Source organism: Carassius gibelio, chromosome A10 (assembly GCF_023724105.1).
Source record: "Carassius gibelio isolate Cgi1373 ecotype wild population from Czech Republic chromosome A10, carGib1.2-hapl.c, whole genome shotgun sequence".
Taxonomy (NCBI): Eukaryota; Metazoa; Chordata; class Actinopteri; order Cypriniformes; family Cyprinidae; genus Carassius; species Carassius gibelio.
In genome coordinates, this window is record NC_068380.1 from 19,567,282 (window position 1) to 19,711,460 (window position 144,179).

General features: G+C 38.0%; 4 protein-coding genes and 3 long non-coding RNA genes across 10 annotated transcripts in view; 3 read left to right on the forward strand and 4 right to left on the reverse strand.

Moving 5' to 3' along the window:
* Positions 1-13,298: 13,298 nt before the first annotated feature.
* Positions 13,299-103,933, reverse strand: LOC128021478 (uncharacterized). The gene is made up of 3 exons (XR_008185564.1): positions 103,808-103,933; positions 48,709-48,792; positions 13,299-13,770 (listed from the first exon to the last, which is right to left on the reverse strand). It is a non-coding gene; the product is annotated as an uncharacterized LOC128021478 (long non-coding RNA).
* Positions 73,279-75,422, forward strand: LOC128021477 (uncharacterized). The gene is made up of 2 exons (XR_008185563.1): positions 73,279-73,899; positions 74,160-75,422. It is a non-coding gene; the product is annotated as an uncharacterized LOC128021477 (long non-coding RNA).
* Positions 103,934-115,416: 11,483 nt separating the features above from the next.
* LOC128020679 (uncharacterized) lies at positions 115,417-116,705 on the reverse strand. Its single transcript, XR_008185373.1, has 3 exons — positions 116,497-116,705; positions 115,770-115,920; positions 115,417-115,627 (listed from the first exon to the last, which is right to left on the reverse strand). It is a non-coding gene; the product is annotated as an uncharacterized LOC128020679 (long non-coding RNA).
* Positions 116,706-117,995: 1,290 nt separating this feature from the next.
* Positions 117,996-119,604, forward strand: LOC128021480 (putative nuclease HARBI1). The gene is made up of 3 exons (XM_052608716.1): positions 117,996-119,012; positions 119,140-119,251; positions 119,338-119,604. Exons 1-3 carry the CDS (start codon positions 118,866-118,868, stop codon positions 119,586-119,588), a joined length of 510 nt encoding a protein of 169 aa, XP_052464676.1. The 5' UTR covers positions 117,996-118,865; the 3' UTR covers positions 119,589-119,604.
* Positions 119,605-119,732: 128 nt separating this feature from the next.
* On the reverse strand, positions 119,733-121,385 carry LOC128021479 (uncharacterized). Of its 4 annotated transcripts, XM_052608715.1 has the most exons (8): positions 121,055-121,385; positions 120,874-120,944; positions 120,598-120,774; positions 120,396-120,436; positions 120,263-120,334; positions 120,132-120,182; positions 119,927-120,062; positions 119,756-119,827 (listed from the first exon to the last, which is right to left on the reverse strand). In XM_052608715.1, exons 1-8 carry the CDS (start codon positions 121,222-121,224, stop codon positions 119,817-119,819), a joined length of 729 nt encoding a protein of 242 aa, XP_052464675.1. In that variant the 5' UTR covers positions 121,225-121,385; the 3' UTR covers positions 119,756-119,816. The 4 variants fall into 4 exon arrangements, with proteins under 4 accessions (XP_052464673.1, XP_052464674.1, XP_052464672.1 ...); XM_052608713.1 differs by having other exon boundaries at positions 119,733-120,062; positions 120,874-120,941; XM_052608714.1 differs by having other exon boundaries at positions 119,733-120,062; positions 120,263-120,325.
* A 13,159-nt stretch (positions 121,386-134,544) lies between these two features.
* On the forward strand, positions 134,545-136,872 carry LOC128021481 (sigma non-opioid intracellular receptor 1). Its single transcript, XM_052608717.1, has 4 exons — positions 134,545-134,831; positions 135,135-135,335; positions 136,015-136,107; positions 136,202-136,872. The coding sequence occupies exons 1-4, from the start codon at positions 134,687-134,689 to the stop codon at positions 136,429-136,431; spliced, it is 669 nt and encodes a 222-aa protein (XP_052464677.1). The 5' UTR covers positions 134,545-134,686; the 3' UTR covers positions 136,432-136,872.
* Positions 136,873-142,506: 5,634 nt separating this feature from the next.
* LOC128021482 (immediate early response 3-interacting protein 1-like) overlaps positions 142,507-144,179 on the reverse strand; it is a 2,762-nt gene continuing 1,089 nt past the window's right edge. Inside the window, exons 2-3 of the mRNA XM_052608718.1 lie at positions 143,999-144,100; positions 142,507-143,774 (exon numbers count right to left, since the gene is read on the reverse strand). Of these exons, the coding sequence (XP_052464678.1) occupies positions 143,719-143,774; positions 143,999-144,100 (158 nt within the window). The 3' untranslated portion in view covers positions 142,507-143,718. The remainder of the gene's footprint in view (positions 143,775-143,998; positions 144,101-144,179) is intronic.

Consider the following 144,179-nt stretch of genomic DNA (forward strand, 5'->3'; position numbering starts at 1 on the left):
AGATAGATTTTCAATACAATGCATTATTATTTATGTTAAGGAAGTCTGTTCTTTTCATCACAGAACATACAGGAAGGTCTGGAACTGATGGTGGTTTAGAAAGGTCTGGTGTTTACAGTCTTACGACAACACACCACACGCATTTCATGGTCATACCTTCTGCTCGGCTTTTAATTACCAGTATGGCACCCTCCATGCACGCTGGCTCAGACCTCCGACCATCTGTGGCAACCAAGGGACCATGAGCCTCTTTTAACACTGCATCCAGTCAACACTAGAGTTAGTGCTCACACAGCACTTACATTGTTTCGTATCAATGGACTGATCGCAGTTTCCATATTCTAATATTAAATTCAAATATGAAATGAATCCGATTATTCGGATCTGATGTCCATCCCACTATATATTGAGAATCAAAGTAGAGAGTCTTTAAATCCGCTCAAACTTGAGAAAATAAAATATCACAGCTTCACTAAAGAACATGTGCATATGCAACACTGTCTTCTCTTTTCATAATACTATGTTTTGACCTAATTCTACTTAAGTGCCTGAGTCTAAAATTATGCATTACGACATTTGAATCACATAACCAGCTTCACATATTGTGTGTGGCTTTTCTGACATAGTAAACTTGCCTTATTATATATATATATATATATATATATATATATATATATATATATATATATATATATATATATATATATATATATATATAAAATAATAATAATAATAATAATAATAATAGTGTTAAAATGATAAATATATTAAATGTATTTAAAATCAAATGCAGATACAAATAACAATATGAAGATCTAAAATTCATTACATTTCATTTATTCATTCATGTGGAACAAAACATGAAAGACATGGTAATAAGAGTGGAAAATGCATGTGGTGATGTTATGCAATTTGAAACATCCTCTCCACAGCCTTTCATCAAAGTTTTGAACACTTCATGAGGTTTTAGCATCTTAGTGACTAACATAATCCCACATTAAACCCAAACCACAAAATTTCCTTTTTCTAGAATACCAATTCCCAAATTATCTCATAGGGGTCCACAGTAACAACTGCTTGCCTTCAACCAGGCTCTCTCACACACACACACACACACACACACACACTGTTGTCAGAGTTCCACTGGGCTGAATTTGATCCAAAAACATCCTGACACACAATTAATTTCATGTGGTCTTACTTCACAGACAGGCCCCCTAATTATTTGTCAGTTCCACAATTACACGCTTTGCAGTGGTTAGTGGCTGATGGACAGAATTGCTAGTTGCTACACATATGTCAGTGAGGGTGAACCCAAACCCTTTCCCCTGGGAAAATATTGGCCATTGGTTGCATGTGTTTTGCAGGGATACATTAAGCTTACTTCAGTCACACAGGCAGATGTGAACAAACAAGTAACCCTCAACGCCAGCTCTGAACCAGCACCCTTAATGTGGGCTGAAGCGCTTGCACAAGGAAGCCAAGTGCTCATAAACGCACCACACGATAACCACACAAGATCTAATGTTTGGTGAGAGTTGTACTTTGTGGAAATGGTATTTTGCTTGCATTTGTAGAATTTCAACCCTTGTTCCTTTTCCATAAATTGCAGATTTGAGCAAAATTACTATAACCTTAATTTCATGCTCCAACAGAAATGAATGCGGTGTTAATGCGAGGAAATTGGATGTTCCGAAACCTGATTACAGGCGATCATTAAAGCACGCTTAATGAAGGAAGCCAACAAAATGGTAGAAATGTGAAATGGATGGATTCCCAAACATTGACTCAGAGCGGAGGATTTGCTCTATTTGTATTTGTCTAAACGTTTAACTTGCACTTTGTTTTCTTGAAACCACTGAGTATGTATATTCTTAAAGTAGGAATTATTTTGTACCCATCACATCTGATTTGAAACTTATATGCTACATATAATTTAATAATAATAATAAAAATAAGTAAATAATAGATACAGGGGCACAAAATAATGGGAACACCAAATCATGGAAGCCGAAAACAGCCCATATGTTTGGTGTTTTAATAAGAACCACTTTTACGATTATCACTGTGTATCCAAAGCATGGAAGGACTTCACCGGCAGAGAATAATAGAGGGCTAAAAAATGAAAGTGAATGATTGGGAACGTCAGTCACTAAAGAACTGTGACCAGATAACACAAAAAGTTCTGCTAAAACTTACTACAAAAGAATTCACAAAGCCAACATTCATGAAAGAGCCACAACAGCTAAAATGTTAATCACAGAAACACCAATACTAAAATTTGGGGGGAAAAAATGGTGTGATGTTTAAAAACAGTGACAGGTATAAAAACTGGAAAATTCCCTCCTCCGACATCTCTGAAACAACAGAACAAGATGTTCTGACTCAGCTGGAGACTTTTCAAAACTTGTATGTTAATAAAGTTATATTGGTTTAAAACATGAGGGTGAGTAAATGATTACAGAATATACATTTTTGCATGTGACTACCAAATATTGTTGCACAACACCACAATATTCACAGAAGTTGGTGCAGGATTTACTTTGGAACGACTTTCACTTAGAAATTGCTAGCAAATTTAAATAAATAAATAAATAAAATAAGAAACAAAGTATCATATTTTTAAAAATACTACAATTTCTTGTTAAACATACTTCAGTCATTTATTTTATTCACAATTTGATTGTACTATATTTATGAAAATAAAATATCAGCAAAGATCGTTTTATTATTGGTTGATTTATAATAACTGCAAATATATTGGCATATGGTCAAAAAGCATATTCAGCTGCATCTGAATAAATTAAAATGCCGTGGAAAAGTTCATTTATTTCAGTAATTCAACTCAAATTGTGAAACTTGTATATTAAATAAATTCAATAGACACAGACTGAAGTAGTTTTTGAGTCTTTGGTTCTTTTAATTGTGATGATTTTGGCTCCCATTTAAGAAAAAAAAGAAAAGCATTTTTAGTGAATTGTTGGCCATCTGGAATGTATGTTTATTTACTGTACATGTACTAAATACTTGGTAGAGCCTCCTTTTGCTTTAATTACTGCCTCAATTCGGCATGGCATGGAGATGATCAGTTTGTGGCACTGCTGAGGTGGTCTGGAAGCCCATCTTTCTTTGACAGTGGCCTTTAGCTCATTTGCATGTTTTATTGTTTCTTATTATCCTCTTGAAAATAACCCATAGATTTTCTATTGGTTTCAGGTCTGGTGAGTTTGCTGGCCAGTCAAGCACACCAACACCATGGTCATTTAACCAACTTTTGGTGCTTTTGGCAGTGTGGGCAGGTGCCAAATCCTGCTGGAAAATTAAATCAGCATCTTCTAAAAGCTGGTCAGCAGAAGGAAGCATGAAGTGCTCCAAAATTTATTGGTAAACGGGTGCAAAATACACAATGGACCAACACCAGCAGATGACATTGCACCCCAAATCATCACAGACTGTGGAAACTTGAAGGGTTAGTTCAACCAAATATTACAATTTTGTCAATAATGACTCACCCTCATGTCGTTCCAAACCCGTAAGACCTCCGTTCATCTTCGGAACACAGTTTAAGATATTTTACATTTAGTCAGAGAGCTCTCAGCCCCTCCATTGAAACTGTGTGTACGGTATAATGTCCATGCCAAGAAAGGTAAGAAAAACATCATCAAAGTAGTCCATGTGACATCAGAGGGTCAGCTAGAATTTGCTGAAGCATTGGAAATACAATTTGGTCCAAAAATAGCAAAAATTACTACTTTATTCTGCATGGTCTACTCTTCCGGGTCTGTTGAGAGCGTGTTCAGTGGCGCTGCTGGCATATGATGCTTCTGTCTTTGTTAAAAAACTTGCTCTTATCTAAAAAAAAACTTTGGACTACTGGGCAATAGTCCAGTTCTTCTTCTCCTTAGCCCAGGTAAGATGCCTCGGACATTGTCTGTGGTTCATGAGTGGCTCATCAAAAGGAACATGACAAACTGTAGCCAAATTCCTCGACCCGTCTGTGTGTGTTTGCTCTTGATGCCTTGACCCCAGCCTCAGTCCATTCCTTGTGAAGTTCACTCAAATTCTTTAATCAATTTTGCTTGACAATCCTCATAAGGCTGTGGTTCTCTCAGTTGGTTGTGAATCTTTTTCTTCCACAACTTTTCCTTCCATTCAACTTTCTGTTAATCATTCTCGGGTAAAGCACTCTGTGAACAGCCAGCTTATTTGGCAATGAACGTTTGTGGCTTACCCTCCTTGTGAAGGGTGTTAATGATTATCTTCTGGACAACTGTCAGATCAGCAGTCTTCCCCATGATTGTGTAGCCTAGTGAACCAAACTGAGTGACCACTTTGAAGGCTCAGTAAACCTTTGCAGGTGTTTTGAATTGATTAGCTGATTGGCATGTCACCATATTCTACTTTGTTGAGATGCGTGAGTGAATTGGTGAGTTTTTGTTAAATGTGAGGCAAAATCATCACAATTAAAAGAACCAAAGACTAAAACTACTTCAGTCTGTGTGCACTGAATTTATTTAATACACAAGTTCCAGAATTTGAGTTGAATTACTGAAATATTCTAATTTGTTTAGATGCACCTTTATGTCACTCCCTAAAATATGATATCAAAAACTAAAACTATTAATTTTAAAGAGTAAAAGGTCCAACCAAGTCCTGAGGCTTATACAGGCTTCATGCTAGCATAATGTATAACACTGAGCATTTGCACAGTCAACACAAGACAAATCTGTGTTTTAATTAATGTAGGCAAACAGGGTTAAGTGTTAATGAGCTATTTATCCAACAATGAGGGGAAAAGTGAAGCACTCCATGAGAATCCATAGTTCCGTTACGAATTCGGCTCGTGAAGGACACCAACCCATACTGCCATCTCAGCGTTTCCACAATCAACAGACAGTTGATCCATATTAAATCAATGTGTGTGGTGATTGGTGGATAGAGCTATTTTTGTTTGTGGCAATTGTACTGACCAAACAGAAAAAAAAGAGAAATGATAAACTTTCACGCACATGAAGTACAAGAGTAACCCTAATTATACTTGCACAGAACATATTTTATTGCTACAAACAAGGGCATAAGGGGGTTGGTGGAGACTGGATTTTACATAAAAGGCCCTTTGCATGGTGCAGTGAGGCTAATAAAAACAGAACAGAAACCTTTGGTCCTATTTGTCTTCTGGAAGACATAATTAATTTGCTATATGAAGTCTCTGGGCTTGTAAAACGTAGAGTCAATAAAGCAGCGCACAACACTCATGATGTGAATTTTATGGTAAAAGCTTTTGGAACGTTCCCACTCCGCTTAAACTGGTGATATTACCTTACTTTAGATAAACAGGATTGAGTGTTGGAATAAGACAAAGAACAGACAACAGATGGGGAAAGCGCACTGTGTGCAAGTAAAAGAAAAAAAAGGGCGAGGAAAAACAAGCACTAATCTTTGAAAAGCGGCACTGAGCCAGAGCTGTTTTTGATAGGCCTTCAGCAGAACATGCCGCAGCCCTCATCAAATCACTGTCCTCAGATTTGTTGGGAAAAGGTATGGTAGTCACATACATTGGGTCCTTGTGCTGTCATCCGTTATTCTTTATGTCTTGTTGTATTATATAAATTATGAATGGGCATGTTTAAATGTTCATAAAGAAAATATTTTTTTTTTGAGGCGACGTTTACAGTGTAACCAATACAGGTTTGGCCACTGAAGTGAAGGGATAAGGAAGAGGAGGAGGAGGTGTGGAGGGGGAGGATGGCAACACTGTTCTGCCAAGGGAAGCATTCAATTTCTTGCCTCATTTACAGCAGGTGTGTACAGGTAGATGCACACATACACACAGTAGGAGTCAACAAATACTCAAGCATCTGTTCACTAAACTACAGTCTTTCAAGGACAACCAGATCTGAAAAAAAACAAGAGGCACTTCAGAAGATTCCATACCTTGAATCTGTGGGAATAATAAACAGCACCATAATCCTCTTGTTAACTAGTACGCAGTTTCACTCCGTAATCCATTACTGTGAAATAACTCTGTGATTTCAGATGCATTTTGTGATGAGAAGAACAGGATGACAAATCATGTTCTTGCATGGTTTGTTGCTCATAGCCCGTTCAATCATATAGGAGACCTGGTGCAGATCTGATGCTTCACTCATTTCACTGAGAAACGATTGTCTTCCAAGGAATCTCGTTGGGATGAGGGTCATGCATTTTTCTGTTCTGCAATCCTGAAATGCCACTTGAAATTGCTTGCCAACATTCCATCAACTTTAGACAGATATTCCTAGAATGACTGATTACGGTCAAGTGGACGTGCTATGAGACAAGTGTTTCAACTGACATGATGCATTCGTGACACACACCCAAGGAGAAAGACGCTGTAATTTCACACTTGAAATTGAGCACACAGTCCTCCATGGAATGGAAATTTCAAATGCCAGGAACCAAAAATCATTATATTGTTTGTATGAATACCACATTGTAGCCAGCTGATAAGCATGAATGTGCATTTGACATTTGTTGAGTTGTAGAATAACAAATGTTGAATGAAATAAGTTCAAATGTTTGACTTGGCCAGAAGATACATCTATTACCAGAAATAATAATATCATGTTTAGACCTTTGAATCAACGTCTGCAGACCACTTTAACTAAATTTTGACTTAATCAGATTGCAAGAGATAAACTATGATAATGCAAACAACTTATAAAATTAAGTTTGAAGTCATGATTATTATAAGAATAAAGGCACAAGGTGATGGGAGGAAAAATTATTATTTAACGCTTTTGCATTGATACACAAAATGTTTGCGTTCTGACAAGAAACTTTGCAACACTTGTATGCAAAGTTTCTCAGGGGAACGCAATAATGAAAAAATAAATTAATAAAAAATAACCTTGAATGTTTGGAAAGTTAAATCAAATATAAATTAAAATATGCAAATTATGCAAAATACTTTTGCTAGCAAAAACAAAGTTTCTCAAGGGAACGCAATATGTTTTTCAGAGGAACTATACTTTTGTTCTGTGAATGAATGCAGTGTTTCTCAGGGGAATGCAATACGTTTGCAATAAAAGCCACATGTTTTGAGAGCAAATTCACTGTTTCTAGGGGGAACGCAATAACACAAGAAAATCTGAATGTTTCGCAAGTTGCCAGTAAATGAAAAGTTCTTCTGAGGAATGTAATACTTTTGCGAGAGAACGCAAGTATTTTGCAAGCAAACGCAAATTTTCTCAGGGAAACACAATGCTTTTGTTAAAGAACAAAAAATTTTCTGTGAGCAAATGCAAAGTTTATCTGGGGAACGTAATACTTTTGCAAGCAAAGGCAAATTTTTGGGGAGTGAATGCAATGTTTCTCGAGGAGCACAACACTTGCGAGAAAAGCCAAAATGCAAATAAATAATAAATAAATAAATGGAAAAAATATATATATATATTTAAGGGAAAACTACTTGTGTGAAAAGGAAAATGCTTTTTTTAGCAAATTAAAAGTTTCTTAGGGAAAAGCAACACTTGCAAGAAAACGCAGATATTTTGCGAAAAAGTTTTACTTCTATCTATTTTTTTTCCATCACTATGTATAGGTCAAATATTATCAAGGCTGCAAACATAACACATTTTCAAGAAATGAATCTCGAATATAACACACTGTGTGTGGTTTGTGGAGCTTGCCTATTGGAAGTGTTTTAAATTTTCAAAGCGACAGTGTAAAGCAATATAATTAACATATGATCTTACTTACAGTATGTTCATAATTTAGAAGTATATAATCAGGCCTATAAGGCAAAGTATGTATTAGGATACATTGAAAACATAATCAAAGTTTCATAATTCATGCATGGTGCCCCTGCAGGTATGAGTAATGAGAGAGTAAATAGGCTTAATTTTGGTTTCATGTTGACTTGAAAGGAAGTGCTTTAGTTGTGATGCAACAGCTCCCATGTCCTCCATTATTCTGAGATCAATTAATCTTCTATAAACCTTTGAAAGACATTTTCAACATTATTTCAAACCCCTCAGCAAAAGTAATTGATTTGATGTCAAAGGCGAGCAGCCTGACTAAGATGCATTAGCCCTCCTGTGATATTATAGATTGTTTAAATAGCCTCCTAAAAACAAAATTGATCCACTATTATCAATGCCATTCACTGGTGTGATAACGTACATCAGCTCTCCATCGAAGGGGGAAAACTGTTGATTACAAGGCATCTTTTTTTAATAAACATGTATCTCCTTATGGATTTAAGAAAGGTCCAGCTGGCAATGGAATTCATGACCTATAAACTGTGCCAAAGATAAATGAACAGCCTGAAAAGGCTGTTGTTGTGATCTATGCGAGGAGTTTGCCACAAACTTCAGAGTGGGCAGTTGGCAACAACCGGACTCTCTTGACAATCAGAGAGATCGAATAACATCAATCGGCAAACTCTGGCAAGTAGCCAAACAGGAGTGTTTTTTAGTGTTTGAAGAAGCTCAGGATTGTGAGCCTGGAAAAGACAGTAAATTAGGAGTGATGTAGCTCAAGGGAGGGAATGCTCCGTTAACGGATGACAGCACAAGGACCCAATCTTAAAGTAGAGGACAAATAACCTTTGCGGGACAGCAAGCAAGGCTTTGTCACTTATTCTGTGCAGATTTTTCATGTACAGATGTTGCAGATTGTTCACGAGTGTTATGAAATGTGAAGAGACTGAAACTGTGAGGGAATGAAACTGACAGATGACAAAAGTTGTTCTTACAGGAGCAGCCGTATGAACGTTTATCTTAAAAGTGTAGAGCCACTGAAAACATTTGAGCACTCGAAAAAAAAAACAATCCATATAATCCATATGTATATATATATACAGTATATACCTACACAAGAGACATAATCTCAATAATTTACAACTTTTGACCTGTAGTGTGTATATTATATATTAAATATATAAGGTGTGTAATGGGTATATGTGTATTACTTTCTTTGTTTTTGTTTTTTTCTTTAATCATTGGCCACAATATAAATATAATATTTATGAATATTTGCTAGCAAAAAACTAATTATGAGAATCTACGTAATTTCTATCTGTTCTGAATTTAAAAAGAAAAACAATCATATCATTGATCAATTTATGGTCGAAATGTGCGACAAAACAGTGGTGCTTGTCTAAACCAAACGGCACACACCAGTATTTACATGAGCCTGCTGGAAAGCACTGAAAGATTTGATTTTGCAAACCAGTGAAAGAGCAGCGCATAACAATTTGGGCAGCACAGCATTGTATAGTTTGACTGGGTATTAGTGTAAACACTGCTACGGCTATGTAAGTGAACGTGAACAGATGGGGGGAAATAATGTCATAATGTAGGATCTGTAAATTAAACCTTGCAGTGTAAAATCAGCCCAGCATGAAGGGGTCAAATTTCTGTGAACTTCCTTTCCTATATTATGACAACAAAAGCACAGTGAACCCAAATTTAGTTTCCTTTATGATTCATGATTTCATCACAGCATGTTGAAGAGCTCATCCGTCCACGGCGTCTGCTCTGAACGATGCTAAACCCTCATTCTCTATGACAACAGACACCTGAACAGATGGATGGCGCTGCAGACAGGCTGGGCCCGCTCACGTTCTTAAGTACACTGAGAATCACTGACAGAGAGAATGATGGAGCACCTGGCATGGGAAAAAGACCTTCTGTTATGCCACTGTAAATTGGCTTGACAAGAAAAACGTTTCGCTTCTCAATGTCAGCCATTTGCGCGCCGGCATAAACTGAACTGCAGCCAAGCAGGTGTGGTGCAGGAAAAGGAAAACTGATCCGCTAAACACATTTCTCTCATTAAGCGAGCTGCCCCAAGGCCATCAATTACACTTTCCGGCTACAGAAAACAATTCTGGAAACTGCCTGTATGTACCAGAGAAAGTTCCTGCTAGTAATGAATAAAAGAACATTTAACTAGATTTTACAATTTCTGAAGAAATGTTTGTCTGTGCAAAACTTATCATCTTGATTCTGGGCTGCTCTAGCTGGTTGCCAAGGTATTGATAAATGGTTTCTAGGGTGTTTTGTCCAGTTACCTGGGAAATGTTTGTCAGTTGCTAATTTGTAGGTGGTAGCTAGGTCATTTCTAAATTGTTAGAAATGGCATGCATTTTGTAGAGTATTTTTAGGTGGCATTAAATGGTTTCTAGAGTGTTCTGTGGATGTTAGGATGGTTTCTAGGGTATTTGCAGGCAGCCGATACAGTGTTCATATGGTTGTACTGGATGTCTTAGACAGTTGCTAGGATATTCTAGTACTGTAGTTGTTTGGATGTTCTAGGTTGCGGCTAAGGTGTTTACATATGTTTTCTATGGCATTATTGAAGTTGCCTGGGAACTGTTTGAATGTTGCTAAGTTGCATGTGGTTGCTAGGTCATATCTAGGTTGTCCTAGACAAGGTGGTTTATACTGTTGTTTTAAATGGTGGATAAGATTTTCTAAGGTTTTACAGTGTGGTGGTTGATCGGATGGTTACAAGGATGTTGCCAGTTGTTACAGTGTTCTAAATGATTGCTAGGGCATTTCTAGGTTGTTGCTTTGGTTTACTGGATGGTTGCTTAGTTGATAGAATATTCAGGAGGTGTATGTAACGAATTCAACCTTCCTTATCATCAGGAAGAAGGAGGCCGGAACTGGCAGACAATCAAACTGAAACTTTAATAATTCAAAATAAACACAAAACAGCGCATCAGCCCCTCACGGACGACTGATGCGCACAAATAAAAACCAAAACATAAAATAAAGCCCAGGCCTGGTCCTCTCTCGTCCTTCACTGTTGCCGCTCCTGTATTATATCCCTCCATCTCCTCCGTGGGACTCGAGACCGGTGAGTGTCGCAGGTGTTGCTCATCTCCAATCACTCCACCGGCCTTGCTCGTTCCACGTCTCTCGGCCCCATCCCACTCGTCACATACCCCCATCGCCCCTCGCAGGCCGGGGGATACTCCCGAGACTGCGCTCTACTCCCCCCCCCGGGGGGGCGCTCACGGGGACCTGCAGGAACCTGGGGGTAGGACAGACGAGGCGAGAGAAAAGGAGATGGAAGGAGGAGTGACAGAGGGGAGAGAGGAGAAGAAAAAATAAATAAATAAATTCCGGTTCCCAGACGCACTGCTGCTCGGTCCTCATCCAGCTGGATGATCTCCTCCCCGGTGCCTGGCGGTGGCACTGGACGGCCCTCGGCGGATGGCACGACACTCCTCCGCTGCCCGGTGGACGGCGACGGCTCCTCCGGTTTTGGGCAGCCGGCAGGAGTCCCCCGTTCCCTGCTCCTCCCTGTTCTGGCGGATTGCAGCAGGCTCCGGCCCTCTGGCGAACGCGCCAACTCCTCCGCTCCCTCAAAATAAACACAAAACAGCGCATCAGCCCCTCACGGACGACTGATGCGCACAAATAAAAAGCAAACTTAAAATAAAGCACAGGCCTGGTCCTCTCTCGTCCTTCACTGTCGTCGCTCCTGTATTATATCCCTCAATCTCCTCCGTGGGACTCGAGACCTGTGAGTGTCGCAGGTGTCGCTCATCTCCAATCACTCCAACGGCCTCGCTCGTTCCACATCTCTTGGCCCCGCCCCACTCGTCACAGTTTAGTTACAAGAGTGTTTTGAGTTGTTGTTACAGTGTTTCTAAGTGTTTTCTAGAATGTTCTGAAATGTTGATAAGGTGTTGATACATGGTTTCTAGGATATTTTGCATAATTACTTGATATTTGTTAGACAGTTGCTGAGTTGTATGTGGTTACTAGGTCTTGCCTAGGTCACGTCTAGGTCATTATAGGCTATGTGTTTTATACTGTGTTTTTAGGTGTTAGCTAAGATGTACTAAGATGTACTAAATATAAGCTTTTAAAAAACATTTACTTATACAATTTATTAATTGCAAGATGATTTATACTATGGCGTTAAGTGGCTGAGATGTTTTAGGGTGTTATTTCAGTAGATGAAAGTAGTCGCTGTCTGTGGTTTATAGGGCGGTTTCTATGGTGTTGCTAGGCATTTGTTACAGTGTTTTTGGTGGTTGCTAGGTCATTGCTAGGCAGTTGATGTGATACTGGAAGGTTGCTAGGATTTTCTGGTACTTTTAGGTATTGGCTAAGAGGTTGTAAAGTGTTGTTGGGCAGTTGCTAGGGTGTTCAATGTGGTTGCTATGGCATTGCTAGGATGTACTGGATGGTCGTCAATGTTCTTAGTTGCCAAGATATTTAGGTACAGTAGTTACTAGGGTGTTCTGGGTTAATGTTAGAGTGTTTCTAGTTATTTGCTAGAGTGTTCTGAGGTGGCTGCTAAAGTGTTATAATATGGTTTCTAAGGTCTAAAGTAATGGTTTCTTTTTGTGTAGTTGCCTGAGTACTGTTAGTCACTAAGTTGTACAGTATGTGGTTGCTCGGTCATTTCTAGGTTGTTATAGACTATGTGGTTTACACTGTGGTTTAAGCGGTGGCTAATATGTTCTAAATGTTCCTGTAGCTCAACTGGTAGAGTACTGCGTTAGCAAGCAAGCAAGCGCAAAGTTTTGGGTTTGATTCCCCAGGAACACATGATATGTAAAAATGTATAGCCTGAATGCACTGTAAATCGCTTTGGATAAAAGCGTCTGCTAAATGCATAAATTTAATTTTAATTTAATTTAAGGCATTTTAGGCAGTTGCTATGGTGTTCGGGGGTTGTAAGGGTGGTTTCAAATTAGACCGTTGCAAAAGTAAGTTGTGCGTTGATGCAAGGCTGTCAATATTTTTATAGGTGTGGTTTATATGTGGTTTAAGTGGTGGCTAGGATGCAAGTTATTGATTTGGGTGGTTTCTAAGATGTTGCTAAGCAGCTGATACAGTTTTCAAGGTGGTTGCCAGGGTACTGCTAAAATTTATTTGATGGTTTATAGAATTTCCCGGTACTGTAATTGCTAGGGTGTTCTGCGTTGTTTATAGTGTTTCTGGAATCTTCTGTGTAGTTTCTAATATGTTGATACCTGATTTTGAGGATTGAGTAGTAGCCTTGTCCAATAATTTTGGGTGTGGCTATGCAATTTCTAGGGTATGCTAGGTGATTGTTTATGAATTTTGTATGGCATCGCTAAAGTGTCTTCTATTCAACAATCTTTTCCGGTAGTTTCCAACCACTTTAAAAAAACACACTTTTTTTCATTTTATGGAAGTTCCTTTTATGTGCTTGTTTTCAATGGTTCCTTTGCCAAATTAATTTGGCCAAAAATGAAGAACTTTATTAAACATTTTTTAAGCGCATAAGGAAAGATTAAAACTTGTCATTTCAAACTTTTCAGAAAAGCAATTTTGGCTCTCAACTAAGCAATTACTAGCTTACATGGTTGGGCCAAAAATGAAGAACTTTATTAAACATTTTTAAAGCTCATAAGAAAGATTAAAAGTTGTCATTTCAAACTTTTCTTAACTAAGTTAAACTTTTCTGGCTCTTAACTAAGCAATTACTAGCTCACATGGTTTGGCCTTTAGGGCCCTCGACAGAAACTTGGGGGCCAATTTTAACTTATAACTTGAATGAAAAGACAAAAAAAAAGAATGCTTCAAAAGGAAGTTGGTTCAGATTTTAACCTCTTTCCACTAAAACAGATGAGTCGTCTTACAGCTCCATCTGCTTCTAACAGTTTTATGTTCTCATTATCTGGCCGGTGGACATAGAAGGTTCCAGCAGGTCACACTCTTTTAGTTCTCCATCCCTCCATTGCCTTTTCATCTTATAATGTTCCTCTCCAAGCTTCCTTAACTGCTCTGCAGCCTGTGAAAATGAGTATAAGGTGATAAATAGACAGAAAAGAAACAGAGAAGATTCTGAATAATTGAACAAACTCACTTTAGACACTCAACAACTAAAACTCTTCTGCTCACCAAGGCTGCATTTCTTTAATCAAAAATACAGCAAAAAAAAGAAAATAATATTTTGAAATATTATTGCAATTTAAAATGTTGTCTACTGTAATATATGTTAAAATGTAATTTATGCCTGTGATCAAATCTGAATTTTCAGCATCATTACCCCAGTCTTCAGTGTTAAATTATCCTTCAGAAATCATTCTAACATGCTGACCAAAAAACATTTCTGATGATTATTAGTGTTCAGTTCTGCTTAATATTTCTGATTAAAGGATTCTTTGATGAACAGAAAGTTCAAAAGCATAACATTTACTTGAAATATAATTGTCTTTCTAACAATATTAATGTCTTTACTCTCACTTTTGATCAATTAAATGCATTCTTACTGAATAAAAGTATTAACTTATAAATTATTTAATTAACGAATCAATTAAATCTGATTCTGATCCCAAACCTGAAACATAATGTAGTTTCAGATGTAAAAATAAAATAATCAATTAACATTACATAAGTATTGTATTCAATGATCCAAAAAAAATGTATTAAAGATGCGTTTTTTTTTAAATACATTTATTGTATTGTATTTGTTTTTTACTCTAAATTCTATTCTATGCATAAATAATGTCAAAATGTTTAATGAGGTAATAATGGTGGCACAATGGTAACAGCTTTTTGTAGACCTTCAGAAACAATATGTGCCTATACAGAAACTGAATAATAAACCTGTGCTGAGAAATATTTCTGGGAGTAAAAAGTATGACAACTTGCCCCATTCTCCCTTACACAGTTCTTTAGAAGTGATTGGACAACAGAAGCATCTACACAATTTGCAGAGATAGAGACGTACATTTGAAACATAAAATTGTGGCAAAAATTGCCTTAAAAGCACATTCTGAAAAACACACAGTGTGAGCAAGACCCTCCAGCGATGGCAGACTCTGCATTCATGTCTAGCGCTCACAGCGGAGGAACCGCAAGTCGCCCATTCTCTCCTGAGATAAGTCCCTGCAGGGGTGTGATTAAACGTCCTAGCGGCTGTGTCACTTCCTGATCCAATCGCTCAGCCACAACACTCTTTAATTCCTCCACAACCACCGCTGCGGCACGGGTTGATGGAGGCTGTTGCCACCGTTGAGTGAGAGGTCAGTCTCATAAACACTGGCAGCTGGGCTCGCCATGGGAGTGCCACATTCATAAAGCCATAATTACTGTTACAGCACATTAAATCACCCCAGAGTTCAGCATGATATTCCAAACTAAAGCCGTTCAGTCATGACATTTGAGAGCAGCTGATAAAAAAAGTGCCCATTGCATTACCCTTAGCATCCCTGCAAAGAGTCACGTAATGCTTGGAAATAACCAGCTTATGAATATGTGCTTGTGCATTCTAGGAAACAATTGGAAATATGGCCACAGTGCCCATTGCCCATTGACGGCAATGTTGTCCGCAAAATGTTGCGGACAAAATTTCATGATAATTTTATCTGACACACCTTGATCTGGGTGTGCAAGGCACTATATTTTCTATTAAGTCTGGAGGCAACAAAAGACATTTCAGCCACGCTTATTTTTGGGACCAATTCTTACTATTAACTAACCATTAACTATGACTTTTGCCTCAATAAACTCCTAATTTGCTGCTTGTTAATAGTTAGTAAGATATTTGTTAGTGTTGTGTGGATTAAGGGAGTCATGCAGAATAAGGCATACATATGTGCTTTAGAAGAACTAGTAAAGAGCCAGTATGATAGTAATATGCATGATAATAAACAACTAGTTAATAGTGAGAATTTGCCACTAAACTAAAGTCTTACCAACATTTCAAAGCATATTATTTCATCAGTAGCTCAAGCTGAAATTCTCTATGCCTGTCAGTAATAGACCACTTCTAAATCAGTGTCTGACACTTCAGAAGGAAGCTACGATTTCATGGTCAAAGACACTACTGTTTCACTGAGCAGCCGGCCAAGCAGAAACAGTAAGGAAAAGTACTTTCACAACATTTCATCATCTCATCGACTTGAATCTCTTTTTCCCAAAAAATATTAATGCAGAACTTGGTGTAACAATATAGTTCTTGATATATTTCTTTGAGGGTAAATTTAACAGTATATATCACTTTTCTCACCCCTACTGAATTACACTAGAGCTAGAACTTATAATTTTAGACAAACAGTGTCCAAACTGTATATTCACTGGCTTGTAAAATGGGAACTGGTCACTTTATTGTGCTCACAAGCTAACTTGGCTTTGAACTCGCCACCAATTGCAACCCAGCTCAGCAGACAGAGGTCAGGACGGCAGATAACCAAGCCCAATTTATCGCAGTCCAAACGATTCTCACTCGTTTAGCTTGAAGAAAAACAGATGTCCTGGTTCAGGACTGATAAAGCTCACCGTCTGCTGATAAATTTCACATTCAGGTGGACAAGCTGAGGGAAATGGGTTTCCTGGGAGTTTGAAAAGGGCTTGGATTGCTGTCGGGCGGGGGGCACTGATTTGACCCAAGTCGTTGCGACCGACAGAGTCACAGTGTGACGGATCAGCGTTGATGGCCAGTGTCCTGACAACCTCCGGATGGAAGGCTGTAATTTGATCAAGCTATCAATCAATACTTCCAGATGGGCATCAATCAAAACCGTAACACGCTGGACCCTTATCATCCTCACTTTGGCAGCCGAGACAAGAAAAAGGAGACAGGAAAATAGGAGACTCAGTTTCTGTTCCGCTCCCCTTTTCTCACTTGACAGCCTCAAACCAAGCAGGGTCACCCTGGCCTGGGTGTGCCTGACAGAAACACTTAGACGGTAGAAAAAAAGTCCCACATGATTGGACACATTAATTGAGCAGGTGAAGTAGGTGCAGAAGTGATGGAAATATGAGTCATTGTGGATTAACTTCCAATGATACAGAATCCAATAGCTCAGTAACGCTGGAAGAATCACAAACTGTTAAGCATGACATTTTAACAGTGCTTAGGACTCATTCATTGAAATCTGGCAGAAAAAAACAAAAACAAAAGCCACAACATTTATAATCAGTGGTTTGGAGAAACGGGGCCAGGTACTGGAAGGTCATGAAATACCGGCATTAAAAAGGAGGTTATCTGCAACTTGGGTGTTGAACGAGGAATACTTGGAGATCTAAGGCTTAATGGAAACTCTAAATGTAGTGGAAAAATAAATACACTTCTGAGTCAGGAGACAAATACAATCTAGAGGTCTGCATGTGCGTGAAACTGCAGCCCAAATCCAGCCTGTAAATAAAAACCCGTGAACTTATCTAAATGGTATTGTTAAATTTTATGGCCAAATTGGACATTGCTCAGTTGTTTATTTTCCTTTCAAGTGAGTAGACCTATATGCACATTAACAGAGAGCAAATAGCCTGCTAAGAATTATGTTAAAATTAAAAGAAAATAAGGTATATTGTATTAGTAGTAGTTGTACTGTAGTATAAATATAATAAAGGAAATTTATTATAATTATATGTTCAGATGCAATTTATTAACATAAAAATATTTATAATACATTTGTATTATTATTGTTTTTTAATAACACTATTAAAGATAATATATAACATGTTACTTTTTTATATTAATAAAAAGAAAAGGAAACAAATATTTATTTTCAAAACATTGTTAGATGTACCACCAGCCTGCTAAGAGTTAAAAATTATTATTATTATTATTATTATTATTATTATTATTATTTAATTAAAAATATTATTCAGAACTATAATTTTATATATTTGCATATTATTATGTAAATATTGTTATAATGTTTCAATAATAATAATAATAATAATAATAATAATAATAATAATAATAATAATAATAATAATAATAATAATAATAATAATTGGGGTGCTTTTTCAAATGGAACTAGATATTAAATGGAAAAAAAAATAACATGGGATTTTATCCATCAAAACCGGATTTGATGGTGAAAAGGGTTGTTACACCAGTATAGAGGCAGAATTGAAAACAAGTGTGCAGTGGATTGAGGAGGATGAAAATGCAGTTCAAGGAAACAAAATTAACCTCTTTCTGCTGGGAATTAGGATATAGCTCGCATAGAAAAAGAGTTCAAGTCATCCTCAAAAGCATTGATGCTATATGTAGCATATTAGTAAATTTATTGGTCCCACTTTATATTAGGTGGCCTTAACTACTATGTACTTACATAAAGAAATAAGTACAATGTACTGATTGTGTTCATATTGTATTGTAAAACACTTTTGCTGCTATTGAGGTGGGATAGGGGTAAGGTTAGGGAGAGGGTTGGAGGTATGGGTAAGTTTAAGGGTGGGTTAAGGTGTAAAGTATGGGTCAACAGTGTAATTATAAATGTAATTACAGAAATTAAATACAGATGTAATTACATGTAGTTTTTTTTCCTAAATATAAGTACAATGTAAAACATGTATGTACACAATAAGTACATTGTACTAAATTATTAATTAAAATGTAAGTACATAGTAGTTAAGGCCACTTAATATAAAGTGGGTCCAATTTATTTATTTATTTAACAACCTGTAATTATATACTATTGTTGCTGGGTAACACTTTATTCTCACTCACAATTTGAGAGGTGGACCGAGTTTATAAAGACAAATGTTAAATTTCTGAAATAAGGCTCTGTGACAAATCTTGCAAAATAAGGGCAAGAACATTTATTAAGAAAGTAATAGGGCCGAGTTTAAATTCACATTGACTTCAAGAATGATGTCGAGACCACTATTTACTGATCTTTGCGAATAAATGAAAGTTCACTCATTCCCATCAATATGTTAAGACACATGCGTGGCTCATTAATTGAACTATGTGTTTCATTTTCAGTTTCAGAACATGGTGCATTTCATTTTCATCAACAGATAAAGCAAAAAATGTTTGCTATCCTGACAGAGGATATTCTCAAAACCCCTCAAGAAACTCAAACTGACTTGGCATTCATTGTCTTCCAAGTGAAAGAAGAGTCTGCGGCTACATCAAAGCTGAACATGCTGGACAGAGCAAACCACAGCAATGGGCCTCAGCTAAAACTTTAATTAAAAACCCAGCCAACGTACAGTAACAGAGCCTGTGAACGTTTGGATGCCAATGGCATGCGAGACATCTCTTGTAAGGTTTCATGGTGCATATTAAGTTATAAAATGGCTGTGAGAACCAGTGGTTTGGCCGTCCGCCCAATCCCAGACCCCCTGCTCTTATCCCCATGTAATGCATGAAAAGCATATCATGACAGTTAAATCAGAATCATCCTAACTGCTCCAGTGAAACGGCTGTTCTTTTCCTGTGCTGACATTTTCTCCACTGCCTCATGCTGGCTGGATGTTACTTGGTTTGGATCAGGTCTCGCTTCCCAGCAGTCACATGCTCACACATCTCTTTCTGGCCCATATTGGGTTTCTCCTAGATTTTGTTGACTTTCCTGGTTAACATATGGCCCCTCAGCTCCCAGGGGCTAGTCACTTCAATGCAGTGCGAAGGTATGTAGTGATCACTGGCTAACAGCCATTTTTGTCCCGTGCCATTGAAAATAATAAAAGGCTCAGATTCTCCAAATCTGTAATTATTGTAAACAGTCTGAACATGTAAAAACGCTTGGCACAATGGACAACAATATCAAGTTCGGTGATCTGAATTCAATAAGACATTCCACGTCTATTTAACAATTACAGTGATGCCATCTTTTCTTATAAAATTGTGGATGTTGCATGGAATCTGCTTTAAACAAGACCTTCCTATAACAATATTAAAGGTACTGTATGTCATTTTTGACTAAAGCATAGAAACACCATAAAACATTTGCAGATATTTAGGAAACATTCTAAGTTCACATATTGTTTTCTGAAAAACAACGCTAAAGCCAGTTATTCTACTTTGAAAATGTGCATTCCGTGTCGGAATGTCTGTTTTTGTTTTGGTCTTTGCGTTTACACTTGGCATTAACATACGATCACTGTGATCCGATCAAGCAGATCGGACAATCAGTCAATCAGAACATGGCGCATTTACACTTGGCAATATCAGCTGACTTTTCTATCTGGATAAGCAATCGGATCTGTCTTTCCCGCGCAATATTTAAGTCTGTAGATCTGAAGTGTTGGGTTTTCTGTTGAAAAGCATCTTCACTTGTGGGACATTTTACAAATCAAAGACAAGTGTAGGAATCTAACTAGCATTCCACACGGCTGTTCTCCATCTCTTTTTAGCTGGGTTTTGAGTTGAGAAGCCAGACAAAAAAAATTTCCTTATCTGAGATCAGAGTCTGAAACAAACATAAAATACCACATCTAGAGAGAGCTCACATTTGTGAAATTGGGTCTTTTACATATCAGTTACTAAATTTTTATTACGGACTTGTAGATCCTTCTACCAACTTCCCTATGTAAAACTAGCCATGTTTCTTTCTTCTTATTTCTAAAATTTAAAAGAAACACACTCAAACACACACACACACACTTCCTTCTCATAACCATCAATTAAAATCAAGCCTGAAGAACTATTAATTTGGGTTTCCTCATTAGCGGTGACAATAGTGCATCAAAACAGAAAAGGCTCTGCTTCAGAGGTTTGCCCTTAATAAAAAATAAGAGCAGTAAATACAGTGAATCTCAATTTCAGGCAGGTCCTCACACAAATATGCAATACTATCGTATGGCTTCAGAAGTCACATATAATAAAAACATACACTACTTTTTTAGCATTTGATAGTTTCAGCACCTATTTATTAAGCTTATTAAGTATGTTTATGAAAATGAAAGCAAGTATATGACTGCTATATCTCTAGATCCTAGATTTAGTCCATTTTCAAACACTATTTTTGCTTTAACTGAAATATGTACTTTCTAAGATGAATAGGATTAGCTAAATAATACAGCAAGCTGAATTCAAGGTATGCTTTTAGAGCTTTTATTCAATTAAATTCTTCACATTTCTTATCCACAAAAGTTAGCTATGTTTACTTGTTTGGAAAGGCTGAAGCTATCTAATAATTCCCAATTTGCACCACTGTGCAAAACAATTTCCATAAATCAAACAAATTCCACGAAAGTAAAAGCAGGATTTCAGTGCTAAGAAGTTCCACTAGTTAGGGTGACTGGCTAGTATTTTCCCTTTGCAGTCTGAATACTGTGCCATGACTGTTTATCCTGTTTCTCCACCTAAATATATGAACCCATAAAAGAGGCCTCCAACATCCTGATCCTGATTAAATTATTCAATGTGAAATGCATTTTATTTCTTGTTGAAAAAGAGGAGTTGTTTATTATATAAAGTTTGAATGATGAATAAATTGCAGATAGCTGTGGTCTGCAAGTACAGCCAACACTAATGCTTCAACAGCCTTGAGTGATGAAGCTAAAACCTGTTCAACATGCTAGACGTGTCTAAACAGACTGAAAGCCACCTGGTCAGATGCACTTGCTGATCTTGCAGACGTCAGCTCTTCTTACAGCCCTCAATCAATATAAGTTCATCCACTATTACAGAGGATAATTATGAAATGAATATTGATGAAAGAATTGTCAATTGTTAATGAATCAATTGAAATGAATTATCACCTAAAGGCCTGTTCACACTAAAATTTTGTTCATGTTTACCACTGTTCACTAAATTTTCGCAGGCAAAATCCACATCGTCAGGAACTTCAAATACAGATGATGGATTTCAACGGTGCATATATGGCATCAGTTCAAGCGGGTCATAGCATTACATGATTTCTTCATTGCACTGACCAACAGCAAGCTCTTTGATTTGTGCTACATTTCTACACTATTGACAATGAAAAATGAACCTGTATGAGCCTATGAAATCTGGCTGAAATTGAGGATGCAGGTGCTGGCAAGTAAGTGTGCCCAGACAGATGCATCTCGGTCCACAAACCAGCCAACACCCAAAACCCAACACAACTACCATCGTGTTTTGCCACAGGACAGCAAGTGTGAGTAAAATTTATGTTGTCTTTCAGGACTGTAATACGAAAAGCATGCAACTGCAATTATTGTTACTGGTATAATAATGTCTATTGGTACAATGTTTTACAAGACTAAACATGCACGTCCTGATTTTGCCAAGTCCGATGTGTTCCTAGGTCAACATATTTTGTTGACCCTGGAACAACATTTTACTCCAAAAATATATTCTTAACCATATCCCTACACCTAAACCTAACCTTAACCATGAGTAATCCCTAAAATCAGAGGAAATGATAGATGAATGACACTGATGTACAAGCACCAAACACTGATTTTAAGCATAAACTTCACAAAATCTATAAACTGGTTCTTCAAATCTGATTGGTTAATCACAATGTTGTTCCAGGGTCAACAACGATGTTGTCCCAGGAACATGTCTCACTTGGTAAAATCAGGTTAGGCACTAAACATGCTTCATCGTTTTCAAAAGCCTTTGTTTCCACAGTCCATACTACAACACGAAAACAGCATTCCAAATTTATCCGCTCTGGAGACCGTTTAAAAAGGCCAGAAGGCCAAAACGAGTGGAAAACATGCTTTTCCAGCAGGAACGCAATAATGCAGACAAGGCTTGAGGAATTGTCAAACCAGGAAACCAATTGCAAAGCTGCCTACATAGTAGGCTACCCATAGATTTTTTTTATTTTTTTGTTTGCCCCATCAGTTGTTACTCCCCCCTTCTACTTTTCCCGCAACCAACAACTACAGCTGCCGAAGGAAGCTTTGCAAGTGGCTCAAGCAGCTATCTCTCCTCCTCCTCTCATGCTCTCATTTACTTCCATATTCTGCCACACCCTAACCATCCTTAAGACCTATTAGCAGTCAGACCAATTACTTATCAATGAAGCTCACCGAACCCTCATAAGCCAACCCCTCTAACGCCAGCCCATCCCTCTCCACTCAAAACCATGATCTACCATAGCCAACCCTCCTTTACATCCCTATATCCATCTATAACAGACAATCCTCACTCCAGCCATCCCAGCAGTGCAGGCCCCCGCAGAAGCCTCTTTCTGTTTTTCCCCACTGCCATAGCAGTGTCTGCCCCGCAGGAGCCTTTTCTGAATCTCCCCACTGCCACAGCAGTGTCTGCCCCTGCAGGAGCCTTTTTTGTATCTACCCATTGGCGCAGCAGTGTCTGCTACCGCATGAGCCTTTTTCCGTGTCTCCCCACTGCTGCAGCTGCGTCTGCTCCCGCAGGAGCCTCTATCTATATTTCTCTACTGCGGGAGCAGTTCTCAATCCTGCAGGAGCCTGTTAATGTAAAATAAAAAATAAATAACATAAAATAACATAAAATATCCCGCTCGACACTACTCTCGAAAAACAATTAATTATACTGATCCATGGAACAAACTTAATGTAATGAATCACTAACAATCTAATGTACAATATATATCAACAGCCTTCAAGGGCTCAAACGTCCCGACAATAGTTTCTACATGTCACTGTACAACCTAGTCCTCATTTTGCTAAACATTTCATTCAAATGTACACCATCTTTAATATTGGACAATTCTACAGGCATGCTACAGCAATCATAAGTCCTTCAACGTAACCTCAAATATTGCCACTTTTTTATTACATTTCAGCTATTCACTGAAATAATCTGTTCAGATTTCCCCTATAGGTGGTCCAAAAAAAAAATGCTTATCATGAGTGGTTAATCTGAAAATTCTGGGAAAAGAAACTCTTAATCAATCTGTCAGCTGCATATAATTTGCAGTTTAAAACCATAATCACCTCGATGGCTCTTGATGAATTCTCTCTCCCAACCGTAGAATAACGATCATGCAATCAATATGGAGAGAGAGGGAAAAATAAAAAATTAAAAAAAAATTTAAATAATAATTCTTAAGCTCTTGATTGGGAAAGGTTAACATCACCTCAGCTCTAAGCTATGCCCATGCTTCCAGATTCATGGCACTTATTCGAGATACACTGACAAGACAGGTAATTCTATTTCTTCATACGCTTAACTTTGAATGCAAGCCGATCAAAGATTTTCTGACGTTATCAGAAGCATCTTATTGGATTTGCTAAACCACTACGCAGGTAATCCTCATAGCATCCCCTTTAGACAACTCAATTTGCTCTGAGTATTGAACTCTCCGTCAGGTGCTGCAAAGTACTCCCACCGAGGAAAAAAATAAAATAAAATCCTACGGCCTGTGACACTGACCCAGCCGATACAGCAAGCACAAAGTTCCTGTTGGATGCTGGTGAGAGCCTCCTGGCCACACAACTTTACCTTTAAGTTTTTCATCCAGAGAGGCTTAACTGTTCAATGCTGTGAGTACAAGCTCCCATCAGACGTCGGCGAGAGTCTCCCGGCTAGACAAACTCACCTTTTCCTCTTCTATGGTCAGAGAGGCTTAACTGTTTCCTCTCCCCGTCCAGTGAGGCTTACCTGTCTGATGCGTGTGCTCCCGTCTGACGTCGGGAGTTCCCCTGGTAGGGTTCCATACTTGCTGCTGAGTATCGACCTCCCGTTAGATGTCGCAAGAGTCTCCTTGTCGGTCAGCCCAAAAATCCTGTTTATCTGCCTAAACGAGAGGACCCAGACGTCCATTGTCGAGTCTTAATCTCCAGTTTGAGGCTTCATGGGCCCTCTCCGTCAGCCATTTGCCCTTCACCCTCTGAATAGCAGGGGCTTATCAGCCAGTAGGGCCCGTACGCCGACACCATGACCTATTCTAGTCGAGGCAACTCTGGCCATCCCAGTCGGGCTATACAACCACACTGCTCCTCCTCATTGACCGGTAGGACTCACCGTTCCAATGCTGTGAGCTCCCATTGAGCATCAGCTCGAGCCCTACCAACCGGGCGCCTCTAACCACATAGTCCAGTACCTGCAGCCAGTAGGGCCTACCCTTCCAACACTTAAGTCGCTCCCACTGGAGTACCTAGGCTCTTCCATCCTACCAACGAGGTGACTTCTCAGAAAAATAAAATCTGCCCCCCGCCAGTATTCAATGCTATTTTTGGGGGCGTTCTTAATCTGGCGGCTGTCGTCTTGTCCATTTGCTTTTGGGGGGTACTCTAGGTTCGGTCCATTCCCGAGCTCGGAGCCCTTCCCTGGACAGCCCATTAAATACGCATACCATACCTCAGCTAATTATATGTAAGCATAAACCACTGAAATGATGTTCTCATAACAATATTCGGGAGGAGCGCGTCAGATACTTAGCCTAATCAACACAGGTGGACCACAATCTAGTAATCAATACCACAATGTAAATATCGTATCGACTTACCTGTATCCATTGGCGGTTTATCAGAATCCTTCCTCCACCCTTTTATGTCATTATTGTCACTGTATGTCTGAGCCTCGTCACAAGCATTTCAATGCCCAGTTTTCCTCTGGGGGAGAGGCCCAGATGTTACTGGCCACAGTAAAAGAGCCGTCCTTTTCATCTGTGGGTGGGCCATCTTAGAGATTTTTTGTGGCCTCTTTAGAGGATTTAGCAGTGCCCTGCAGAAAGCTTGAAGCCTAAATTGAAGAGTTTCCTCCATTGTTTCTGGGTGAAGTGGGGCAGGTGTCGATTCCTCAGCGGAGTAAAGAATCCAGCCTGGGAGATTGGGGCATTAAAAGTGAACTATGTTGGCCTCCTGCATCTCAGCCAGGTTTAGTCAGAGATAGCACTCAATTAGCTTACAGGCCTTGGACAGGCACTACGGATGATTCCTTTTACTGACAGCATTTTGCAGACACAACTGTACCACAACTGCACGTTCCACTTTGGGAAAGTCTACATACACCTTGGCTCTCCCACCATTGAGGGTAGTGAAGAGGGAATAGATCAAACATTACCAGACGCTATAGAATGCCTTCCATATTTTAGTGAACTCACCTCCAACCTGATGCTTTTGGTGGCCTTCAACTCAACCGCAGATGAATGAGAAGCCGCCGTTGCTGGGGGTTGTTCAGCAAAGTCTTCAGCATCAGAAGATGAAAGACCCTCCTCTTATGTTGAAAATTACATCTTTTGCTCATCTGGAGTCCATAATGAGATACTAGGTCCACCGCAGCAAATACAACAATGCAAGAAAAAGGAAGTCCGTGGAGGCTGGCCTGGCAGAGCATTCCTGATTGCAATCATCAGGTCACCCCCGTTACTAACATTGCAGCCCTGAACACACCTCTAAATGTGACTTACACGCAGTCAAGAATCTTCTGCAGTCTTTGTTGTTTCTTGTAGAGAAAGTAGTGTTTTACAACAGTGCTCATGAAGCATTTGGCTACGAATCAAAAATCTGAATGAGTGGATGCACGCCGCCATCTTATATACCCCTATGTATAGTGAGTGTCTTCACATGCAAATTCTACTCACCAATAGTCATTGGCCGTTTCTTGTAACGCTAAGAGATGATTAGGGTGCCCAAGTGAGACCTCTTATGTCTGTGTTAATGTTGACTGTCAGAAAGGGAACTGTTTTTCAAAAAGACCGTGAAACAAATCGCATTCGAAAACATTTATGTTGGAGCTAACAGCTCATCTAGGCAAAGTACTTGTTTTAAACTAATTTTACCTATTTTTACAAAAGTATAACTAATACACCCAAGAAATTCAGAATTAGAAAGTGACATCAACAAGAGCAGCTCGTTAATGGTGAAAGTCACCATGCTGCTAACACACAACAGAGCTGCGCACTAATTAGCCTGCTAACGCTACCTCCCTGGCTGACCAGAATGCCTTTGTGCCTTTAATGAAAGAAAATATATATATTTTATTTTCCCTAAACTAATGAGCTCCATTGGAAAGCAATACCAAGCATGGGATGCCATGCTTAATGGCATCTGTTATTAAATATGACTTTCTTCTCTTCTAAACACGAAATGAACGTCGAGGTCTCTTAAAACTAAAACACTTGAAAGTGAAGCTTGACTATTTCAGCTGCAGAACAGGGTCTTATTTCCTGCATTGGCTTTTGGAGTGAAATATGACCTGGACAGGTTGCACACATCACTTTATGTAATCATTTTCTGAATGGGTTTTCATTACAGAGAGGAGATAAATGTATTATACACCCAGTGAAATTCTCAGCTCTCTGTAGGAGGTGGTGAACCATCCCTGAGTCCATCTAGGCCCACTGAACCTCCTGTTCATTAGATACTAGATGTTCCTTACACACTGCTAGCATCTTTAAGAGCTGCCACTGCTGAAATATTTTGTATACAAACGAATGAGAACTTTTACAGAATTAAGGTTCAAATTAAGGTTAGATTTAAGGATGCTCATTGTAATTTCAAATAAAATTTAGTATGGATAGTATTCAAATTGGGATGCAGCATAAGTGTTTGTTTGTTTTACTTGTGGTTGCCTGGGTATTGCTATGCTGTTGTTAAGACATTTTTTTTTTTTTTCTCGTTCTTACTCAAGTTTCTAAGTTGCTTTTATCCTGTTGCTATGTGGTTGACAGGTTGTTGCTATAAAACTGCCAAGTGATTTATCCTCACCCCAGCCTGACCTCTTGCTATGCTAGAGTTCTCTGAGTGTTTTCAGTGCATTGCCTTGTGGTTCAATTATTTTTTTTAGAATATATTTAAATATTTTGTTCAATATAATTGTTTTGCTACACCAGTTATGTCGCCCTTCCTTTTTACATGACTTGCATGATTGTTAATATTTGGCCCAAAATAAATAAATAAATACATTCATACATACATAAATGCCTCATTTAATCCAATATTACTAGTAGTAGTATTATCTTTTGATAATACAATATTATACTATATTATTATATTAATACTATACTATTGATATTTTAATAATATATTATTCCCAAATACATCAATAAATGCCTCACTGAATTTTGTAATTGATTGTTTTTATTAAGAGTAACTCAATAATATAACACATTACTTTGAAAGTAACTCTCCCCAACATTGACTTATTTGTTTCCATCAACATACATTTATGTAACTAGTCTGTTTATATATGTAACTGTTTCTGTTAGTTTATAAAGGCTCTAATAATTGTGAAAATGGGGCATTACAAATATTTTCATTCCCACTCATGTGTCTCGTGAAGCACATTGTTAATTAGGCCTGCATTGTTAATTGTCATGAAACACATTGTTAATGAAGCAGAATTCCTCTGGCAATTTGATTCCCATGTTCTGTCGACTCCTCCCAGGCCCCTGTGAAGAGAAGCATTGAGAGCCAAACTTCTGTTCAGCTGTATCCTCCTCTCACACTCACTTCTGTAATCTGCTCTCAGCTCCAATTCAGACTCAACATCTTCACTGAAAGGCACCATGGAGAGATGCCATCTTTAGGTGGGTGTATGGCACATCATTGAATGAATGTGAGCCTTCTTATATAACACAAAAAGTGCAGATTATTAAAAGAGATATGAGCCATAGGTGGGTGATGCTTTAGTTAGGAGCACATCTCTTCTCCCAGGATAATTTGAAAAAGGAAATAATTTTCTATATTCTATTTTTCTTTTTTTTCTATGTTCCTTTCACTTACAAAGACATGAACTTTGTTTTTGTTTTTATTTTTTAAATTTCAAGTAATCAAGGATGTCAATAGATTGATGAATCGCCAATGAAATGATGGAACTCAAGTGTGCAAAGATGCATTAGTAAAAGATATATTAGTCATTGCAAAGTAAGCAAAGTAGAGTGGGAATTAATATCTGGATGAATTAGATATCAAAACAGCACAAAACAACAGTCTCAGATGAACAGAACCATTTAAATGTTTCAGACCTCAAACATGCATATAGAAACCTGCAGCCTGTCCTGATGTTTTAAGTGTGTCTCTGATATAATAGGCCTAATATCTGTGTATGAATTATTTAATATGCCTGGCTGCTTATTCAGACAAGCCTGACCATGGCGTATTAGGGACGATGCCATCACTTTTATGAGGGTAATTCATTTGTCGGGTATGAAATGGCCTGTGGATCAGAATGACGGAGGATAAGAGGTAGGAGGTTATGGAGGGACCTAAAGCGTCCCTCTTCTGAAGATTTAGTTCCCCAGAGGTTCAAAGAAGTAACTTTATGACAGAATAGAACTGACTATGCTGCACCACATAGTGTGTACTAAACACTAGGGCTTCAAGACAAATGAGTATTTGAAAGTTTCAAATTAGCTGCTCCTCTACAGGTGTAGATCTGACAATTTTTCAAACTCTAATGAGATTCATTCTCAGAAAATGACTAGTGACACATCTAGTTTCTATACTGAAGGAAAGGCGTTGACAGCTTCTGTAGATGTTGTCTATGCTGTTGAAAGACCAACTGTAATGCCATATACACAGTACAGGAAAGAAGGTCAGAGTTCTGCATGCATTTAAAAACTCAGGTTCTTGTTCTCAGACATGTTGACAACCTTATGGTGCACACAACAAACCTCTGATGTGCGTCAAATACACACTCGTACTCATCACCAACTGCAGCTAAGATCAAGGAGATCATCAGACTTTGCCAACAAACATGGTATAGCAGGATATAAGCAAAGAAATGAAGAAAAATTACACTGTAAAAAATTACTATAATTTAATGGTACAAAAATATATGTAGTTTAATTATATATGGTGAAAAACGTCACTAGGTTACTTATGTAACCCTAGTTCCTCGAGGGAACGAGACGCTGCGTCGAGCACTTTTGTGGAGCTATTGGGGAACGCCTTTGGCAAGAACAACTCTGAATATCGTGTGCAATCAGTCCAATGGAAGAGCGTGGCGTCACGGGCGGGGTGACGCAGCGACCAGGAAGCTATAAAGGCACCTGCCACACAGCTGACTTCAGCTTCGAGTAGGGAAGCAAGCGCAGGCAGGGTGCCGGGAGTATGGCTCTGCGACGCAGCGTCTCGTTCCCTCGAGGAACTAGGGTTACATACGTAACCTAGGGACGTTCCTCTTCGGGAACTCGAGCTGCGTCGAGCGCTTTTGGGGAACGATGTGCCAACGCTGCCAGACTACCAAACCCCTGCCTAGTGTGTATCCGAAGAGCACAGCTAAGGCGAGAAGACAGAAGAGCCAGGAGCGGCTTGCATATCAAGATTGTAAAATGTAAAAGTTAGGTTAGTTTGTGATGTGAGGATTGACTCGATCCGAGCAGGAGACATACGTGCCTGCATCGTGGTCGAATCCCATACTACGCCTAGATAGGTGGTTCTCTGAAGTGGAGAAAGTACACTCTTCTTGGCATTCAGTCTCAAACCCAGCTCCCCCATATGGGTGAGAACGACACCTCGATGTTGAACCGCCATCTGCTCTGATTGAGCTAGAATCAACCAATCGTCGATATAATTTAGAATGTGGATGCCCTGCATACGGAGGGATACCAGAGCCGCATATACACATTACGTGAACGTGCGGGGTGAGAGTGCAAGGCCAAAGGGAAGTACTCGATATTGGTAGGCTTTGCCCCTGAAAGCGAACCTCAGAGACTTCCTGTGTTGTGGAAGGATGGATATGTAGAAGTATGCGTCTTTGAGATCTATTGTGACAAACCAGTCCTCGGATCTGATTTGAGCTACATCCTGTTTGACAGTGAGCATTTTGAACTTCAGTGACATAACTGCTAGGTTTAGATGACGTAAGTCTAAGATCGGACGCAACCCCCCATCCTTCTTTGGAACTATGAAATACCGGTTGTAAAACCCGGATTCCCTGTCTAGAGGAGGGACCACCTCGATGGCCGCCTTCCTTATTAGGGTATTCACTTCTTGTTCCATCACCAGAGCCTGCTGGGGGCCGACTACTGTCGGTGTAACCCCATTGAATGTCGGCGGTGGATGGCCGAACTGAATGTGATAGCCTCTTTCTACCGTGTGCAGGACCCATTAAAATACATTTGGCAGAAGTTTTCACACTGCTAACTGATGTACTAAGGGAATCAGTCCCTCGAGACTGACCTCTGGTGTAAGAGGCCCCCGAAGGGGCGGCGAGCGTCTCAGCTCCGCTACGCTCACGGGCGGAAATAACTGAGAGCAGTGCTCGCTGGAAGCGGCTGCACCCTGAAACTCTGGCAGGGTTGGCATAACCACCTCCCGAGGGCACTGAGGTGAGACAGGCACCGTATAATGAGGTGGACACCGCTCTACCCCAGTAGGGGCCGCCCTCTGTAATCGTGACTGAAATGCGTCATGACTTCTTGGCCGTGGACCTCCCAGCCTGACATCTTAGATTGGGATTAGGCTGAGAAGTCGTCGGCCCAGAGCTTTGCTCTGTCTGTACATGGAGGGGCAGCTCCCGCCCAGCAGTCCCTCCAGTACATCTAACTTCACATGTTCAGTAACTGTCATTATATTCCTCAGAATTTAATGCAATCAAACAATCAGACAAGTAAACACGGTCTGGATTGTGATACAATTCACATTGAAGTGATATATTGAACTTCTTGAAGTTAGATAACGGTCATTAGATTCCTCAGAATCGAATGAAATTCAGCAATCAGACAAGTAACACGGTCTGGATTGTGATACAATACACATTGAAGTGATAGATTAACTTCTCAGTTATTAAATTTTGTTGAATTTAATGAAATCAAAACAATCAGACAAGTGAACACGGTCTAGATTGTGACAAAGTACACATTGAAGTGATAGAACTAACTCCTACTTTTTTAAATGGAGTTTAAACAACCAGACAAGCGGTCGGGTATGGAAAATTCACATCAAAACTGAAAATGATGTAATACACGCGTTGCCTCGACATCGCGCGAATAATTAGTCACACAAACAATATTAATCCCCTCGGAGACTTAAATAGCTGCTTGTATAATGTTAGGCATAACACTGTTTATTGTATATGCTTATACAACTTTATGTTTGTGCAACTAAAAGCTCGCCGACGCCCTCCGTATCAATCTCCTCGGAGAAAGAAAGGCGGAGCGTCAAGCCCGATGCTCGGGGGTGGGGGGGAGAACCGAAGCTCGGGCTTCCGAACCCCGGAATCAGGCAGATCTGATGGGTAAGGTAGGAGATAAGGACGTGCCCGTCTCCATTCCCTCCAACAGATCGATCTGCGAACCCAACGAATGCCGGCGCCGTTCCGCCTCGGCGAAAACGGGACCGGTATCGCGAGGAACACTGGCGAAGGCTCCCTCCTCGAAGAGAGCCCTCCGGGATCGAAGCGTACACAACGGCCGGGCAGTCGGCTCCCTCGAGAGCCGACTCAGCGTGCTTCGATCCCAGGCAAACCACGCATAGACTGTTTGTATCCCCGAAGAGGAACCTAATGTATTTTTTAATGTGCTTTTTCAGTAAAATTCTGTCAATATAATTTTTTTTTTAAGTAAAAAACAATAAGCCATCTTATTATTTACAGGGAATAAAATGTAATTACCAGAACACCTTGTGTAACGCTTCACATTTGATGTTTTTTCATTGATATTCAAACATCAGATTCTGTGAGGATATGTGGGACATTCCTATCATTTCATAATAACCCATGGTTTATTTTTTGAGGACACAAGGCTTAAAAAATGTCATCAGTCTATAATGCCACTGAAAATGTCTCGGTTACATATATAACCTTGTTGCCTGAAGGAGGGAACAGAGACATTACGCTATGAAATACCTCGACCGAGAGCCCAATCACCTTTGAGTGGTAACAAAATGATGATACACCTTGGTCTGCAGAATTTGAATCACAAGCTCCGCCCCATGGTACAGGTATATAAGGAGCAGCGCGAGCAACTTGTACTAAAGTCTTCGCTGAGAAGCCGAGCCAGTGACCCGGAAAAAAGCGATGTGGCAAGGGGACGTAACGTCTTTATTCCCTCCTTCAGGGAACGAGGGTTACATACGTAACCGAGATGTTCCCTTTCAGTCAGTCACATTCTGCAATGCCTCAGAAAGAGACTAATGAATGGGGTCCCTTACAAAACGCCACATGGCTGTCTTCCAGTGACCCGTTTGAGCGATAGCACCCTGTTGTGGGGCCAGCACGAGTGAGGGCCTAAGCTGACACGGAATACACTGGGTAGCATATTCTGCTGGACATATGCTAGCAAGCTTCCTGCTCGTAGGAGGACTTACAAAGGCAGATATCGACCAAGGTGGTGATACACATGAACTCTGAGGTACCCAGCCCACAGGGTGGAAGTTTCAACGACAGAGCTTGCAAGGTACTTGCCAAGGGAAAGACACATGCTACAAAGAGACTTACTGTGGAAATACACACGTGGGATTGCCCAGAAAGGGGAATCACAACACATGGAGGCACCTAGTCCCACACAGGGCAGACCGATAGGGCATGCACACACGTGCTGAACATCAACAGTGCTGAAGGAACCCAGGGTTCTGAAATGAGGAACTCACCTGAGGGAGAGCTGATAGTGCATATATATGTACCTGATAGTGCATGCATCCATGGAGTGGAATGGCGCAGCAAGCGGATTGACACCGAGCAGGTACTTACTGGCCCAAAGGCGTGAGTACCCGGGAGGACACGGGCTCTACACGGAGATTAAAAAATCTCACAAATGTGTTAGGTGTCGCCCAGCCCGCAGCTCTACAGATGTCTGTTAGCGAGGCTCCATGCGCCAGCGCCCACGAGGAAGCTACACTTCTAGTTGAGTGAGCTCTCACCCCTAGGGGGCATGGCAGGTCTTCAGCCTGATAAGCCAGGACAATGGCATCCACTATCCAGTAGGCTAACCTCTGCTTGGAGACAGCCTTTCCCTTCTGTTGGCCTCCGTAACAAACAAAGAGCTGCTCTGAGGTCCTGAGGCACTTATTTCTGTTCACGTAAGTGCATGCACACACACTGGACAAAGCAGTGCCAGGGCTGGGTCTGCCTCCTCCAGGGGCAGCACTTGCAAGTTCACCACCTGATCTCTAAAGGGAGTGGTGGGAACTTTGGGCACGTACCCGGGCTGGGGTCTCAAGATAACGTGAGAGTTGGCCGGCCCTAATTTCAGGCAGGCTTCGTCAAGTGAAAATGCCTGCAGTTACAGCTTCCCAAGAGACTTACCTTCAACAGGGTCTTGGTGGAAGAGGTTGTTTGAGATGCCTCTACCATACAGATTTTCCAGCAGCCTGGGGTTTATTCATCATTTATTACTTCTGGTGTGAAAGGGCTTTAATAAATCGCCAAAAATAGAACATTTCAATATTTGTATGTAAAAATCTGAAGCCAAACCATTTGAGAATCACTGATCCAGCAGAGCTTGACTATCTGTCTGGTTAGCAGACACATGAGAAAGGTCCTCTCCCTCTTTCTCCAGCACTCTAAAGGTTATCTGATGTCACGAGATGTACTTGTATCTGTCATCAGAGCACTTGTCCTTGACTCCAGATGGTTCAATTTATTTTCCATGTATGACATCCATAGTCCACAGATCAAAGTGCTTAATGAAATCACAGCCAAATCCACAAAAATAAGACATCTATTTCAAGCTGACTATCTTCTGTACATCTCAAAAGTCTGTTCCACTCTAGAAAACTTTTTTAAGAAAATCTATAAATGCTGAATTCTTGTTTCTTAACAACACCAACACCATACCTGGTAGATTAAAATGTACATATATATTCAGCCCAGAAATGCAACACCTTCTGAACAAAGATCACCCACAAATGTCTGCATACACCAGCCATGGCCATTATATCTGCTCGTCTTCAAATCTCTTTGTTATTTTCACTGTAAAAGTCCACATTTTAAAACTTCTGTTGCTTTGGACTGCAGTTGTTCAATGTACTGTCTCTGCTGATTTCACAGGCTCCATTATTGGCATTAAAATAATTGCAAAGCTCGACTACACACTCCTTTTGTTAAGAAGCAGAGAGGGATTTGACAGATGACTGCTTCTCACAAATATCAGTTGTAGATTAAAACTCATGTCACTGATATTGCAGGAACAATTGTGGAAATGTTCTGTAGGCCTGAACCTGGCACTTCATGTTAGGATGTTTCTGTGATTTTATATGTTATTTGTTTATTTATTTCTGTTGGGAGTGAGAATGAGGAGGAGGTTTAAGGGGGAGTGTGATAAATCACTGAGCTGGGCAATAAAATCTGAAAGCATGACGATTTCATTAAATTAGGTACTCAAAGATGAAGGAACGGGAGGAGAGATGATGTAGGGTCTCACTATTGGTAGCTCTCATGTGGCCTTCAGCGTGTTATTGCATATTGCATCTGACTTCAATTAAGGTCACGAGTAGCAGACTAAATCTAATTTAGTCTTATATCGTGAGGTATTTAAGAGAATGAATGCATTATTAGATCTATTATCTGATCACTATTTGCTTTGGGGCAATTAACAGGTGGCGCCAAATCCAACCTAAATAAAACAACAATAGTACAAAATCTTTAGGGGTGTGTGGCATGACTAAAATCACAAAGTGTGCATGTGATATGTGTAGAGGTATATTAGAGAACTAACCAAAAAGGTGGTTACATGACCCTTTAAGAAGTGGAAGGTATTTGGTACAACACAGACACTCCCTGGATCAGGATGTCACTCCAAACTGGTTGAAAGAGCCAGATGAAACTGATCACAGAGGCGACCAAGAGGCTTACAGCAACTCTGAAGCATCTGCAGGAATTTATGACAAAGTGTGACAATTGTGTGCATGTGAAAAAAGAAAAGAAAAAAAAAATCACAAATCCTCTACAAATGTGTATGGGAGGGTTGCAAGAAAAAGCCCCTCCTCAAGAAGGACCACAATCCAGTCATGACTGAGCTTTGCCAAAACATACCTTCAAGATTCTAAAGCAGATGAAACTAAAATTGAATTATTCAGTCTCAACACCAAATTATTTGTCTGGCAGAAATCCAATACAGGTCACCATCCAAATGACAGCATTCCTCCAGTAAAGCATGGAGGTGGTGATATCCTGTATTGGGTTGTTTCTCTGCAGCAGTGACTGGAACATTTCTCAGGACAGAAGAAAAAATTGATGGGGCAAAATACCATAAGATTCTTGTGGAAAATCTGCTGCTACAAGAAAAAAAAAAAAAAAAAAAAAAACGATGGACCAAATACCAAAAGTTACATTCAATTAATAAAAAATATTGTATTGAAAATTATATTAATATTAATTCAGCACCTAAAAGTTAGAAAGTATATATTCTAGAATAGATTATATATTTCTATGTTGTTTCAGTTATAGCAATAATTTAAAGGGGGGGTTCTTCTTGTAAAAATATTTTATAATGAACAAGACAAGCATTATTAATATATGACATAATAAAGCAGTTTTTTTTCTACAGTTGCTCTACATCTGTGAATGTAGATGACATGCAGTTGGACCCATGCTAAATGACAGCTAGGCATAAAAATAAATAATTAAAATAAATAAATGTATATACATATATATAATATTGTTAAATTCATCATGTTTAAGTAGATATCCACATGATGAATTGTTCTGCATATGTGTCCTGTCAATCTTCATAAATATAGCTGAACAAACTATATTCATTTATAGTTAATGAATTAATCTCAGCTTGAGTTTCTCAAAGAACTGTGCCATTTTATACACTTAGCACAAGTGACATTTTGATAAATATTTATACAAAATCCATTAAGCAAAAGTCAAATTTATGAGATTACAACACACATTAGCATTATAAAGAACACCTTTTACAATTTACAGAGAAATTAAAAATATTGTCTGCATTATTCAATCAACATTTTTATTAATTATTATTATTAACATATATGGTAAAAAAATCAAAGGCTTCAACTGTATGATACATGACTGAATGATTGAAAGCTGGCTGGGTTTATTAATTGAGTCATAAATCAGATTTTATAATGCTCTATAGGCCAGAGGCAATGCTGAGTAAGGCTTTTACCATGACACTTATTGGCTGTGAGTGAGGGCAGTTTTTACATGTTGATATTGGACGGGATGGTCATATGGCGCTCTGCCCCGTGCAACACAAGTCTGGCCAACAGAAAATCGGGTCAAGAGCTCAAGTCCAGCGTCACTGCCATTGACAGCACATTTTTCCACTCATATATCTTCTGACAACCCTGTCAAAGGTTCTTAAAGATCCCTCACTAGGCCTTATTAAAAAGTCATAAGAGTTGAAACTGGTGGATATTAAATTATTGAATAAACCTAGACTTAAATACGACTGGTGCAGCCCATGGAAAACACAATACCCTGTGTATGTCTACAGGACATTTTTGCACGTTTCTTTTTTACGTTAATTGGTTAACCCAGAACACTGAAAACAATTTACTTTGAAACTATATTCTCTCAGAAATTAAACAAATAGAATTACAAAAAATAATCCAAATAACACATTATGACTGGGTCTTTAATGTTTTTTTTCAGGGTAAGGACCACTTAGGCTACTGAGACATAGAGCAGGGACCCTCGATACAAAACTGTGTCAAGCAGAGCTACATATTAAGCTTACAGCCTGATATTAATAGAAACTAAGCATATTATGATTAAGAATAAATTATGTATATTATGTTAAAGTTCCCCAATTATGGATTTTTGAAAACTACATTTCATGCAGTCTGTAATATATCTGTATGTGAATGTAAACAGTCTGCAAAGTTGTGAAGCTGAAGGTGAATCATGAATACAGTTATAAAGATTTATAGATCATAAAAAAAAAAAAACATTGAGAAAAAATCATAATGTATTTTAATGGATTTGCTGTATATTATTTTAATGGATTTGCAGAGTCATATATTTAAATTTAACCAGTTAGATGAGCATTTACATTTACCTGAACTTCAGCTACAAGTTTATAAAAAAAATTAATTTTATTGTGAGATGTACAATTAAGAATCAAATCACTGAGTATACAGTATGTAATTAGTGAGGTTTTCTAATAAAATGCAGATGTGATGTGTATGCAACGGCTCCACCATTACAAGAATGGCAATGTACAGTGAGACATTAAAGATTATTCATAAGGCATTGCTTTTACAAATAAGTAGTATCAGCAAAGTATCAGCCAGGCGGTTGCCAATAGCAGTTGTTTCAACTCGGGGAACCACGACTGATTCCTCCAGAATGGGGCCACCAGGAGGACTAAGCATATGACTTCCTTGACCCGTTTGATGACCTGAGGAAGCAGGGCAACCGGGGGAAGGTATACAAGTGCGTGCTGGGCCAATCATGAGCCAGGCATCATGCTGCTTTGAAAAGTAAATTTAGTCCTGTCAATCAATTAAAAAAATAAAATAAAATAACATTTAAATCGCACATTTCTTATTATTATTAATCGCAATTAATCCCACCTAACATTTAAGTTTTTAAATATACTTTTGTATTGCGATAATTTCACATCCGGTCTTCAAATTAATCTACGAACAACATAAAGACGGTACAGTTTTTTTATATATATATTTGTTTAATGATATCTTTTTTATGACTGTGACTGTGATTCACTGATACCATTACTAATCTCTCTAAAAATTGTCCTACCCCCTAAAATTTAACCATTGATTATAGCCATTCAACATTACACCATAATTGAGAGTTATCATTTTAAAAAATGACTTAAAAAAAAAATTACTTCTAATTTAAGTGAACTTAAAACAATCTTCACAAAAACCCATTTTAATAAATGTCATATTTACTTGTGCCCTTCAGCAGAAATATGCAGAAATTGAAATTGAAGTTATCAAACACTAAATTCTAAATTAAATATAGATGAATTCTTAAAACTATAAAAGTAATTTTTTCCTCTTTTTTTCTTTGTCCTTTGATTAATAGAGATCATGGCAGCCGATTGTTAGGTTTTTTTGGCTGCTATTTCTTTAAGAGCTGCAGCTGCATTATATGACGGGGATCTGACACACATCATATTTTCCCTAATTCTTTTTACCTTTTCTGGCCCACTTCAGGTCTTAAAGTCTCTATTAATGACCTGACGTGTTAAATTGGGTGTGTTATATGAGTGAGACAGTGCTGGGCTGCTCCAGGACAGTTTTGAAAACCATTTTGGAGACATGTTCTTAAATGTGACTCATATAAAATATATTACATGCATGCACAATTTTAAGGCAGTTTTATTTGCCTTTTTGGTAACTTCATGACTTAACTGACCATGACATTGCATGCACATAGTTTATCTCATGCTTTGATAGGAAAGGATACAAGCTACAGCTCATGCCAGCACCTTTGTGAATACAATTGAAGAGCATACCCTGCAAGCACTATACCGTTTCTGCACTCGATTGAATCACGCCTGGAACTGAAGTGAAGTGGAGCGCGCATCTGAAACGTCTCCGGCTCCCAGTCGTTCTGTGACTGAATAAATGCACTTGTTGTTGAGAGAAAATGTGAAAGAAGCAGCAGTTGTGAGTGGGGTGGTCCACCCTAGCCCCGCCTCTGCATTAATCGCATTAAGTATTTTTAACCCATTAAACTTAAAAAAAAAAAATCACCTATATTAACAAGCTAATTTTGACACCACTAGTAAATTGTAAAGGTAAACTGTAAAGGCAAGGGTGTGTGACGTGAGACCATTGTGATTTAAGCATACCACCAGGATGTGGTCCGGTCAATAAAGCTTTAAGGCTGGTATAAAGGGCCAGAGAAACTGCCATGATTTCGAGGCAATTGATGTGCAAGTGTTGCCTTAGGTCAGACAAGCAGCTGAATGCTGGATTGCCCTTGTACAGAGCTCCCCAAGCCATGTTGAATGCAGCCTGTGAGCGAACTGAAGTCAGTAAAGTCATTCTATGGTTTTTACAACCTATTCTGACAAATTAAGTATAGCTTTCCAAACCTAATGCTGGATGGAGGGTGGTTTTAGCTTTTCAACTGGCAGATTGCGGTAAGGGGGGAGGAAACTGACCGCCATGACATTAGAATGAGGAGAAATGCTCTTTAGAGTATGGGGGTCCACTATGCTTTTTAACTTTTAACAAATTTAGTTAGTCTGTAATATTGCTGTTTGAGTGAAGTTCTGCAAGATTACAAAACTCATAGTCCATTTCAAATGGAGATATATTATTTAACAGAAATCACTTTACAAAAACTATAACGAACTATTTGATTGGACTACAATGCATATTTTCTGGCATTTGTGATATCACAAATACCGATGAATGGGACGAGACCTGGTTGAGCTGCACAAGTGAAGGCAATGCAATGAGACACGCTAGTTTTCCTAAGGCAGATGAACTTAGAGTAGTTACAATCATCCGGGTTTAAAACTTGCTCAAATTGATTTGTTTTTACATAATATTTACATTGACGATCACAGCAGATGGCTATAGTAAGGGGCATGACATTTCCTGACCAGGCACAGAGTGAAGCAAGTCACAACACACACTAGCCAAGGTAAACACTTAAGCCAATCACAACACATTTCGTATTCGAGCCATTCATGCTAGACTGGGGAGAGAGGTGTTGTAATAATGTAAAATGTGGAAAACAATGTGTTTTCTGTTTCTAGAACACCCCCCGAACAAAATCAAGATTTTGTAAAGGAGCATAATAGGACCCCTTTAAAACAAAGGAAGCATATAGTTAAAATATAAAATAAAAAGGGGTTAGAAAAATAAAATTAATTAAAAGTGAAATGTTTATTTTTCTAACCCCACTGGCAGACATTTTTCTAGTTTTAAGTATAATGTCACTTAATTTGGTTACACTAATATAATTTATATGCATTTAAAAAAAGAAAAAATACTGAGGAGGAAAATATTTTTTTCCAATGAATTTAATTAAGTCTGAGCAATACTTATAGTGAAGTGTATCATAGTAAACACTAAAATCACTAAAACAATAAAGTATATCAATTCAAGTGAAGTTCTCTAAGTGCATTGTGGATCAATGAAACATAAATGGGGAGAGCAGGACAAAAAGGTCTTTTTTTTTTCGATGCAACACCCACATTTTGGAACGTCTAGGTGAATTTAGTCAAAAGCATCTGGATTTGGTTTAGATTCAATATTATCAACATGGTTTATCCATTCAGATAAACCACGTCCAGATGCTTTTCAATCACTTCACAAAGACGCCTACAATGACCTCGGTGAATGAGATATATATATGAAGGAGTAAAGGCAATATTCTCACCCACTGCACTGATTCAGGACTGAAACTGCTCACTATCTGAAACTTTACTATTAAAGTGTCATATTATAATTTGGGCATTAAATATAAAATTATGAGCAGATAATGCCATTGTGTGTATAATGTGCTAGGCCATCTATCCCCTTCAAGCGCTGTGGCAAGCGAGAAGGATGAAGCCGCTAGAAGAAGCTGCCACCCCTCACACCCCGGACCCCCAAAGGGGAGTGCGTGTGGCCACCGGACTCCACCCCTTACCTGGACCCTTCCTCCATGAACACTCCCCGACACACGAACCCAGCACCACGACGAGGACACCAGATCTCCTGTTTGTTTTGGACATTATCCCCCTTTGGACACCTTTATTTCCTTGTTTTGCTTTATTTTCTGTTAATAAAATCCTGACGTCACACCCACTGTGTCTGTCGTTTGCTCCTCCCGCCACACTGGTTGAGAATGCGGGCAAGGCAAAGCCTAGACAGCACAGTTGGAGTTCAGAGCTGATAACTCAGAGACAGAGACTCCCGACATTACCCCCCAAGGATATATATAAATATCCTTGGGAGATTGTCGGTTTCACAGGACCTCCATAGGCCTAACTTGAGAACTCTTGCCCTCTGTAGATCCTTCTTATTGTATAAAAGGCATTGGAAAAGACAGCCCCGAATTATACCTGTGATCTTACCAAACCATATACAACCTCTAGGTCATTATTTTATCTGTCCCTCATTCTTGCTATAAATCCAAAGGTAACAGAGCTTTCGCTGTTGCTGCCCCTAAAATCTGGAAACATTTTACCAGTTTATTTTCAGGGCATCTTCATCGCTGTATCAAACTTAAATCAACTTAAGTTTAAATCAAACTTAAAGACTCATTTTTATACCCTTACATTTGAGTGATGCTGTGTAAGGTACTTTTGATGTATGTTTTAGTATATATAGATTCTGATTTTATATTTGGTTTGATTAGATTTTTTTCCCCATTTAAATTTTGATCTCTGTTGATTCTTAAGTAATATTTTGGGTGAATTGGACATATGGCAGGGTTTGACATTGCGGCGTCCGGCGGGCTTGAAAGCGGAGAGCACGGTGATTCAGCACAGATTACCTGGACGGATAGGATGACTGGAGATAGCAGTAGGGAAGTGGCTTTTAGTGCTGGAAGAAATCCCCAAGTACAGGAAAGCACAGGAGGAGATGGATGGTCGCAGCCATTGGTCAGTTATGTGGAGGGTGCTGGCACGGGGTGAGTTGGAGAAGCTCTGTGTGTTTCAGTAGAGTCTAGATGATTTTTTTATATTGTAATTTATTTCTTCACCCTCTGAATTACAACCATTTAAATAAAGGACCAGATGAATCAACTCGATTAAGGGAAAATAAAACATTGTTAGATCACAGCAGATTGTGTTCTCATCCAACCCCAACTGAAAGAAGGCACTGAGTGCTGCGTCATTCCAACTCACCCAGTAAGACATATTAAGGAATTCCTCCACTTGTTCCTCGTGACAGCCCCTCCTTGGCTGATTCCTCTGAGGAGGATCTACTGACTCAGAGACAGGGCATTGTTTGGCTCTCGCATCCAGACCTTTGGAAACTCCATATCTGGTCCCTGGATGGGACACGGACGTTCTAGGTGACCTAGTTCAGGAGGTAGTGAATGCCATCACTTCGGCATGATCACCATCTATGAGACAAGCTTACGCCTTCAAGTGGAAAGCATGACCTCATCATCAGGTTCCTTAGAGGGGCCAGGAGGTTAAATCATTCCCAGTCCACCTCTATACCCTCTTGGGACCTGACTCTAGTGCTTAAATCACTACAGCAAGACTCATTCGAGCCTTTCCATTCAGTTGAGCTAAAGTTTCTTTATGCTCCTGCTTGCACTAGCCTCCATCAAGAGTATAGAGGACCTGCATGCATTTTTGGTCAACGATTCGCGTCTAGAGCTTGTAGAGTCTGCTGACTCTCAGGTAATCCTGAGGCCCCGGCTACGTGCCCAAGGTTCCCACTACCCCTAACACCTTTGCTAGGTTCTATAGCCTTCGTGTAGAGCCGGTTTTCCTCCTGTGTTCTCACCTCAAACAGGTAGTGGCAGAGTGTCCATACTATAGACCCTGTTGAGCTGTACCCTTTCACACACCATTTCAGAAGCTCTAAGCTTAGAACGGTGTTCGCGTAGAACATCAGATAACCAAGGGGCAGAAGGGGTGTTACGGGCTGGCCTGGAAGATAAGGGGCAAACAGTGTCTAAACAAGATGTAAGAGTGGAGCAGAAAGTATCAGTAGCACTGTTTGCGTCCAAAGATGCAAACAGTTTAGGGGAAGGAAGTGAAGATGAAACAATTGCAGATAGCCGGGAGGGCGAAAGTGTGCGTAGGTTAATTCGAAAGATGACATGTGGAGGGGTAAGTGATGTGTCAGGGATCATGTTGAGGTTAAGAGTGAGGACGAAGTGATCCGACGTGTGCAGTGGAGTAACCAGAACATGATCAGTAGAGCAGTGTCGTGTATAAATAAGGTCCAGTTGGTTGCCTGATTTGTGAGTAGCAGTAGTTGACACTCGTTTGAGATCAAAAGAAGCAAGCAGAGTGTGGAAATCAGCAAACAGAGGTTTATCTAGATGAATGTTGAAATCTCCAAGCATAACTAGGGGCGTACCATCCTCAGAAAAGGTTGAGAGCAACACATCTAATTCATCCAAAAAGTTACCCAGTGGTCCTGGGGGTCGATAGACAACTACAAAATGTATTTTAAAAGGGTAAGTAACAGTAACTGAATGAGATTCAAAGGAGCTGTTGATACCCAAAGATGGTAAAGGATTAAATTTCCAACCTCCACCTCTTCCAGTCGAACGGGGAGAGTGGGAAAATGAGAAATTATTGGAGAGTGCTGCAGGTGTAGCAGTGTCCTCTGGTTTGATCCAGGTCTCTGTTAGGGCCATGAGATTAAGCTTTGAATGACTAATAATAGAAGTAATGAAATTGGCTTTGTTTATAGCAGACTGGCAATTCCAGAGACCAATAGAAAAAGAAAGTATTTTAACCTGGTTAAACAAAAGTACTGAAAGTAGTGTATTAGCAGACATAGGCAAAGTGTGTAGGTTGTTAAGATTGCGCTGTCTACATTGTGTGATGCATGGTTTACGAGTGGTAATGATAGTAGGGATCTGGAAACACATAGTTATAATTGGTTATAAACAAAAGCTGAAACAGAAATGAAACAAGAAGAAGGAAAAAGAGATTAATCAAAACAATACTTATATCCCCTGTCTGTGTCCCTGCCCGGTGGAGTCGCACGGTAGAGTCGATGGTCTTTACTCTCTTCGGTCTTCAGACGAGAAGGGCTTAACTGGAGGGCTGCCGCGACCGCTGCCGCGGTATACTAATCTTTTTTAAACCCAACAAAACGGAAATTGAATTCAGCTTAACGCACTTTACTGTTTATCACAACAAAGGAATAAGCAAGCGCACAACACTGACAACATATTCGATAGAGTACGAGACCAAATGCAGCACGTCTCAACATGTCTCAGTATATATATATATATATATATATTAGTGCTGTCAAAATTAGCGCGTTAACGCATTCGATTAATTTGAAATATTTAACGCGTTAAAAAAAAATAACGCAATTAACGCGGTTGCAGTTTTTTTTATTTCCAGTTGTGGCCTATGTGTGTTCAACGTGCAAAGAAATATGGATAAGACCAAGGAAGGACTTTTAGACGGAAAGTTTCAGTATAAAACTCCGGATTACTCTTCAGTCTGCCACAAGAAACATTACTCTTCATTTAGTCTGCCACAAGAAACAGCAACATTAAAATCATGAACTCAAATGTCATTGTTTAAAAAAAAAAAAAAAACAATGACTGTAACAGTGCGTAAATCAGACCTTTCTGTAACGCTAACGTTAATAACCTTAAACGAAAATAACAAAATAATTGTGTAGCGGAGTATTTTTTGTACACAGTGCCGCGAACTGTCAATCACTCCTGTACGCGTGCATCACTGTCCTCGCAGCTGCAGCAACTTGCGCTCTCTCTCTTCATCAAGCTTTAAAACAATAAGGGGACAAAAGGATCATATTGTCTTTGTGCATAGGCTATAGATTAATTAGATAAATGAATATCTAAATTTGTGCCTTGCCGTCTACGGTATTTTTTTAGAACTTAGAAAAAAGATGCTGCAGCCAATGAACAGCCAGCGGGGGCTGGCTGCAGGACGACTCAACCTCCGCAGACAGTTTTTAATGTTTATCAGACAATAAATACTCAAGATTTTGCTTTAGTATAACTCACAACGAGTTTCACACACTTTCTCCGGCCACGTTGAGTTGTTGACACTTAACAGTGGGAAAAGCGACACATGCGCTATTCACTTGTATAACTTAAGGGTGAATGGGTAATGTAGTTTCTGCTCTGGGTGGGATGAATTAGGAAGCTTGCATTGTGAAGGGCGCTCTGAAAATCGGCAGTGCAGGTAAAAGATTAAAACCTCTATTAAAACAGATGTCCAACTGAGCATACCGGTACGCTACAAACACGTTCTGGGCGCACGGAGAGGTGGCGGTACGCTCAAGAGCTATATTTGGAAGTGGCGGTACTGAGTACCAGTGCGTACTGGCCCCCTTAAAGCACTGGCAATGACTATACTTTGGAATTTTTTTGCAGTCCACTTAGAATTCAACATGGAAATCATTTTTGTTTTTTATTGGCATTGATTGTTTTGAAATTCAAATGGTACTTACATGCCTGTGTTTTTATTTCTGTAATAAATATGGCTTTCAAGCCAACAGTTAATTTGGAGGATATTGATGGTTTATTGCAGGTATGTTGTTTACATGAGAAAATCTGTGTTACAAGTTAAACAAAAATTCCAATAAACAATCATATTTTGAATTTAAATAGTTTCTTTGTCTTGAGTTTACATTAATTATTTACATTTTACATTTACATATCCAAAAAGTTTCAGTCTTTTAATTGCGATTAATCGCGATTAATTTTAAAAAATAGTGCGATTAATTAGTTAATTTTTTTTAATCGATTGACAGCACTAATATATATATATATATATATATATATATATATATATATATATATATATATATATATATATATATATATATATTATATTATATTATATTTTATTATTATTATTATATATTTTTTTAATATTATAAGCCTCAATTCAAACTATCCAACAATACTGCACATCGCTAATTGTAACAATCACGAATGCTTGACTGCCTGGTAAATACGTGCCGAATGAAGCAAATTTATCATTTACATGATGGATGATCTTGCTGCTGAAACAACAGCCAGGCACGTCAGTGATGTAATCAATCCAGCAGAGTACCAGTGATTATATCATCATCAAATAATGAACATTGTGGTCATTAATTGTACACTGCAATCCATGGAGGCGCAAGAGAGGATGGCAGAGAATCTGTTTCATTAAATCGTTCCATAGAAACTGATGGTGGCTTAGTCAATTCCAGACAAAGCATGCTGGGAAATCCTCAGTGCTACACCGTGAATTGCAATAGGTCAGAGATTAGCATGTTGACTGGCGACAAGTGTCAGATTTGTGGCCTAATAATAACAGACTATGAGAATCATCTGAGTGGGCAGCGGTCAGACTGCTGAAGCCATAACAAGATTGGAGATGAAATCTGGCTCTGTGCCGCGTTCTGTGACAGACCCTTGGCCCCAGCTCTGAGAAGGGCGTCCAGGGTCTAGATCACCGCATAACGTGTCAATCATTCTCAGCTATCATTGTTTCCACAAGCATGCAGCGATGCTTCACCATGAGTGACTCTTTGGCAGTGAGTGTGTGTGGCATGATGAGAATATATATACAGTGTATTATATGCAGACTGATGACTACATATTCCAGTATTCACAATTTTTCAGCTGTCCATTCAGGATTAACATTTATTTATTTAGATTTATAACAATATATGGATAGTTGACTGAGTGATTAGCTGTCTGTCTGTCTGTCCGTCTATCTATCTATCCCGAATAAGCTTCTTCAGTATGTGTACTTTAGTCACACCCTCTAGCAGTGTTAATTTCGTTGACTAAATATTTTCGTCATTATTTTCGTCACGAATATATTTTTGCGGACGAAAACGAAACGAAAACTAAAAAAGAAGGCACTGATGGAGACTAAAACTATGACTAAATTGATTGACATTATCGTCAACGAATAAAGGACGAGACGAAAATAGACTGTGACGAAAATCAAATCAGCAGACGGGAGAGATGCGAGGAATGAACAAAAGAACCGGCAAAACATAACAGGCGAGACTGCATGAGAGAAGAGAACCAATCCGAGCCTGACTTATTGAGACGTGAAGCGAAGGTTTTCAGTTTTTAAATGAGCTCCCGCGAAGTCGACATTCGAAGAGGTAATGTCTAAAAGAGCGACAAAATGTCCACAGGTCACTTCACGTTTGACGACGAGCAAAACAAAACAAAGCGTAAAGCACGCGGAGCGCTCATTTGTGGCAAGAACACAACCAATTTGAAAAGACATTTACAGACGAGCCACCCGGACATTTTCTCAAATATAATTTCACAACGATGTTCTTTTGTTTATTGAGCTAAGCAAAATTGGAAGACTGCAGTGCATAGATGTTGTAGCATTAAATATTACGAACTGAAAAGTACTGTAAAATAGCCCCTTCTTCAAGTTAGATGAGAGCACAATACTAATACGTAATATTATGATACATACATTTGATTAATACTAATGTTTAGTATATTTTATAATGTTCTACTTGTTGACAATATCACAAATGTTTCTATATTAGTCATGTAAAACGTGAATGTTCACATCCTATCATTATAAATACTAATCTAGCAATATTGTAGTATTTAAAACATACAATATTGCTAGACAAATGAATACCTTATAAAATCTTGTTACTTTTTTTATCCACCCAACTTATTAAATAGTTACTTTAAATGTATTAACTTATTGTTCAGCTCAGCTGTAAGCTTTAAGGTCCTGGACCTAACTTTATTTTTCTTTTATTGATGGTCAATTGGCAGCTAGTTATTGTTTACATTATCACGACAGTGTTTGTTGCTGCATAAAAGCTTTTGAATCGAAATAAAGACACAGTTGTGTTGAAATAAAGTTGAATTTGTGTTTTATATATTTTGGTTAAGTTTGTTTCCTATACCAGCTGTAGAAAATTGTCTAGTAAATCTGTAATTGATTTTAGTCTTATTTTAGTCGACTAAAATACCAAGCAATTTTAGTCGACTAAAATACCAAGCAATTTTAGTCGACTAAAATAAGACTAAAATTAAAACAAATCAGATGACTAAAACTAAAAAGAATTATAGTCAAAAGACTAAGACTAAAACTAAATAAAAATTTCGTGTCAAAATTAACACTGCCCTCTAGCATAACTGTGAGTTTACATCCACAGCAGTGTTTTAAGAAGAGCACACAACAGTAATCACCCAGAGAGTAATATTGCTCATGAATAGTTCATCAGCCTCTGATGAGTCATGCCCACATTTCCCAAAATATTTAAAGCATTTTTGTACTATTGAGTAAAGAGTCATCAGAGAGCTTAATCTGCAAGCAATGTGTCTAAAACACCTCTATAGTTTTACTTGAGGCCACAAGTCATTTTAACATCCATTCTGGAACCATTTGCACAGCTGACATGCAACACTGAACCATAGACAATACCACAAGTTACTGAGCAGAGGGCAATAAAAAATGAAGGGAGAATCTTTCCCTGCCTCCTTCTTATTGTTCTCCATGGAAACAAGATGAGTAGCAACACCTCCTCTATGTGGGGAAATGGGCTCATTGCTGATTTTCCCTCACTTCTCCTCTATGATTGCAATATCAGATCAGATGCATTCTCTTACCATGCCATTCCATCGAACAGGGGAAGGAGACCTCAAAGAGGTTGTCATATTTTGCCAGGAGTCTTCTCATTATGGATGCCAGACCTGCGGGAAAGAAAAGAGAGTGAACAATATAAAAAGGTTAAGCTGGGAGGAACTGACTTCAATTTTCCACCAATATTGCTTGGGTTATATCCAGCCTGGTTTCATTACAGATGCCACCAAAGCACCTTTCATGACTAGGAGGAGCATTCATTTTGATTTTCAGCCAAACAAAACTAGACTCACACACTACCAAAACCAAAATGGATGGTTTGCGTATCTCTTGATAAATGAAATGACAACATGTATTGTTTCAGAAAGCAGCAACCTTTTGACTGCTCAAGTCAGTGAATTGCATTTGTCCTTCAAGAGTGATTTATGATTTCAAGACATGCTGGTGAATACAAGCTTGTTTTTCCCAGGAAAACAACAGCTGTCTTGGTAATTAAAAAAAAAATAATGACAGTAAAATCAAGGCTCAGATTTAATAAGCTTTGACAGTGGAACAGCTGAGCCAAAAAAACAGCATCAGACTTCTTGGTTCAACAAGTTAAACGAAACCCAGGTTTGAAAATATAAATTCTCAAGATGTTGCTTTTTGGTAGTCGCACCTTCATGGCATGATGTGGTTTATTAGTCACAGATCTCAACCCGAAGGATACAGGTTCAAACCTTTTGAAAAGCGCTGATCATTTTTGTTATTTTTGGTTGTGACCAGAGACCAGCGATGCAGAGCATAGATGGAATCACATAATCCAGACACAAAAACTGAAAATTTCACAGAATTTGGCAAATTTGGGGTGAAAGAAATATAAAACTAGAGCTGTACACTTAACCAAATTGTAATATGGTGAGTCTGTCATGCTATTGTCTGTTAATATTAAAGCATAAAAATACTAATATTTGTATGTCTCTATGTGAATGAATTATGTTTTTGTCAGTTATTCTAAGATTTTCTTAAATTTAACTTGAAATTGAGACACAAATTTATTACTATTTTTAAAGTAGCCAATATGGTTTAGTCGATAAGATTGAGGAAATTTCTGAGACCAAATCTGAGTATTATGGTGTGCTTGTTGTTGAATTTACTTGCGGTGCAGCTTTGGAAGTGCTGCGTCCCATTTTGCCGAACACATAGGTCTCGTCTAAAAGACACATACATGTTCCATTTTGTTAAAAAGCACTTTTTTAAAGCTAAAACTATATTGTATTTGTCTCATTTGCAGAATTTAGCCAAATTAACTGGGTGGATTACACAGAAGTACTCAAAACAACGATGTCTCAGATTGGACTTTCGGTCTCCGAGCTCTTCCCTGCGCCTCATGTGGAAGATACATCAGTCACTGAGTCGCCCACGCTGCCAGAGCCACCAGTGAAGCTATTAACTCAGTCTCCATCAGCCATTCCTGTTCCTCTTGTGGACACTGCTGCTCCCATGTCTGTCGCTGAGCCCCCGCATTGATCCATCTAATCCTATGCAGCCGGGTATGAGACATTTAACTTCCATCATTGATGTCCACCCACCTGAGGTCCAGCACTACGCAGTAGAGCACATTGTGAAGAATGAGGAGAGTGCAGTACATCATCAGAGGCTCAGAGTTTTCTCAGGTAGGCTTCCCCGACCCACTCATGAGGCTGACTATGACACCTGGCTTTCGGGATTAGATCTGCTGTTGAAGGATCTATCTTCGTCCGACCTCCGTCGCTCTAGGAGGATAGTGGAGAGGCTCCTTCCTCCAGCAGCAGACATAATCAAGCAATTGAGTTCTAGCACACTGCCTACAGTGTATCTAGACCCTCTTGACTCTACATATGCTACTGTTCATGATGGGGACAAACTGTTGGCTAGATTCATGGACACATTTCAGGATACCCGTGAGAAACCATCTGCCTACCTCCAATGGCTCCAGGTTGACCTGAATTCCACCATGAAAAGGGGAGGAGTCATAGGATCTGAAGTAAATCGGCATTTGTTGAATAAGTTTTGTCATGGATGCTGGAACAATTCTTTGATTGCTGAGCTCCAGCTAAAACAAACCCAGAAGCTAAAACAAACCCTGAAGATAAGCCCGCAGTTCCCGCTTTGGTTAACATCCCTCAGCAACTGGCTCAAAAACTAGTTGACGTCCAGCGACAGTTAGCCATGATAACGGCCAGGCCGAGAATGAACCCAATTCTTGGTTGATCGTAAAATTAAACAGTTAACTAGCAACCAACAAAACGCTTTCAACTCCGTCCATTTAAACTGAGTCCAGTCCCTGTTGTGGGACAGACAGGGGCCAGAGGGGACCAAATCCATCCCAAAGAAAAAAAAGAGGCTTGTCGAGTGTGCAGAAATGTCATAGCCCAAGATAAAGAATGCAACCATACAACTTCCAAAGGGCCTGTTGGGTTCAAAATGTTCTGCAGTTGTCCAGATTGCTGGACAGAATTACCCCTGCCTTTTGAATACAGGCTTGCAGGTCACCACGATTCCAGTCTCTTTTTCACAATCAGAGTCTCAGCGATCACCCTGTGAAGCCACTTTACGACTTACTCCAGGTAGAGGGTGCTGTCGGTCAGTCAGTACCATACCTGGGGTATGTAGAGATGACCATAGGTTTACACAAAGAGTTCTTGGGAGAGGAATTTGATGTTCTGAGGGTTCTTCAATTGTGCTTATTGGCATGAATACTCTGGAGCCTTTATACGAGTGATATACCAGCAGTGATATCTCATATTTTCAACATACAGCCCAAGGGTACTGTGCAGTCTTAAGACTCCTATAACTGAAGCACCAACAAAGCCAGCTGGGTTGAGTAGGATCCGTGAAGTTGTTGAGTCAGACACCAGTCCTGATTCCTTCTGGTCAGACCATTGTTCTAGAAGGCTATGCCAGAATAAGCAGTCCAACTACAGTTCAGTGGGCTGTAATTGAACACCCTATATCCCTTCTTCCTGTCGGGCTATGCGTCCAGAGTTGTGTCATCACATTTCCGACTCGTTCTCCTTATAAGGTTCCTGTTCTCGTTACAGGATGTTCTCATTCCACCAATGACAGTAATTGCTGATATTGGTACATCACCTACCATCCTGGCTCAGCACAGCATAAACATTTCTCTAGTTCAAGAAGGTTCCCAAAGAGACACTTTGGAGTTAAATTTTGGTGAATCGCCTATCCCACCAGAATGGAGGAGCAAGTAACATCCAAGCTCAACCAAATGCCTGAAGTGTTTTCTCACCACAACCTTGATTTCGGTTGTACGGACCAGGTAAAACCCCATATCAAGCTCCACAATGAAACCTCTTTCAAGCTTCACACTAGGCCGATCCTTCCCAGTGACATTGAAGCTGTTCGAAGTCATTTGCGGGATCTGCTTGAAGCTGACATAATTTGGGAGTCCGAGTCATCATTTGCCTCCTCAGTTGTGGTGGTCCGGAAGTGGAATGGCGATGTTAGTTTGTGCATCGACTATCGTAAATTAAATTTACAAACTGTGAAAGCCGCCTATGCCCTGCCAAACCTTGAAGAGTAATTTTCAGCATTTATGGGCTCCAGATGGTTCATGGTTCTGGATCTTAAGTCTGGATATTATCAGATTCAAATGAGTCAAGCCAATAAGGCTAAAACTACGTTTGTCACACCGCTGGGTATCTTGGAATGGAATCAGACGCCACAAGGCATTACGAATGCTCCAAGTACATTCCAGAGACTTATGGAGAAGTGTATGGGTGATTTAGATCTCAAGGAAGGCCTTGTATTTTTAGATGACATCATTATCTTCTCTGACACCTTAGAGTATGAAACCACATGAAAACACCTTTTGTTTGGTCAGATAAGGAAGTGTGTGTTAACTAAGCAATAATGAGTTACATGCATTTAAATTAAGCCTCGTGGTCTGAAAAAGTCTGAAAGAGTTGGCCAAAAACTGCTGAGAGCCGAAGCACTTACTCAGGGAAATGTTTGGTTTGTCAGCCGATAAAATAGATTACATGCTATACTGGAAGTCTGTGATCCTTAGGCAGACTCCTTGACTGGAACAATGGGAGAGCGTCACAGCTCACAGACAATTCAACACAATTTCACAATCTCCATGTTAAACAAGAGCTGATGAGGCCTATTTTCAGTTGCATTTGCATGTTTACGTGCATATATCAGAAATAGTGAGCAAATGGTCTTTGTGTAAATGATCAAATATCTGAAAGATTTTCAACAGGGACTGGCTCAGTTATCAAATGTAGGCCGACTGACACTGACAGGAGATTGTTGAATGCAATGGTCAGTATAGTTTATCTATGAACTGTCACTTTGGTGTGTCATTGATCAAGACATTTATTGGCTTTCACATTTGAAATAGTTATTTTCTTGAAAAAAAGATTAATAATTGTGAGAACATGTTAACTCAATGTAATGATTTCAGACACTTAAATGCATATTTAGTGCAAATAAATGTAAATGTATTAGAGTTAAAAATGTATAATAAATGCAATTAGCTGAACTTTAGAGTTTAAAATGTACTTTAACCTGTTAGCTGTCAGACATTTTGTTACCACGGAAATGGTACTTTAAATCCTGTCAGAAGCTCCTCACCCTAGTGGGCAGTGTAACGTTTAATATTACAAATTTTACAATAATATTTTGTAATCAAAACGTTTTCTAATCTTGACAAAACATATCGTTCAAAAGGTGTGAGTCCCAGTTTTCCATATTCTGTGACTATTTTGTGCTGGAAGTAATATTGTGATAGAACTGCACATTGTTTTCAACAGAAATGTATTAATATAATTCAGAGTTTGGGTGTCAACCAGTGGCTATTTTTGGTATAGCACCTAGATAGATTTCCCAGGACCCTCAATTTTTGTGATATTGACTCCAAATTTGAAACATAACTTTGTTAAACATACGGCTTTGATTTTATAACAATTTCAGATTCCAATTTTTGTTTAATAGTTATTTCATTATTATTATTATTATTATTATTATTATTGTAAAGTATGTTTTCTTTACAGTAAACTCAAACTTCTGTAACTTTACACTTTGATTTTTTAAAATGCTTTCACTTCAGCGATAATCTGCTTGTCTTCTTTAAAAAAAGGCCAACTTTCAAAGTGGTTGTGAGTTACAAACAAGTTCGGATTTTCATTTCTGTATGCTCAAAAAAGGGTGAGTGACAGTTAATAGTTTAAAGATAAGTTTACATTCAGTACAATTAAGCACACTTCTTATATTTAGGATATTATTATGATATCAGTTATTTCAGTTTTTTTTTTTTTTTTAGTAACCTTAATTATAAATGAAAGCATGTGGTTAGTCATTTCTGTCATACATATTGACCAGAATGTGGATCAGGTTTTTTGCTAATTCAGTTAACACATTTGTCATCACTTCATATTTCCTTCAGATGCTGAAACCAAACACAGTTTGTGAAAGCATCCTTTAGATCATCATTGGTCTGTTGCAAGCATTCTAGCACAATGTATACATTTGGCACTGCGATTCGAAGCTGTATATTCAGGAAATTGGATTAGTGCTCAGTTTATTATCTCCGCAAACATAAAAGGAAATAAATTCTCCAAAGAAAGAAGATGCCACAATAGCATCAACGTGTCATCAAGCAGTCAAACTACAACTCAAACCGGCGCTTTATCACAAAAACAAACAACAGCCCTCGAGTCTCAAAGCGTCAGAATGTCGACTGGATGATGGCCTCTATAATTGGCAGGCTCAAAGCGGGTTGTGATCTAGTGTGGCTCCCCACTGCTCATTCTTACAACGGCTGACCTGCTGGGTAATTTCCCTGACGTTTATTTACATACTGGATTAAGTCTGTCAGAACTAAGCCTGTGAGCGTGAGAGACGTGTATCCAAGAAGTGAATGTTTATCTGGTGTCACAGCTTCACTTTGAAAGCCTCTCCTTTACTTTTTCTGGCACTGACAGGGCAACTTTAATAACAACTGAGAAGTGCAGAGGTATGTATGAGTGTGTGTCTATGTGTGTGTCAAGTTTGACATGGGAAAAGGGCACTGGCTATGTGACAAGAAGACGTGAGGTTTTAAGAAGATATTTTGTCAAAGCAGTCATGAGGAAGAGATACAGCAAGGTGCTTTAAAGGTTCAGACAGAAATGTTCAGCACAGACGGCAAACCAAAGGGAGTTTATAAATGTGAGCTCTCTCCTGCGGCTCTTTTCGTGACTGACAGAATTTACAGCATAAAAATAAATTTGACTGTGAGGGGGAAAACATCCTCATAATTCAGTCCAAATGGAATGACTATAAAGTCAGAGCAAAGGGTAAAAGTAACATAATAAATTTAGCTGAAGTGTGATATCTTTTGCTTTTTTTGTGCTTTTGAGATTTATATATACATATACTGCAGAACAATATGTGACCAATTTCCAGCTCAAAGTATATATATATATATATATATATATATATATATATATATATATATATATATATATATATATATATATATATATATAATATAAATGGCAAGTAGCAATGCTTTTTTTTGTGCTTTTGATATATATATATACATATACTGCAGAACAATATGTGACCAATTTCCAGCTCAAAGTATATATATATATATATATATATATATATATATATATATATATATATATATATATATATATATATATATATATATATATATATATATATATATATATATATATATATATATATATATAATATAAATGGCAAGTAAATAAATAAGTGAATAAATAAAATTAATTTCATGATCATGAAATTAAGTCATTAAGTCATATATATAGCATGTTTGCAAGTATGCAAACATGACTACTTAGCTACAGTAACACATTCAATCGCACACTCATGTTGCTTTTATATACTTTTCGCAGATGAAAGCAAAGATGTACAGATTTAAAATAAAATGATGAGTAAATTATGCCAGAAATGTACCTTTTGGTTATACCACCCATTTAAATGTGTGATCTATGAAGTGACATCATTGCATTTTGTATTTTATGGACACCAAGTTTGACTAAGTGACCCAGTAAACGTAACACATTTGTGATTCAAAATATTATTTTCTAACTCACAATCACTCAGTTCTCCAGCATGACAGACTTTCAGAGTCATCTTCTGTGTGCCTGTGAGCTTTGCACACTTAAACGTTTGGCTCATTCATCAATGCAAATGCATTCAATCTTCAACAGATTAGTTGGATGGATTCCGTGGACTGTAATTTTCAGCTCATTCTGCAGCAGGATTCAAAGATTCCACAAAACCAGCTTTCTGTTCAAGTTATTTTTTCATAGCTTTGTTATGTTCACATACATCTCTGGCCGACTGAATTTGCTTTTCCTGGAGGATCTGCCACTATCGGACACTATTCTTGTTGCACACAATGATTCTGTTTTGTTCCTTGGTATGGTAAAGGCAAGTTATAAAGTATTTTAAGAAAGAAATAAAAGTGGTATTCGGAAATCAGAAATATGCAGAGGACCAACAAACCTATCTGTTGACCAGAAAGCACCATTCTTGTCAAAGAATGCACCATAGCTAGCAATAGTAACTTGGGGGACCGGATCTATGCAAAGGGTCAAATCATCACCACTTCTTAAAAATTAATTAATGCCCAGGCGAACATTTTTAAATTGCAACATAATTTTTTTGTATTGTTAATGTTACCATTGACTTCAGTTGACCACCCTACTGTACATATCTAAGTGTCCAAACAGGATAGGTAGCAGTGATGCGCGGGTCAATGTATTAATAACCCGCACCCGACCTATGTTTTCAACTATCCTGCCCGCAACTCGGACCGCAAAAAAAGAAAAAGAAAATATTGTACCCGACCTGCTTCCTGACCCAATTTTTTTTTAAGTAGTGAATGCTCATCATAGCGTCATTGGGCCATAGACGTAGGAACTAGGCAAACAAAAAAAAATCCTTAATATATTCTAATTTTGTCAAGAATTATAAAAAAAAAAAAACGTCAATAAGCTCATAATTTGTCCTAAAATAGTCTAGTCTGGCTATGTCTATTTTGATGTTTTTGTTCAGCAGACAGTGTAGTTCGGGTTTGTTCCGATCAGAGCTCGTGAGCAGAGAGCGCATTTCTCCATATATTATGCTCAGCTCGCTCATTCGTCTCGCTCAACACAGAATGGCCTGCTGGTTCGAAAATATGCAAGGAGACTTTCAATTGTTAAGTAATAAACTGGTGTTTTCCGTGTTGCTGTTAAGATGAAGTTGACGATGCGGACTCGTCATGAATGCCAGAGAGAAATGCACGTTTCATATGGATTACATAATCAGAGAGTAATAATTTCGTATTAAAGTTGACATTTCAAGCTTTCTGTAATATATAGCCTATATTTCTCAAATCTGTGAGGCACAAGCTGAGTTTCGGCGCCCTCCAGTTCACATGCAATGCAAGTGATCGTGCCGGCGCCTCATTACATTGTCTGCTATATATTTGCTTCTTATTTATAAAATACAGGCAATTGATTGATAAAACATTGATCAAAAGTAGAATACAATTTATTCAAAGCGAAAATATGTTTTATCTTCTATAAAACAAAATTTAATGAAGTCGTCATGTTTTACCAAAAACAGTGTCTTCACCTTTTCTCTTGCCGCCTCCATCTCTACCTGCAGAGTGAGCTCGTGCATCATCTTCGCGCCAGTTATTCAGCCAATAAAGTGTAGGCCTATGTATTTCAAAACTGTGTCTAGTACTATATTAATTACAAAGGTTTAATTGGCATCTTTATTTCAAGCGACCCAATCGACCGCGACCCGAATAACATAAAAAATATTTTTGGATGACTCGTAACCGCGGTTGACCGCAGAAACCCGCTCATTTTGGATCAGCCTGCGCATCACTGAGAGGTAGTAACTGGTTTTTAAGATGAATTTTATTTGTGCTATAGCCAGTGCAATTGCTTTCATGTCAAAAGGTTTAGCTAAAGTGTCACCAGGCCACAAAATGTCCTTCCAAAATTCTTCAGGTTTCATTAAACGAATTCTAAACTCTAGACATGACTCAGTGCCGGCCTCAAAAGCTGATTTCTTTTCAAAACTCACCAAAAGTGCTGAATATATTGTTGATGTCTGGACACTTTCTCTCATTTCAGCCAAAGAGCTCTGAAGTCTCGCTCACGTCTCTTCAGTCACACACACTTCTGGAAGCTCAGATGTCTCGACAGCTCAACAGTGTCTGGTTTGTGCCACATATTTGTTTCACTTGACTTTATAATGTTTCTGCAATGAGGTTAAAAGCTTTGCCAATTATATTTATTACCGTTTCCAGCTTTTTTCCTCCTATAAACTTTATAGTCATCATGACAGAAGGAACTTTGTGAAACTTAATGTAAAATAAAAAGCTGTACCATCAGAATCACCAAAAACTCCTCTTCCACTGTGCAATGAGAATACTAAACAATACATGCACAGACAGACTCACATATTTAAATGGGTGGTGAAATGCTCGTTTTCACTCAATATCCTGTTAATCTTGAGTACCTATAGAGTAGTACTGCATCCTTCATAACTCCAAAATTTTTTTATAATATTTATAAGAGAAAGATAGTCTGTACCGATTTTTCCCGGAAAAACACGAGCCCCTAGAGGCGTGACGTGTGGGTGGAGTTAAAGAATCACGAGCGCCAGTAGGCTTTTGAGTTGAGAGCATGTGGAAGCTGTGACACAGATCCAGAGGCTGAAATTTAACAAGAGCAGCATCAGCAAAGGTGGAATGCTATGTGGTATGTACTGAAACTGTATATATTTGCTTAGCAGTTTTGGAAAATGACTAAGTTCCACTTTATGTCGTCTTTTTTTTTTTTTTTTTTTTAAGCTGTACATGTGGAAAGTGCAGTTTGATGACAACATCGCATGTTGTTTACTTGATGTGCTTACGGGCTGATAGCTAAGTTAACAACACAGAGATATTTGAAGCAGTTTTACTCACCGCATGTGGTTCCAACACACAATCGTGATCCTTTTCCGTTGGGACTGCATTATCCTTAAGAAATAAACGATGTGCAATCCGAAATGCAGGGAACAAACACAAACACTTGCACAACTCCGTTGATGCTCTGTAAAATAAACTCCATGCACTGGTCCCTTAATGCTGTTTCTCTTTTGGTAATCTGTGCAGGGTTGTCTTGCCCTGGCAACCAAAAACACACTTCTTTTGTGACTTTTCGCGACGCTCTCGCTCTGATCAGGCTGTGCTCAGCCTCTCAGTGCTCTGCTATACTGGAGCGATAGGACCCTTAGGACTTACATATACATATACACTTAGGACCCATATAAGGAAATTCCGCTCCATCTAACGTCACACAGAGCCATACTCGGAAAAAAAACTTTCCGAAACTTGTGACAAACCGGAAGAGGTTTTTTTGGAACAAAAATACTCCTTCAAATGTACAACTTAATTTTTGAAACTTTGTCCATGTTTAGCATGGGAATCCAACTCTTTAACAGTGTAAAAAACTCAGTATGCATAAAATAGCATTTCACCCCCCCTTTAACATCTACTAGAAGTGTATCATCATCCAACCATCCAATAATTCAACTTAGACGGTTTGTCTAGATTGTTTAGTAGCCATGTGAATATGATAGAGAGTGATTCATGTGAACAGTTTGAGAGCCTCAGTATTGCCACATCAAGTTATTCTTCGTGTCTTTTGACTGTTTCTTTCCACTTAATGTGACACTTTAGGAAGTTAATAAAGTGGGAAGTTACAGTTTAACAAAATCTTTATCTTGTTTCCAAAACAAAAGATTTGAACCTATTTCAGTTTATTTTATTTTGTATTTATTTATTTACCTGGCAACACTGCCGCACAACAGTGGCACTCAAACTGACAATAAAATGTAAAAAATTAAATAAAATAAAAAGCCCATAGACAGCATAGGCAGGTTATTGCTGCAACATACCACATTCGTTAAGACAAAACGCAATGATGATCATCATGATATTCTGTTTTGTAACCTAACTTTAAACAAAGGACCTTTTGTTCTATTTTGCTGTTTTTGTTTAATAAACCCTTCTGAGTTAATTTAAGAAGGTGTCTGACTATTGGGTTCAACTTCCTCCTGTGGCTCAGCGGTAGATATTAAGACTCTGGCATCAGAGACCCAAGTTTGAGGCCCGGTTCTGACAGAATAACCAAGCCACATTATGAACCCAGAGACGCCTAATCCTCAAGAACTCCTTGCCACAGTTGCTCAGTATGAGTCTACAGTCCAACGCCATGAGTCAGCACTAGTTCAGCAGGAGACTTTGATGGCTAAACACTCACAGTTGTTGTCTGATCTCATGACTTCTGTCTGTCAGATCTTTGACCGGCTGCCCTCTACCTCAGTTACTGCTTCTACTGCTGCCTCTGTATCCCTTCCAGATTCTCGAGTGCTCTCTCCTCTAAGTGAACCTCGCCTACCTCCACCACAACATTTCCCAGGTGATGCCAGTGCATGTGATGGGTTCCTGACTCAATGCTCTCTCACGTATGAACTACAACCATCATCCTTCCCCTCAGATCGGGCCAAGATCGCATATGTTATCACCCTCCTTTCTGGCAAAGCTCTTTCTTGGGCAGCTGCAGTCTGCAAGGCACAGACCCCCTTCTGTACAAGTTATTCTGCATTCGAAAAGGAGTTCAAGCGAGTCTTCGATCACCCCTTCAGTGGCCGACAAGCCTCTAAGAGACTTCTCACCCTCCGTCAAGGTAATGGCAGTGCAGCTGAATATGCCATTCAGTTTTGGACCGTTGCAGCAGGGAGTGGTTGGAACAATGAGGCCCTCATGGTGTGTTTCCTGAATGGTCTGTCAGAGGCAATCAAGGATGATCTGGCTACCAGAGAACCTGCTCTTGATCTGGAAACTCTTATGGATCAAGCAATCCGGCTAGATAATCCCCTGAGCCAGAATCGTCCCATCTGTTTCCTCATTGTCTGCCAGTCCAGCTCCTGCTCAAATGCCACCAGTGCCCCAAGATTTTTCGGAACCATGTAATTGGGTAGGGCTAGATTTTCCCCCTCAGAACGAGACCATCGTATGAGAGAGCGCTGTTGTCGATATTGTGGATTGTGTGGTCATTTTCGCTCTACCTGCCCCGAGCTTTGGAAAATGCCCAGTCCCGTACAGGCAAGGAAGGATTTTGACGGGAGTTACACGCACCACTTCACCTTCCAACTCTGAGCTTTCCTTCCTATCACACTCACTTGGAGAGAACAAAAACACCAACTAGAGAAATTGATTGATTCTGGTGCTGCCGGGAATTTCATGGATGTTTCCCTTACCAAGAGTATCCAGATCCCTACTTATTCTCTTCCTGCACCCCTAACTGTGACAGCCTTGGATGGAAGACCATTGTCTCCCGGGAAAGTAACCCACCTCACCTCTCTCCTTGGTCTCACCACCTACCAGCACCAGGAGAGAATGTGTTTTCACCTTCTACAGTCTCCAGTGTTCCCTATTATCCTCGGTCACCCATGGCTTCTCCAGCATGATCCACACTTTGACTGGTCCACTGTCACTGTTCTCAGTTGGGGACCCACCTGTCAGACTAAATGCTTGGCCCAGAACCCCCCGACCCTGTTCTCGAGTCCCAAGAAGCCCTAGATTTGTCTCAAGTCCCTGCTCAGTACCACCACCTCAAAGCAGTGTTCAGTAAAAGGGAAACCACCTCATCTGCCTTATGACTGCGCCATTGAGTTACTCCCAGGTACCTGTTCCCCTAGAGGTCATATATTATCTTTGTCTCCACTTGAATGTCTGATTAATGAAGCTTTTGTGGCAGACATCATCCAACCATCCACTTCCCCTACTGGAGCTGGATTCTTTTTTTTTGGGGGGGGGGGGGGGGGTGGCGGACTTCGACCATGTATTGATTACAGGGGCCTTAATACGATAACCATTCAAAACCGCTATCCCTTGCCACTGATGACAACTGCATTTGAAATTCTGTAAGAAGCCTCCATCTTCACTAAGCTTGACTTACGCAATGCCTAACATCTTGTGCGCATTAGGCAAGGAGATGAGTGGAAAACTGCCTTCAACGCCCACTGGGCACTATGAATATTTAGTTATGCCCTTTGGCCTCACTAATGCTCCTGCAATATTTCAAGCTCTCATCAATGAGAGCTTCCACAAACATCTACTGTACATGTCTGTCTCTTTTAAAGCTTACACGTAGTGTATATAATTGGTTGAATTTTAGCTGTTAGTATAGTAACATTTTTAACAACCCACCTAAAACTTCACTCATTTTCAAAACCTGGTTATGGCCAGGCTTATTAGTATAAACTGTATCAGAAATCAGTGTCATTATTATTATTATTATTATTATTATTATTATTATTATTATCATCATCATGAGGGAATCAATTATCAAGTTGTTATCAGAACTTGTACCACAAAATATTTAATAATATATCAAATATTGGATTTAAAGGATCTTTATTACATTTGATTCTGCATTCTCAGCCCAAGTAGACTAAAATCTAGTTGTTGTTATTGTATTATTATTTTTTTTCCATACATTACTATTTAACATTTCTTTTTGAATATATGTTCAAATGTAATTAAGTCCTGTAATTAAAAAAAAAATAATAATAATAATGTTATGCTGCTTCATGTTTTGTGGAAACCATTTCAAGATTCTTTGATGAACAGAAAGTTCAAAAGAACAGCACTGATTTTAAACAGTAGGTTTTCTAACAATGGAAGTCTTCACTGTCAATTTTGATCAATTTAATGAGTCTCTGGTGAATAAAGTTTTTAAATTATTGAAAAAAAAATTATAATAATCACTGACCCCAACTTTTGACCAATAATTTAAATATGCCAGAATGGCAATTTCCAAGCATCTCAGACATCAAAGGATACTTAATTAGTACTTTGAGATGCATCCCAAATCTTCTGTTTTGTTTTCCATGGAAGAATAACAGTATATCAGTTAGGAATACCATGAATAATCAACATAGAATTGTAATATATTTAATATTATTATTACTATTATTATATTAAATTTTTAATCAATATACATTTAATGAGCAACAGTAAAGTTTAAAAATAAGTACAAATAAGCACATTACAAATACATCACTGATAAACACAACATCCCCGCATATTAACTAACAATCATGTAGGCCTACTTCAAAGATGCACAAATGCAGGGCTGGGAAGTAACGAAATACATGTAACGGCGTTACGTATTTAAAATACTAAATATGAGTAACTGTATGCCGTTATAATTACATTTTAAATAAGGTGTAATCAGTTACATCCAAAAAGTATTTTAGATTACCAAAGTGATTACTTTTAATTTTTATATCATGTATTAATTTAATATTCAAGTAAAAAAAGTTTGGGGATTTTAACCAATACGGCAACTGATTCTCCATTGAAAAAAAACTGCATGCAGCAGCCTGTTCATTTAGCAACTTGTAGTGAGCGTGCATACATGCTCATCACGACACAAAAATTATCCTAGAATTCACACTTTGCATTCAGTTAACAGTTCCATACGAATCATGCATGAAATAAAAGTTTATAAAGACAAACGATAGCTTTATGTGCTTTATAGTTGAACTTGAAGACTTTATTAATTTGAAATGTACAATAATAGATAATCAGGGCTGGAAGGTTACTTTTAAAATGTATTTCACTGCAGATTACAAAACTCAAGCTTTAAAAAGTAACCAGTAATGTATTCCATTAGATTACTCAGGTTTAATAACTTTTTTTAAATTTGTTTATTTATATAAATATATATATATTGTATAAAATAGAATAAGAACACCACTTTTAAGTTTATTTTTATTTTTATTATTATTAGTAGCAGTAGTATTATTAGTATTATTAGTATTATTATTAGTAGTAGTGTTTAATCAATTTATTCATCACAATTTATTCATACTGGCAAATTACTTCTCACCAGTGATTCCCGACAGTTTTAAAAGGACAATTACTCATCCATTACTCATCGTCATTTCAAAGAATGGGACAACGAACAAGACAAGTATAAAAGCCTCGTCTGTTTGGGAAGGTGCACTCGCAGTCTTACACTTTTCTGGGCACTTGCCACCCAGGGGCCAACAGCACCATCTCACTGATGAAAGATCGCTTCTGGTGGCCGAACATGGCCAGGGATGTGAGAAGGTTCGTCCAAGGCTGTTCCGAATGTGCCATCTCCAAGAGCCTGTGTCACCTACCATCTGGCAAGCTTGTTCTGCTGCCCATTCCCAAATGCCCCTTGTCACCTAGGAGTTGACTTCATCACTGATCTGCTGGGCTCAGATGGTAAAATGTGTTCGAGTAGTCACTGATTGATTCTCTAAATCCTTCCATATTCTCCCTCTCAAGGGCCTATCCACAGCTATGGAAACAACTCATGTGAGATCATATTTAACAACATCTTTAGATATTACAGAATTCCAGAAGACATTGTTTTAGTCTGTGGCCCACACTTCATCTCCAGGGAATGCAAGGCATTCTTCTCCCTCCTTGGTGTGACCATAGGCCTCAGTCAGTCAGGATACCATCCCCAGTATAACGGGCAGACTGAGGGAAATTCCAAGAAATCTGACATTTCTTACGAACCTTATGCCATGGCCACCAGAACTCTTGGAATCAGTTCCTAGGCTGGGCCGAGTGCACGCAAAACTCCCTTCGTCAGCCATCCACTGGACTCACTCCCTTCCGGTGTGTACTCTGGTACCAGCCTCCCCTATTCCCCTTGTCCGGGGAACTGTCGGATGTCCCTTCTGTCGATTACTGGTTCTGAGAAAGCGAGAGGGTCTGGGACGCAGCTCACAATCCGCTTCAACAGGCAGTGCGCAGGAGCAAGATGACAGACCTTTGAAGGGCTGAAACTCCATTATACTAATCTGGTCGTGAAGGTATGGCTGTCAACACGGTAAATCAGGATGCACCTGCTGTACAAGAAGCTCAGTCCCAGATACGTTGGCACCTTCCCCATCAAGCAGATAAACCTAGTCACGTACCAACTTCAGCTTCCCTCACAGTATAAGATTCACTCTTCCATCCATGTGTCACTTCTTAAACCTCACCAACCTCCTGTTTCTGTTTCCACAGAGCCTTACCCGATGGAGGAACCCCACTTCCATTAATCCAGTAGGATCGTACCATCTTCAAGGTCGACGAGATCTTGGACTCCTGGCGCAGTGGTGGTCTCTTGTGGAATATTTTGTGGACTGGGAAGGCTATGGGCCATAGGAACAGCCATGGGTTCCCAGAGTAGATCCCACACTACTGAAAGCCTTTCACTCCACTCATCAAAAATGCCCTGGGACCCGAGGAAGGGTTTTCGGCCCTCAGGAGTGGGCCGTGGAGGAAGGGGTACTGTCACAGATCGGCCAGAATCAGCCACCTCCCAATCACAGCGAACACCATCACCCGAATACATGCACCTTTTACTAATCTGTAATCAGCATCAACTCTCATTCAAAAGCACACAACTCATTTCACCCCAGTGTCTGGTCTCGTTTCTACGAAGAGGACTCTCTCTATGCTATCTGTGAGAAACCTTGAAAGTGTTCTCCTGTGTTCCATTCCCTAGTTCGTTCTAGTGATCATCTCCATAAACTCATCATCTGAGGTGTGTGATTATCCTCTGTCTCCCTTCCATGATCTCCTGCGAATACCAGATGCTGTGTCACTTTCTTCACCTTAACAAAAGACTGCTACATTTATTTTAAAACTCACCTGCCATTACCATCTGCTACCAAATAAACTAACCTTGTGTTTCCTAGTCCTCTGTCTTAGTCTCCTTCCGTAGCCGTAATCAAATGAAAATAATTTATATTTAAAATATTTATTAAATAATCTCATCATTTTGATGATAAATTTGTATTTAAAAAAAAAACAGAATAATGAAAAATAAAAACGGATTGCATGGGGCTCTAAATGAAAAGGCAGCTATTATGTGGAATTGAATTGTGAACAAACAAGTTATATTAAAGGGGGGGGGGGGGGTGAAATGCTAATTTTCACTCAATATCCTGTTAATCTTGAGTACCTATAGAGTAGTACTGCATCCTTCATAACTCCAAAAAGTCTTTAGTTTTATTATATTCATTAATGCTGTTTCTTTTTGGTAATCTGTGCAGGGTTGTCTTGCCCTGGCAACCAAAAACACACTTCTTTTGTGACTTTTCGCGACGCTCTGGCTCTGATCAGTGAATCGCTCTGATCACTGAATGTCTCCGCTCTCATTGCTCTGCTATACGGGAGCGCGCGCTCTTCCGGCAGACGTGAACTCAGGACCCATATAAGGAAATTCCGCTCCATCTAACGTCACAAAGAGCCATACTCGAAAAAAACTTTCCGAAACTTGTGACAAACCGGAAGGAGTATTTTTGGAACAGAAATACTCCTTCAAACGTACAACTTAATTTTTGAAACTTTGTCCATGTTTAGCATGGGAATCCAACTCTTTAACAGTGTAAAAAACTCAGTACGCATGAAATAGCATTTGACCCCCCCTTTAAATATTGGTATTGTATGAAATGGGGTGATCTTTGGATATCTTTTTGACACTGCATTACAAACAATTTCTAAATCAATTCTGCACATGTAGTAGTTAATACAAAGTTATATTTAATTCATATGCCTACCAAACCAAATGACCCGTACCAAAAGTTCTGTATATAGTTACACCACTACCTAGACGTGGAACTAAACTGATGAAATTACTTAAAACTGAAAACTGAACTCCTTATTCTACCTTTTGAATGAGTTTGTGCTCCACATGTGCCTCCAGTCAAAAATGTCAGGAAACAAAGCTTTGCATTGCAGTTTGTCAGTCAAATCTATTAGGCACTGTACTTTTAAAGAACGGTGGAGATATTACCTCCGGCACTGCCCTGAGTCCCAACCACAGCATTAAAAACTCCGGTCATGAAGAAGAAAGTTGACTTTCAAGAGGCAGAGGGCCATGCAGAGAATTTAACCCTCATAAAATGTGACTGATGTATGATTAAAATGACCGGAGTAAATTCCAGCGACAATGAGGAAGCCATAAGAACCCAAGGACGGGATTGGACAGCCGATTTGGAACATGACATGCAGTGATGGATTACAAAATGGCTGGAGTTGACGCTGATGAGGAGGTGGCGTTCACAAAGCGCATCTTTGTTTGGCAGTGAGTGATGATGACTGATTAGAGGCTTGCTTTCACAATGATCTTCACACACTCTGGCTGCAGGGGGAAAGAAGAAGAAAGCAGGCCTTCAGCACCAACATTAGATTTTGAACAAGAACAGCTGTGACAGGCCGTCTGGGCAAGCTGTTGGGGAGAATGACAGAGACTGATTGATAGACTTGGGATGGCAGGTATTTGTTTCCTTTTTATTTATCTGCTGAATGGATTTTTCAAAGTGAAAGTCACTTCTGCAAGTACAACTCACTCATAAAGGTGGTAAAAATTTAAAGAAGTAATTTACCTTTACAAAAAAGCACAATTAAAGTAGTCCATATATTACTAGTCTTCTGAAACCTCATGGTAACTTTTAACGTCTTTAACAGGTTATTCCAAAATAACAGAGACATAAAAATGTCTAAAATAAATAAAATGACAAATCCCTCAAAGAATCGATTTTAAAACACGAGATGTAACATAGTATTAATGTTGGTTTCATATGGTTTTTGAAACCTATTTTTAAATAACATTAAAAGACTCTAAAAATCGTATATGTGCGCACCTTAATCATTATTTCATGATTATATTAAACTAGATTAAAATAAATATTTTTTGAAGTAGTTTTCGAATTTGAGTCTTTTAGATAGATAGAAAGATACTATTTTAAGTTACTACATTTATTTTTTGTTGTTTTACACTTTTTTACATCCATGAATTTCAATTTATTTATTTTAATTTATTTTAATTTATTTTAATTTTATTAATTTATTAATTTATTAATTTATTAATTTATTAATTTATTTTTGGGGGGTTGATAAACACTTAAAAAATTAAATTAAATTAAATTAAATTAAATTAAATTAAATTAAATTAAATTAAATTAAATTATTGAGGCTCTTGAACAAAAATTATGCTCAAGAATAAAAAAGCTTCTTAATGAGACTTTTTTGGTTCACTGATTTGCGGACAGTTGCATCAACCTGACCTACAAAAACATAAAACTTAAATTTAAATTCACATATTAAAAACATACTCTTCATAAAATAAGTCACGGCTTGTGTGAAGGTAATAATGTATTTCTAAATAAATGAATAAAAAGGACTTAACAAAAAATAAATAAATAATAATACACGTATTAGTGCTCATGTTCATGATACATTTTCACCAAAAACTGAAAGGAATGTCAACTATGACAAAAAAATAAATGAAACCTTGCTCCAGATCACTGGGAAACAGGCGGTTGTTTCCAACTATTATTTCACACAATGAAGACACTGTTCACACACGGAGACATGAAGCTCAGATCAGAGCGAGTCGCATGAGAGAGACGCCGCTCAAGTGATTAAAAGAAGCATCTCTGTATAAGCTATATATGCTGTAGTTTGGTAAAAGACTAACATTACATTAAAAATTACATTAAATGAATTGTAGTTTTAGCAAAGAAAATCTTATTTAAAGAAATCCAATTAAAATATGCTAATTTTTTTAATTGTAAGTTGGTATTTCATATATATATATATATATATATGTGTGTGTGTGTGTGTGTGTGTGTGTGTGTGTGTGTGTGTGTGTGTGTGTGTGTGTGTGTGGTGTATATATTTCATATGTTTGTGTTTGTGTATGTGTGTGTGTGAAAGAGAGAGAGAGAGAGAGAATGCGTGTGTGTGTGTGTGTGTGTGTGTATAGAAAACAAAAAAAATGCATATATGATGGAATATATATATTTCACATATATTTTGTCATATCTGTAGATGTGCACATTAGTTTCAATGCAAATGTAAAATTTATTTAATTTTATATTTAAATTATAATTATTATATAATTATTATGTTATAACGAATAAAACTATATATATATGTGTGTGTGGGCATATTTTTGTGACATATCAGGACACAACTCTGTATAATGACATGGGTATGACACAGGTATTACAAGGAGAGGGTGACTTATGAGGACATGAGCCATGTCCCCATTTTTCAAAACGCTTATAAATCATACAGAATGAGTTTTTTTGAGAAAGTAAAAATGCACAAAGTTTCCTGTGAGGGTTAGGTTTAGGGGTAGGGTTGGTGAATGGCGATAGAATATACAGTTTCTACAGTATAAAAACCATTACGCCTATGGGATTTCCCCACTTTTCACAAAAACAAACATGTGTGTGTGTGTGTGTAAAATTGGTAATTAATAAATTTAATTTGTATTATTATATTATCATTTTCAATATTATATTGTGTATATTGTTTTTAATCATTTTCTTATAGTTTTCATTCTGTCATATGGAGTGTCATATGAATTTATGACCACTGCTAAAATAATAATAATAATAATAATAATAATAATAATAAAAATACAATTGTTAAAATTTGATTTTACTACTGGACAAGTTCGCTTTATCAAAGTGTTATACATTTTAAACATCTCTTTAACTCTTGTAACATAATCTGAACTAGAGCTATGAAATAATTCACTGACAGAAAAGGGGCTTGTGCTTTTATAAAGATGCCAAATGACACTTGGTGTCATGGGTTTGTCTGGAAAACAGAGAGACCTTTCTTCAGGGAGAGAGATGGCCAGGGAAGGAGCCGCAGAATGGATGGAGGTGTTTAGAGAAGAGATGCCAAGGAGGGATGAGACCAGGAGAAATCCACTGTCTATGAGACCTGACTATATAAACACACACAGTCCCTGCTTAACCCTTCACATGTGGGTGTCCTTTATGTGCGTGTTTGCTTACATTTCCACTGTTTCACACCACTATTGCTCAAACATAGGCTTACACATACCCCAATTTTCGCTTGATGGATGAAAAAGCATGACAAAATTAAAGAGAGAAAACATAAGGGCAGAAATTGTATCATGAGCAAGCATACGCACTGTACAAATATAGTAAATAAAATAATAAAAAACATCTAATGCATTATAATGCATGTTTACTTCATAGAATGTACAAAACTCATGCATAAAACAACAGGTATGCGTGTAAATCTAAGCCAGTAATGACAGCGAATACATCAACACGTCCCAGAACATGAAGTGAAACTAAATTTGTCTGAAAGCTTGACAGTCTTATCACCAGCGGTGATAGATTCACCCCTATGCCCTCAGGGAGTCAATGTACCTGCTGAAAAGACTATAAGACATATCAGTGATTCTTCTGGATTCCTGCTCTCATCTTTTAATCTCTTTCATAAGGTGCCAAAGCCTCAGAGAACCCTCACAAGGAATTATGTGCAACACATATTTCCACAGTCACAAAGTTTCTCAAAGGTCATGTGACGTACTGACAGATGAACTTTACAGTTATGATGTTCACTCTGTCATGATGTCAATAGTGTTGCCTTTAACTTATCCTTTACTTCAAGTCATTCTTTTGTACTTTTTAGGTATATTAAGCTGAATAATAATTACATATGGAGGTACTGACCACTTGGCTCATGTAGCCGAACCTTTGACTGGTCAATGTTTTCTGGTATAGTCCTGTTAAGTTGTGATCACAATTTATGAAACTTCATTGAAATTCACAGACAAAAATAGTCCATTGTATGTTTTCAACAGTGTAGCGATCCTCGAAGCACAGTTCACGCAAACTGAAAAAAAAAAAAGAATATGTGTGTGTGTGTGTGTGTGTGTACATATACAGTATACAGTATATTGAATTAAACATAATTCAGACATACTGAATTACACACAAAATTTTAAAATAGAAAACCTGAAATAGTAATTAGCAAACAATACAGTGCAGAAATCATTTTAAAACCAAGCAGCTTTCTTTTTATTAAAGCTGCAAAGTTGTGACAACAACTTGAACATGAGCGTGAGGATTTTTTTGTAGATTGCACAGACTCCTATTAAAATAATATATTTTGCTTGCTAAATTTTGCAGAACAACAGTAAATATGACTGCCAGGGTTATTATAGGTAATAAGGGTTGCCAGTTCTATGGAAAAAAATATTGCCCAATTGGTATTTAAAAATAGACCAAAACGTTTTTTCCCCACCATCGGGGGTCTCCTCCATCTAAATTGCTTTCTGGGAGCAGGGGAGATAACTTTATCCCGCAGGCTAAAACACCTGTGGCAGCAGTGTAAAAATAGGTCAATTCCACAGTAAAACAACAGAATTGGCAACACTGTAGTTAACTAAAACTATATCTAAAACCAATAAAAACGAATAAAACTATATGTTTAATAACTAAATGGACTCCACACAACACAATGACTTCAATTTCAAGTAAAATTACAATGAAATTTACAATTCAAATTATTAATAAAAACTATGACAGTATCTCAAAAATACTACAATAACTCTGCACCTTTAGTTATTAATTTTTTAATGGCATGTAAAGTGACCAACAACCAGTTGGTCTAATACCACAATACTAGTCAGCTGTTAATACAATGCTGAACTGCTGTCCATCGATACACAATAAGTACTGATTAATATTGTAATAAGTAATCATGTTTCATTATCTACACAAGTAATGTACAGTTATGCTTGTAGATATCTACTTTAGAGAAATATAGTGTTAAATGAGTCAGATTGGAGCTAATGGTTTCAGTAAGCTCTTGACATTTGTCTATACGAAATTATGCTCAAACATACAGGGTTTTGTCAATTTACCAGAAAAGCTATGTTACTTTCGAAGTTAAACTTAACTTCACATCAATCTTATTGAAGTCTGTCTCAGGCAGTTACATGAAATTGAAGGTCCAGTGGGCACCCAAGAAAAAGAATCCAATCAGGTGCAATCAGAGAAAAGGAAGACAAGTACATCAGTAAAATGAGGTGAACACTCTCCATACACACCAGACATCATGCTCCCTTTCGCTGATTAATAGTGGCCTAACTGGACACCAGAGGCCAGCGCTGATGCTCAGCCCAGTTCCTCTTGAACAGAACTGATTAGTTGCACATCAGATCCCATAATCTGTCTCCTGCTCATCTGTATTTTCTTCTCCTCGAGCTTGTTTAAGACAGAACATTTAGTTTTGCTGGAAGCATCTGCACGTTCCACAAACAACAGCATTAGCAGCCTACCCTGAGATAGTGAGGAAATCTTCAGGAAACAATGGCTGGTTCAGTTCAATGCTATTTAGAAACAATCCAAAATAAACTGCAGCAAGGTACTTTGCCCTTGGCTAAACACTTCCTGGGGCTTCCGCATCTCACTTCCTCATTGGTGAAGGCATTGTCTTTAACATCTTCCTGAAGACTCTACTCAATATTCTTTGGAGAGTGAAGGATTGTAAAAGGTGTCTCTGAAAACTCATTTGTCCTTTGGGAAAATTCAAATTAAACACAACAATCAGTTTTAAAATAGAGCGAGGCAATGCTAATTATTATTGATTGGATGTTAACATGACGATCAGTATTTCCTGTCATATCTGGCCTTTATTGAATTTGATTCGTTTGAACACAGAGACATTGAACAAATTGCAATCGACACCATAAATAGAAAGTGAGGGTGTTCTGCCAAGAGATGAACGTCAGTTGAAAACGACAACTCTCTGGAGAGACAACACAAACAACAAATCATCTGGAACACTGATTAGCATAAAGAACAAAGTGTGAGCAAACACATCTCCTGCGTTTGATACATCAAGCCAAAGCGCAGATGGCCGATGAAATTTCTCAACCTGGTTGTTCAACCTTTTCAAAGTGATCATTAATTCCAGATTCTTTGAAAAATGCCACAAAAGCATCAGTATAAGTGAGTAATAATCCCATGAGCAGGTGAATGCACAATAGCTTCACAGCTTTGACAAGTTTCGAGTCTTAAATGTCCTTTGTTGTAAAATATGACAGATGGCACAATGTAATATCTGAAAGAAATAAGCAAGGTCAGAGTGGAATAATTTTTATTATGTTTTTTGTTCCATTTAACATGAAAAGAGATGTTGTGAATGGTGTTAACTATTGTTTTTCCCTGTCAAGCTATCCTGAAACACAGGTTCAAAACCTTGAACGTCTGTGTGAAGGCAAATTAACCTTCTCAACTTTACATATTTTGCTTCATGAGAATCTTCAATGACTGCATGAAAAAAGTCAGGATGGCAAATGTTCCAAGCTTCATCTGTTTTAGTTTCAGCAGTTATTGTCTTAAATCATACATAAATTTGCACTTCACATGACTCCATGAACCTAGTAACCATTATTATTCATGCAGATGATAGACTAGTACTAGATCCTTCTGACCTCAGAAATCATTAGTTCCTTTTTTTTCATCTCAGCCCGCATGGAGTCCGTCCCAAGGCTGTTTCCCTGTTATTTATGCTTTCCATATTCACTTTATCTGAGATACTGGACCTTTCACCTTTATATTGGTCTTGTTCACTGTTATGATTCTGATTTGTATGGTTCATGGTCATGAAAAAACTAACTCAACAGAGGCAGAAGTCCCACAAATTGGCCTTCTTTTTGTCACAGTGTGACAAATGGCATGTGGAACTTATTCCCGCTGAAGCAGTGTTCCCGGGGGAACGCTTTGAGTGTAACCCTGTTCCCAGGCCTGTGTGTGCGTTTGTTGCTGTGACAACCCCAAATGATGGATTGGCAACAGGTGTGGGGGATTTACTCAGAGTTTGCGTGAGGCCTCATCAACAGTGGAGAGGATAAAAAGCAAGAGAGAGAGGTGGTGCGTGTGGTTTTTCTCCCCTGTGAAAAGTCGTTTTATTGGGTGGTAATAGTTACTGGAGGACGGGTGAATGAAGAGGACAGTGTTGCTTGATGAGGGATTCGAGAACAACAGCAGGAGAGTGAATTACCCTGTTTGCATTGGAGAGGAGCTGAGTAACTGAGAACTGAGTCTTGTAATTGCACACGTTTGACACTGAATTGGATGTGGTTTGGAGTGTTTGGATCACGATCATAAATATCACTGAGTGGATTGTATTGATTCATTACCGATCTCTTACCTCTCCCTCCTCTATAAATGGTGATGTGAACTCTGCCTGTGACTGTGAAGAAAAACATCTCAGAACATCCTCAGTGGCAGTGAGGATTGCGCCCTCCCCCTTCCCCTCGGACAGAAACCCGAATGTGAGTGCTGGCTTTAAATTGCACGTCGTGAAGTGAGTTTGCAGTGGCTAAAATTGATGTTTTCCCCCACAATATATGTTTGAAGTGGAATTGTCGTGTGTGTGTGTGTAAGCTACATTCCTGTTTGCCATGCACTCTCTATGTGTCATGAGGGCTGACTGTCAATAGTAAGAGTCCTGCGACACTGATTTGTTCCAACTGTCTGGATGTTGAGGATTTATCATCTGGGATGTGAATTAACCCCTCTGTTGTGCTAATAGGAGAAGAGATGCCCTGTTGAAATATTTACTATCTGCCTCAGAAAAGCTCTGTGCAACCTGTTGACTTCGAGTCTGCTGTATCCCTGCTATTCGTCTGTATTGTGAGAAGTGTTCGTTCCTTCCAATGCATGTGAACTGTATACTTGCCTGAAACATCCATTCTGTCTGTCTCAGAAGAAGCCCTATTCAGCCTGTTGACTTCGAGTCTGCTGTATCCCTGCCATTCAACTGTATGGTGAGAAGTGTTCGCTCCTTCCAATGCATGTGAACTGTATACTTGCCTGAAACATCCATTCTGTCTGTCTCAGAAGAAGCCCCATTCAGCCTGTTGACTTCGAGTCTGCTGTATCCCTGCCATTCAACTGTATGGTGAGAAGTGTTCGCTCCTTCCAATGCATGTGAACTGTATACTTGCCTGAAACATCCATTCTGTCTGTCTCAGAAGAAGCCCCATTCAGCCTGTTGACTTCGAGTCTGCTGTATCCCTGCTATTCATCTGTATGAGGAAGCCCCATTCAGCCTGTTGACTTCGAGTCTGCTGTATCCCTGCTATTCATCCGTATTGTGAGAAGTGTTCGTTCCTTCCAACGCATGTGAACTGTATACTTTGTCTGAAGCATCCATTCTGTCTGTTTCAGTAGAAACCCTGCACAGCCTGTTGACTTAGAGTTTGTTGCATCCTTGTGGCCCACCTGTGCTGAGAGAGGTGACTGTCCTTTGTCACGAACGTGAGATGGGCACGCTTTGTCTGGAATATCCACTCTGACGGTGTCAGGAGAAGCCACCTTACTGTAAGACCGTGCACCTGCCGTATACGTACTTGACTGATATCATTCACCTCAAATTCCGTACCTGTGGAAGAAGGAAGGAAGGCTGGAATTACATACTTACCGGAGGAGACTTACCGGACCCCTCACTTGCCAAACACATCCCCACCTCAAGGCTGTGTATCTGCCGTGTACGGACCTGACCGATATCCATCCGTCCCAAATTCTGCATCTGTGAAGAAGGGAAGGGAGTTTGGAAGTATTTAATTACCAGAGGAGACTTACCAGACTGCGGGCTTGCCGATTGTATTCCCACCTGTGAAATACCTACTTGACCACCCATCTGTCCATCTATTGCGGGGCCCGCACAGAGGAAGAGGGCGGGAGAGTCCCCGGTCGCTGCATTGTTTACCTTCAAGCCCTGAGGGTAACAAAGAAGATTTTAGGTTAGGATTCCCAATTTGCTTTTACTTCAAAATAAAACTTGTTAAATTTATTCTCTGTCTCCGACTCTTCCCTCTGATACGCTCCTCGAGGTGGTCCTGGTTTAGGGGTGGGCGCAGTCCAGCTTGGCCCTCCTGACCTGTGACATTTTCAAGGTTCTTTTCTTTTGAGGATGTTTTTCTCTTTTTACGTCTATCAATGGAATTTTTTCCTTGCCATTTTAACACTAACTTAAAGAGATAGCAAGCCCAAATAGTAAATTTCATCAATTACTTACCCTCATGTCATTCTAAACCTGTATGTGTCATGATTCTGCCTTCATGTCCTGACTTTTCTCTAGTCTTGAGGCAGGATCATGACAGACCCGTGTTTTGTGTACAAGCACATGGCCTTGTCTTTGGGCCATGTGCTTGTGTTATCTCGTTCCCTTGCCCCGCCCCCCTTGTTATCCTAGTCTTGTCGTGATTGCTGTATCTGTACCTGTTGTGTCTTAATTAGTTCTCCTATTTAGATCCCCTAGTGTGCTCTGTCTTTTGTCGGTTCATTGTTCCATACTGTGATTGTTCCACATATGTGTCTCTACTTGTCAGCCTCGTGAGAGAGTTTATCCTTGTAACCCCCTTTAAGAAGTCTTTGTGTAACCGTGAGTGTTTATTTGTAGTTAGTGTTCTCTTGTTTTGAGTCTTTGTTTATCTTGTTAACTCAGTCCTGTTCAGTTATTTTGTATCCACCCTAGTCAGTGTTTTCCCCCTCGTGGGTTTTGTTTTCCCCTTTTTGTGATTTAATAAATCCTGTGTTTGGTAGTTCCTGTCTGCATCTGAGTTCATCACCGAAGAAAGAAAGACATATGGGTTTGGAATGACGTGAAGGAGAATAAATGTTGACAGAATTTTATATATTTATTTTACTGGGGTTGGGGGTGAAATATCCCTTTAGACTGAGATTTGAGAATTTTCTTGTGAGTTTTTGCTTCAGGAAATGTAGAAATGTAGCTTTTTAGTACTGGAACCCAAATTATAAATCTCTTCTACTTGGACAGGTTTTAACTTCTATACAATTTGTAGTTTAGTTTATCTGGGAAAGAGCAAACAAATTCCAGTTGAATGGCATTACCCTGTGAGACTCAAACAAAAATGTTGCAGTCTTTTAAAATAAGGATTGAAATATCCGTTATTACTTTCCTCTGCCAGCGTTGACGTGATATGATTGACATAATGTTTGAGGCATGATGGGAATAATCTGAAATCATTCTGCATAACCTCACAGACTTCAATATGCATCTTAAAGGAACAAGCCCCTGGTGAATATCAATGGGATATTTTTCAAGCTTTTTGGATTGAGAATGCCTCCGTTCTTACCGTTGATCATTCGGGTTTGTCCCAAAACCAGCGTTCTGACTTTCATGTGGCAGAGGTCCATACCGTAATTGTGAAAAAATAAATAATAAATTCTGATGCAGTCCATTTGATGGACAATCATTATTTGTGCATCAGAAGATTTAGTTGTTTGTAGAAATGTGTTAGCTGCATGATAGTTTTGTTACATTAGTGCATTTTGCATGGACAGAAGAGTCTAATCATGTGATCATGAGAGGTTTCAACAAAGTATTGCCAAGTTAAGTTAATGTTAAGTTAAAGTTAAGTTAAACGGAAGGAACAAGATGGCGGCGGATCCACACGCAGCTGCTTCTCTCTGTCCCGTCAGAACTGTGATTTCACGTTTTTTGTCTTGTGAGTCGCAGTGTTTTTGTACGTCTTCATCGCGTCTACTTGTCTTTAAGTGTGCATAAAGTCATGAGTTTCTGCTCGATGTCGGCAGACCGCATTTTTAGAGTTAAACTCCAGACACGTGGAACAGCTGCGGGATCTCGGTCGGCTCCGGAGACCATCACCGACCCCCATTGCTGCATCTCGCCCAGAATGGAGATGCCACAAGCAGCGTGACAGGAAGCTGAAGAGGGGTAAGTGCTGAGGTATCTGGGCTAGGCTAACAGCTTACCCACATAAGCCATCTATTCCCACCATCGTACTGGCTAACGTACGCTCTTTGGACAATAAACTGGACTATAGCTGATTACTACTCAGAGGACTGTAAGAGACTGCTGTGTTTTTGTGTTCACGGAAACATGGCTTAGCAATAGCGTTCCAGACAGTGCTATCCAGCTCAATCAGCTGATGTGCTTTGTGTTTACATCAGTGATGCGTGGTGCAGCGATGCTGTTGTGATTTGCAAACACTGCTCACCCCTGGTGGAGTTTATGATTATTAAGTGCCAGCCATTCTATCAACTGAGGGAATATACAGCCATACTGCTCGTTTCTGTTTACATTCCTCCGAACAACAACAGCAACAGGAATGATGCACTAAATGAACTGTACCAGCACATCAGTGAGCAGTAGACAGCCCACCCTGATGCTTTTCTCATCATAGCTGGGGATTCCAACCATGCAGGCTTAAAAATACACCAACACATAAACTTTCCAACACGAGGTAATAACATTTTAGACTTTGTTTACACCACACAGAGAGGAGCCTACAAACCCTACCCCTCCCCCACCTTGGTGCCTCAGACTACATCACAAATAAATTCAAATATGGCCGGAAGGGTCATCAGAGGTTCTTCAGGACTGCTTTGACTGGAATATGTTTAAGCAGGCTGCCACATACAATAACACCACTGACCTCCAAGAGTACTCAGAGACTGTCACTGCCTACATCACCAGTTGTACTGATGATGTAACAGTCACACAGACCATCACTGTCCTGGCCAACCAGAAGCCGTGGATGACAGAGGAGGTCTACAGACTCCTGAAGATGCGGAACGCTGCCTTTAGAGCTGGAGATGAGGTGGGCCTGAGAACAGCCAGGTCCAACCTATCCCACGGCATCAGGGAGGCTAAGAGACAACACTCCAGGAAGATATCCCATCAATTCAACGACAGCAGAGACGCTCTGACCTTGTGGCAGGGGATACAGGCCATTACGGACTACAAGCTCCCACCGCGCACCGGTGACAGCAACATCTCTCTGCTGAATGAGCTGAACAGCTTCTCCGCTCACTTTGAGAAACAAAACAGCACCACTGCACAGAAGACTCCACCTCCTCCCGGTGACCAGGTGATGACACTGACCCCAGACAGTGTGAGGAGATCCTTCAGCAAGATCAATGCATGCAAAGCTCCGGGTCCTGACAACATCCCAGAGCATGTACTGAGAGACTGTGCACAACACAATCATACTTCAACAGCTCATTTACAAACTGGTCCAGCCGGGGCTCAACGGTCCAATGGAATTTATAAAAAAAATAAAAGTTATTTCATCCAAGAAGAAAGAAACACCAGGATTAATGAACCACAACATTGCACATATTACAAGCAAAAATATTATGTGAAAATCAGACAAAAAGACAAAGACATTCAATAGCTCTCTATCAAGCTATTGCACACTCAGTCCAAGTGTCCTTGTATTCTTTGCGGGAGGAGCACTATTTGTATGACCAGTGGAGATGTTGCTTAAGTGGTGTCACTTTTATGGTGATTAGAATGCCACCTTGGAAGACAGCTGCCTATCTAAAGGCAAGTCAGTTCACTAGGTCTTGGAATCAACCATTACGAGATGCTTTACACTATAGGTTTTCAAATCAAACTACAATTGTTGCACAGATGATAATTCCTTTAACACTTTTTTTGAGTCTGATTAAATTAATATGCATCTTGCTGAGAAACAGGCATAAACTATTTCATAATAATCTAACGATAGTTGAAAAGTTCTTTGATCATAACTGTACCACCACGAGCTGGCCTCCACTGGCAGTTCCTGAGCTTTACAACTTTTTTCACCAACACTGCAGTATTTCTGTCATGCTCTAGCTTGTCCATCTGATATACAATGACTGCTATGAATTTTATCCGTTATACATTTTGTCTAGTACATCAAAGCCAGGGCGACAGCATAAAAGCGGTGAATTAAATTCGATGTCACTAGCACCAGCTCCAGCATCACTTGGATATGAAAAGGATAATATTGATGTGTTGCCCACTATGTTGGTCCGTGCTGTCAGACATTGATATATCTTGACACCTCCCCTTGTTTAACCCTCAACATGTCCAAACTGTTACCCAGACAACTTCTGTTTGAAAGTCGCAGCTAACACTAACACATCCAGCTGGCAAGGCCGCTGTTTTCCTCCATGAATCAAAGTGAAAAGAAAAGAAGTCTGCCTAAAACTGTAACCCCAAGCAGAGAAGATGCAAATGGAGCCCTGATGAACTGGCATGGGCAGAAAGATGAAAAACGACGGGTGCATTGCTGTCATTACCATCAAAAGAAGGCTCCCAGGTGCCCTTTTCAAGCGGAAGGCCTGTTCTATTCACTTGGAAAGACGGAGTCATGAGGAGCGAATGAGTGGACAGGTGAGAGAGTATGATTAACTTATCACACGGTGCTATAAAAAGAGCCTCTTTATTCCCACGCCAAACGCCAGCGCTAACTGTATCTTCACTCTGGTAGTTCTAGCAGCCATTTGAAGCTTGATTTACAACAGCGGCGGGAGAGAGTTATGACAGTTGTAAAAAAAACTGTTTTGCAGCTGCTTTCTCCTGCTTCAGCGAAGATAAGCTTTTATAATGGTGTTCAAGAGTTAAGCAGCAGAGTTTGGCATTCTTGAGCTTCTACAACTGTGATGCAATTAAATCAACCATTATAGCTGCGCCACTACGCTTCTAAAGTTTCTAGATAATCAAATCTTTCTAGGAAATGTTTTTATTAATGTCACAGCTTTCAGTGATTAAAATATCTTGGCTAATCATTAGCAAGCTGATTTTCACATTTCAATTACCATTGCTGTCACGTATATAACAACTTGTGTAAGGAAAAATAGCATCTGTAAGAAAAAAATCCATTCTTATGACATTTTTTTAGTTAAAAGCATTGCTTCTAGTCAAAATATGACTCCATAATCCATAATATTGCTTTCTCCATTGTAAACGTCATCTAGTCTGAATCAGGAGAGCAATATGCTCAGCTAAAGCATCGTTTACAAGTGAAAACAGCCCAGAACAGCTCTTTAAAAATAAGTGGGTGGATTTTGGTGTAAGAGACATCAGGAGATGGAGGAAGAGATATTATGGACAATGGACAATTATATTCGGAAGTGAAAAAAATTCTTGATGGATTTGTTTTATACAAACATGCAGCTTTTCACTTTTCACAAGACATTTATTGATGGACTAGAGTGGAGTGGATTACTTGTGGATTACTGTGATGTTTTTATCAGCTGTTTGGACTCTGTTTCTGACGGCACCCATTCACTGCAGAGGATCCACTGGTGAGCAAGTGATGCAATGCTAAATTTCTCCAAATCTGATGAAGAAACAAACTCATCTACGTCTTGGATAATCTGAGGGTGAGTACATTTTTAGCAGATTTAACTATTCCTTTAATTATTTTTATTTTCCCACCCTTTTTTATGTCTGCCAGGCATAGACAAAGGTAATCTGATCACTAAGAAAAGTATCAGCAGACCTTTCTTCAAAACGCCACATAATTTGAGCTATTATTCACAAATGGTCAGGCAGATTACATGCCGAAGTAATTATAATATAAATTATATGTAAATATAATTTGTTTGTTGATAGTTGTTTCTTCATCTAAGCAGAATATATCAAAATAATTGCTTCACAATGTTTCTGTTAGATCACTGTGCAAAAACAGTTATGAGGAAATATTTCTGGAGTTTGAAAGTATGAATCATCAGCCAGACGTGTTTCTACAAGTCCCAGTGTAGCAGTTTACATAATTTTTTAGCTAATGAATGTTTAGATAAAAAAGGCTGTTTATCGTTATGTTTCCAGTAATGATGTCAATTACGGAATAAACTCCAATTAGTGTATATTTGTGTGTTCAAGATCTGTTTCTTGCAGCCACCCTAATTGTGTTTCTGCTATAGAAATCACTAAATGTTTCTCATAACAATTTACGAGTCGATAAAAAGGAGTTACATGGGAAACATTTACACCATTTACACAAGAAACCAATATTTAGCTCATAAAGAATGCATTAACATTGATACCAATACATGACATGCAATCACAGTTTACAGTACACGTTAAAAGCCAACATAACAAATTAGTCAAATTAAAGGGGTCATATGACGTTGCTGAAAATAACATTAGACTGTGTATTTGGTGTAACTCAGTGTGTTTATGTAGTTTAAGATTCTAAAAACACATTATTTTCAAGATAATGTACATTATTGCTTCTCCATTATACCCTGCCTTTCTGTAATGCATCGATTTTGACAAAACTCATCGTTCTGAAAAGCGAGGTGTGCTCTGATTGGCCAGCTATCCAGTGCATTGTGATTGGCTGAATGCCTCAAGGTTGTGGCGGAAACGTTATGCCCCTTACCACAATGGCTCCCAATCCCAGTCCTCACGGCCCCCTGCTCTACATATTAGCATGTTTCTCTTAGTTAACACCTGAGTCATATAACCAGCTCGTTCCAAACTCCCTGAGCAGGGGAAATCCATTGAAGTTTACTTCACTTCCAAACAACGCATTGTGTTGCTAATACATAAAAATAAAGCCATGTCTGCATTTGTGATCGGAGAGACAACTAACAAAAAGCTCTACTCTACACTACTCAAAACTTTCGTTTGAACCAAGTGTGCCGCACTACTCCTCTAAAGTGAAGCTGCCGCGTTTCGATCACCCCTTGGTGACTGGTCCCAGTATAGGTCATAAACCCTGCACTCTCCGTGTAATCTAATGGGATGTGAGACAAACTAAATAATTACATTTAACTTCAAATATTTTGTTCTCAAAGATGTTTTTTGTCATTTGATGTAGATTTCATCACGCTGATGTAAGTTGTGTTCATTTTTTTTAAATAAGTTTGGTTTTAGTTAGTAATGTGATGCTATAAAAACGGGAGTGTGATGTCATGATTGACAGCTGAGACTCACAGCTTTTCTGAGCGAACTGAGGAGCCAACAGATTTTTTTGGGATCTTCAGGAAGAGATTGGAGTTGTATTGACCCTATTCTAACATAAGTCTCTTATACGGCAATCAGCAGACAAAAATTGGACCAGTCAGGCTAATTTAACAAAGGGTCAGAGGCGTGTGTTTGCGATCAAATATGCAGGAGTGTGTTGGTGGGATGCGGCTCAATTTCACTGTCTACTGCGCAGACTCTGGTCCCGAGTTTGCTACTGTGCAGACTCTGCCAAATCAGTGCAATATGGCCGCGCCCTATTGGGACAGTGGTGGCTTCTTTTTTTTTCAATGGAAGTGAATGAAGGTGTGTCGTCCATCTTTTTTACAGTCTATGGTTTGAATCATCAGTGGCAAATTCTTTAAATATTTGAACATACTTACAAACTGTGAGTCAGAAGGACTTTCCTTGCAAAGTTGTTACTACCCCACTTTATAGAAACAAACATTGTAGGCTACTATCACAGAAAACAGTCCTCATCCTCCATAAAATGTGCTACACACATCTGAATATTTGGGTTGAATACAACAGTGTTGTAAATACAGTTAATAAATAAATAATAAAAAGTGTGTGAATAGATGGACATTACTCCCATAATAAAGTAGAATCATTTAAAATTAATATACTGCCCCGTCTATTGTATTTATTTCAGACTTTACCAGTTGAAATTCCCCAGAAACAATTTAACGACTGGACAGAATCATTTCTATATTTATTTGGAATAGTAAGAAACATGGATTACATTTTAATCTGTCAACCTATGTCAATTGAAAACTACTGGAAATCTTGGAAAGCACAATCCCAGTTCAGTCACTTTTAAGTGAAAACAATAAATGTAAGGAAATATCTGAAAACATAACTCAGTGGACAAAATGTGATTTTGAACTGTGGTATAAATTGATGAGAAAATTCAAACTAGAGCATCAGATGAGAATACTAAGTTGGATTGGTTGTGATTCTCATTTCTACCCCACTCAAACTTTTTGTGTACTTTAAGGTCATGGTCTCATGGTTTGTAATAGTTCAATAATACATTCATAAAATATAGCATTTTATATAATAATACTAATATTGTAGTCAAAGGCAATTTCATGTTTTGTTAAATTATAGTGCTACCAAGAGGCACAATATATATATATATATATATATATATATATATATATATATATATAATTTTTTTTTTTTTTTTTTTTTTTTTTTTTTTTTTTTTTTTTCTATTGTATGTGTTCTTAGAGTTTGCCGATTCATATGTGTGTCAAATTTGGTGAACATATCTCATTTTGTTGTCTTCAAATTTCTTCAAATTTGTCTTCAAATTTCATACGGTGGTTGCTGTGGTTAATGTTGAGACTGTCCTCTATTAGTATGTGTAAAATTTCACAACTTTCCCGCAAGCAGTTCTATGGGCTGCCATAAACTCATAGACTCAAGAACAGAAGAAGAAATATAGCCGCAAGCAGCAATTAAGGGGCTAAGCACTCCAAAGGCACAATGAGGAGCTAAGCATGGCATGGAGCATCAGACCAACTGCAACAATAAGTATATAAAGCAAGTTTCAGAGGATTTTAAGGAAATTGGCTAAAAAAAAACATACAGTTTATTGTAAAATGATTTAATGGCTTATCACTTTTGACCAATAGGTGGCAGTGTTATCAAATCTATGTGGTGTCTTCTATGTGCGGTAACACAACGTTTGGTGTCAATATGTCAAAGCTTTGCAGACATACAGCCTCAAACATAATCTGGCATTATGGGTCATATTGATTGAGTACACTTATCCATCTATCCAGTCTCTGTTTCGTGACAGAACTTTTGGAGTTTTCCCCATCAGGTTAGTTGGAGCCATACTACTCTCAATGCCGCTTTTTGGGACTGGACGATGAGGTAATTCGGTTCCTGTCTCCTGGTCATTGTGATTCAAGTCAATTCCAATAATTTCACCCTCTAGCTAAATGGTTGTTGTTGTTTGTTTGTTTGTTTTTTGATAAATCAAATAGAATAAAAACACGCCTCATCAAGTCCAGTCTCGACAGCGATTGGGTGCTCCAACTCACCCCAAACCTGCAACCACACCCTCCATATAATTGAACATGGGGATCATTTTATCCACTCCAGAGTGTCAGCCCAATCAAGAGACTGCAAAAACCTCAGTGCCCCATTTTACCTCAGCCCAGGAGGAGGCTGGGGAGAAATAAATGGTCCTTTTTGGCTCCAGCTTCTGAGTACAGCCCAGTGTCTGCTTCAGCCCTTGAATCTGCTCCAGTGTCTGCACCATTCCAAGCCAAGTCAGAATCCGCTACAGTCCAACCAAATTCAGAATCCACACCAGAGTTTGCTCCAACCCAGGAGTCAGGAATTCACTCCAGTCTGTGAGTTCGCTCCAGTGTCGGCTCCAGCCCGAGTCCACAAATTTCCTTCACCTCAGTCAAGAGCTTGCTCCAGCCCCTGAATGCGGTCTCGTCCTAGAGTTCAATTACAAGTCTGCTTCAGAACATAAATTCAGTAATGAGTCTGCTCAAGTCCCATAGATCAGTGTCAAGGCCGTTATGATCACTAAATCTACATGGGAGCCCACTCTAACCCCTGAATCAGCATTGGAGTTCACTTGTGCCTTTGAAGTAACTCTAAACCCTGACCTCAGTCTAGTGATGTCTCCAGCCCCTGACATCAGTCTAGTAATGTCTCCAGCCCCTGACATCAGTCTAGTGATGACTCCAGCACCTGACCACAGTCTAGTGATGGCTTCAGCCCCTGACCACAGTTTAGTGATGACTCCAGCACCTGACCACAGTCTAGTGATGGCTTCAGCCCCTGACCACAGTCTAGTGATGGCTTCAGCCCCTGACTACTGTCTAGTGATGGCTCTAGCCCCTGACATCAGTCTAGTGATGACTCTAGCACCTAACCACAGTCTAGTGATGGCTTCAGCCCCTGACCAGGGTCTATTGATGGCTTCAGCCCCTGACCACAGTCTAGTGATGACTCCAGCACCTGACCACAGTCTAGTGATGGCTTCAGCCCCTGACCAGGGTCTATTGATGGCTTCAGCCCCTGACCACAGTCTAGTGATGACTCCAGCACCTGACCACAGTCTAGTGATGGCTTCAGCCCCTGACCACAGTCTAGTGATGGCTTCAGCCCTGGACCACAGTCTAGTGATGGCTTCAGCCCCTGACTACTGTCTAGTGATGGCTCTAGCCCCTGACATCAGTCTAGTGATGACTCTAGCACCTGACCACAGTCTAGTGATGGCTTCAGCCCCTGACCAGGGTCTATTGATGGCTTCAGCCCCTGACCACAGTCTAGTGATGACTCCAGCACCTGACCACAGTCTAGTGATGGCTTCAGCCCCTGACCAGGGTCTATTGATGGCTTCAGCCCCTGACCACAGTCTAGTGATGACTCCAGCACCTGACCACAGTCTAGTGATGGCTTCAGCCCCTGACCACAGTCTAGTGATGGCTTCAGCCCTGGACCACAGTCTAGTGATGGCTTCAGCCCCTGACTACTGTCTAGTGATGGCTCTAGCCCCTGACATCAGTCTAGTGATGACTCCAGCACCTGACCACAGTCTAGCGATGGCTTCAGCCCCTGACTACTGTCAAGTAATGTCTCCAGTCTCTGATATCAGTCTAGTGATGACTCCAGCCCCTTACCACAGTTTTGTGATGGCTGCAGCCCCTGACCAGAGTACAGCGATGGCTCCAGCCCCTGACCAGAGTCCAGTGATGTCTCCAGTCCCTGAGTTTAGTTCAGAGTCTGCCCCAGAATGTTCACAAAGTTCCCATGTAAAGGCCATGAGGTCTAGCCAAACCTTATTTCTTACCTACTTAGACATTACTGTCAGGTAATGTCCATAATTTACTGTCACTGACCATAATTTGCCACATCACCATGGTTAGAAAGACTAATGAAATATCTTGTTCTCCTGTTTTCTGTGTACTGGCCACGGCAGCCAAAGAAATATCCTGTTCTCCTGTCTTGTGTGTCTCAGCCATGTCGGCCAACAGAATCTCCTGTTCTACTGTTTCCTGTGTCCTTGCCACAGCGGCCAATGGAATTTCCTGTCCTCCTGTCTTATTTATTCCAAGTTTCCTTGAATTGACTTTGCCCTGATGAAGTCCTGGATGCCAACCTATGTGCCCTTTTCAGTGCCACAGAGTGTGAACAAAATTCCTTCAGGTCAATCAAGCTCTCCTCATCACACCCTTGATGCTAGCCCTGAGCTATCTGCTTACTATATGTTTCATTAGGTCTGTCAAAAACAGACTTTTAGATGTCTGTAAATCCACCATCACTCCAGACGTTAGCAAGTTCCTCAGCACTCCTGACGTCCAAAAGTTTGCCAGCATTCCGGTTGTCAGCAAGTTCACTGGCATTAAAGACAGTCTGCTTTCAGCCTGGAGGTTCCCTACTCACCTGCCGGTCACTTATCACATCTCCAGGATGGATTCCCACAATGCCTACTGGATTCTGTTTTGTGTGAAGTTGCACCTTTTGGAGGGGAAAGTACTGTCACAATTTCAGTCACCATGCCTGTCACCTTCTGAGCTTATTCAGTATGATTAAAGTGACAAAAAGCTCAGAGAGCAGTTTTTATTTAAACTGACTGGAGAGGTAGTTGAATGGGGTAGTGAGCAGGCCAATGCTGCACAAAGGTCACAGTTTTTTAGTGGGAGAGGGGAGTGGAGGGACCTGGGGAAGTGGGAGCTGGGGTGGAGGGCAAACGAGGAGAGGGGTTTCAGAGTTCAGTGGTGCCTGGGGCAAAAGAAGGGAGGCAGGGCAAGGTTGGGAGGGAGTTCAGCTTCCTGACAGGCTGATGAATGAAGCTGTCCTTCAGTCTGCTGGCTCTGGCCTGGAGACTCCGCAGTCTCCTCCCTGAAGACAGCAGACTGAAGAAGCTGTGTGTCGGTTGGTTGGGATCATCTGCAATGCAAGATCTTGAAATTATAATAAATACCTTTCTTGTGCCATTTAAAGCATTTATGCCTTTTATGGCCTTAAATTTGATACAGCTAAATTTAGACTTTTTAGATACCATGGAAACAGGAACCCTGATTCAACCCGTCATGATGGCTGGTGGGAGTGACTATTATATGGCACTACTGAAATCCACCTGTATTTGGCTGGCGTTTATGTCAAGCACTGAACAGAATATTATTTTATTGTCTCTTTCTTAATGAACAAAATAAAGAATAAAGTAAAATAAATGAATGGACATCCATAGGTCAAGGTCTTTGAGTAAAATGTCACAATATCTTTTTTTTCTCTGTACTGCTTCTTTCCACTCAATCTTTAACCAGCTGAGACAAGATTTTATAACATTTAATTGTCCCTCAGATTTGAGCTCCAAACACAATAAAGAGGAGAACGTGACAAAGTCTCTACAATAAGGAGCAAACAAAGATATTGCCCTTGCTAATGGAATTGTTTCCATTACTCAGTCAGGCAATAAAAAGCCATTTTCTTTCTCAGGTCCTGAGCCTGCAGCAAATTACAGCCGAACACATCACAAACAAGCTGTGACGTTATTACTTATGTCTTTCGGGAGCACCCAGAAGACAGCAAAGGGGAAACTATCAAGATCTCCTCCACTTTTCAAACACAGATCTTAAATATTTCATAATTTTCAGTGGCAATATGTGATATTAAAATGTCTATTAACCTAATGAGATACTACTGAAACAATAGGTCCATCATGTCATTATGAAGCAGCCAGTTAATCAGGCATGACTTTAAAAGGAGTCATATTAATAACACTTTGCTCTTTTAAATTCAGCTGGTCTCATTCAATAACTGTGCACATGCAAATTTGTGAGTGAAATCTGCATAGGAATGTTTTCACACACAAATTCATAAATCGCCAATCAGATTAAATCTTAAAAGATGCAGAAAGTATATCTCATTTTTGCATGGACGTGATTAGAGACTGAAGCAACTTAATGCATGGGCTTGACGCAAAACTAAAATTTTTACAATTAAAAAGGGGTTAGCCAATCAAAACTGAGATTATTTACATATGGAGATCTTAAAGATACAGCATTAAAAGCAGGCTGGGAAATGGCCATGAAAAACTAATGTTTGTTGTTGCAAGAAACATCAGTTACATTATAAGTGGATGTATAATGTTAAAAAAATTCTGCAACCTTTAAAATTTATTGCTACTTTACTAACTTTCTGTATAACAACAAAAGGCCTGACCGAGGGATACGTCAATTTAGTGCATTAAATTAGAGCAAGGACAGTAAAATGATTAATGACTTTATAATGGGTAGAAAGTCTGGTAACTGAAATCTGAGAAGGAATATGTGCGACACTGTCAATGCAAGCCTTGATTTTCAGCAGACCAAATATAGCAGGAAATCTGACATGTTCAAATATAAAATTCAGAGCTACTGACTTTTAACATGACATTTAACTCTCTAGCTTCCCAGTGTCATTCTCGGTCACTAAGAATAACCAAATATAAATATGCTCACTATTATTATACATCACTGAGCAGCACTACACATAAGAATCATAAGGAATCATACGATTCAGATATGAATATGATTTTATCACAGTTCTTTGTCATGTTGGTTATAAACTGTTTGTTGTAGCTGTTTGGGATTCAGATTACAATGCACAGTTTGTTTTGTGCAGTAGATTCAACAGCAGTGTTGCGGCAGCATTGATAAAGTGTCAGAAACTCTAAATATTGGCCAAATATTGGCAGAACAATGCAGAATCAAGAACTTCATTGAACTGAACATTATTTGGTTCGAGATATTAACTGGCTTCTGCTTCCCAACCCCAGTTAAGATAACGCATTGCTCCCATAAAAGGTTACACAAAATTCTGATTTTTAAAATGTAGCTTCTTCACAGCAGGGAATGTTTTTCCAGTGTCATTGTCCAGTTTTGATGAGTTTGTGGCCATTGTGGTCCCAGATTCCTATTATTAACCGACAGGAGTGGAATCTGCTGTGGTCTGCAGACCATTCACTTCAAGTTTTGACATGTTGCGCATTCATAGCACTGTTGCAATGTGGTCAATTCAGTTACTGTCACCTTCCTGACAGTTTGAACCAGTCTGGCCATTCTCCTCTCACCACTCTAAATAACAAGCAAGCATTGCCCACAGAGCTGCCACCATTCTTGGTAAACACTACAGACATGTGTCTAGGAGGCTGACACTTTCTGAGATACTCAAACCACATTGCCTAATAGTCAAAGTCACAAAGCCACAGCAAAAGACAAAAACAACAAAAACAAAAAGGCATATATAACCCCAAACCTGTTTTTCATATGCAATATATATACATGTCATGATACAGAAATATGAAGACACTCAACATAATTATGGAGTTTGAAATGCAATTACAAATCCAGTATTTCAGACTATGTATATAGCCGAATTAAAGTGACACTAATTTTGGTCACTTTCCTCATAGAGCAAATCCAATGTGACCATCTTATTAATTTGCAGATGACTGTCAGAATTGCTAAATGACTTTGTGAGTGCAACTGATTCTCTTTGCATTGATACTGCCCTTTACTAAACTCTCATTATCTAAGAGCTAATAAGCATTTTGATGATGAAATCTGGTAATCTTATGGTTTGAAATAAATCGTATTGAAATGTCACAGCTTTAATGTTGTCTCCCATGTTTTCATTTGTAGTCGTGATGGAATTCTACATCTGATCTTCAAGAGACATGCACATCTTCAGAGAATCAGTTCAGGTCTATTCGAAAGAACACTTTGTAATGAATTTCAAAACCATCTGAAGAACTGAGGTCATGTCACACATTTAAAAAGTAAAAATTAAAGGGGAACGTTTTTTTTTTTTTTCCAGAGAGAGTGCAGAGAGGGGTTTAGAATGACTCCCCAAAGAATCACTGGCACTTTTAAAACATTTCTCTGTTTGTCTAATCCAGGGATAGGCAACTCCAGTCCTAGAGGGCCACTATCCTGCTGAGTTTAGCTCCAACCCTAATTAAACACACCTGAACAAGGCAGTCAGTGTTTTCAGGATTACTAGAGTTTTTATGAAGGCTGAAGCTAAACTCTGCAGGATAGTTGCCCTCCAGGACCGGAGTTGCTTATCCCTGATCTAAACCAACAACATGCATGTTAGAACCTATTCCATTTAAGATCCTAAAAGAGGTGCTTTCAGAAGTGATATATCCTCTTCTGACTATTATTAATTCATCACTGTCATTAGGATATGTCCCCAAAACCTTCAAACTGGCTGTTAATAAGTCTCTCATAAAAATAAATAAATAATAATAATTAAAAAAAAGCATTGACCCCAAAGAACTAGTTAATTACAGACCAATCTCGAATCTCCCTTTTCTGCCCAAGGTACTAGAAAAGGTAGTATACTCACAATTGTATTCCTTCTTAGAGAAAAATGGTATCTGTGAGGATTTCCAGTCAGGATTTAGACCGTATCATAGTACTGAGACTGCTCTCCTTAGAGTTACAAATGATCTGCTCTTATCATCTAATCGTGGGTGTATCTCTCTATTCGTTTTATTGGATCTTAGTGCTGCGTTTGACACAATTGACCACAACATTATTTTACATAGACTAGAAAACTTTGTTTGTCTTCAGGGGAGAAACCAAAGCATTCCCAGGCCAGCCGAGAGACATAGTCCCTCCAGCTTGTCCTCGGTCTTCCCCGAGCCTCCTCCAGATGGGACGTTACCGGAACAACTCCCCAGGAAGGCGTCCAGGAAGCATCCAGAAAAGATGTCTAAGCCACCTCAGCTGGATCCTCTCGATGTGAAAGAACAGCAGCTCTGTATCCGTTATCTTGTTCTTTCGGTCATGACCCACAGCCCATGACCATAAGTGAAAGTAGGAACGTAGATCGACCAGTAAATCAAGAGCTTCGCTTTACCGCGATAGAAGCTGCACCTAACCGCCTGTCAATCTCCCACTCCTTCCCTCACTCGTGAACAAGACCCCAAGATACTTGAACTCCTCCAATCGAGGCAGGAGCTCTCCACCAACCTGAAGGGGACATGCCACCCTTTTCTGGCTGAGAACCATGGCCTTAGACTTGGAGGTATGTTTAGTTTAAAGCTCTATATGAATAAAGGTGACTTGATTTGACTTATATCTTCAGAGGTGGGTAGTAACGAGTTACATTTACTTCGTTACATTAACTTACATTAACTAATACTTTACGGAGCATATTTAAAGATGGGTACTTTATACTCTTACTTGAGTAAATATTTTGGGAAAAATCTGTACTTTTATTTCGTTACTGTGGGCGACGCTCCTCTCGTTACTTTATCTTAATGCAATAAATGTTATAAATGCTTCAGTTTATTCCAAACGCGTCGTCTACTTTTCTCTGGGCAATGAGCGATGCCCATTCGCGAATGATTCATTCTTTTGAGTCAATTCTGTTAAAAGGCTTGATCAAACCAATTGGCAAACGAGTGAATTGGTTCATGAATCAGTTTGAATGATTTGTTCAGTTCCCTGCCAGAGTGTCTGAAGCGGTTCACTCAGAGTAACGTTTAAGAATATGAGCAGTGTTGAAAACAGGGCTATGGAATTGCACTGAATTGAAAGCAAATCTGCAAAGGCTATTATTTGCTTGCGATGGAGATCCTTATTAGATGAACGCGTGTGCTGTCTACTGTTTATCAGGTAATAACTTGGGCTACATTCGATTACAGTACACGATACCACTGTGACAGTTTGTTGTACGTGTGGGGCTTATAACAGACGGGAGGCAAGTTGAATGCAGCTTCCAAAAGACAAAAAATAGCCGATTAAAATTTTATTAATTTTAATACAATCACACCGGAGCGAGTACGTTCAGCAAGTCATATCATCAGCTGCTAAATTCAGATCTGTGATAGCTTGCTGGCGCTGAGCCAGAGACAGACACGTTTTTACAGCGCTGCGCTATATAACCAATCACACACGATTCTGTTGAGCTTTTGAATGCTTCACTCGCTCACTGACTGAATACCTCTTTCTGGCGAATTCTCTCGTCAGAAACAACAAAGTGCAGATGTGTGTATGAATCTATAATTAAGATATTGATTTTACAGTGTTAACAGGTTAAGTGATTTTAATGGGAGTTTCTGAGAGTGATTGAACTCTAGACTGTCAGTAAAAATGATCTTTAATAATGTAAATGTTATTTGCTCTCTTTCTGAACAATGAAAGATTAGTAGCAATATTTACATCACATTAACTTTCAATGTTAAATTCACATTTAATATAAAGTCAGTCGTATTAAAAATATGTTATGGCATGACACCTATATCTGTTACTTAAAGGGGGGGTGAAATGCTATTTCATGCATACTGAGTTTTTTACACTGTTAAAGAGTTGGATTCCCATGCTAAACATGGACAAAGTTTCAAAAATTAAGTTGTACGTCCTAAGGACATGTCTGCCGGAAGAGCGTGCGGTCCCATATAGCAGAGCACTGAGAGCACAACAGACGTTCACTGATCAGAGTGAGAGCGTCGCGAAATGTCACAAAAGGAGTGTGTTTTTGGTTGCCAGGGCAAGACAACCCTGCACAGATTACCAAAGAAAAAACAGCATTAAGGGACCAGTGGATGGAGTTTATTTTACAGAGCATCAACGGAGTTGTGCAAGTGTTTGTGTTTGTTCCCTGCATTTCGAAGATGCTTGTTTTACAAACAAGGCCCAGTTTAATGTCGGATTTGCACATCGTTTATTTCTTAAGGATAATGCAGTCGCAACGAAAAAGGGTCACGATCGTGTGTTGGAACCGCAGGCGGTGAGTAAAACTGCTTCAAATATCTCTTTGTTGTTAACTTAGCTATCGCCGTGTAAGCACATCAAGTAAACAACATGCGATGTTGTCATCAAACTGCACTTTCCACATGTACAGCTTAAAAAAAAAAAAAAAAGACGACAAAGTGGAACTTTGTCATTTTCCAAAACCGCTAAGCAAATATATACAGTTTCAGTACATACCACATAGAGACGTTGTTGCTGAGGCTGCTCTTGTTAAATTTCAGCCTCGGGATCTGATTCTGGATCATAAATATTCGCTGAATCTGACTGTTAGCCATGGTTTGTTTTGGTTGTTGTTTTTTCCTCAGCTTCCAAACGCTCTCAACGCAAAAAAGCCTACTGGCGCTCGTGATTCTTTAGCTCCGCCCACACGTCACGCCTCCAGCCGGTCGTGTTTTTCCGGGAAAAATCGGTACAGACTATCTTTCTCTTATGAATATAATAAAAGCAAAGACTTTTTGGAGTTATGAAGGATGCAATTTATAATGAATTACATAAATTGGAGTAAAGGCTGATGAAATATATACATTAATACACACACACATACATTACATACATTTTATCTATCTATCTAAATAAAAATAGGCTCAGTATATATGACCCAAAGTAACAAATAACTAACTACTTGAGTAGATTTTTTATCTGATACTCTTTTACTCTTACCCAAGTAACTATTCAAGACTAGTACTTTTACTTTTACTTGAGTAAATATTTCTAGAAGTACTTTTACTTTTACTTGAGTACAGTTTTTGGGTACTCTACCCACCTCTGTATAACATTTAGAATTTTATTTTATTTGTATATTTCAGTCTAGGTTTTAAAGAGCCAGTAAGATGAAAATTCTAAGCTTCCTATCACTGTTTATAAGTCCTGTACAACAGGTTTAAATCCATCCAAGGTTAAAAAAACATTGTCATTTTGTCAAAATATAATTTTAAAATTACCTCAATTCTAAGAGATTCGCGCAAAGCTGTTCAAAAGATTCAGTTTCCTTAAACCCCACCTTTCGGTAGTATACTGTGTTCTGATTGGTCAACTAACATAGCTTTGATTGGTTGTTCCACACACAACTTCATGGTAAACAATGCGTTAGCATCTTTTTGGGGTCAATTATGTCTTCCTTTCATCGCAAAGCAAACAGTAAAATAAAAAACTTGAACAGTCTAGCTGCTTTTTCTTCTGTGTGAGTGTATTCAAGCCGCGCGCTTCAGTTTGAATCTGAATAGCGCGTTCAGCGCGGGGGCGTGGTCACATTAGATATAATGAATGGAGACGTGAAAGATTGGACATCACGTTGTTTTCATATTGATTACTTTATCACAGAATATCTGTTTTCGGCAGCACTTGTTTAGTTTTAAAGTACATTTGTCAAGCTTTCTATAGATATCTCTCTCATGTCTCTTCGTTGAGTATTCATGGAGTTACAGTTCATTTTAATGACGTGTTTGTAAATCAAGATCAGCGCAGATGAAGGCTGCAGACAGCACACCTTGTTTGTTATCTTTATTTTATAAGTGCACAAAGTTATGTCTGCAGCCTTTACAGATTCGATTGATGTATTGCTCTTATCTGTACGATTAAAACTGAAAGTGTAATTTAAGTTTTTTTCGGGGTTATCAGGGGGAAATGACTCATAACACGTATCTGCGTTAATCGACTCCAGAGGGTTTTAACATATAACTGTTAGTGCTAGCGTGACATACTGATAAGACGATCAGGAGAAAACAAACACATAACTTCATAATCATACTTCGCGTTGTGATTCGGAGATGCTCGTTGGTCTAAATAAAGTTGGTAATGAACCCTCTTTTATGGCCAAACGCTTTGAAAATCCCACCTTGAACTCACAGAGAGAAAAGCAGTCATCAGTGAAATGTTGTGAACACAACAAAAGGGATTTGTTGTACTGCTCTGGTATTGTGGTAAAAATGAATTTTAGCCATTGGTTCTTCTGATCTTCATTCTTTGGCAGTGAAAATAAAACAAACTTTCCTTTATAATTAAGAAACACACTGTCTCCTCGACATGATGCTCTCACACCAACCAGAGCGTCTGTGTGGGGGGTGGGGCAGGTCAGAGTTCCGTTTCTCTCAACACGGTAGGCGGAGATTGTTATGCAAAGTGCTCCTAGTGACGTACATAGAGCAAAAGATTTGAAATCTATAACGACTCGTTTCAGCGATTCAGAGTCGACTACTTACTTTAGAAGCCAATAACTTTATAAATCATGTACTTTTTGGTTTAATTACTTTGCACATTGTTTACACAGATGTACAGCTACATCATACACTGTAATACAGGTAATTTTTGATTTCCCATCTGTGTGGCTCTATATATATATATATATACAATATTTACATTTACAATAATACATTTATTTTTTTCAACTTTTGTTTTAACAGTTTTACAAAAACAATTTTTAATAACACCACTGATAAGAATGAACCAGTGTTATACAAGAATTTAGCTTAAGCCATTTGCAAGAAAAAATATATCTTTGAGTACATCATCAAAATGCTGTTTTTTATTATTATTATTGTTGTTGTCATTTAACTTTAACTTTACTCAGTTCCAAGTCAGATGGCCTCTTCCTAAGTCAGTGATTCTTGTCAATAATATACAATAATGTGCAACAGATTTTAAGCCAATAGTCAAAAGTCTGCCAAAAAAACACACACAAAAAAATGACCAGAAAGACGTTTGAGAAAAGCACACCTCACCCGTTCATCAGAGTAAAGTGTAAATGTAATGTAATTAGTCTGGTTTTGTATGCAGGACGTAACGATCGTCACAGACAGATTGTTGTTAGCCATCTAAACAGAGCTTATTGTACACCCAGAGGTATAAATCATCCAGACCCAGATTGTCAGGCATTATTCTTGTTTGCTGTAATTGAAATTCTCATTAGGTTTTATTCACAATGTCTGAATCATATTTACATTTGGCAAAAGTTCTGCATTCAGAATGACACACTCGCCTGGAAAAGAAAAGGCCAGAGAGCATCAGCGATTCACAGGACATCAGGCTAAAGCACAGGAACAGCATGGTGAATTTTGCCTCCAGCTGGCCAGCACATTTTTCCTGACCCCCTGCAGTCAGGATATGAGAGACTAAATGGACGCCCTGTCAGCCAGAGCAGCTCTGTGATAATAGGAAATCCCAGGTCTGGGAGGGAAGCCCTGTGGTGCGAATAAGATGAGTAATCGCCATTTCCTTCGAAACACTCATAACAATGAGAAATTTCTCACCTAGAATAGGCAGCAAACCAAACCAAAATGGAATATATCCAGCATATTATAATACAATGGAACAGCATTTAATGATAAGAATGGAGCAAAATGAACACAATGAAGGCTGGATTCAGCAGTGCCGGACACGTTCATGTAGAATTGGCTTCTTACAATGCAATGAATATGTCGAAATTGTCCCTTGGTGCACCAAATAAATCTATCATGGGGTTATGGTTTTTCAGACATGGTAATGCCACTTTATTCTCTTAAGTAGCTTGAAATACAATAGTAAATGTACACTAGCATTCAAAGATTCTGGGTTTATCTTTAACTTTATTGAAAGAAGTGCCTTAAGCTCACCACGGCTGCATTTATTTGATCAAAAATACAGTAAAAACTGTAATAATGTCAAATTGGTGTGGACATATGGGATACATCCAGGTCAGGATTTTAATAATACCTAAAATATCCAGGTTTTGACTGTTTGCACTGTGCATGTTGATCGTCGTGTGACTATAGAGAGAGCTATAGAGAGAAGAGTAGAAGGCTCCTTATTTATTCGAATCGCTCTCGCAACCTACTTTGGTGACTTTTTTTATCGATGTGCAGCGATGCTTCAAGTCAAACCAGCGAACAAACTCATGCGCATATTTGCATCGCTTTAATCGTTCCCTGTAGATCTCACCTTCTCATGTGCAGCCCCACGATTGGTCGATTATGTACAATACCTGCATGTTATTGGTCAAACTGCTTTGGGTGTTTGAGGCAATATTAAAATCCTGGCCAGGACGTGTCCCATATGAACGCTGCATATGGCCACCCTATGTCAAATATTATTATTATAGGTTAATACAACTGTATTTCTTTGTAATATGTTTTAAAATGTAATTTCTTTCTGTGGTCAAAGTTGAATTTCAGCATCATTACTCCGGTCATCAGTGTCACATTATCCTTCAGAAATCATTCTGGTAGGATGATTTGATGCTTAATAAACATTTATGTAATTAAACATTTCTATTTTCAATGTTGAAAATAGTTGAGCTGCTTGAAAGAAATTTCAAAAGATTTAGATTTGATGGTGAAATGTGATTTGAACATGCTTCTGAGGTTCACACAATAAGACTTGCTAATGCAGTTTTCACTTCACAATTGGAGTTATTATGATTCCATCAGAGTACTCATAATCTTCACGAGGGCTTTGTGTTTGAGCCGAGGGGCTTCAGGAGCAGCCGGAGCTATAAAGACAAGTCTCTAGCATTTACAGATGAAAGCAGGGAAAATGTAGTCCAGAATAAGGAGAATGTAAGATGCTTGACTGATGGAGTGAGCACTGGGAAATGCCTGACAGAATAAATCACTGTTATGATATGAGAGATTCAGAAGTAGTACGCACTTCATATAAACCTTACCTACTGACTAAAACACTAATAATACAAATAAAGTTAAAATAAATTAAAATCATTGATTTGAATAAAAATTAAGGGGAACACAATATTGTGAACCTTCTTTAACTGCATTTCTCAAAAGCATTGTAAGCCTAAGCAAATCCTAGAACCACTGCCACCAATGGCCTCTACCATCAACTTAGCTCATGATCATTTTGAGAAACACAATCCTGGACTTTATAAAAAAAAATTATAACAATGTTGTTTAATATACAGTGAAGTTATTAATTTAAAATATAGCTGCATGCAGCAATTAAGGGGCCTAGCCAAACAGGCAGAATAAGGAGCAAACATGGCAGCGAAGATCAGACCAAATGCATCGCATCAGTTAGTAATTAAACACATTTTAAGGTGACAATGGCAGATATAAAGTTGGTAAAAATCTGACCGATAGTCAAAAAGAAGGTTTTCAAAATGTATAAAAATGGCAGACAGGAAGTTTTTATGATTATGGATAGTAGTCAACTGACATTTTTTATTTTTATTTTGAAAAGGCCAATGCCAATGCAGATATTGAAAAAATCAATATGGCCGATTGGCTGATATGAGGTTGATATACATGTAATTACAGTATGCAGAAAAAAAAGAGAAAAAAAAAAATATATATATATATATATATATATTTAGCAACAATTTGTTTAATTATAGTATGGGATAATTGGTTAATAATAAAGATATATGTCTCTGATCTGTTTCGTTTTGCTTGTCTGATTCATTGTAAAAATAATACAAGTCTGAAGGCATACAATTACATGCTTGGTTATCAGCATATAGCAGCATTAAATAAGACCGTAACATATGAAAATGTATACTACATGCGATATTACGCCAATCATGGACAATACAGCAGATATTCCTGAATAAACATAAATGAATTCAAACATTATTATTTAATAGAGTTCTTGTGTCAACCCAGCTTTCATTCTGGAGTGCACCGACTTTTGAGTACACCGGAAAACAGCATCTTGTTTAGAAGTACACGAGAACAATGCGCATATCTGACAAAGAGCCAGTCATGGGATTTTTGATTGTTTGTGAGCTAAACACTGTTTAATTTTTGTTTTAATTTGTTTATATCACATCTGTGTCTCCCACCGTAGCTACAGCTGGACTGCGAATCTGATATCTGACTGTAATTTTGAATAATAATTTGCAGCACATAAGTTATTTTACTCTCTGTCAGGTGCTGGCTACACATATGTGTGGCTTGTCTTAAAGATGAAGCAGAAATAAATATATGATATGGCGTCATAATACAATTTGAAAAACATCAGGCACATGGAAAGACTTATTGGTCGATGCCGATTGTTACGCTCCACGCGTATTCTGTTTTCATTGATCTGTGCACGCCGGTGTATTGAGCACGTGTCGGTTGTTATGCTCATTATCTTCTCTGTCTCTAGTTTACTCTCTCTGCTCACAGGTTGCTGTGATTGGCCGAGTTGGACGTCAGTCATCATCAAGGCGCCGCTTCAGAGCCAATCGGAGGCTGCCCAGCTGGTTAAAACGGGTTATGTGTTCATTCATGCTTTCTCTCCGGAGCACACTGTGAACTCCTCTGTGGTAAATCGAGAGCTTTATAGCGGAATGAGTTTATCTGCTGTAAACTGAGGTTTTGACTGTTTCTGCCCGCCAATTAAGTTGTGTGCTATGTGCTTTGTGTTTCTAAGTATTTGTTACGCCTTAACATGGGCGAGATTAGTTTGTGTCTAGCTTTTATTCGCTTTGAGATATCTGTTCAAAACTGCCATTCTGGGAAGAGAACGCAGGTTAGTATATCGCGATATACACTGCACCCGTAGCCGATGATTTGTTAGACACACTAGGTAAGGAGTGAGCGCCATCCTTTGTATTTCTGTTTTATAGGTAATTTAGTTAGGGTGCCGGATGCACTGAAGATTTCGGTTTGTGTTCTACATTTTTGTTTTGGTTAGATTAGGTTTAGATTAAGGATATTTTTGTTATATTTTGTTCTTTCCTTTAGGCGCCACTTTTTGTTCTTTTCCCATTTATTGTTTGTTTGTCTTTGTTTATATCACATTGTATTAAGCGCACATTATTGTTGTTTTGACTGGGACCAGTGGCCTTTTGGCTTGTTGAGAATAAAGCCCAGTCTAATTTTCCCTTTAAAAGAGTCTGTCATGTGTTCTTCCACCATATCCCCACCTTCAGCAGTACGTTAATATATAAATGTTGCGGTACATGCCCTAGACAATTTCAAGTACGTAACATTAAATGGGGGCTCGTCCGGGATCTGAACCCGGGACCTCTCTCGGGCTTTATTCTCAACAAGCCAAAAGGCCACTGGTCCCAGTCAAAACAACAATAATGTGCGCTTAATACAATGTGATAATGTAGACCAACGGCACTTGAGTCTACATCGAGTTTAAAAGCAGAATCACAGTCTGGTGCAGCTAAAACGGGTGCATTACAAAGAAGACCTTTGATCAAGTTGAAAGCATACTGACATTCATCAGACCATAAAAACTTTCGGGATGGACTAAGAAGTGAAGTCAGCGGGTGCGCAATCGTTGAAAAGTTTTTGCAGAAACCACGATAATAGCCAGCCATCCCTAAAAATCGACGGAGTTCACGTCGGGTGGTGGGAACAGGGAACTCGACTATAGCAGTAACTTTTGCTTCTACTGGGCGCACTTGACCTTGACCGACTTCCTTCCCAAGATATGTGATAGTGGCCTGCCCAAATTCACATTTAGCTAGATTTAAGGTCAGCGATGCTTTCTCAAGACGCTCAAAAACAGTTCGCAGTGAAAACACATGTTCTGACCAGTCAGTAGAGTAAACCACTAGGTCATCTAGATATGCATTACACTTAGGCACCCCAGCCAACACAATATTGATGAGTCGTTGAAAAGTGGCTGGTGCGTTGCGCATGCCGAAAGCCATCACGGAGTACTGAAGGAAACTATCAGGTGTTACAAATGCGGAGATGTCAGAAGCACGAGACGTAAGAGGAACTTGCCAGTAACCTTTTAACAGATCTAATTTACTGACATAACAAGCTGAACCAAGGTTATCAACACAATCTTCCATGCGCGGCAGTGGAAAACAATCCGGTACAGTTACGGCATTTACTTTTCGATAGTCAGTGCAAAATCGTGCAGTACCATCGCTCTTTGGCACTAATAAGCACGGAGCACTCCAGGGACTATAACTGGACTGAGCAAATCCATGCTCTAACAGATACTCAACCTCATTCCGCATCAGAGCTCTTTTTGCTGTATTCACGCGATACGCATGTTGTTTGATCGGAGCAGCACCATCCACATCAATATCATGCTCTAACACTGTAGTACGAGAAGGTACGTCATTAAACAAAGTTGGAAATTCATTAACCAATTGCATAATATCACATCCTTGTTGTTCAGTTAAATGAGACACTCGAAATGCAAAATTAGTTAATACCTCAGAATTCGTAAGTCGAGCACATTGCTGGTAAGTGTGATGTAAGATTACTCCATCGTCCTCAGGATCAGTAATTTCTACAGCCGTGCAAGCTACTAAAACAGGAGATGACACAGGGACAGTAATTTCATCTGAAAGTAACACATTCTGGACAGTTTCTCTGTTGTGAAAAGTCTTTAACATATTCACATGACACACACGAGTCTTCCTCTTCCTATCAGGAGTTCCGATAACGTAATCTGTATTACTGATTTTTCTCACCACCTCATACGGTCCAGAAAATCGTGCGGATAAAGCAGACCCTACCATAGGCAGCAACACCAACACCTGATCGCCCTTGTTAAAGGTACGCTGTACAGATTTACGATCATAGCGACACTTCATTTTTTTCTGAGCAACTTCAAGTGACTCCCTTGCCACTGAACAAGCTTTATGCAAGCGTTCACGGAACTTGATCACATAATCTATCACATTCACTTTAGGATTAGTCTCTAAAGACAAAAGATTCTCCTTGAGCATTTTCAAGGGTCCTCTGACAGTGTGTCCGAATACCAATTCAGCAGGACTGAATCCAAGGCTTTCCTGAACTGCTTCTCTGATCGCAAACAAAAGTAACGGTACACCCTCATCCCATTCCGTAACACGTAACACCGATATAAAAAAAAAAAAATCTAAATATAAACAATATATCGCGATATATCGGTCGGCCAATAATTATGGACTTATTGGTATCAATGTTCTGTAATCCAAGGAATCTAACAAAGACCAGTTATGTGACAACAGGCAAAACTCTTTATAAGCTATTACCATTTTTTTATTGCATTATTAATGGTTAATGGCTCCATATTAATGATTTATTACTTTTGACCAAAAGGTGACACTGTTACCAAATTATTGTGGTGTGGTCAGTGTGAGGTGACAATGACACACATACAGTTTGGTGTCAATATGTCAAAGCTTTTCAGAGATATAGCCTCAGATGCAGTTTGGCATCATGCTATCAAATTTGTTGATGCCATTAAATGAAAACCATTTAATCTATAAACTATCTATCCAAGGTTTTTTTTTTTTGCTAGCATGGTCTGAAGATTATCTAAGCCAAATTTGGTGAAAATCAGTTCAGTGGAGTAAAAAAAAAAAAGTTGAAATATAAATCAAAATGGCGGACGTGAAGTTTGGCTGATTGTGGCATAATTGGTATCAATGCTTTTGACATGATCTAAGGAATTTACCAGGACAAGTCTAATGACAATAGGCAAAATTATCCAAAAGTTATTAGTAATTTTTTATTATACTTTTTTTTTTTACCACAAGGTGGCTTCCACAAAACTTGTTGAGTACCTTCAGGGCATGGTGCCGAAGACACATATCAAGTTTCCTAACAATATGCCAATGCATTCGTAAAATATTACATTTTACAACAACATTCAAAATGGCCGACACCCAAAATGTGTCATCATTTTGCTTAGAATTTCATACTAAATCTAAAATGTAAAGAGATCAGTCTTGAGATTTTTGAAAAAAAAAAAAAAAAATGTTCAGATGTTCTAAACAAAAATAGCCATTTTTTTCCTCTCCCCTGATCACTAGGTTGCACTGTGTTGAAAGTGTGCAGGCTTGAGTTCCTTTATTATATATTTATTTTTGGACATGGTCTGAAGATGATATGGTTAGATTTTTTTGAAAATCAATCAAACGGTCTATGATTTCCAAAAAGTTGTAAAAAAAAAAAAAAAAAGGTACTATGACCTGGCATGTTCAGTATAATGCAGCTACAGGTGTTTAAATACTGTTATTAACAAAACAAAAAAAACATTTTAGCATGTATACTTACAAAATAACACTGTTATCCACATTTTCCATCTTTTAATCTCACTCTACTCTCATTTTCTTGATTACTTATGATATAACCAAGATCAGTGTAACGTGTGCCCCATTATGGTTCTGAAAGTTTTTTCTCATTGCGTTGCATGCATGGCTAGCAGATTGCACTGAAGTGCAAGAGCAGCGGATTGGGCAGTGTGTGCTCAGCTCTTCCCTGCTGATTCGGCATGCCATCAGCATCCTGCCCAGCACAATATAATGATCTGGGCCCAGGTGACACATACAGAGGCACACAGCCATGTATGCTCATGCTCCAACGCCCCCTTGTAAAGCATGCAGTGGGTGAGGAGGCAGCTCGCTTTACAAGGGGGTGTTACAATGGAGAGAGAACACAAACAGGTAAACAAGAAAGGACAAATTGTTATGGTAGACAGTAATAGACAGGCCCAGACAGAAATTGAGGACCTTTACAGCACTGAATTTCAGAACGGATTTAAAAACTGTTAAATGTGCATAAACATGCGGGAAAAAATAAATATAATGTGCAACTGATTTCGTATTTTTTACAGTTTTCACTGCACGGTAACCTTGGCCCCCCTTGGCACTGGCATAGTTTGACAGGGCTGTCAAAACCACTCACACTGTGGTGGTGAGAGCCTTTACAAACTATCTATAGGGAGTTTTAATGCTGACAGACTGCTGAGGGCTTTGAACCGTGTCTTCTGTGGGTGTTTTACCTGTGCTTGCGTCTCCATTCGAGCATACTGGAGTAGCAAAGGCTCTCCGTGCTTCTGCAGGAAGTCTCTCTGACAGCTCTCCACCAGTGCCGGTTCGTTGGGAAGAAAATTACTGGCCCAAACCTGGAGAGAGAAATGGGAATAGCACAAAGACGTGAACCTGTGGGAAGTCTCGCTAATCAGACTCTGTTGATGCAGAAAAAAAATAACAACGTTAGAACTGATTTCTGGGGGGGAAAAAAACATTTCAGCCTCAAATAAACTACAAAAACAAAACAATATATAATAATAATAATCCCCTCCAGCTATAAAAATAACTAGAACCGCAAAGCAGGCCTGTATTTATTGTATGCAAATTGATAGCAAATACTGTGGCCATCGAAGCACAGAGAGCACGGAAACACATCCAATTATACTTTGCAAGGAGTGGAGTTGGTACTTGGCGATAACACTTCTCCCATCTTTAGCCTTGTAGAGATGATTTAGGGAAAGCAATTGGAAAAGTCACTTTAAAACATTCATCTTTCCAGCCGCCAAAGACACCCTGCGCTACCCAGAGAGAGTTCTGACACCGTATCCCATACATCTTCAACAAAAACGCTGCTGAGAGAGATTCTGTTTCTCCAATACTTCCCACAAGAGCTCTCCACAAACGTATTTTCCTGAGGAAGGAAACTTGGTCATTACTCACTCCTGAGACAAATGCGATTTTCTGCAAACAGCTGTCGAGTTTTTGGGTGCTCAATTTTAGCAATTTAAAGCTCACACACACACACACGCACACACGGATGACTCTCTCAAGGGTTTTTTACCATGAATTTACCACTGAATATTTTGCAGTTAATTGCAATTCATAAAACTTTGGAAGCAGTATGTTTAAAAAATGGAATGTAATTTTAACATTAAAATATTGCAGAAAATGCTATCGAAATTTTCTGTACAATATACAGGGAAAACTGTTCTAAAGATCTAACGAGACATCACATGTAATTTTACAGTAAAATGCTGTTAAAGATTAAGTTCACTTCCATAATAAAATTTACTGCTAATTTACTCACCCCCCTGTCTTCCAAGATGTTCATGTCTTTCTTTCTTCAGTCGCAAAGAAATGAGGGTTTTTGAAGAAAACATTCCAGGATTTTTCTCCATATAATGGACTTTGAGGTACAAAAAGGGATACATTTTGATTACATTTTGATTAAATTTTAAATTAAATGAAAAACACATTTCATTATGACTTGAAAAACATTAGCTGAAAAGTTTGGCAAGAGCTTGAAGGTAATTATTTTAGCTAGTCGCTAACACTGGATACAGCATATGCTGGTCTGGTATTGAGACCAGTAGTAGACTAATTATGAATTTGAATTAATTCAATATCAGTACATTATACAGTGACACTGAAGACTGGAAGAATGATGCTGAAAATTCAGCTTTGATCACAGGAACAAATTACAAGTTTACATCTATTCAAGTAGAAAACAGTTACTTTGAGTTATAAGCTATTTCACAACATTACTTTTTTTACTCTAGCCTTTGTGAGCATATTTTGTGTAACACTTTACTAAGTTTCAATTCACTGATATTAGTTAATTCTTTAGGCATCACACACACACACACACACACACACACACACACACATACACAATTAAAACTATTATTAACATGTTTTACTCTACATTAATTTCTTTAACCTAAACAAATTGCAACGCATTGCATGTATTATTTTGAAAGCACTGCATAACAACATCAAGATTTTTCTATTATACTAGTTCTTTGGCAAAACCAGAGTTGCTGCAGCCATATGGCAATTATCTTCTAGAAGAGACTGAAAAAGAAAAATGTCAAGGTCACAGTCCTGTACTGCCTTTGCATGTTTAATCCACACATCCACTAGACACCAACAACATCAGCTGCCAATACACCTGCCGGGTCCAGCATTACGTCTTCCCTCATCTGAGACCTCATTCACTACCCAATAAAAACTAAATTGCATTTGATTGTTCTGCTCAAACTTAAAGTTTCAGAAATGCATCCAACTGCATTCGTTTTGCATTTAGAGGTCTAATAAAAAGTCTATTTCCAACAGCAGTGGGGAAAGTTTTCCGTAAGATACATCTAGCTTTTCATCATTGCAAACTGTTGTGAAGGATATCTCAGAGATGACAACACGCAAACCAAACAGAATGAAACGCTCGGAAAGAATGCTTTTCTTTTTTTTCTTTTTTTCACAGTGAAAGCCGAGCTACATGAAAATCATATTGTGGTGATAAATGGCAGAATGAGTTTGAAAATGGTGAGATATTCCCTGTGTGCATGGTCACCGCTGACTAATGTGACATTACTGGAGAAGTTAAACGCTCACAGTCAATCTCCGAAAAGCTAATTCTAATTATTGTGTACATTTCCATTATCCATCATAATCCACAAGAGAGCAGTTGTTATAATCAAGAGACAAATTTCTGTTTGCCTGCTGCCAAAAACAATTTTAAAAAGCAACTGTGGAAATGAGCTCTCCAGCTAAATGATAAATTAGATTCTCTGTGAGAACCGACTTCTCTTGGGTTACTGATTATTGCAAACAGAAGAATTTCCACACTCTTCTTTTAGAGCATCCACTTCCTGCAGAATCTGATACATACCTCTGAGAGATTCTTTGACCTCAGTTTTCTTGTGAACCATTGATTTGGGTCTTAAAATCAAGCTCCAGTGCTCTAAATGCACATTTGAGACTGATCTGTCCTCCAGTTCTTCTGAAACCCCATTAAAACTGGTTTATAACTACACAACCGACACGTCTTTGCTTTGATATCTTCGGACACATTTCTGACATCTTAGCTTTGAAAGATGGGTTTTTAATTAACAAAGTCAGAAATTCTAACCCAGCAAGGCTGCATGATTTGGAGAGGGAAAAATCTATTTGTGATTTTTCAGATAAAAATCGTGATTTAAAATGCAATTTATATATTTATTTACAAGGAACCAGCAAGAATTAATTGACTTAAACTTAGAAATATTACTGCAATTTTAGATTAAATATAATTTTCTTGTAAGATATACTCCTATAATATATATTTTACTTACAATTTCAAATAAAATAAATCACTTTTTTACAGTGTATTAAAGAAAATTAATAACAAATTTTGTTTTACATTTAAATCTGTTTTCCATTACAACTGTACAATTACAATATTAATATTTATGGCTGTTTTCATTTCATTTTTTCAAAATTAAATTTTTTATTTTTATTCATCTTGCAGCTCTATCAGCAAAAAAAAATAAATTCAACTTCTTACAATTTCTCTTTAAGGTCAAAATTGAGAGTTATTTTATTATCATTGTATTATTATTAATAATACATTTATTTATTTATATTATTATTATGATAATGAAATAATAATAATAATAATAATAATAATAATATAATAAATGAAATAATAATAATAAATGAAATAATAATTATTATTATAAATAAATAAATAATCCATGAATCACTAAGAACAGCTATGTGTATTAAGAAAATAAACAGAACATACTCTGAGTTGAATGCACTTACTCCCAGATGTGTTATTGGAACCACATACCTCGAGTCAGGAAGGTTTGGGGTTAATCAACCGAAAGTTCAGGGTTTAGTTCACAGTAAGTTAACCCTGCTTTCTGGAATACACCCCAGGAGTGTTGAAACCATCATAAGAAAGAATGAAAATGTCTCATTAGATCACCTCCAAAATCCCCGCTTCATTTAGGAACGTGTTTTTCCTCCTGCAGTTCACTTTTATAATGCAGTAAAAATAAAATAACACTTGAGAAAAAAATCAAGGTTGTTCAAGGCCTCTGAATTGAGAGTCATTTCCAACAAACATCTGGAATCGACCGGCACTTTGTTTGTCCATGTTTATTCTGCTTTTAGAGGCGATGGGCCAAAATGTCTGACTTTGCTTGGATTTCAGAAAAAGAAGGATTTTGAAAGGAAAACGAATCATTACTCGTGGGTCACATCTCCAATCACCTCATCATATTTAGGGTGATTTCTACAGGGGAGGTCAGAAGTGGCCAGCGCCTGCATTAGAAGCAGATGAATGGAGCCGGGTTAAAGAAGACTGAAATATAAAGAGTTTACAGAATATGAATCACTGTTGGATGCTTTTCAAAGATACTTTTCCAAGTCGTGTTCCATGACATTTTGGTTAAACTGTGGAGGAGAGGCACACCTCCGTTCACCAGTAATTAGGCAATTAAGATTTGCTTAGTGCAAAACTATGTAACATCAAGCATTATTCATGAAAAATGAGCGGAGCAAGCGTCTGAGTAAATTGTTACTACAACTACACTTACGTAAATCACATTTGAATACTATGATGATGTTCCTTGCATTTATATCAGAGACACTGCAACATCACTCAAACCAACAGAGTGTGTAGAAAGATTCCCGAACTAATGGCTCCCATCTTTTGAGTTCATCATAAACATACACCAAAACAGTGTAATCCAATTCCAAATGAGGCTCTTAAGTGAATCTTTTAGAGAATAATAATAATTTTTAAAAAGTAGCTAGCATTGTTCAACTAACAAATACATAAATTCTAAAAAAAAAACGGTTATTTTTATCAAATTAAAACCATACAGTGCAAACAAACTGACTCTAATGGTATGAGCCAGTTGTTTTTCAGTCAATCAAACACATGCAGTTAATAAAGGCTCTGAAAAGATTCAGATTGTAATACAATTTTGCAAAATATATATATATTTTATTATCAAAATGACTAAAATACACGGAAAATACTAAGAATTAAATAATTAATTGAATAATTAAACTGGAATAACTGGAAACAGAAAAAAAAAAAAAAAAAAAAAAAAAAACATTCTTTATGATCCCCATCCCTAGGGATAAATCACAATGCTAAGATTAGCTTTGTTATTTATTTATTTATATATATTTAATTTATTTATTTAATTTTTTTTTTTTTTTTTTTTTTTTTTTTTTTTACAATTTCAGCTTCATTAAACATGGAAACTTACTAGACAGCAAAAGCTTAATTTTGTGATCTTTATAGTATTATAGAATTATTTTTTATTATTATTATTTTCAGCTTTCATGTTTTGTTTTTTGCTATGTGCTTTAGTCTGTTTTTGTATGTTTGTATTTATTTATTTATTTATTTTTTCTATGTAGTTTTAACCAATTTTCAGTTTTTATTTCAATTAAAGGGGACACTGCCCATTTTCAACAAGTTGGTATGATTGTTTAGGGTCTTCATGAAATGTCTGTGACATACTTTGGTTAAAGTTACTCAAAGTTCATGTAAAACAACACACTTTTTTTAGTTTTAGTGAACAACTGATAACAATAACACTGTGCTAAGACAACATTCGTCTACTATAAATGACAGAATTCAATTTTTTCTATCTATTCCAATAAAAAAAAGAATAACAATAAAAAGCTTCTTATCTAGCTTGCTTCATAATCTAATTGTCTTATAAACTTGCCATTTTGTATTATGACTATCGCTGACTCCGTCAAATTACTTTGTTTCTCTTTTGTACATTTTTTTGGATAGATCAATCTCAAATGCATAAATGTAAAACATTTTCATATTTAATTATAGCAGGCCATAAAGCATTTAAGCCCAACTGTGGTAATGAATAGAAGCCTTTCTGCTCATTTGCATAAAGTTCAATTGTGCTAACCTCTGTCTTGTCTCTAATCGTCACTGGTGTTCGCTCAAACTGCAAATTGCTGCAAATACGTTTTGTGTTTTAGAGGGATTTCTTTCATGTTTTTCATGCTCCCTCTCCCACTGAAGATAAAAGGCCTCTGGTGGTTTTCTGCTTGCGAGACGCAGTGTGAACGTACCTTAAGTGGGGCGTTAGGTACAGCGAGTCAACAGGTTCTCCAGCCCGAGGTGATGACTACTTAAAAAAGCCCTCTGTATCATCCTTTTCATAATTGCTTTCACACCCACTCACATGAAGGCCTTTAGTTATGCGTACTTAATGACCGCGTTATTCCCTCAGAGCTCCACGCAACCTTTGAGGCTAGGAAAGTTCACACAGGTAAGCACTTTGCTCAGAGAGCTATTGAAAATGAGGCTGGTGCGCTTATGTATTAAACATTAAGTCCCTGTAGACGGGGCGAAAAAGAAAAATACTCGTTTAATCGAGTCCATTTTCCCAAGAATTCCAATTAAATACCTAAAATGAAATCAAATCCTTTGCGGCAATGAAATCATAAAGCCCATCTCTCTCTCTCGCTCTCTGTTGTTAAAGATAATACTGGGCGGCCATGACTTTAAACAAGCTGAGTCTGATCAGTCGGCGGTGTGTGTGCTGAACCGGCAGCTCCTCTGTATTCTGGCTGCTGATTTGAATGTCAGGAGTAATAAAGAAGGGGGTCGAGAACGAGGAGATGGACGGAGGGGGAACTAATCGTGCAGTCTTCATGCACACATCCAGCGGCCCTAGAGACCACGTTTATGAACCTCCGTGAAATAAAACACCAGACAGTGGTCCATCACTCTCTAGAACAGCGGAAAAAAGAGAAAGAAACCACGTCTCACAGCCAGTAAATATGCTAGCTGTGACAACATCAGAGATATTAAAAAGAAACGGGTGGCGCTCTGGTTTTCAGGCCTGACCAGCAGGCGATAACGAGGAGACTACAGTTCTCCAGAGCTTTCAGATGTCTGTTCTTAACAGATGGCTCAGATGATTGACGCTGCCTGACGTATGCCTGTACTATTTATTTCCTGCCTGCGTTGGAGCTCAGGAAAGCGGCAGATTGACTTGGCATTTGGAAAAGCATCAGACGGAGTTCCGAGAGAACGTCAATCACACCTCATGAACAGTGACAGATAAGACGACATTATACGCAACGTCCATTCATGCAGGGATAAACCAGAGACGCGTCATCACCTGAATGACCCATGAACCCATGAACAGAATCATAAAAAGAGAAGATGAATTATCTTTTACATTTCATTTAATCTTCAGTGTCTGATCATAATTGTTTGTCGAGCCAGGTGGTGTGCTGCTGGATCTCTTAGTCAGAAAGACTTTGAGCTCTGGATTTCAAATTCTCTGAGAAAATATCCCTCATCTTGAGAGGTTCTACACGCAGGTCATGTTTAATACAAGAAAAAAAGACAAGATTTTATTTATTTATTTATTTTAATCAGTGAATTGATTCAATCAACCACCAATACACCACATAATACATTTTACAGGAGGAAATTGGTTGGCAATCAGCTATTTATCAAATTCACTCAGCTGACTATTTCAGCCAACAAGCAGGGAAACACTCGAATGAAAAAGTGAAAGCGTGTCCTTCTCCTCTGGTTCAAACAACAGGAAGTTCACGTCGTAAAGAAGCTGAGGGGGTCAGTCCTCTTTCAAACAATCCAAATCAGGCTTCTTTTAAAGCTGCATATATAATGCATAATGTATATAATAAGTGAGTACACCATGAATCCATTTTCCAAACCGTGTTTTTAGCTTGTCCTGAATCACTAGGGTGCACCTATAATAAGTGTTTATATTCAGACTATTTTAGATTGCTTTGGGGATACCGCGGCGGAGTAACCCAGTACCTTTGTGATTCTTCATAGACATAAACAGAGAGAAGTAGTTCCGGCTACGATGTTCTTCCGCAAGACGCAAGCAGTTCTGTTTATTCTGTGCTGCTTTAATTGATGCACACACACACACACACACACATGCATCACTCACACTGAGAGAGAGAGAGAGAGATTAGAATCAGTAATTGAGCCCATTGCCCTCTATGGCATTTAGGTGTGGGGTCCAGACAAATCCAAATCAAGATTTCATCAAATGGGAAAAACATTCAATTGAGACCCTGCATGTAGAACTTATCAAATACATGTGCACCGGCACACAACAAATAATACATGCAGGGCAGAATTAAGCAAATATATTATTTTATCATAAACATACAAAAAAGGGCAATTCAATTCTGGAAACATCTGATACTCAGTGACCCTCAATCATATCATTATAAAGCCCTGCAACACCAAGAGATGAGCATAGAAACGAGCCCCTTCCTCAGCTGATCCAGAACTTCAGTCCTGATGATTCACTAACATCTACTGATGCTCTGAATCACAACATCAGAATCAATCAGATTATCACAGAATTACCAGAATTACTCATTGGCAAACCCAAACATAACAACAGACTAAAACGCAATGCTATTTGTCCGTAAATAGAGAGTACAGTATGGCAGAGTATCTGTACACAGTGTCAGATAACAATGTGAGAAACATGTTGACCAGATACAGACTCAGTGGACATAAGCTGATGATAGAGACGGGCAGACACAGAAAAACATGGCTGCCACATGAGCAGAGATTGTGTTCACACTGTGATCTGATTTAGATGGAAACAGTATTGCACTTCCTTATAGAATGCTCCAAATACACGGACATACAGAGAGTGTTCTATGATAAAATACACAGACATTTAAAACTCTTTCAAACCAGGAGAAACTGCCGGATCTGTTAGGAGAACACAATTACTGCGGTGTGTTTGCTGCTCAATATGTGTCTGACTGTCACCATAGAAGAGAAAACACTCAACCTTGATCTGATGTTTCCAGCACATGTAGATTATGTTATGCCATATTATACTATTATATTACTTAGATGTATATTTTGCCTCTGTAAATCTTATACCTTACCTTATTTTATTTTATAAACTTATATACACTAATTCATATAACACTACATTCTTAATACTTTTTATATATTTTTATTATTACTATTACTATTATTCTTTTTCTTTCTGTAAATACATTTGTGCACTATTTGTAAGCAGCCCAGCTGCAACTGCTTTGGGAATACTAATGTACAGTTTTTGTCAAGCCAATAAAGCTCACCTAAATAGAAACTGAAATGAACTGAGAGAGAGATCAGAGATTGCGCTGTGCTCCTGAATGTCTGTTTAATCAACGTTCTATGTTAATGTGCTGCTTTAATTGATGCACACACACACATACATGCATATATTTACATTATTTGGCCTTCTGAAAGTAGATGCATTTAGGAATCTTACTTACAACAGAACAGCAACGCATTTTATGGACGACCGTTTGATGAACCTAGAAGAGGAGGTCATTCTGACTTTGCTACAACAATTTGGTGCTTCTGAATCAGCTACTGGAAGTATGTTTTGTTATAAGTTAAAGTATTTGCTATGTACTGTTCCATTAAGGAGTTTTGCGTGTCGTGTGTGTGTGTTCACTGACTGTGGAAACTTTACACTGGACCTCAAGCAATGTGGATTGTGTGCCTCTCTCCTCTCTTCCTCCAGACTCTGGGACCCTGATATCCAAAGGAAATGCAAAATGTACTTTCATCAGAGAACATAACTTTGGACCACTAAGCAGCAGTCCAGTCCTTTTTGGAGCGAGATGCTTCTGATGCTGTCTGTTGTTCAAGATTGGCTTGACACAAGGAATGCGACAGCTGAAACCCATGTCTTGCATACGTCTGTGTGTAGTTATTCTTGAAGCACTGACTCCAGCTGCAGTCCACTCTTTGTGAGTCTCCCCCACATTTTTGAATGAGTTTTGTTTCACAGTCCTCTCCAGGGTGCAGTTATCCCTATTGCTTGTACACTTTTTTTCTACCACATCTTTTCCTTCCCTTCTCCTCTCTATTAATGTGCTTAGACACAGAGCTCTGAACAGCCAGTCTCTTTTGCTATGACCTTGTGCAATGTGTCAATGGTCGTCTTTTGGACAGCTGTCAAGTCAGCAGTCTTCCCCATGGTTGTGTAGCCTACAGAACTAGACTGAGAGACCATTTAAAGGCCTTTGCAGGTGTTTTGAGTTAATTATCTGATTAGAGTGTGGCACCTGGTGTCTTCAATGTTGAACCTTTTCACAATATTCTAATTTTCTGAGATACTGAATTTGGGATTTTCCTTAGTTGTCACTTATAATCATCAAATTAAAAGAAATAAACATTTGAAATATATCAGTCTGTGTTTAATGAATGAGTATAATATACAAGTTTCACTTTTTGAATGGAATTAGTGAAATAAATAATCTTTTTGATGATATTCTAATTATATGACCAGCACCTGTAAGCTAAAATTCATATGTACCCTGAAATGAGCCAAAAAGTGTGAAAAGAAAACAGCAGCACGATAATCATTTCAAGAGACAGATGAGTCTCTGTTTTAAGAGCTGATGTTTTGTGTTGTTTTGTGTTGGGTGGTTATGGATGATATGAGAAAGTGTGGGACAGACAGAGAGAAAAAGACACTGATCAACCCAGACAGCCTGCTATATCGCTAGCACTCGCTCCCTCTCAGCAAATACTCTCAACATAGAGAAGGTTGGCAACCAGATGCACGCGGCTTATCCATCTCTCCCAGGGCATGCTGGGTAAAGCTCAACTCCTGCTGGCTAATATAGACCTAAGCCACACAGAGCGCCCGTCTCTCCACGGGGCCACACACAGTAAAGGGAGGGGGATTTATTTACTCATATTTAGCGCCGTCCATTGATAGTATCATATGAGAAACTTAAGAGCGGATTGCGGCTGATTCAGTCTGGGCTGTGCCTGTGTATGCTGGGAGGTTGATTTATCTTAGAGGACGATGACTGATGTCACGTCCAGCATGTACTGGGACACAGGGTGGATGTGCTGTCATATTTACAGTATGATGCATTGATGAGCTGTTGCCAAGGAAACTAGTCTAATGTGGAGCTGCTAAAGGGTCTATTAACATTTAGTATATATGTATGTATAAATCCACCTGTAATTTGTTCAGTGTTCCTACCTCAGTTTAATGTGCAGACACAACTATAATTTGACCAGAATTGAGTTTTAATCTAGTTTTTACCTTTTTTAGTTTTAGTTTTTAACATTTTGAATTTGTGCTTTTGATTTAATTTTTTTTAAATTCTTTTTTTCAGTATATTTTAGTTTTTGTTTCATAAAAAATGTAGTATTTTAGGGATATCAACGTTTAAGCTTAACTAAACTGGCAAAATTATATATGTTAATTTAGTTAATACGTTATCAGGCACAATCTTATTGTTATTTCTATCCAGTGTTTTTCCTCACTAAAAATAAAACTATTAAAAACAGTTATGTTAATGAAATTAAATATAAATATTAGACGAAAAACATGAACATGAACCTACATGAAAATTTGAAATGTTGTCTTGGGAACTAACTGTAATTAAAGTTCACATAAAATAAGCTAAAAATAAGCTAAAAATAAGCAAAAGCAATAAATGAATTAATTAAAACTGAAATAAAAATGTATTAAAGCTGTGTAGAATATATATATATATTATAATTATGTAAATATATTTAATACATATAAACAAAATGAAAAAGGCAAAAAACAAAATGACATTTCTTTTACTAAAATTAATATGAACACTGAAAATATAAAAATAAAAGCTAATTCAAAAAATTCTAATACTAAAAGAGTACATAAATTATACTAAATAACACTATTGGTATCTGGTTAGTTCTCATTTAATACCGATGAATTGTTACATTTTCAAGTTTTATAATACACCATGTATCAAAAACTACAAGTTAGAGTCATAAAAATGAATTTTAGTTTACTTAAGTTTTCCTTCAGCTAAAAAAACATATTTGCATTCAGTTTTATTTCGTTTCTGTTACTGATAGTAGCACTGCATTCATTTTTGTTGCTGCATTACAGAAATGCATTACATTTCGTACAATTGCACAAAAAGTTGACTTTCTCCAACCAACTAAACCATATCAATCAGAACTTAACAAGTTAGTCCATCGGCACCAGAGATCAGATGTGATGAGGCTGAAAAATAAATGGTAAATCTTAAATCTATGCTATGAACGTTAACCCTTCATTCTTCAGGTATGGTTTTATAAAAAAAAAAAAAAAAAAAAGTATTATATGGAAAAGTGAGTGGTTGACAGCTTCTTTAAATAGAGCTTACTGTATGTCAATCCATCTGAAAATTCTCTACTGCCCCCTCGTGTAACACACAGCCATAAACACTTCATGCATTCAGTGACAGGGAGCTCAGTGTGGGCCAACCCAGAGAGTTTGACTTGCTGTGCTGTCACGGCACGACAGTGACAGGCTTCCTGCGCTTAGAAGAAACAAGTGTAAGACAGACAGCCTGAAAAAGGGAAACGAGAGGAAACAGAAGTTCCTTGCTGCTTGGAGTCAGAGCGGAAGCATGAAGATGTCAACAGAACACATCATTTACACCGAATGCTATCAAACTGATGAAAGCAGCAACGTTTTCCACCCCATTGCCATCCCAGCGACCTCCTCTTTTAAAAACATCCCAGAATCCCCACAAGACTAACCCACTCATTCTAAGAACGAGATTCGAGAGCCATTTCCGAGCGAAAAGACGGCTTTCCCTGGAACATCTCTCTAGTTCCCTAATTGGAGTCTACAGGCTTTTTAAGCTCCTGCTTGCATTAGCCCCATCTCATCAGGGGTCTCTGCACTGAGGTGACAGTTAAAGACCTATTCCAGCCTAAAAAAAAATAAAAGTCTTCCAGATGGTCAAAGACTGCAGCAGAAACGTCTTTATCTGCAGAATATAATTGTATGGCTCTCTGCCTCCGAGCAGACAGGGGCAAACGCTAATTGGCAGGAGAAGGGCTAGAGAAAGGGGACATCAATGGAATAACAAGGTGACGGCGTACCTGACAGTTAGGAAGGGGTTTTGAGCAGCCCATCATGGCACCTTTATTCTCGAAGATCTGAAACACAGAAGAAAAAGACCTTACGTCCTTTCAAAGAACCCAGACATAACAAGCCACAGGAAACTGTATACAAGTGTACAGAAACAACCCAAAGCACACTCAAACAGACAGGTGCAGACAAAACACGCTCTGTTATTGAGACATGAAGAGCTCAGAGCACATGTTGCCATTCAGAAGGAAACATCCTGTCGAAGGGAGTTTTAAGACTTACTGGCACCTCCCTCAAGGGCGATATAAAAGGATTTGAGCAGGATCTGCCCTTGACTACTCCACATGATAAATATTGACTCGGCTAAATTCACCACTCTTCGGGGTCTGTAAATCGCGAAGACGAGGCAGAACACATGCTCTGATGTGTTTAACAGAGAGGAGATAACCACCGGTGTTATCCGGAGTAGTCACTAAACAGTCTCTTTTTTTTTTTTGATTCAGCTTTAATCGTCAATATGCAGAGCACAAGTACAGAGTTAATGAAATGCAGTAAGCATCTAACCAGAAGTGCAAAAGTATAGTGTTTTATTTACATATAAGTGTAGAGTAAGTGATTTACAGATTTACAGTATGTACAGTGGAGTTATATGCTATATACAGTATTAAGCAGAGTTTGTGTATGAGCATATGAGCAGAATATAAATAGGAATGCAATGTAGGATTATATGTAGATTATGAACAGCAGCAACGTAAGAAAAGTGGTAATAAATACAGCTGTACAATAGTATTGTTAAACAATGTATTCTATGCAAAATATCAGTAATGCAATAATATTTTATAGAAATAGTTTACTGTGTTTTGTACAGTAACAAAATTAGACCGTTTACAGTGTAATAGCTTGAAAAATGTACAGTCTGTGCAATTAATGTAGAAACGCCCTGTAGATGCTTCTCAGATTTAAATAAACTTTGCTGCACCCTAAGATAATGATTTGTTCGCCTCACTATAACTTTACAAGAAAAAATTAACTATTTTATGACGTGGCGATTTTGTATGAATTAATGCGATGTGATCGGTATAGAAACATATGAAAAAAGCCCTTTAATCCCTGAGTTTCTGAATTGGGGGGTTGTCAGTAAGAAAATATGCAGGATATAATAGATGCAGTGCCTGACAGTAAACTTGATATACATATATATATATATACAATAAAACTAAGCTAAGTTGCATGTGCAAAATATAACGGTACAATACCGTTATATTTTGCACATGCAACTTAGCTTAGCTTTATATATATATAAGCTAAGCTAAGTTGCATGTGCAAAATATAACGGTATTGTACAATTAAGATACTGTAGAATTAAAATATATTACGATTCAGTTTACAGCACCTACATATATTTAATAAAAACATACAGTTGTAAAAACAGGTGCAACACACCTGGGGGCTGTTCCATAAACCAAGATTAAAGTATAAGCCAGCCTTATTTCGGTTAGTCAAGCTTATTTTTGGTAGATTCAGTTTCATAAATCAAACTTAAAAAAGTTCAAACTCAGTTCCCCCGGCAACTTATGCTGGCAAATTAACCTGGTCCGGGGCAGGCTAACTGTCAGGCTAAGTCTGAGTTCAGACTTAACGAGCATACCATTTATACTCACCTGCTGGTATTTCGATGTCATTTTATTTTACTTAACCACTATTAGTATTTTTTTTAAATATAAATAAATAAATAAGGAAATGTACTTTACTAATAAATGTAAGAAATTATAAGGTATAAATACACTAAGAAATGTTCAAAACTTGTGTGTTTAATTGGTGAGTTTGGTTAATGAGTTTGGTAATTAATTAAAAGTATATAAATAGGGAGCTGAACTCGTCTCCAAACTTAATCATGGCATGTCCTTTCATAGATGAGGTGGTGGATGAGGGAGCTATAGTCTTGCGGAGGGCATTTCAAAGAGAGAGAACTTTCAGAGACAGGTCAGACCAATTGGCTTTTAATGACAGCTACCTGTATGAGCGATATAGGTTCTCAAGAGATGGGATTGCATATATTTGTAGATTACTAAGCCCATACATTGCAAATAATACACGCCGCAACAGAGCGCTCACAGTCCCACAGACGGTGTGCATTGCACTTCGCTTTTTTGCCAGTGGAACATTTTTGTACACAGTTGGAGATGCAGAGAATATCAGCAAAGCATCAGTTTGCCGCTCTGTACGAACTGTGTACCTTTCTTTAAGAAGACTACTCAATGTGTTCATCACATTCCCTGGCCACAAAGCTATTCGTACCATTAAACATGCCTTTTATGGAATAGCTGGTAAGTTCAAATAACTATAAAACATGGAAATATTTCTTGACTGTTGATTTTACATGGGATATTTAAAACAAATAATTTTCCTAGGTTTCCCAAATGTTATCGGTGCATTGGACTGCACCCATGTGCGTATTAAGTGTCCGTCTGGTCCACATGAAGCGGACTTTGTGAATAGGAAATCAGTACACAGCATCAATGTACAGGTACGTTCCCACTGAGATGATATTGAAGGCTATGCTCTAGCACTGAGTGTTCTGTACTAAGCTGGGCACCAGTGTTTAGTTCATTGCAATTCAAATGTAGTGACCTACAGGTTTAAATTTATTTTAGATGATTAGTGATGCAGATTGCATCATCACAAATGTAGAGGCCAAATGGCCAGGCTCTGTGCATGACTCCAGAATCTTTAGAGCCTCATCTCTCTACCAGCAACTAGCAAGAGGTATGCTAGTAATCACTTAAATCGCAAAAAGTCTTATAAAAAAGAAAAAAAAATTATATATCTATATATTCATTCTGTCTATGCAGGAGAATTCTCAGGAGTTTTGCTGGGAGACAAGGGATACCCATGCCTGCCTTACCTCTTGACTCCCTATCAGGAGCCCCAGACAGAGGCACAGCACCGCTACAACATTGCCCATGCACGCACAAGAGGTCGTATAGAGATGGCATTTGGGCTGATAAAGTCAAGGTTTCAGTGCCTGAAGCACCTCAGAGTGACTCCACCTAGGGCATGTGACATTGTAGTTGCTTGTGTAGTGCTCCATAACATTGTCTGAGGAGAGAGAGGCAACCAATGATTGTTGAAGAGGAAGACTGGGGCAATGAGGCAGTATTGGAAGAAAACGAAACAGGCAGACTTATACGAGACACATATGCAAATAATTATTTTGCTTAATATGATCTAAACCATGTGTAGCCTCTAAAATGTTCCACTGGCCCCTCAACTTTCTCCTTAGTTGAACAAACACACAGAAGTCAAAGTATTTAATGTGATTTGTCTTTATTCAGAGTGAATCTGCCTGTTAGGGGTGAAAACGCACAAATAAATGTTGTGGAAAGTGATCAAAAAGGTCATTTTTTTTTCCTTTTCCTTTTTTAAAAATGGTAGTTCTACTTGCATTTTTCTGTAGCTGTTGAATTTCCAGCTCCAACTTCCTCATCTTCAGTTTTTTATACTGGATGTCGATATCAATCACTTCCATTTGTTTAAGGAGGTAGCGTTTATACACTCCTTTTATGTTTTCTGGGTTCTGTAGCAACATAGATTTAAGTTATTTCATTGAATACTCGTCACATTGTTTTCATTTCTTAATACTCACTTTGTCACATGTGGTCCCAGACTGAGAGGGCTCTAGAACAGTGTCAGCATCCTGAAAACACATTATGATCATTTTATCACACAAGTACACTTTTTATATTCAATAAAGTATCACATGGAACCTGTGACTACCTCAGGCCTCCTTGAACATACAGACACAGTCTCCTCATCCTCCTCAACTCCCATCACTTCTCCCTGTGACCACTGATTAAACTCAGTTAAAATCATTAGCATACATGTCTTATTTAAAAGGTCTCATACTCACAGGCAACATGATGTCTGGTGGATCCATACAGCATACAGAATCTTGATAGAAAAAAAAAATTTTTTTTTACCAAAATGCACCATTACAGTAGCACAAGTACTTCTACGTGACATTACTGCTATGATGTACTTAGGTTTACAATGCCTAAGGAAGGAGGAAATCAGTTAGTCAGGAATGAATAATGCTAATAAAACACACACACCTTTTATATACTCACTCCTTATACTACGTGATATCATTTTAGATGATGTCCCCCCCTCTATTCCCTCAAGGACGGGCCTCCCTTTATTAATTTCCAAAGCCAGCTCCTCTGCAGGAGTGAAGCTGGCTGGTGGTGGCCCTCCCCCAGTGCCAGCAACCTCAGTCTTCTTTTTGGTCGCTGCAATTAAAAAAAAATACATAAAAAAAAAAAACCCTGAATACTTGTAACTTCAAGCTGGCATTGATTACATATATACATCCCATTAGATTTACTTACCATTCTGAACTATATTTTTATATTTTATTTTCACCTGCTGCCAGGTTCTTTTTCCTTCACTTAAGTTGCTGCTGCATGAAAGCAATTAACATTACTGTTATTCACACACAAACTTTGCAATGTATTGTGACACACATTCAATGTTGATAAATTATTTAAAATAGCTTACACCGCTACTTACGCATTGAGACGATCAGCAATTTCCTGCCAACCTTTCTCTCTTGCTTTATTTATTGCCGCTGTATTGCCTTTTTTGGTGATGACATCTTTAAATTCTTCATATGTTTCCAATAGCAAACGCTGTTCCGTTGCCGTGAACATCGCTGCTCTATCTTTTCCTTTTGTTGCCATGGTAGCCCACAGTAAATCGATTGACCCATGCTCGACTTTTCAGGACTTTTAAACAATGGCGTGCACGCGCAATTATCTAGACTATTTAAACCTGACTCAAATTAGTAAAATCACATGATCCTCAACTTACTGTTATGGAACCAATTTAAGCGCGGATGTTTAGCTCGTCTCATTCAAGTCAGGTTTTGGACTTTAATCCCCGCTTTTCTAAGCTGCTATTATGGAACAGCCCCCTGAAGCACATTCTTCATTCATAATTTTGTAGAAGTAGAGTTATAAAGGCAATTATAAAAATAGATCGCCATCTTGCTCTAACCAAAGTGACTTCCCTAGTGAAAAAGTAATATATTTAAAAATACATTTATTTCATACCAAGTACAGAATAGTTCAAATTTATGAACATATTTACTGGCACCTCGCTCGAGGCACTGATATAAACATTTTAATTAAACTTTATTTGGAGTACTAAAATGTGTTTTAATGTCTTTATTGATAAGGATTGTATGATCTTTGAGTAATATCGGTCTTTAAATGCAAGATATTTAAAGTTTACCTGAAGTATACTTGCAATAGTTCCACTTTAGCACAATCAAATATGTTTCAGTATATATCTTTAGTTGGACCTCAGCACTACCTCCACACAAATACAAAATAAGCTGTTCCAATTCAGCAGACTATAGTTTACCAATTTAGTATGCTAAAAGTGCAATCCCAGCGTATTTTTATTAAGTACATAAATATCTAAAAGCATCTGTAGTATACTTAGCATGAAATAAATGTTTAAACTATTTTAGTATATTTATTTTTCACTAGGGTTGAATGCACCTGATATATTAAAGGGGTCTGATGTGTTTATGTGGTTTAAGGTAAAAAAAAAAAAAAAAACTGCACTTTGTTTCCTAAATAGGGGGCGACAAAATTTTCCAATGACATTTAGTTGGTCACAACCCAATCAGAACATATTTTAATCTTAAATGTTCAATATGCAACTGTAGAATTACTGTGTAATCTGGACCAATGATATTTCACAGTGTCTACTCACCACAAAATGCTTGTCACAATCTCAGGTTAGGACACGGTGTTGAGTTACAGATTCGGTGTCCCTGGAGTAACCGAAGGTTGGCTCTGTGACGTATTGCTGTAAGTCTGCAACAATGCTAGCTCAGCAAAAGCACTGAAGGTGCTTCCTTTTGCCATGAATACATAGATCCCTGCACTCGAGCTCCCTTCTGAACCTTAAAAATCACAAATTGGTCACTCTACAGCAGGGATGTTAATATTGTTCCTGTAGGGCAAAATTCTTGTAAAGTTTAGCTCCAGTTCACCTGCCTGGATGTTTCTGGTGATCCTGAAGACCTTGATCGGCTGGTTCAGGTGTGTTTAATTGGGGTTGGATTTAAAATGTGCAGGAAGGTAGCCCACCAGGAACAAGATCAGATGCACCCTGCTTTATGGCCTTATGAACTTTACACTGTCACAAAAATTGTTCCTTTAAGAGTACAAGAGGTTGTCCTTGGAGCAATACACTTAAAGGGACACCTCTGTACCTTATCTACCCCTAAAAGGTGTATTTTAGTACTTTAGAGTAGTAATATGTTCACTTAAGATACTACTACGAACCTTTTAGGGGTAAATTAGTTAAGTTGCCTTTATTAAGGTTACAGCCCTGATGGCTGTTGTTTCCCAAAAAATAATTTCGGAAATTGTATAAACACAAGTAAGCAAGTACTATTTGAAACAGGACCTGTAAGTGTTTTGATAGCTCAGTGATTGCTCCTTGAGAGGTTCAAACCTACAACTTTCCGGCTACACACCTTTGATCTACACACTCTCATACTGTACTACATACTTCATACTATGTTTATGAAGATCATTTTAACTGATTGTACTGTTATGTACCATACATCACATATACATATGCATACACTGCAATGTATATTGCATTCCTGCACTCCAGAAGAATACATTCTTCCTATATTGTTTGGTATTGACTGTGTCGTGTGGTGCTTTGGAGTCAATGAATGTCCTCCCTTCATTATCAATCTGTTTATCGCGCATACGATCTGGAGACCAGTGGTGGACGAAGTACACAAATCAAGTACTTGAGTAAAAGTACAGATACATATGGTAAAATATTACTCCAGTAAAAGTAAAAGTACTCCTTTTTCAATTTTACTCAAGTGAAAGTACAAAAGTACTCGAGTTTTTATGTACTTAAGTAAAAAAGTACTGCAAGATAGATGTTTGCAATTTTATATAGGCTACTTAATTTAATGTTATATTAGCACATATTTTTTTATAATCCTACTGCTCAAAATACCTTGGATTTTTTCAAAATAACCACTGTATGGAGTCAAGATATATTTTTGTTGTTGATATGGACTACGCTGATGAGAGTGATGTTCACTGTGAAGCTTACACTGTGATGTACCTGAGAGAAAACAGAGATGACCATCTGATCTTTACCAGTAAGAACAAAGTATTTTAAAGTTTGTTGTTTTACAGAATATCAAAGTTACAGTAAAGACCAAAAGTTTGGACACACCTTCTCATACAAAGAGTTTTCTTTATTTTCATGACTATGAAAATTGTAGAGTCACACTGAAAGCATCAAGGGCTATTTGACCAAGAAGGAGAGTGATGGGGTGCTGCTCCAGATGACCTGGCCTCCACAGTCACGGGACCTGAACCCAATCCAGATGGTTTAGGGGTGAGCTGGACCGCAGACAGAAGGCAAAAGGGCCAACAAGTGCTACGCATCTCTCGGGGAACTCCTTCAAGACTGTTGGAAGACTATTTCAGGTGACTACCTCTTGAAGCTCATCAAGAGAATGCCAAGAGTGTGCAAAGCAGTGATCAAAGCAAAAGGTGCTACGTTGAAGAACCCAGAATATGACATATTTTCAGTTGTTTCACACTTTTTTGAAATGTATATAATTCCACATGTGTTAATTCATAGTTTTGAAGCCTTCAGCATGAATCTACTATTTTCATAGTCATGAAAATAAAGAAAACTCTCTAAATGAGAAGGTGTGTCCAAACTTTTGGTCTTTACTGTATATATGACATGATAATAAGGCCTGAAGTTAGGAAGAACATTTTACGAAAAAAAAAAATGTAAATAAAGATAATGATTTTTTCCTTCTCAAATCTTGTCTGTGGTGTAAAAACACCCCTGGCCAAACGGGGTGCATCTCTTCCCACTGATAATTACTGTAGTTACCATGTTCTGAACATCACATCCTTTTCTAACCAGATGTAAACTATATATATATATATATATATATATATATATATATATATATATATAGGTGGCTGAATAAAAATATTTGGACATTATTTATAAAAATTACATCAACTTAGCACCAACAAGCTTGTTAGCTAGACAGTTAGCATCAGCTAACAATATTTACTTATTTTCAGTACGATGAACATTCATGTCTGTCTACTCTTCTAGTTAATCCAAACAATATACATATGTATAATGTTACTGTCGATAAACAATATAAAAACAGACGTTACATAGGACATTTTAATAAAACTGTTAACATACGGCAGCGGTGAATTTGAACGTGCACGAGTTATTGTATTTAATCTGTGTTATTTTATGGGTTTTTTGTTGTTGTTTTTTACCTAGAATTGATGTGTCTGCATCGTCTGCACTCGAGCATTTCAGTGGGCTTAAATAGATCACTCTTTACAAAGGATTTAGTTTCCAAACAACTGACAGTTTTGACCTAAATATGATTTTCAGTTACAATAATTAATCCAAAATTTCGACATTAATAACTTACTTTTAGCAACATCAGACGCACGCGCGCTCACAAGATCTCCCGGTTCTTACTTCTGGAGACTCGCACTAAACGGTTCATTTGAATCAGTGAGTGGTCGACTCCAGAACAGCTGCAATCAACGAATCGTTTGGTGCGATTCGCGATCCGATTTAAAAGTTTATTTTGAAAAGATTCAGTTCGTTCATGATGAATCAGGCACCGCTTCTGCGTGTCGGAGCACGTGATATATTATAGGGAGTAACGATATGTTTTATGAAATGTAGTGAAGTAAAAAGTACGATTTTATGCTTTGGAATGTAGTGAAGTAAAAGTAAAAGTTGCTCAAAATAAAACTACTCCAGTAAAGTACAGATACTTGAAAAATGTACTTAAGTACAGTAACGAAGTAAAGCTACTCCGTTACTGTCCACCACTGCTGGAGACTATCGTGTGAAACATAACATTATCCGATCAGAAAGCCTGCTGAAAGAAGGAAGCATAACAAACAATGTCATTGCAATTTCTTTCTGTTGTACACCATGTTTATTCTCAAGTTTGAAGAATTGATTTTGAGAGATTTCCTGTGGTCACAGTTTGGACTCTGGTTGAAAATCTGTCGGTGTGTGCTTTGTCACATCCACACCACACACTATAGGAGCACAACGATTAAATCTAGGATATTTTGTCCTCATGTTTGTGATCTGTCATATTTTGAAAATCTTAAAAGATTTTAACAACGGACCTTAGCTCCAGCCCTATTCAAACACACCTGAAACCGCCAATCAAGCTCAGACCAGTCGAGCTGAAGAAGGTTAAAAATGAACTTTGCAGGACAGTGGGTCCGCAGGAGCAGGGTTGAAGACCTTTATGCTGGGTATACACTAAGGCAGGGTTTATCTGGTTTTAATCGCACACTAGATGATTCTAAGGCTGATTTGCAACTGGGGGGTCTGGACTGAAAATCAGCCTTAAAATCATATAGTAACACCAAATGTTATTCTTTACGACTGGTAAAAACTTTTTAAGTCAGTTACATCAAAACATTACGGAGCCCCACACATGACATGCAGGAAAAAATAGTAGGCTAAATTGTGTGCACGATTTTGCACTAATTAGTTCCCTCAATGTACTAATACATGCACACGATTACTATTGCGTTCCCTCGATTTAGTATTGTGTTCACTTGATTTATAAATTGTGCGCACGATTTACTAATCTGTTCCCTCGATTTGCTAAATCTTGTGCACTATTTAGCAAATCTAGGGAATGCAATAGTAATCGTGTGCATGTTTTAGTATATTGAGGGAACGAATTAGTAAATCCTGTGCACAATTTATTATTTTTTCTTGCATGTCATGTGCGGGGCTCCCTAAAACATAGATTGGTCTAATTTGAATCTGGAAAATAAGATTCATTATCTATTGGCTAATTGCTAATTGGTCAGACTAGTTCTGTTGTTAAAACACAGTCTTCGCATAGAGGCTAGATTTATTCAACTAGCCCCAGTTATCCAAAAACACTAGATTTTGTGCTTCATTCACATCCATTCTTGTGCATATGATTCTGGGACAGCGGGTGTAATATGATATGCTGAAAAAGTAACTAGTGAGATGTTGAAAGTGACAAAATGGCATTGATTGTGCAAGAAAACATTTCTTTTGTGGTGAACATCTGTTTATGAAGGTTAGCCGGTCATAACAGAGGCCATTTATCTATTGATCCTAAGGAACAGTAGCAAAAATTGTGGAAAAAAGTCATATACAACTAAAATATGACTGTTTTTGGCACAAGAAATATACCTAACATTATAAGTGTATTTGACACCTTTAAGCAGAATACCTTGGTTAAACTGAACCTATAGTCTGTCAAAAAGCCACTGTGGCTCAGGAACTCTCTCACGCTCAAAAGTTAACTATCTTTTGGCAAAAACATCTTAATTCACTGCATTCATATCCCTGGAATGCTTTGAAGTGCTCTATTATTCCCCCGCAGGAGCATTAATGTGTCCAGAGAGGCCAGAGAAGCGCTCCACCCTGCCTGCCATTGATCAGCGCTGAGACACCCTGACTGAAGAACATCTCCCAATTGATCCAATTAACACTGATGAGGAGGACTGGGACAGGACCCGATCGAGCGCCGTCCCTGCCTCCGCCTCCTTTAAACACACACTCTTATGCAATCACTTCCCTGTGACTCCACGGCTTCTAAAGAGAAAGTTTCCTGGGGCAAAAAATGGTGCAAATGTTTCATTAAGTTGCTACACCCCCCCAGAGAGACTCAGTGTTAAAAATGTTGTTTTTTTTGTTTTTTCTTTTTAAGATGAGTCATGTGCCCTAAGGCTGTATTTTAGAGCAAAGTAAATTAAAATGTTCTGCTTGTGAATGTAAAGTAACAGGTGCACCAAAAGATAAAAATGAGGACGAGATGTACAAACCTGCACCCATATATATTCAGCAACATCTTATCTATCCATCTATCTATCTATCTATCTATCTATCTATCTATCTATCTATCTATCTATCTATCTATCTATCTATCTATCTATCTATCTGTCTGTCTATCTATCTATCTATCTATCTATCTATCTATCTATCTATCTATCTGTCTGTCTGCAGTCATGATCTAAGCAGCATTCATCATAAAACATACATTGGATGTTACACTTCGCCTTTGGAAATCATCCCGGCAGAGTTATGAATAAATAAATAGCGTAATTCAGTTTACTCCCAGCCCTAAATAAAATACCCAACAGCTGTGCCTGCAAACTTTCCAAAGTCTCCTCTTTCAGGCTTTATGTGGGGCAGCCAGCTCTCTCTGTTAGACGTCCTTGACTTGTTTGTGCCTCGAGCGATATTCTTACTACTTTGAAAACAATGTCAGATCCCAGTGCATTAGTGTTGGGCGTCCGTTGGCAGGGTCTGTGTTTGTGGCCTCCTCTGCTACGCTCCTAACTGGATGGTTGCACACACATGTGCCTGTTCAGATCAGATCCTCGGCATCTGTACAGTTCTCTTCTGCCTTCAAAAAAAGTGCATTTAATGGGCCAGTGTGGAGGAGATCAAACGGAAAGCACTAGGGATCAGAGAAATCAGGATACTAGACGATCTAATGGTGTCTCTCCCATAAAACATGTCTAAGTGACAATCACTGTGCACGCATAATGGGCCTGAATTACTTCGTGCAAAGACTCTTTCACAGCATTCACTTCTTTGATTAAAGCGCCACCTAGTGTAAACAATATGATACGACCAGAAAGAGAAAGGGGAATGAAATATTGACAAATTATGGGACTGATTTGTCTTTAAATCTACGGGTGTATTAGAATCACTTTTCGGCTGTAAGTTGGCAAATTGTAACCATGATAAAGCTCTAAATCCTGTATTATGTATCATGACTATATAAATATGTATAGATTTAAATCTGTTTTATATTGTAAATATAAATCAATAGTTTTTAATAGTTTTACAAAATTCAAAAATTAAATAAAAAAGTAAAAAAAACATCAAATATTTTATGAAAACAATCAAAATGATGATGTAACAAAATGAAATACAAAGCAAACTAAAAATGACAAACATTTTTAATACATTTTTAACATACTGACATTTCTAAATAAGGTTCAGACAGTCACACAGAAGTAAATAAATAAATGTTGCATTTCTTTTAATTCAAACAAAAATAATGTTTTTTTTTTTTTTTTTTTTTTTTTTGTTGTTGTTGTTTTAATGGAGAATTGTTTTGTACAACTCTGAATGATGCCTAACTAAACCATTTCATTGTGCAAGTAGTGATTTATCAGACACTTTAACCCAAGTGCACCTACACTGGAGTGGCTGTTAAGTGTGCAAACACTTGAATTGAAGGCAGTGGTGGACAGTAACGGAGTAGCTTTACTTCGTTACTGTACTTAAGTACATTTTTCAAGTATCTGTACTTTACTGGAGTAGTTTTATTTTGAGTAACTTTTACTTTTACTTCACTACATTCCAAAGCATAAAATCGTACTTTTAACTTCACTACATTTCATAAAACATATCGTTACTCCCTATAATATATCACGTGCTCCGACACGCAGAAGCTGTGTCTGATTCATCATGAACGAACTGAATCTTTTCAAAATATACTTTTAAATCGGATCGCAAATCGCACCAAACGATTCGTTTACGAATTAGAATGATCCGATTGCAGCTGTTCTGGAGTCGACCACTCACTGATTCAAATGAACCGTTTAGTGCGAGTCAGTAAGAACCGGGAGATCTTGTGAGCGCGTGTGCGTCTGATGTTGCTAAAGTTATTAATGTCGAAATTTTGGATTAATTATTGTAACTGAAAATCATATTTAGGTCAAAATTGACAGTTGTTTGGGAACTAAATCCGCTGTAAAGAGTGAGCCCACTGAAATGCTCGAGTGTAGACGATTTCTTTTACTGTCTATGATGCAGACACATCAATCAGCGTCTCTGCATTTTAGGTAAAAAAAGAAAAAACATTAAACTAACACAGATTAAATAAAATAACTCGTGCATGTTCAAATTCCCCGCTGCCGTAATATTAACAGTTTTATTAAAATGCTAGCATGTCCTATGTGACGTCTGTTTATATATTGTTTATCAACAGTAATGTTATATTGTTTGGATTAACTAGACGAGTAGACAGACATGAATGTTTATTCATAACCGTACTGAAAATAAGTAAAAATTGTTAGCTGATGCTAACTGTCTAGCTAACAAGCTTGCTGGTGCTAACTTGAGGTAATTTTTTATAAAAAATGCCCAAATATTTTTTATTCAACAACCTATATATATATATATATATAGAGAGAGAGAGAGAGAGAGAGAGAGAGAGAGAGAGAGAGAGATTACATCTAGGGACAAAAGAAAGGATGTGATGTTCAGAACTACAGTAATTATCAAAGTTGGGGAGAGATGCACCCCATTTGGCCATGGGTGTTTTTACACCACAGACAAGATTTGAGAAGGAAAAAATCATTATGAAAATATAATTATATTTTCCTTAAAATGTTCTTCCCAACTTCAGGCCTTATTATCATCCCTTACGAAAGGAAAATATATTTACCAATATATTTCTTAAAATATATTGTGATATATTGTAATATATTATTTTCCCTTTTTATTTTCTAATATATCATATAATTCAATACATTTAATAATATATTGATGATACATATATTATATAATATATTGAAAAATATACAAATGATTGCCGCTTTCATATTGCAATATATTGGAAAAAAATAAATATATATAAGAATATATGCCTAATATATTACATGATATTTTCCAATATACTGCAATATATTTTTGTTTCATAAGGGATGTCATATATAACTGTGATGTTCTGTAAAACAACAAACTTTAAAATACTTTTTTCTTACTGGTGAAAATCAGATGGTCATCTCTGTTTTCTCTCAGGTAAATCACAGTGTAAGCTTCACAGTGAACATTACTCTCGTCTACGTAGTCCATATACACAACAAAAATATATCTTGACTCCATATAGTGGTTATTTTGAAAACAATCCCAGGTATTTTGAGCAGTAGGATTATAAAAAAAATACGTGCTAAAATTAAATTAAGTAACGTTAGCCTATATAAAATTGCAAACATCTATCTTTCAGTACTTTTTTACTTAAGTACATAAAAAATCAAGTACTTTTGTACTTTCACTTGAGTAAAATTGAAAAAGGAGTACTTTTACTGGAGTAATATTTTACTATACGTATCTGTACTTTTACTCAAGTACTTGATTTGTGTACTTCGTCCACCACTGATTGAAGGACACTACCAAAGATAGAATGTGAAAAATTGTGATTTCATAAATAATCCACATAATACACTAACACAAGCAAGATGCCAGAAAAGTCTTGATGTGACGCATCCTCATTTATTGCCTTGATATTTAGTTATTTCCTCTCTGCTAACCCTCTCCTGAGGTGTTCGGGCAGCACAATCCGTTTCTACAGGCAGCACGATTAAACTCAGGGAAATAGTTTATTAGCAGCGCTTCAGAGGGGCCACGAGCCACAATAACCAAACTAACAAAGTATCCCTCAGTGCTGCTCCAATCTACAGCAATCTGTGCTAATGTGCTATAAGGAACAGCAAGAAAACTATAAAAAAGGGAGGGTGGCGTAGACTTCTGGTTAAAGATCTGGGCTGCGCTTCTCAAAAGCATCTTAAGCTGATCGTAGAGATCATTGGTGGCAATGGGTCTACAATCAACTCAGGCCTTGCGTGGGAACCCCATCCTTAAAAAAATAAATACACTGTCATGTTATAAACTAAAGGACCATATATACTGTGAAAAATACTAATGTTTTACCGTAAAAAGCTGTAAAGTGTTATCTGGAAAACACTTTAGTATCTATTAAGTTGACTAAATATTTATTTGTTTATTACTATTTAACATATTATATTGTTTACTAAATAAAATGCATTTATTTAATATTGTACACACTTTTTCACAGATCCTAGAATCCTATTGCGGCTGCCTTATCCAGATTTATGATAACGGCAATGACTTTTCATTTATGAGTATCTGCACACCTCTCCTCAACAAGAAACGACTGTTGAAATATCACTCAAGTCTGACAAACAGCGCAGAATGAGTTATATGCCTAAGCTGAATATTTAGGCTTTCTAGTTAATAAGTTTAGTTCATAAAAAAGAATAAATAAACACCTCTGGCTGCTTTGCTTTGGAAAAGCGGGTGATGATCTGAACCTATAAACACGGATTATCAGTAACTGGTTAAAACGTTGGAACAGAAAGTCCGTGGTTGCACTTGAAATGTTTAGCAATGAAACTTTGCAGGTTGAAATATTTGACTAAACAAGCTGCTTCCAGCCAAACGTATATATCTGAACACAGCAACATCGAATAGTGCCAGAGTTCAAGAGTGCATCCTCAACATCTTGACTGAATGTAAAGTAGCCTGGCAACTTTCTGCATTTAATTAATCATTAAATAATAACATCCACGGATGAGAGAGTCAGCCAAGAACACTTTTCAGGCTTAAAAAAAACTGTGCCACTGAATATTCATAGATGTATAACTCACAGGAGCAGAAGGAGAAAAATGTAAGTTCAAGGAAAGGATATCAATGGTTTTTTGTTGTTTATTTCTGCTCAGTCAGAGAATGTTGAATAATGACTGCAGACACATCAGTTTCCACAGAGAAGATGGTTTCATCTGTGTTCGTAAAAAAGCTCCCATAATGCTGCAGGCTGAGCCAGAGGTGTCGAGAGCGTATGACTATAAGATCATGATTGTTTAAAATCCTGTAAATGGACCATTTGACTGCAATCTGATAACTTGATACTTGAAAATATAGTGCATATAAAAGGATGGGAAATGGCACTGCTGTGATTCAGCACAAAAAAGAAAAGGATATACACTACCCTTCGATGAATTTCAGTAATTACAAGCCTTCAGTTTCTTTTACAGGTAAATTCTGGGTTCAAAAACACATTATGCGTGCATTTTAATATTGGAAAAGATCACTGACACCACTGGGACTTATTCCATGTTAAAGAACAGGTGATTTGCCAAAATAAATAAATACATTTGGAAACGTAATATTAGGCACCAACAACTCTGGTAGCAGAATTTGGGAAGTAAGAGTAATATTTTATTTTTATTTATTTTTCTACGTACCTACAATTGAAGTCTATGAGGCCAGACATTGCAAGGCTTTTGAAAAGGCTGCATTTATTTGATTAAATAAAAAATAAAAACCAATATTGTGTGAGTATTAAAATGTAAAATAACTGTTTTTGGTTTAAATGTAAAGTACGTAAAAATTTAATTTATTCCTGTGATGTAAATCTATATTTTCAGCATCATTACTCCGGTCTTCAGTGTCACATGATCTTCAGAAATCATTATAATATGATGATTTGCTGCTCAAGAAACATTTCTGATTATTATCAGTTGAAAACAGTTGTGCTGTTTCAGATTTTTGTGGAAACTATATGATAAATATTTTTTTCAGGATGCGTTGATGAATAGAAAGTTCAAAAGAACAGTATTTATTTGAAACAGATTTTTTTTTTTAAGTGTAAAGGAAAAGTCATTACTGTCACTTGATTACTTTATTGCATTCTTGCTGAATAAAACCATTCTCAAAAATATAAAATAAGAAACAAAATACAAACTTCAAAATCAATTCAATCTATTGAATGTGCATGTAAATGTGACTGTTACAAATTATTCTCTAAGGTAAAAAAAAAAAAAAAATCAGTTACAGTTTGATTAAACCGTATTAGCTATTATATATTTGAAATAAAAAATACATTGAATATTTCTGTGTGAGGTAATGTTACAACATCAATAGAGCTTGGATACATAATATATATATTAAATATATATCTAATATTTAATATATATCGGACGTAAACTGTCCGAACGAACCGATTCTGTAAAATGATTCAGTTAAATCACATGACCGCTGCACAGCCCGCCATCACGTGACTCCTAGACTAGAGTATTCAAACAAGATTCAAACAACAGGGGTATGAAACAAAAAGAGCTCATAACGTTACATCACATGTAGATTTGTCTCCGAATCATGCACAGTTCAAAGCTTAGAGAATAAATCTGCATATGTGATATCGGCATATCTAATCTTTTGAATCAAACATGGGTTTGCTGATACTGTCCATTTTACTGTAGACAGGAACTGCTTCAGAGAGCCCCACATTTAAATGACTGGATTGAAGGATCCAAAAACGCCTGGAGAACTGGAGTACCACAAATGGCTCCTGAGTGAAAACCGTGCAATCCAGTGTCTCAAAAATACTTGTATATATGTATTATAGTTCCTTTTTCAAGATTGAGGCATTAGATTCTTTCGATCATGAGTTTTCAGATTTTTTCTAAATAAAAACCAGTACAATTTCTTCCCGTTTTTAATTTTTTTGTCTATTTTAATTCTATTTACTAACTCATTACACTAAATAATGTACAATAACTGTAATTTCCTGAAAGCCTATTTTTTTCTGAAAAAAATGACACCTTACACTTGAAGATACCACATTATGTTATAATTTTATACTCAATAAACCAAAATGAGTGAAAACGGCCAATTTTAGCCTTAGGTTCTAAAGGGTTAATAAGACTCCCCTGTAATTACGTGATCTACCCGATTAGGATCTTTAAACATGAATTAATTGATTCCTTCTTTTAAGAATTTCAAGTTAGTTTTAATTTGATCTTCCTCCCTAAGTGTCCTCAAGTGAACATTGCTGCGCACGTTAAACGCAGCATGTGGCTTCTAAAGATGAAGAACCCGAACAGCGCTGGCAAGTCTACAGCTTCCTCGAGAATATAAATAATACCGCATACATAAATACATTCATTTATTAGATGTGCTTTACTGTAGCTGCTAACAAAGAGCGCGAGTAGATTTTGCGCATTTTAGTAGCAATGTTGATGATAATGACGCACCTTCGCGCCGCCTTCTTCCGTGCAGCTTCCCAAGCGATTTCATTGGACTAGACCTCACTGTTTGTGGGAGCCGATTGGTTGCCCCAGGCGTGACGTCACCTCGCGTCAGCGTCCGTCACCTTTCATGTGTGCCATGCCGTGTGTCCGAATGAAGTGTGTTTAATGTCTTTTGCGATCTCAGGCAGCCTGTTACTTTTAAACAGTCACTTGTGGTCAGGTCACGATGTCTTTCATAAGAGTTATTTTAAAAACGGTGGTGGTTCTTGGTTTTCTGGTGTTGTCTGTTCAGTTTATAAGATACTGGATGGCAAATAAACAGTATGTCTTTACAAAAGAAGACGTTGCCAGGTTAGCCAAACAGTATGCAGGTGAGGAAACACACATATACCCTGTTTCTATTCTGAAGTAACGTCTGCTGCTAAGATATTGCGATAACTGGTCTCTATAGAAATTATTTATAATTATTTACAATTTGAAGCAACGAAGAGCTTCAAAATCATGGTCTTATTGTCTATATAAAAGAGTTGTTTAAAATGTTTTGAGCAGATACCACAGTGGTAACATAATGACTCATATAATAGCTTGTCACTCGTCTGATAAATAAAGCTGGATGGATGTTTTTGTTTGTGTGTGTGTGTGTGTGTGTGTGTGTGTGTGTGTGTGCGCCTCAGGCCAGGACCACGAGCAAGCCTTCTCTAAGGTAGTGCTGGAGCTGAGGAAGAGGTACCCGGGTCACATCCTGCCCGATGAGGACCTGCAGTGGGTGTTTGTGAACGCGGGCGGCTGGATGGGCTCCATGTGTCTGCTGCACGCCTCTCTCACGGAGTATGTGCTGCTGTTTGGGACAGCCGTGGACACAGGCGGACACTCAGGTGGGTCAAGAACATCCCCAGGCCCTATTTGTCCTCAAAAAGTGAAGAAAGACATAAAAAGATATATTTTGCTTCCAGAACATGAAGGGTACTGTAAGATCATTATGATTTATATTTATATATTTATTTTGCACTGTGAGGTTATTATTTTAAATTAAGCACTACAATCTGTAAACATACAAAAAAGTTGTATGGCAATATTTTTTTCTTTATTACCATAAAAATACTGTATTACTATATTGATAATCTAATGGGAATCACCATTAACAGTAACTGAAACTAAAATAAAATAAATTGAAGTATTACAATTAATAAAACTACAGAAAAACTGAAAAATAAAATAAAAATAATTTTTTGTAATATTGTTTTATTATTACTATATATATATATATATATATATATATATATAATAATTAAATCTAAATCTTAATAAATACTATAATGGTATATAAATTATACTAAAATAGCACTGTTTATATATATATAACAGTGCTGTTTTAGTATAATAAATACAGTATATATATATAGACACACTTTATATATATACTTATTTATTTATTCATGCTTCTACAGTAAATGCAACTTTGACTCCAAATACGAGTGTTTCTGTTTATTTTTTTTTTCCCGTATTAGGATTTCTTATATTTTTACATTGCTTTCATATTTTAATCTCCTTTAGGTCGCTACTGGGCAGAAATATCCGACACTATAATTTCTGGGACGTTCAGGCAGTGGAAAGAAGGAAGCACTAAAAGCGAGACTTACTATCCAGGTACTACAGCCATACCTCACACACACACACACAGTTCAGTCTAACAGTGCTTTGAGATCTGAGGCGTGAAGCTTGTCTGTGTTTGTTGTGGCAGGAGACACGATCGTGCACGCGGCGGGAGAAGCCACGTCAGTGCAGTGGAGCGCCGGGACCTGGATGGTGGAGTACGGCCGAGGATTCATCCCCTCCACGCTGGGCTTCGCTCTGGCCGACACCGTCTTCAGCACACAGGACTTTCTCACTCTGTTTTATACTGTACGTGTTTATGTGAAGGGTATGATCCTGGAGGCTAGCACTTTCCTCACTGAGACCGGTGTCCTCTGAAACACACGCGTAACGTCCCTTTGTTATTCTGATAATTGATCACAACATCAGGTGTCCGTTTGCTAATGGAGAAATGTTGAATTGTCCGTATAGAAAGCACTTAATGTAATTACTTTTCCAATGATTAAAGTTTTATTTTCCATACTGTACAAAGAGTTTATCAAATGTCTTTTCTAAAAGTGAAAAATATTTGTCGGTCAACAAACAGTTTGTGGTCCAGTGTCTGTGTCTGAACATGGCAAGATGTTTCAGCAGCTCAATATTGTCCAGAAACGGTTAATACGAGGTATAGATAAAAATCAGAAGATAGTTTTCCGTATTTCCAGATCAGACTCTTCGGTAGACATTGAATGTTAATTGTTGCTTAATTTTTTATGAAATCCAATTACTGTTCAAAACTGATGTGTCTTTGTTCAGACAGAATAAAACCATTAATCAGTATTGTTGAATAAGTTTTCTATTTTATTTTTTCGGTTATTAAAGTATTTGCTCAATTATTTAGAAATTAATTTATTTTGTGTTCTTTTATGTATCCGTAAAAGTGAATGACATAATATATATATATATATATATATATATATATATATATATATATATATATATATATATATATATTCTATAATGTACAAAGAGTTTATTTTTTAAAACCAAAAAAACTTTTTTGAAAATGTTGAAAACAAGTTTTTGCTGCTTATGTTTTTGTGAAAACTGATGCATTACAATACCACTCAAAAGTACTGTAGAGGCTAAGGATCATGTGACACTGGAGTAATGATGCTGAAACTGCAGCTTTGATCACAGAAATAAACAGTATATTCACATAGAAAACAGTTATTCTAAATTGTACAAATATTTCAAAATATTACTCATTTTAAAGGATTTAAAGTTATTTTTATCTCATATATATGATATATATACATAATGCATATGTAGTCTTTTCTGCTGGGGATCAGTGGCAGTGCCGGTGTCCTATTTTATCCTACCCGTCAGATTTTCCTACCAAGGTTTACTGCGCATGCGCACATCAATATCGCGTCCTTTTTTTCTCATGCTAAACAACGATATTTAATGTATCACTGCAGTTCCCTTACTGTAATATTTGGCGCCATCTACCAGCGGAGATTATTTGAAAAAAAAAAAAATGAAGTAGATTCCCAAATATTCCCTACAAAATACCGCGGATCCTTCAAGTAGATTTACCATAGGAAAGCCTTGACACATTTAGTCGTTGATGTAATTTTAAATAAATATATTGAACTCAGAAAAGAAACACAGAAATTTGCTGGTTTTGGTGTAATTATTACAGTGATACAGTACAGAAAATCAATCTTTATTGACCAAAGTACTGCTTGAAATTTCTAGTAGAAAATAAATTATATACACAAACATTTGCACAATTAACAAAGTACGGTCAATTTTAAAAACTGCACTTTGCAAATGTAAAAATAAATAAATAAAAATAGTTATATATTTAATAATATAAATTGTATTGATAAATCATATTTTAAAATTACTGCTTGAATCTGAATTACTGCTCACATACTGAATAAAGATTCGGAGTAAAGATTCTAGTAGAAAATAAATTGTATAAAATAAATAATGTCACAATGCAAAATATCTTAAATATTTCAATTATCTTCATACATTTGATTTTGATGTTTCACCAATTTATTCCATATTTTACATGCAAAGATAAAAATAGGACAATCAGATATATTTCTGATAATAAAAAATGTATATTGTGTAATTACAACATTGATTCAACACTAGAGAGCAGCATACAGTCTGTTTTATAATATAGTGTGACACATCCCAATATCATTGTGTGTGTGTGTGTGTGTGTGTGTGTGCAGATACATTCAGAAGGTGAAACATGTATTAGTGAAGTGCTCTATTTCCTTTTTCTCTCCTGTCTCTCCATAAAGGATATCTATTTACACAACCCCATCGTGCGCTGGGACGACATTATAGTCCTGGAGGCTGCCAAGCGATTAGTCAAAGAAGCTGTCGTCTACCCCATTAAGGTGCTCGGCTGCTAAACACTTTGGTATTTCTCAAGCTGCCGCCTGCCTTCGATTCTGAATACATCTCCACTAAAGGCTAGAGGAAAGCCGGGCTCTGGGTTATTTCTTAAGATGACATGAAATCTATACCTGAATACCATCCAATCTGACCGCTCACATCTCGGCCTCATCTCTGGCCTCTCTGCTGATGTCTACAAATCCACAGTACGCTCCCGACAAACAGGAAATACAAACATTATTTGTCTTCCCCGACTCAATCATGTGGGGAAGGAGTTTGTTGTCGCACAGAAGTATCTGGACATTCTGCTTGCACGGCTTATTTCTGCTTGTAGCACATAAAGTAAGAATTGTATGAAGAACACGATTCACATTATACTGAAAGACATTTTGAGGCTCAGTTGTGTCAATACTTGAACCTTTTCATGTATTGGATGAAGTGGAGCCTGACAGTTAATTGGTCGATGAAAATATTAGATTTTGTTATTCACCTTAGTGTGAAGTCAATAAACACTATTGATTTTGGTTGTTTTAGTGATGTCTGGTAAGGCATCTTCCAGAAACGTGGTGTGTGCATGATCACATTATCATTATCACAGGTGGGGTGAAGCTACGATTGGAGCTGAACTATGACTCGCTGGCACAGGTGAAAGAAACCATGTGACTGAGGTACATCCACTAGATCAGGACTCTCCAAACTAGGTCTTGGAGGACCGGTGTCCAGCAGAGTTTAGCTCCAACCATTAAGGTCTTCCTAGGCATGCTAGAAGCATCTAGGCAGGTGTGTTGAGGCAAGTTGGAGCTAAACTCTGCAGGACACCGGGCCTCCAGGAATGAATTTGGATACCTCTGCACTAGATAGATAGATAGACAGACAGACACAGACTGACTGTACTACTGAGACAATTATACAAATATGTTTACAGGTGCTGGTCATATAATTATAATATCATCAAAAAGTTGATTTATTTCACTAATTCCATTCATAGAGTGAAACTTGTATATTATATTCATTGATTACACACAGACTGATATATTTAAAATGTTTATTTTTTTTAATTTTGATGTTTATAACTGACAACTAAGGAAAATCCCAAATTCAGTATCTCAGAAAATTAGAATATAACTTAAGACCAATGCAAAGAAAGGATTTTTAGAAATCTTGTCCAACTGTAAAGTATAAAAATGAAAAGTATGAGCATGTACAGTACTCAATACTTATTTGTGGCTGCTATTGCCTGAATTACTGCAGCATGCGGCGTGGCATGGAGTCGATCAGTCTGTGGCACTGCTCAGGTGTTATGAGAGCCCAGGTTGCTCTGATAGTGGCCTTCAGCTCTTCTGCATTGTTGGGTCTGACATATCACATCTTCCTCTTCACAATACCCCACAGATTTTCTATGGGGTTAAGGTCAGGTGAGTTTGCTGGCCCATTAAGAACAGGGATACCATGGTCCTTAAACCAGGTACTGGTGGCTTTGGCACTGTGTGCAGGTGCCAAGTCCTGTTGGAAAATGAAATCTGCATCTCAATAAAGTTGGTCAGCAGCAGGAAGCATGAAGTGCTCTAAAACTTCCTGGTATACGGCTGTGTTGACCTTGGACCTCAGAAAACACAGTGAACCAACACCAGCAGATGACATGGCAGCCCAAACCATCACTGACTGTGGAAACTCTGGGTCAGATATCAGTTTAGTATGAACCCGTGCAAAAAAAATGATGATGTCCTTGAAAATCACATTGAAGGTAAGAAATATGCCACGTCCTGCTCTGAACGACATTAAACTGCTGTTTCATCACGAAATCCTGTTTTGCCCACAACTCACAGTCTCCATTACACCATGCATTTTCACAGGTCAGTCCAATATGACGGTTACTGAACTAGAAACTGTGACCACAGCAGATTTCCTGTAGGTGATTGCTCACACCAAACCGTCAGCCAGATGTCTGATGGACAGATACTCAGTCTGGGAGAAAGAGTATGAGTCTGTCTGACACATGATCTCAGCATAACATATGGTCTGCTATTACAGCAACCAACAAATATTTTTATGGCACTACTACATGCTGTGTTTTATTAGTAGTCTCACTATAAAAACATTTTAAAGGAAATAAGACTGTAATCGACTGAAGGCGATATGGTTTCATAGCTCACTTTTTGATTTTGTTTTATTTATTGCTCATGAGCTAGACTGATTGATAGGATATGTACATGAGAATAAATGCATATGGAGTGCAGCAATGTTACAATGGACATTTAAACAATAATTAAACTACACCGTACCAATATTGCTTTTTTTTCTTTTTTCTTTAGATCCTAAGAGATGTTGAAGTATATGATAAAAAAAAAAAAAAAAAAAACTATCACACGTCAGGTGAGGAGACGGGTTAATTTTATCCTCATCACCAGGTCTGTATTTGCCTGCAAAAAATGTAAATATGATTACTATTATGCAGCAAAAAAAAAAAAAAAAAAAAAAGAAATTATGGAAACACAATTAATTGTGTTTTAATTAATTGCATATTAAGAATGACTGCACTCTGTGCTCCACCGACATCATCTCTGGCATCCTGTGCAATAACAGTTTGATCTGTGTTTTGTTTGTTTGTTTGTTTATTTCTTAGCAGGTTAAAATGATAAACTAATTCAGTCATACATTCCATCTTGAATTTCATAAATATTTAAACAATAATTAAACAATAAAAAACAAACAAACATTGCATTTTATGATGATTAAGAAAAGATCCCAACAGAAATAATCATTGTCGTAATGCATCATGCTTAATTGTCAATAATAATAAATAACTAATTGTTATAAATAATAGAATATCTTAAAATATGCTTAATTTTTATTGTGCAAAATTTTTTTATTTTATTTTTTGCTTTATTTTACGGTGAAATATGACCCAGAAATGTTATTCATGGGCTTAGTAAAAGCAAATCTTAAAAGATTATATCATGATGTATATGGATCCTTAACTCTTTCCCAGCCAGCGTTTTTTTTTTTTTTTAAAGTTGCCAGCTACCACCAGTGATTTTGATGGTTTTCACTACAATTTGATGGCCTACAGTATAATTTGCTTCATGAATATATGAATATAAAAATACACCAAAATAAATTTTAAAGCCTCTTTTTTTTTTTTTTATCAAAACTAGAATATAGGTAGGTTTCATAAAAATGTTTGAGCAAATAAAATTGTTATCAAATACTACATCTGGACAATATTCAGTATGATTAAAAAAGAAAAGTATAAATCCAGTAAATCGCTTTTATCAACACATCAAAGGTCCTGGATCATCATTTTCAACATTATGCAGTTTTCATGCAGTTTTTTTTATGCAGTTGGGCTGAATGGCAAAAATATATAAAAATAAATCCATGCAGATAAACCTGACTGACGATTTATTATTTTGCGTATCATACTGTGCGTTTCCGAGTGTGCAATAAATGCTCTTAATCACATGAACTCTGGATTAAACACAATGACTTGCCTTCAGAACAACACACAATCTCATCATCTGTGTTTGACATAATTTTAAGGATTTGGAAACCCTACATTTATTTAAAACGAGCTGCCAAACAACGAGAGCTTTGGATAAGGTAAAGAAGATTGCCTCAAATCATTCAGTAATACAGAGAGCATGTAAATAGAGGATTGTGTGTGAGGGCAGTGCTGTGAGATTTGAGTTTAGGTTTTTAATAACATTTAAACTAATACAAGAGGATGAAACAACGACTGTTAAAGCATAAAACACATTTGACCAACATAAGTTATTGTACTGATTTCTATGAACTACACATTCCTGCAAGGGTCCTTCTCTGGTGCAGTCTCACATTTAGTAGTCTTGAGTAATGCCTGTCGAAAATGCATTTAATTGTTTTCTATTGAGTTTAGTATTTTATATAAACTTCTAACATATTATGTGTAGCTGTATTCCATTGTTTATTTATTTACTTGTCTAAAAGCACACTGGCTTTTCTCCACCCTGGCAGTTTATAATCATTTAAGAGGGTTGTATATGGCAGATTATTCACTCAATGAATAAAAAAACATACGCTGGATATTTTAATAGCAGATTAAAAAGCACTGAGAACATCATATCTTTCTTATACAGATATTGGAAATGTGTTGCTGTTGTTGTTTTACTATTCATGATTAATGCACAAAAATAAGTCATAAACACACACACAAATACGTTTACCTTAATATATAAGCTATAACCTTGCTGCCAAAAATATTTTTCTCTGCGATAATATAAATCCTGGGATTGGAGAAGTATAAAGACACATCATCTTTGGTAATAACTATTAAGCATAGATTAAAAAAGGGTCAGGCTTTAATCGCTGCTCTGAACATATGGTTGTAATTCAGCGTTTTATCCTGTGGTCTGGGCTACTGTTAATAAAAAGGTAGTTTAATCCTAATGGACTAATCTAGTGTTGTTAATGGACTCCATATGCTTCTAATCACATAACCTACTCAAAAAAATAACATTAAACCATCTGATTTAATACATGCTGACTGATCCTCGGCAGCAAAATTATTAGAAGTGTAATGCACTTATTCTAAAACAAAAAAGGCACAACATTGACACATTAATAACAGATGGAAAGACACAATCACTCCATCAAAACCTGAAATGTGAAATGACTGGCTCTTAAAGCTAGAGGCTACTTTGGTCAAACATTTCAGACACGTCTGACCAAAGATGTTGTATTTTAAATCCTTAGTAACACTACATCTCAGTATAGTGAGCACATCTTTATTAAAATTCAGACTTTATCAATAGGCCTTTAAATATATTAAACACAACATTTATTTTCCAAGCTGTCTTTGAAATGGAAGATTAGTTTTGGAGAACTTAACATTCATATATATATATATATATATATATATATATATATATATATATATATAACAATCTGAATGGCTTCGGCAGACCCATCTGACTGATTTCATTGTTGCTTGTTCTAAGAAACACATGAATGCCTGAGGAATCGACACTTTACCACACCTTAAATGTTACAAAAACAGCATGTACAGACACAGGAGCTTCTGTAAAGTTACAAAATTAAAAAAGGAAAAATGTTTACTGGTATTTGTTTCGTAAAAAACTACCAGAGTACTGACATCAAATCATTCTGGGTACAGACATAGGAGAGCAACATTGAGAACCACGGATACAAAAACGGTCCATTTTCCTTTGCCAGATTGACTGTGTTCCACAACAGATCCTGATCCACCGCAATCCATCGGTTCTTTCTTCATCCAAACAGTAATAATAAGACGATACACACTGCATTTACTGCTATCAGAGGAACTGCAAGAGGAGAAGAGTAACCATGTTAATATTAAACGATTTCTGGCACACATGGACATAAAGACACAGAAACAACTTATGGACCCAATTTTCCCTAGAACATGATTAAGATTAATGCAAATCTAAAAACTATTACAAGTAATTTAGTATCTCTATAAATGATTCTTGCTAGTAATAGATTATCCATGATCTTAACATGATTGACACTGTACAAATGACCAAACCTCTCATCACAGTCCTGACGGAGCGAATAAGGTTCAGAAGTTGTGCTTTAATGCCGGGTTCATCTCCAAAACCTCCAATACTCTGCTCTGCTCCCCAGCCGACTGGAAAATGATGCATTTGTTAATTACAGAGCATTCTTATCATGCTATAATTACTATATGCATGCATATAAAGATGTAT

Coding starts and splice junctions, on each gene's coding strand:
- LOC128021480 (XM_052608716.1), top strand. CDS start 118,866: ATGGGATATTTAAAACAAATAATTTTCCTAGGTTTCCCAAATGTTATC. Junction 119,013..119,139: donor TACACAGCATCAATGTACAG/GTACGTTCCCAC, acceptor AATTTATTTTAG/ATGATTAGTGATGCAGATTG. Junction 119,252..119,337: donor CTACCAGCAACTAGCAAGAG/GTATGCTAGTAA, acceptor CTGTCTATGCAG/GAGAATTCTCAGGAGTTTTG.
- LOC128021479 (XM_052608712.1), bottom strand. CDS start 121,224: ATGGCAACAAAAGGAAAAGATAGAGCAGCGATGTTCACGGCAACGGAA. Junction 120,945..121,054: donor ATTGCTGATCGTCTCAATGC/GTAAGTAGCGGT, acceptor GCTTTCATGCAG/CAGCAACTTAAGTGAAGGAA. Junction 120,437..120,597: donor AAGGAGTGAGTATATAAAAG/GTGTGTGTGTTT, acceptor TTTTCTATCAAG/ATTCTGTATGCTGTATGGAT.
- LOC128021481 (XM_052608717.1), top strand. CDS start 134,687: ATGTCTTTCATAAGAGTTATTTTAAAAACGGTGGTGGTTCTTGGTTTT. Junction 134,832..135,134: donor GTTAGCCAAACAGTATGCAG/GTGAGGAAACAC, acceptor TGTGCGCCTCAG/GCCAGGACCACGAGCAAGCC. Junction 136,108..136,201: donor AAGCGAGACTTACTATCCAG/GTACTACAGCCA, acceptor TTGTTGTGGCAG/GAGACACGATCGTGCACGCG.